Source organism: Sturnus vulgaris, chromosome 1 (genome assembly GCF_052056855.1).
Source record: "Sturnus vulgaris isolate bStuVul1 chromosome 1, bStuVul1.hap1, whole genome shotgun sequence".
NCBI classification, from domain to species: domain Eukaryota; kingdom Metazoa; phylum Chordata; class Aves; order Passeriformes; family Sturnidae; genus Sturnus; species Sturnus vulgaris.
In genome coordinates, this window is record NC_142243.1 from 147,217,820 (window position 1) to 147,339,715 (window position 121,896).

Sequence of the window (121,896 nt, forward strand, 5' to 3'; positions counted from 1 at the left end):
CCTGTCCCTGAGCAGTGGACAGGTCCCTTTGTACCTGGGGAGGAAGCAAAGCCCTCTGGCCACTGCATGCAGCACCAGTCTTGTACATGGGCCAAGAGAGGGAGTGAGCAGAGCAAAGCACAGGTGGGATTTGGACAGTCCAGACAGGGCAGCCAAGCACACACCAATGCTGAGAGATTTTTTCTCCTCTCCCCTTCTCTCTGTCACACTCGTCTTGTCTGCAGGACAGATCCTCTCTGATGTCTTCTACTCAGCCCCTGGGATGAGCACCCTTCCTCTTCCCACAAAGCTCAAACCATCGTGCAGCCACCCACCATCTCCCTGGGAGCCCCTGACACCAGCTCTGACTGTGCCTTCCCATCCTGCAGCCTTTGCTGCCATCTACAGCCCCATGACTCCCCGCAGGGATTGGCATTGCCCATCCCAGAGGAGCCCACCTGATCTGGGATGCTGGCCCCTCTCTGTTGCCCTGCAGAACTCCCCACAGGTGGCTGAATAATGCATGGGCACTAATTTCATTCAGGCAATTCACCCTTTTTTTCTTCTGCAGGTTTAATCGTTAGGAGATAAATTGCCCTCATCTCTGGGTTCCCGGATGAGGAATCGTTAGGGGCCAGACCTGCAATTTATTATATTTTGGCAGAGAGAAGGTTTAAATGCTCTGGGGTGGGGTGAGGAAGGAATGAGTTCTCACAAAGACCATGAATTAATGCTGCTAAATACTGGCCTCTAATCACATGTGTTCATAGGAAGAGTGATTGCTTTTATTTGAGGAACAAAAAGAAAGTGAGGCAGTGGAAACTGGCATGAGACTCTGCACAGTCAGGACCAGGCATTCCCTATCACACACTCCAAATTACTTCAGACTGCCAGTGGGTACATTCCTACATCATCCTCCCTTCTCTTGGTACCCAGAAATATCTTTTCAGAGCAGCACCCCAATATAAAAATAATAAACATTCATTCCTATAGGTAGGGCTTTCTCAGTTTCCATGTACTTTCAGGACTATTTGTATATATCCTCTCTCCTTGGGAGAAGACAAGAAATAATTTAGTCATGACATTTGGGATTTGTCCTTGATTATTAGAGCAGAAGCAGTCACTGTCTCCTGATCTGGCTTAATTCGAGTACCTGGTACAGGTAGTACCTGGTCTTTATGTCACTGCCTACCTGCATGCTCTCCCTCTCTTCCATGCAATACTTTACAAAGACATTCCAACATCCAAGGGGAAGAGTGTGAATCCAGGTGTGGGGTTTTTTTAAAACACAACAGGAGAGAATTGTGAACAGTTTACTGTAGCAACACCTTGCAGCATCCACCCATCCCATCGAAAAAAAAAAAGAATAATTGCTCAGTATATATTTTAGGAATGCTATTTCTGGCACTCAGGATTTCCTGAGTAGTTTCACAATGGCCATATAGCTTCTTCAAGGTCTCATCTAATACAGGTGATTAGCCACGTGTCAGACCATATGAATTGCCTCTGACTTTCACTTGTTACAGTGAAATGAAGACTTCAGGATAAATAAAGAAGAGAAGGATTCATTGGCCCATTTGGCCCTATGCATATTGGCATTCACACTTGACTATACTCTGTATAGCAGATGCAAAGATAAAAGAAAGTTTTAGGGATATCAGAATACCTTTTTATTGCACACAATGAAAACCTGCATAAATCTGCTAGATTTCTTAGATCACTAATTAGCATGATCATAATTTTTGCTGAGGTAATAATTTCTCTTTACTGGAGGAACAAAATAAGCATTTTTTAACTAAAGATGGAAAAATATCTCTTTCATTCTTACTCTCTACCAGCTTAACTATAAAGTGACAGAATTAAGACTTCAAGTCTTGGATTATCAACAATGGTTGGTATTTATGGAAGCATAAATACCTTTAATTCAGCAGTAAGGCTCTGTGATAAATCCTTTCCTGATGTAAATTTTCATCACTTCATTAATTCCATGTTAAAAAAGGATTGGCTGATTTTCACTAAGAAGAATGACTGGCCATAGCTGCTGGAAAGCTGGTAATTCAATTGTCAGAAATTTTTCATGCCAGATAATAAGACTGGAGAAGTTAGGAAGGCAGAGAAAGCCTTTCTGCACCTGCAGTAACTCTATGGTCTGCTCTGTAATTTAATTAATTTATAATAGCAGAGAATCTAGTTTTTTACAACCTCTGAATCAGAAAAAAAAAGTTATTTCAAGTGTCAGATCTGAGACTTAAAGAAATAAACCCCAAATATTTTAAAATGTGTAGGGGGAAATTTATCAGTCAGGCAAGGAAAATGTTTATGTAACATTATGTAATTCTACTTATATTTTCCAGCTCATATAATGGCAAATCAAAGCATATGGTGCTTTGGCTCTGTAGAAACATTCTCTACCAAATATAAGAGCAAAGGTTTCTATTGGGAAAGCTATTTAAGACATAGCCACATCCCCTTCAGCATTTTGGAGTTATTCTGCACAGAAGCCTTACAGCTGCAGGTGACAGGGCCAAATATCTCAGACATATAGTTTGACTTGGGTTTTAACAGGCCTTTGAACTTGTCCCATGTCTTGCTGACGATATCAACTCAGACCTTCAGTTTGCATAAAATTGTGTGCATAAAACACAATAAAGGCAGGGAAATTCCATTATTGATGTAGCATCTAGAAATCTTCAAAATAAACCAGTAAAAACTTGGAAAGTTTCCATTTCAAGGAAAGACTGGGGGGAAATATAAAATAAAAGAAATAAACTCCCTTTGGAAGACTTTATACATACTAAATTTTTGATTTTCAGAGGCTTTGTAATTCCAAACCAGAAAGTTTTTCTGTAGAGGTTGTTCCACCTGCTCAGTGGGAATTTCTGTGATTTACAGGAGCAGACTGATGTTTTCAAGGAGCCATGCATTGCCAGGAAAAGGAAAGGACTGATCAATGTCCCTTGGAAAAGAATAACTTCTACAGAATATTCTTCAACATTATAAATGCCTTTGCATGTGCAATGCAGGCGCATTTTCCACTACTGACATTTGTAAGGCAGTATGAGTCAACAGCTGCTGCTTTCACATACAGTCCTGCCCTAAAAAACACACACTTACAACAAAACCAAGGAGCAGGAGGGTAATCATCACAGACTAGTTAAGGGCACGCTATTTCTCCTCCACAGCTCTTACAGATGTTGATGGCAAATGTTTAGCTCTTGCTGGGAAGCTCTTGACTGCAGCTGGAGAAGTTTAAGAACCAGCCTGTGACAGTCTCAGCTGCATGAGATGCTCACGCCCCCCACTCTCCCAATCTTCATTCAGAGATTTCCAGCCCCACAGCTCTTGGTTCAGAGCTCCAGCAGCCCACGGACCAAGTGACCCCACCCAGTCATCTTTGCATCAGGCCCCTCATTTCTGGGTTTGCACAAACGTGCACATGTGCAAGTGGAGGAATGCTGGGGTGGGCAGCACCTCCCCTGGCACGCGCTCAGCCACCAAAAGGGAATGACACGAGCTTGCGTCACTGGAGGAGGAAATAAGCCATGGCTTGGACCACAACAAACACTTGCACTCTGGCATCCCATTGCAGATCTTGTGACTCTGGTTGTGACTCTTGCCACAAGGCAAGAATGCTCTTCTTGCATGTGTCTGTCCCACACTGTATCAGAGGCCTTGTTCAAAGGCTTGACATCAGTGACACAAGTGCAAAATCAAAGCCAGAGCTGGCTGCACTCCAAGGATTCATCCTGCTGATGTCTCAGCTGAGCCAGTTGGAGTTAGTTATCAAGGAAGAGCTGCAGAAACTGTACTGCAAGTGCTGCAGGAATTGGGAATGTTATGTATGGTGTAAACAGGAACTGCAGAGCTGTGACCTTTGTGGTGTGGGAGAAGACATGATGGGGTTTATTCCAGCACAGCCTACTCTCCCTCAGCCCAGCAGGCAATGCTCAGGGACTGCTAATGCAGATAGCACAAGGGTAAAAACAGAGGCCTTCCTAAAATATCAGATGGAATTGCTGTCTTCTGGCAAAATTGAGAGGTTTCTTTCTATCTATATTCTCTCTGACCTAGACCAGCTCTTTGTACTTTAGCCTGGTTCCACTGGCAAGCCCAGCATCCAGGTTTACAGCTCTCCTCAACGTCCACAGATGCAACAAGAAACATGAAATCACACCAGGGGAGAGGAGATTCTGCCAACTACAGGCTCAGTTCCAAAGCTATTTTTCGGTCTCAGACCCCATCTCCAGGAGCTGGCTGCTGCAGGCAGCTTCTTCCTGGGCTACAGATTTCACTGCAATGGGACACCTCTGTCTGATGTCTAGAGCTACAGCAAATCCAGTCAGAGTCTTTATTAAAGGGACAATTGATACAAGCAGAACAATAAATTCTACATCCTTCACTACAACATATTCCTGTGTCTTTGCTGGAAACGCTTCTAGCACAGAAAAGCAGCTTTTGAATTTCTTCACATCCCACTCACTGCAGCATTAACACACTCCAAGTTTCAACTGCACAGAGGGGCAGACAAGACACAGTTCTAGACAGTTTTTGCAGCCTGCTTTTTTTTCCCCAAATGAGTGCTCTGCAGATCCTGAAAGGGTTTGTGTGCCCATAGCATCACCAGGAATCAAAGATGACACGAAATGGGAACACACTGACCTTCTGGATGCTTTAAGCTCTGGCCAGCACCAGAGAGAAAACATGTAAGTCAAAAATATGATCTTCTTGGGAGACTTAAGATGAAAAAGAATAAAATGCACTAGTTAAATCTGACAGTTGTTACCAAACCCACACATCTCTGCTTACCTCCCTGTCACTGATTTATGAATCAGATGCCTCATCCTCTGTACAGGCACACACATGTTTCACATTGACACAGGTTTTCTTTCCCACACATCTCTGCTGTGCAAGGTGACCATTTGAACTCATTAATTCACCATACAAAGCAAGTATGTTCCCTTAGCTGGTGTCCTACAGTGCTCAGGTTAAGGGCAGGAGAGTGAAAAGGGCTCCCAGTCTGGGGAAAGGACAGGAGAGGGAAGGGGGCACATGAAAAGACTACACTTTAAACCCAGCACAACTTGCCTTCCCTTCTCCCAAAAGCAGCATATGGTGTGCACACGATTTGAATGCAAAAAAATAACTCATTACTTCACAAGCTGGACAGATCTGGAGCTGGTGGGTCCCCAAATGAACTTGAGCTTGAGGAGGAAACCCTTCAGCCTTTTCTCAAAAAAGATACCTGGAGAGATTGAGGTTCTCCTACAATATCTCACTGTGTCTCAATCTCTCAGCTGAAATAGTGATGAGGCTCAAATCAACCAGGTAAGAGAGGCTGAAATAAATCAGATTTCTCTCAGCCTCACCCTCTGCCTGATCCCATCTGAGGGCATGTGCTCTCCCCACTGTCAGCCCAGTGTTGGAAGGTCCCATATTTGACACCAGCAGCTTGAGAGAAACAAGCTCTTCTTTGCTCTTCCCTTAAACTGCTGCACCCCTACTGCTCCCTATGTGTCCAAGCCCCATCTGTGCTCCATCACTGTGGTACCTGGACCCACAAAAAAAGCACTTTTACTCATACAAAAGGCTAAAGAATGCTCACAGCTGATGAGTTATGTTCTCCATTCCCTCATCAGAGAAATCAGTCTGGCCAATTTGCACCAAATTCATACTTACCCTTGGATATAATTAATTGTTAGAGGTTGGGAATGACTGTTTGTGGTGAGCAAAAAAACTGAGGGGAGGAAGCAGTAAAAAAAAAAAAATAAGAAGAAAAAATATTACAATTTATTTTAAGCAAATAAATATGTGGTTGAAAGTAATTCCATGGTCAAGTTTCTCCAGGAAATTTACTGGAGGTGATATGTAAATGATAAGCCAGAGAAATAGGTGAAAAAAAAAAAAAAAATAAAAGAAATTACCTGCACCCATATATATATACTCACTTCTTTGTTAAAATCCCTAATGCAAAAATGATGACCCCATCTCCCACTGAATATTGAGGTTCTTTATGATATTTCACAAAACAACATCTGTCACCCCAAATTGTAATGAGATTAATTACTTGCTTTAAGATTCTCAGTACTCCTGACTCCCACAGACAGCCCTGTGCAACTGCCTGAAAAGCCCATAATTAGTAGCCATACACCATGGATGAAAAAAATCCATGCCAAATATTACTAGAATGCAGTAACTTTATTTCCAAGGGATTTTGAGACGCATCCAGAGTGACGGAGACCTGGCTAATTTCTTTTATTTTGCTTTTGGCAGAAGGAAATGGAGAAAAGGGCTTAGCCTGAAACTGCCAAGCAGCACAGAAAAAAATTATAAATCTGCCATGCAGAAGTTGGACACAGCAGGTCACTCAGTATAGGGCATGTGGGGGAATAATTTGGATCCCCTCTTCATCACTTTACAATGCCAGAAAACTCAGTTGATGTAAATTATTGTTCCCCCTTTGACTTCCCTGGCATTATGCCAGTTTGTAGCAGCTGAGGATGTGACACAACAGTTTTCACTCCTAGCAAACATTGGCAAAGTTATGCAAAAATACAAGAATATAAGAATTTGAGGTCTAACATCCTACTGGGATAATGCCACTGATGGCCCTGGTATTTACATGAGACTATAAAATAGACTTTAATTTTTTCTTGTCCTGACCTTGAGTTTAAGATATTACAAGGGTGGGTGATAAACAAGCAAATAAATTCTTACAGCCAACAAGCAAAGGATCATCACAGCCACACTGCTTCTGAGCCTGAGTATTATATTGCTCAGGCAGTCGAAAGTTTAAAGGGAAAAAGTCAGCTGCAGCAGAAGCACCGGCTGTGAGAGCAGTGTGTGTCCTTGTGTGCATAAGGCTGCAGCATGCCAGGAGGGGAAACGCCTGGAGCCACTGACAGCAGCCCACGGGGGGCAATTCTCCTGGCACAGCACTGAATTAACAGGAAAGAAATGTATCCTGCACAGATCAGCAGTCTTAACTCGCCTGGAGAGAGGACAATCCTGTAGGTTTTGCGTGGAAGAACTCTCTAAGTACAATGCAGGCTGGAGGATTTACCATCCCCATCTCTCCCAGGCCCCACAGTCATAGTTGTAAACTGAGGTGCTCTTGCAGTGATGCACCAGGACATGCTCTTTTTTTTGAGGCAATCACCCAAATGAGATGTTGAACCCAGAAAACCTAGCTGAACCTTGCCATTAAACCACTTCAGGAACTGAGTGACAATTACCTGCAAGCAGCCTGCAAGTGAAGACACTCTTCCAAATACCCACAGTTTTGAATCTTTCCACTGGATGCAAAGGCAATGGTAATTACAGCAAATGTCCTGGAACAGTGACAGGCGAGGACATGGGCTCAGGCAGACAACTCAATTGTCCTTCCCTACTGTTCCACCAGTCTGACCTGCTTCCTGCAGCCTCACACCACCAGGGGAATATTCCTGTTGTAGCAGTAAAGTTAACTGGATCTCAGAGAAGTTTAGTGCAATAGGCAAGACAACACTCAAATTTCCAAGGGAAATAAAAGCTGGGAGCCCTGCCTTTACACTGTCAATGTAAAGGGCATTTCTGTTGTAAAGATTCTGTATTTTATTTCTGCTGCATCCTCATAAGACTGCAAGGCAACCCTAAGAAAACAATGAAACCCAATACACAAAATACAGCATCGATTGTGTTTTCACATGTTAGCAACATCAAAAGTCTTGCTCTGAACTGGAAGAGGGCAGTAAGCTTTGACTTCTGTCTGTGCACTTCATCTGAAGCAAACATTGTACACACACACACACACACACACACACACATATATATATATATATATATATACACACAGACTACTTATGCAGGAGGAAACCTTTAAGTTTGTCTTACCAAACATCCCCAGTGGCTTTTATTACAGCACTGCAAGTTTCCTAATGTTTTATGTCCTCAGACCCTAAAGGGAGCTATTAAAGGGCCGACGTGTGATTCAGCATCCATTTGTGGATGAAGAATGCGAAGGGCCGTCACTGCCGCGGCAGGGGGGCAGGTCCTGAGGATCTCCAGACAATCAGGAGGCAGTTCAAAACACTGCTGCAGGGATGTTAGTCCCATCTCAGCCTGCAGTAAAAGCTCCCTGTGCCATTTTGCAATGCGGCAAATGTTCTCCTTCTTTAGAGCAGCAATTTCTTCTCCTCTCCGTTATGTCTTACTGTATTTAAAGCCAGTGCCAAGGTTCCTTCCTTCTCCAAAATCTCTCTGATACAGCCAAAATACTTGCCAGATGTCTAGGGGAGCCACTGAATTAAGAGAGTAAAAGATTTGCCATTTTAAAAGAATATTTAATTTCCTTAGAACATCTTTCTCCCCACTGCCTCCTCTCAATAAACAACTGTCAGCTATGTGATAGCTCAGCTGGAAAGAAACCATAAAGATGATACAAAACTGCTAGGCACGGGAGTTTTCTGTGCAGAACTACAACACCAAGGGGCAGCAAGGTGAAGGATCCAGTGGTCCTAGGGGGCAGCTCGATCCCTGGGTTTTCATTTAGGAGTTACAAATGATTGCATCCAATCTGGAGCTTGAATCCTCAGCCAGCAGATGCTTATTTAACTCATGGCAAGATCTTGGCAGGAAGTCTGACATTTTCAGAAGATAACTGCAGTTAACAGCACAGATCTACTTAATCACTTCAGTCAGGACAGAATGACCCAGTGCTGTCTTTTGATCTGATTTATGAAATGATGGCATCAACTGGAATAAAGCAACTGGCTGCTACAGTGTTGATGACATGTTCTGCAGTGCTCAAACATATGGTTTTGGGGAAAGGAAGAAGTAGAGCTAAAGAAGATGCTGCGACAGGGGGTCACATCCTCCTTAAAGACCCCAACTTGGAATGTTAGCATCCAAAGAAAAAAATATTGGGACACAATTTTTTCCCACAAGGCAAAATTTAGGCTTGGAAACCCACATAACCCCCTAAAAGAGAGTCTGAAGACATAAAAAAAAAATCTAAAAGGGGAGTTACAGTTGGTATTTCAAGTCCCTCTTTCCTAATTTGCTTTAGCTACTGTCCCCTCTCTCCAAAGAGGCCACCACCCCCATGGGGCTCAGCACATCAACACCACACTGACTATCAGTGAACAGAGCTGGCTCCTTACTGTGACCCCTCCACGGTTACCTTCAGGCCAGCTCCTCCAGAGGAGTCACCTCATCAGTTCCCCCACAGCCTCTGAGATGTCCCCCCCATATGATGCACTAGTCCCATCCCCAAGTTTATGCTAAACCAGTGATGTGTGGACCAACCAGCATGGGCTGGAACTGGGCCGAGGAATGGGAAATGGGTCTGTGAAATGCTTCAAGGAAAAACAAACAAGCCAAAGAAGTACTTCTCACTTATCAGCAGGACTTTGACAATGGAGACCACTGGTGACTGGTCAATTGTCAGGCAAAGATCATAATTAAAATTTTTTTATCATTGTTTCTCATTTAAGAAGTTTTTAATTAGAGCTTTGCACAGGGTTACAGTCCTGGTGACTTCACTGGCATGAAACAAACTGGCTTGCAGGTTTTTTTAAGTAAAGCTCTATGGTCCAATGACTTACATACCACCAGTACACAGACATCAGGCTATCCAGTCCTTGCTGTTTCCAGTGTAGAAAAAAAGAAAATGGAAAATGTCAGGATATATTTTCACCAGAGTTTTGTGACCTCCTTGTCTTGCAGATACTTTACAATGCAAGGGTCCTTGCCATGAGTTTATAACTGCACCTGTGCTGGCTCAAGGGTTGCAGTTCAGAAAATAGCAGTAATAAACCCATCATCATAGAATCATCACAGAATGGTTAGGGTTGGAAGGGACCTTAAAGATCCTATAGTTCCAACCTCCTTGTCATGAACAGGGACACCTTTCACTAGACCAGGTTGCTCAGGGCCCTATCACACCTGTCCTTGAATATTTTCAGAGATGTGGCATTCCCAGCTTCTCTGGGTAACTTGTTCCAGTGTCTCACCACCCCCACAGTAAAGAATTCCTTCTGAATATCTAATCCATAACTATTCTCTATCAGTTTAAAGCCATTCCCCTTTATTTTATCACGACATGCCTTTGTAGATTGAGCTACACACCTGAACAAAGCCACCCAGATTCTCCCGTAGTCACAAAGAGAGAGAGAGAGACCTGAAGGTACCAGGGAATGCTGCAGCCCTGGCCAGGCTGCCTCCTCCCACCCCACCTGTCTGCAGCCCAGGAACACCAGGGGAAAAATTCCCACCAATTTCAAGATGTTGCATCAGCCCTTTGGTCTGCAACTGCCAAGCAGTGAGACACAAGGACTAGGAATGCATCCCCTCCTTCCAGCACACAATTTTGCAGAGGATTCCCTCACACACGGCTTTCAAAAAAACCCTCAGCCACCCAAACAGAAAAATATTATTCTTACTAAGTTTTCTTGAAAGAATCAATTTACTATTTCTAAGTGTTTGGATTAATTTGAAGGCCACAATCACCAGGAAATTTTCTAAATGAAGTTCTGAAAAATGAGGATCATGTCACATCATCCACCATCTATTAGTGAAATGAGAGACAGAGGGAGGAAAATATATTTCACCACAGTCAAAATAACACCCTAAAATGAGAATGACCTTTATGTGCTCTTGCTGCTGAATCTTCAGGTCTTGTATCACGAAAAGCCACGTGACAAGATCCCTGCACAAGATGCCAGGCATTTCCGGCAAACGGTACCGACCACAGCATCGTTAATTTAATCTTCCACTACCCGACTCTTCTCCTGACTGAAAAATCAATGCTAATAAGGAGCTTTGGGAAAAGACTCTGTTGATGCCTCATCTTGTATGGACTAATTTTAACCTGCTATCTAATGACTAAGAAGCTTTAAAGAACCTATAAACCCAACAAAGAGATTTTTAAATGTCTCCTTCCCAAACGGTTCTCTGTGCTGATGAAGACATCTAAATGCATGAGGATGGGTTTATGTGCTACCTCAGCCACTCTGTCGGGGGGTGGAGGCCAAAGCCTGCTACTGAACTGCACCAGCCCCTGCCATCGCGTGCGGGAAAGCGCCGGCAGTGAATCCGACAGAGCAATTCCACAATTCCACATGGCTGGAGACAGCAGCAGCATCTGAATCAGCTGCAGCTGAAGGAAAAGAGCCTGGTGCTCTTTGCTCATTCAGATAAATTGCTGCTGGAGCAATAACCGGAGCCTGGAGACAAGCGTGATCTTAAGCAATGGTAAGGGTGGTTTGACACAGCTCTGGGAGACCTGTTCTCAATTCCCTGCTCCCACTGAGATTTTCTTTGGTACCATACTTTAATCTTTTTGTCCACTGAATGGAAACTGTTATTCTTGGATGTGAGCACTGTATGATTTTAACATCCACAGCAAGCAAACAAATTATATTCTGCCCCCTAGATGTGGGCAGCCCTACTGTAAATCATGCCACCTGGGGACCACTAAGTTGTGAATTAGGATAAGGTCATTTTTGAAATACTTCCTTTTATGACTAGTCAGCTCTTCGAGCTCATTTGTCTCTTCTGTTCCATGTTGTATTCCCATCTGTAATCAATAATCACATTTGTCTGATCACCAGAACAGCTAATCTCTTATTTTTACCCCTTTCTACAGCTTCTAGCACTCAGTCTTTAGATCCAAGGCTCTGAAATACCTTCATTTGCACCCATATACCCAAATACAAATAATACACCAGTATTATTAGTAGAGTGTTAGAATGATGCTTTGTTTTTTGAAGATCCACCTATCAACATTGGAAAGTGCCTATTTTTTCTTCCAAATGCAAAGTTTCTTCCATATTAAATAGAATATTTACTGAGTGCTCACTGAACTTCCAAAAGAAGCTCAAATTTGTTTTCCCCACTATTCAGCAGCTTTGAACACAGAGGCAGATGCAGGGAAAGATGGATCCAAGATTAAATATTGACTCAGCCTGAGCAAAAGCTGCCTCCCTTTAACAAGAGAGACTGAGAAATTCTCGACTGCCAGTTTCACAATTCCCTCCTGAACACAGTAATGCATTTATAATAATGCCTGCTATTAATGCAAATGAGGGGGGGAAGCCCTGGCTGCAGAATACAGCAGAGTATTTATCCCAGCTAAACATCACTGTCTTATTACTGATAGTAGGAAGGAAACTAAACTCCACCACTTCAAACCGGCTTTTAACACTGAGATGCATCCTGATAACATCACAGTAGACAGTTTATCAGCAGGATCTCATCCATCACTAACTCCAAACAGGGAGTCTGTGATGAGGTATCATCCCACCAGAGCCCTGTTTCATTCCCCAGTGCCTTGCTTTCATCCCAGTATCAGCATGCCTGGCAGAGACAGCAGTCCAGCCCCCATGGGGCTAATCCCAGAGGGACCAAGGTGCCTCAGAAGAGCTCTGTGCTCCAGAGAGCTGCCAGCTGCAGTGAACCACCACACCTCAAACCTTGAGGCTGAATGAGGCTGCTCTCACCTGTTACCCACAGCCCCAGCCTGTGGCTCACAGGAAAATCGGACACTGCTGTGGGCTGTTCTGTGCCCCATTTCTGCACAAGGATATTTGGTAATTGACTGGAGACACAGCCCCAAGCACACTGGGTGTGTCCAGCCCACTGTGCATCTCCATGAAGGTGAATTCTGTGTCTGACTCTGCTTCCCCTCTATGCCAAAGGTGGCTATGTCACCCACAAGGGCCACATCTGCCTCCATACAGCACAGCTTACCTGCCTCAGATGGCACAGGCTCCCCAGCTCGTTGTGCCCAGGCCCTACAGAACTCCTTGCACCCAAACAGCTCCGTGCCTGGGTCACCAGTGGTCCCCTTGCCTGCTCTCTGCAGGGCCATGGGTGCAGCTCTGCCCTCAGGACCCACCCTCAGCACATGAGAAGGATGAGGAGGGGCTGGTCCAGCTGAGGTCTTGAACCCCGACACCTGAGGTGGCTCCGAGCCATTGCAGCTCCCATCAGAAAGGGCCACCTCTGGGCAACATGCTTTGGTATTACCACCAACACAGAATTACCAGGATGGAAAATAACCCCAAAATGTGGTGGTGGTGTGCTTCTGTGCTCCTGCAACAGAATGTTACGTGAAATGGAAAAACTATATAGAGAAAAAATTTTTTTGTTTTCCAGTAATTTCCACAAACTTACCATTCTTTATTTGGTTATTCTACAGCTCTCGTCCATCCTTAGATTATCATGCAGAAGGAAAATGGGATGAAGCTGAAAGACAACAAAGCCCTGGCAAGACTCCAACCACGATTAGACATTTTGATGAGTAACAAGCATGACCAGAGTTATAGCAGTAAATATTTAATGTTATTTTTGAAATGAAGTCTCAGGAAAGATGTAAACTCTCATGATTTGAGAGGCATTAGCTAACCTCTAATTACAGAGAGAAGGGGAGGAATGGAAACTTTTCTGAGATAAGGGATAACCTAACTGTTTGTTGCAGGGTTTCTTGGAACACCCTTGGTCCACCCTGTTCTGGTCATTGTCAAAATCCTGGGCTAGAAGGCTTGTAGGTCTGAGGGAGCTTAGCAGCTCCTAAATTCTTAGAAAAGCAATTGTAACTTATACTTTGCTTGCTACAAACATTTGATTCTCTACAGTAATTATAGAAATATATTATTATCAAAACCCAAATGTTTTGTTACAGGAAAAACATTACCATAGCTACCTTTTTTTTTTTCCTGCCAGGAACTATAATTAATAGCTTGTCCATTATAAATATCTGGATTTTATATATGCGCATATATACATACACATACATAAATATACAAATTAGGTGCTGATAACCATATTAAAGTGTTTTTCTAGCATATAAGAAAGGTAGAATAAGAAAAGAGTTTCCCATTGCAGAAGACCCAAGCTTAAACACTTTTACAGGTCGACTGTATAAAGCAATACAGGAAGCATGGTCTTCTATGGTGAACTCATTGATATACAATATGATTTTTCAGTTCTCTGAAAGTTTAATTATTAATGTGCAGTCTGCTTTACTTCTCTTTCCTCCACACAGTGTTGGATCCATTTATTGTTTTGGGGTTTTTTCCCCCAAGTAGCTTTTACCACCCATTTTGTTAACAGCCAAAGCAAGAGCTCTCCAACCATGACTGTGTCCCTCAATACAAATGAGTCATTACATCACTATGTGTGTCCAGGTTACAGCCCCTTCTGCTTTCAGCCTGCCAAGGCAGGAACGTGGGGAGTGCTTTATTGTGGAAGCAGCTGGTTTTGGCTTTATACAGAGGAGGGTCAAAAGATGCTCCTTACAGCTGTGAAGGTTGATCATGATCCTCAGATCCACAACCTCAACACAGGATAGTTTCACCTCTTGCCCAAACATGTGTTCCTTTGCTGTAGCAGGTCACCAAAGGAATTTGATGGCAAACCACAAACTTCTGTCTAAACCACCTAGTGATTTCTCGGGTATTATAGGCTCAAACACAGCAATCTTTCCCCCCATACCACTGGGAAGGTGCAAGCTGAGGAACGCCACAGGTATGCAGAGAGGTGGCCAGAGAGTTTGTGGACTCTCCACCCCTGGAGGTGTTCAAGACCAGGCTGAACAGGGCTCTGAGAAACCTGGTCTAGTAGGAGGGCCAGGGGAGTTGAACTAGGTCCCTTCCAACCCAAACAATTCTATGATTCTGTGATAAAGCAGCACACAGAGCAGGTGCCAGAACAGATGTGCTGGAGCAGCCAGTGCTGGTCCACCGACACATGGCAGCATTTTGGACGAGTGAGAGCCCCCCACGTGCTGCAGGCCATGCCAGATTCACAGCCACTGCCTCACCAAGGATGAGCGTGCTCTTTCTGCAAGAAGGTACAGATAAACCCAAGCTGTGCAGGTCAGGCAGAGCCAAGACAGAGAGCAGGGAGCCTCAGCAGAGATGCCCAGGAAAATGTGCCTGTTGGGGCTCCTGCTGGGGCCCTACTGATCCACAGCTGAACTGGAGGAGAAGAGAAGACAGGTTTCTGCCAAACCCATGGAGCTGATCAAAGCATGGCAAGCAAAACACTCCAGGCAGTGCCACGACCAACAGACAAGGGGTACAGTGGCAGCACTGACACACATTGACAATGCCATCATGACATGTCCCAATCTCCAAAGCAGCAGCCAGCTGGGGCTGGGCACATCCCTCGTGAGCTGGAATGAATGCTGGGAGCAATGGTCTGACTTTGGTACAGACCATGAAGCACAACACACTCCCATTGCAGCACTTGCACTCAGCTGAGCCAGCTAATGAGCTTCTCTGGTGGCTGCATTCAGACAGCAAAATAAAAGTAAGAAGAAGGTGATTCCTGTGGGATTCAGCAAATCTAGCAACACTAATTCTGGGCAGCCCGTTTGGTGTTGCTGTTCACTGTGTGAGATTCCCTTTGAAAAGTTCAGATTATTTTTGTGCATTTTCCTGAAAAATTCCTCCTCTGTGAGATGGCACCTAACATTCAGCAGCACTAATAGACTGATGGGGTGGGAAGCAGCATTTGCTCTGCATCCTGATTGGTTTTGATCTTCCAGTGATGCTACTGAAGAGTTACAAGCCCTTCCTCCTGGCCCAAATTCAAATCCTGTGCTTGAAACCTGACGCTCAGCAAGCACGGACATTGTTTGCCTGCTGAGAAATGGGCATTTCAGGCAACAGGCTGTTGATTAGAGGAGGTGACAGAACTGCTGAGTGGCCAAATCACTTCTGAAGAAATACATTTCGATTAGCAGCCCCAGAAACTCACGCAATGTAAATTTGTCTGCTCTCCCCATTTACAGCTTACACTGTGCCTATCAGCAGATCTGTTATCCTTGCACAAAAATCTCCTTAAAAAGGGTGTCTCAAATCTCATCGGTGACTTGGTCACATATTGTTTTAGGTCCAGAGCCCTGCTCCCTGATGCTCAGGCATTGTGTGGTTTATCAAAGAATCAAGCTGTGCCTGAAGAGGGGCTCAGGCTGTCTGCTGTCCCTGCCACTCCTTGGTGTGTCCCCAAAACCCAGCCCAGCACTTGGCTCCAGCAGCCCTCCTTCATCTCCAACGCCTTGCTGAGGAGGAAGCGGCGCAGACTGACCAAATTCCTATCCCCTTACACAGCCCCTCAGAGTCACTCTCTGGACGTCTCAGCACAGCCTTGGCCGCTTGCTCAGACCCGAAAATGCAGTTAAGATTCAGAGAGCTAGATTCTTCCTTTACAGGACAAATTTAGTGTTGGATATTCCCAGTCTCAGGCTAATCAGACTCCACAAATTTCCCTGCATTGTATGTAGTCTCAAGCTGTAGCTGATGTTATTGACATTATTTAAAACACAAAACAAAACAAAAACACCAGTTTTGAGGAATAAGAATCCAGCAAAAGCCCCAGCCAAGGGGTGGGAGGGAGATGTAGCAGGTTAAAGAAATCCCTGCAGTGCCCAGTATGAGTTCCTCCTTTACCTGCAGCAAAGGTTTATTGTGGCCTTAACAGTGCTGACAAGCAGCACAGGAGATGTACACACACAGATGCACAGAGCACTTTATAGTAATAACTGCAAATGCTGATCTAGGTTCAGACCACAGAAATTTCCCATGGTCTGATCTCCAGATTCCCTAGACTGCAGAAGAAATCTATCCCACAAACAGATGGGGTGGGCTTGTTCTCCCTTTGGATCTCTCTTTTAAGGGTTTCCAGATCCAAGCCCCAGATGAACCATCCCTTTGCTGGGGAGCTATTTGGGGCTGTAGAGACCAGGACTAAGACCTGAAGAGTGAATATGAGTGCAAAGCACAGGAGGGGCTGTGAGCTGGCCAAGTATGGAGCAACATTCAGCTGTAGGGAAGCAACTGATAAACTGTGAACAGCATCATTCCCGAAGCCTCACTGACAAGAGACAGCTCTCCCTGCTAAAGATGAAGAGGGACAGACACCGAAGATGATGGTGCCTGTGAGGGTGAGTGTCCTTCAGCTAAGCAACGACTGAAACCCTCCTGCTCTGCTTCCTGAGCAAGAGCTTCCCATGACAAGAACCCAGAGAGAGCCTTCTATAACAAAACCCACACTGTAAAAACTAATTAAAATGTTTAATTAGCTTTTGATTAACAGCATATTTTAAAATCCTTTCGAGACTTGCAGATCAGCAGAGGCACAGCTTTGGAGTCCAGGACCGGTCTGTTTCAAAACGCATTCCCTCCTTGAGAGCAGACACGCAATTACTTTCCCGCTTCAATTGCTCCTCATTTGCAAAGCCAGAGCATGAAGCAAGTTGTGTTAATGTGTCAAAATGGGGAGAGAAATAAAGAGAGCAATGGATCACTGAGTCTTTGAAGGGAAAAGCAATATTGCAGTAATTTATAGGAGGGAGAGTTTGCGGGTGGGACAGTCGCTCTCAAAGAACAGCAGCGCTCAGCCAGTAAATAGTGCTTGTTTGAGAAGAGCATCACTGCCATCTTCAGGATGGCTGCTTTCCCTTTCCCAGCATGCTGCAGCTTTTCTGGGAGCAGTTTTTGGTTTATACAATACAAAAGAAAGCTTTCTGCAACTCCAACCAAAGTTATATTTTCAGTTATTATTGATGCTCTGTGGAGGATGGTTTGGTCCAATGGTTCCCAGCTTCTGGATTTTGACACCTCAAACTGCCTATGAAGGAACACCTCATAAACATAATTTCCAGTGCTCAATTAAACTTCAATTTAAGATGAAAAAGACCTGTCAATCAGTCTGGGCCACTTCAGCACAGTAATATTTCCTAATGGGACACTTCTTGCCCTTTATTCAATCCAGATTAAATGTCTCTAAGGAGCCACCCTCTTACACTTCTCTTGCAAGATGTTTATGTTAGCATAAGAGAAATGTTAGGAAACTCCTTGTGACATCAGCCAACTTTCCTTCCAACGGTATTAAATCATCACTCTTCTAGCCAGAACAGTCACTCAACTGCCCCAAAAAGAAAGCATCTCTAGCCTGGGCCTCCAAGTGGCACTTCACTCTCAAGCACTACAAGTCATTTCAAAGCTGTACAGTACTGAAGGTAGAGTCTATCACCTTAAAAACAACAGGAAGGGTACTAAAGATGATAAAGGCAACTGCTTTAAAGACAGAGCACAGTTAGGATGGCTACATTACTTAAGCTCTCATGCTCCAGTAATGCACTCCCACACTTTAATTACACCAATACTGATCAGGGGTCACATAGCTGGTTATGGGGACATCAGTTTTATACTGCAAGATCTCATCTCTCTCTACCCTGCTGTTGGACACATCTCACGTGCCCCTTCACATGATGGGTGTGCTTCCAGCCCACTGGATGAGCTAGATGTGTGCACATATTCCTTTCCCAAGCCTGGACACTGGCCCATCATTGGCCAATGGTCAAACAACACTTTGACACAATAGGCACATGTGAAATCACGCAATGCAGGAACACGGGGGCAAGGATAAAATAAGTTGTTTTCTTGCCTGCATCCAAGGAAGAGATGGGTCAGGCCACAAATCAGGCCAGATCAGCTCTGACTTGGGGTTGTCTTAGACTACCAGGACCACAGAGGTCACCTCTGTCACCTGCAGCAGGAGCTCTCCCTGCTTCTGAGGATGGGGACATCACTGATACACCCTGAATGGCAAGGAAAGGGAAAATGCAGAGAAACACTCCTCTGGAGACCTTGGGATCAACAAGACTTTGCCACCTCTAACGAGAACCCCACAGCAGGAACCAGGAGGGGACAGCACTTCTCTATCTCACTTTGTCATCGTGGTAGCCAGGTGCTTCTAACTCCTCACCTCAATTACTGCACACCTCTGCTCCCTGCAGTACATGCTGGCTGCAGGACAGGGCTCAAGCATGAGCAGGGAATGCAGGGCCCTGGAGCTGGAGCCTGCAGGGGGTGGCAGACTGCAGCAGTTCACTCACTGCTGAGGGGGAGAAGACAAATACACCTTCTGCATTTTTCCAACTCGTCTTGCACAAACTGAGGTGTCAGAAGCCATCCTAAGACCTGCCCTCAATAATTCCTTAGAAACACATGGAAGATAATTGACAGCACCAACACACTTCCATATATAGGACAGGTAAGATGAATGCTTTCAAAAGGAAGACAAAGGGTCTTGGGTGAAGCTGCAGCTGTAAAACAGACATGACTGAGCAGGGCAACTGAGGAAAGCCTGCAAGTAAGTGCGGCCCTGGGAGCTCCAGGAGGACTCACACACAAGGGCAACCCTAGGAAGCATGTTCACAACACACCAAGTCTATCATGCACTCCAGCATTTGCTGGTGAAATAATTACAGTAGTGAGTCCACATAATAAAACATCCAAGAGTTCAAGTGATTCAGCAGTGTCAGCTGTATCTGACATCTTTCTGCAGCACATGGTATCCCTGTATATGTTCAAGAGATCAGAAAGAACAGAGCTTAGTCTGACAGATCCCCTTGAGAAAACTCAATTCTACCACTTGACCGAGTCTTGTAATTTGTAACACACCTGCAGTAACTTGATAACTTCACCACTGGCCCAGAACCCCACAAAGGCCCACTTCTCAGTGCTACAGCTGTGACAGAGTCCACAGCATCACACAGATGTAAGAGACAGGGTCAGCTTATACCTGGCTAGATTTGCTCACCAGGTACAGCCCTTTGTTTTAACCTTGACAGAAGAGGTAACCCTGTCCAGCCACCTTTACCACAGTAATAAAACTGAGGGATGAGACCAAGGATCTGAAAGGATCATTAGCACAGGGGGAAGCAGATCACTGGCCAGATCCAGGCACCAAGTTGGTTGCAATCACCCAGTTTTTAAATATCTTGTGTGATAGCAATTCATTACAAAATTCAAATGCAAATTGATACCATGAACTTTATACTGGGATTGCTTTAGTCCTTGCTCCACTGCCCCCGAGCTGCTACTATTGATCTGCCAGCAGGCATTATACTGGGCTTGGAAGAAGGGTTCAAAAAATTTTCCTTAGGCTAGTAAAAAGACCAAAAGGGCGAGAAAGAGCAAACAGCTTGGTAATTTAGAGCTTGTTTTCTGTTTTGACAAAAGAAGCTGCTTCACAGAATTATTTCTCAAGATTTTGAGAAATAAGCAATCCCACCACCACAGCCAAAAAGGCACCCTCGAGGATGTCTCCTGCATCCAACAGCACTTGTGACTACATGTGTTTGCAGGACCCAGGGAATATCACAGTGAACTTCCTACTGACACACTCCTCAAATCCCACAGCTAGCTATAAACTCACAGCAACTGCCTTAATTACTTGCTAGTTATTTCATCAGTCTAAGTCTTTGCAGGGACAGAAAGACAACACCAAGCTTAGCAAACTCAGAGAAAAGGAAGATGAGCAATCTTCAAGTGAAGCAGCAGTCTGAAGAGCAATCACATTCCTGCTGCAAAAGACATGCTGGCATTGGCCGTGCAAGCCAGGAGAAAGCAAAGGACTGTTCATCCAGAATGAGATGTTTGTACAGGAATGCTCCAAGTCCACAGGAAACAAGGTCATTTCAGGGTCCTTCTCTCCAGATCTATTCCAACCATAAGAAAGCTACACAGAAATAGGCAGCATTTCTGGCAAAGTGAGTTCCTGATGTGGTTTATTAACAGAAGATATGGACAGGAAAGAACACTTTTTTTAGGAGAGACATTTCCATAATTTAAATTGATATTTAAGGAACTGAAATCAACATCACTCAAGCAGGCTGATACTACAAACTGCAGAAACATCCCAGAGCTTGGGGGTGGCACACACTGTCAGCCTTGCAGCCTCTTTACTGTCTGTGACACACATCACACACACCACACTGTAGATGTTTCCCCCAGAGACCCATCTGTGCCTGGAATCTGAGGCTCCAAGAAAGGAGCAATAGTGTTTACACTCAGAGACACAGCACCATGAGGAGAAGCCCTTTCATCCACAACAGCTACAGGCTGGTTACAGCAGCTCACAGCACAGAGAGGGTGGCTAATTTGAGCATAGCATTTATTTCAACCATTGAGTGCTACCCAGCCCCCAAAATTACAGGCTATCACACACAACAGGGTGGTGCCATCCAAACAGTGCAAATTTCTCCCCAAAACTTACACAGAGGCTGTTTAGGGACCCATACTTAGTGCTGGACCTGCCAGGCTCTCCTGTCCACCAGCACAGATAAAAGAAAGGGAGCAAGATTAAAGCATGGTTTTGCAAGGAACAAGCCCCAAAGCTTAAGCAGGAACACAGCAGTTTCAGCTCAAAACTGCAAATAGCTGATGCCTGGTGCACTGGAAGAGCCTGTTTTCTTGGAAAGCTCATGAGTGGGGGAGCTTATGGAGCAGTGGGCCAGCCAACTCCAAGGCAAGCCAGCTCTAATCTCCCGTCCCAGCTGCGTACACAGAGAAACTGCAAAACAAAAATGCCAGAGGAAAAAAAGGAAAGCTCCAATTATTCTCAGACCACAAGAACAACAGTGTTTGAAAGCAAAGATGCCGTCAGGGCAGAGCAGAAAGGAAGATCTGTCCAAAACAGTTGACTGAAGAAATTGTTTTAGTCAGCAGCCACTGAGGCAAGACAAAGAAGAAATCTGCTGTATGGCTGATTCTGCAACAACAGCACTCAGGCCTGATTTCAAGTGTTTTTCAATAAAATCAGAAGTAAAAACTGTCAAATACATAAGTTGTGCTTAAAACCCATTCTCCATAAATTAGCTTTCCTTCAGGAAGCTTTACTTACAAAAGGTAAAACTGGAAGGAACATGATTTGCTCTTCCTGGGATCATTATTCCTTAACTGTATTTGCAGCAGCAAGTTTAACACTAAATTATTATTTTTTCTTCAGAGTGATGAACTGATGAGGACACTCTCCCTTTCAGATCCCTGCAGAAGGGTCAGTTGTACACAGTTTGTAGCATACACAGTTTTGGGAAAGTTTTTTTCTTTTTCCTTTTTAAAAACTCCCAAAAAAATCCAGTTTTGTCTTTTCTCAGCTTGATTCAACTGTGATATTGCTAAAAGCACTAGAGTAGTATCATGTCAAGGCAAGAGTATTTTATTTCTGTGGCCAGCAAAGCACATGGGTTGGTTTCTCTGTGACACAGACCTTGGCTAAGCATCTTTGGCCGGAAAGAAAAAATATATTACCCTAAGAGAGATGGACATACAGATACCCACAGGACACACCTGAAGTCTTCAAGTGTCACGATTTACCATTTTGCAGATCTCTTCTTTCCAAGACAAGAAAAGCAAATATAAAAAGGAAAACATTTCTTGATGGTGCAGAAGGAATATCCATAGGAAATCAAGCATAGTCACATTGATACATTCTATCTGGAGCCAGCATGCTATGCAAAGTAACAAAACCTTACTTGTCCAGCAAATAAAGCTGAGGGACTCACACTTGCCTGCAGGTTTCAAAGTCTCCTTTCCAGAACACTGACAAGTCATGTTAGGCATAATTCACAATGATGCCACACACAAGGAGCAATAATGCTTGCTCATCAGTGCAACACATGCCATTTCCCAGTTTTCTAGTCATTCTCAATTCTTGTTCTCACAGAATCCCAGAATGTGTAAGGCTGGAAGGGACCACAGTTGGTCATCTGGTCCAAACTCTCTGCTCAAGCAGTGTCATCCCAGAGCACATGGCACAGGATCACGTCCAGACAGTTCTTGGGTATCTCCAGTGAGGGAGGGACACTCCACACCCTCTCTGGGCAATCGGTGCCAGTGCTCAGTCATCCACACTGTAAAGAAGTTCTTCCTCATCTTCAAGTGGAACTTCCTTGGCATCAGTTTCTGCCCATTGCCTCTTGTCCTACTGATGGGCACCACAGAGCAGAGCCTGGTCCATGCTCTGACACCTCCCTACAAACACTGACAGACATTGATGAGGTCTCCTCTCAGTTTTCTCTTTCCAAGTTTGAACAGGCCCAGCTCCCTCAGCCTTTCCTTGTAAGAGAAAAGCTCCAGTCCCTATGCTGGACCCACTCCAGGAGCTCCATGTCTGCCTTGTCCTGAAAAGCCCAGAACTGGAGACATCACTCCAGGTGAGGCTGCACAGGTCTGAGCAGAGGGACAGGATCACTTCCCTGACCTGCTGGCAGTGCTCCTCCTGATGCACCCCAGGACACCACTGCCTTGGCCCTCAGGGCACTGCTGGCTCATGAACAGCTCTCTTCTCCCCCAGGTCCTTCTTCACAGAGCTGCTTTCCAGCAGGTCAGTCCCCAGCCTGTACTGGTGCCCAGGGTTTTTCCTCCCCAGGTGCAGGACCCTGCATTTCCTTTGCTGAATTTCAGACAATTCCTCTCTGCCCATCTCTTCAAACTGCCAAGGCCCTTTGGAACGGCTGTAATTTTCCCCCTTCAATCCTTTCCTTCCCAAAAAGAGCTTTGATTTCTTCACCAACCTATGTAAGACTTGTTGCTATAAATTGTTACTCTAAGAAGAAACATTATTTAGTATGCTGTGATCATTCAGATTTTACACAGTACAAATACTTAGATCCACAAGAGCACACAGCAGTCTCCCCACCAGTGGTATGGAAAGAGCCCAATGTGCAGGGTCATGGCTGTGCAGTCATGGCTGTACTGAGGAGGCAGCATGGGTGGCACAGATGCAGGTTCTTCAGCAATGTCCACTGGGATCTATATGGATTGAACCAAGTTCCCTACCACAAACCCTACCTGAGTAATAATTATCAGGGAGAGGGAAGCAGCACAGAGTGGAGAGCAAGAACCTTAAAACACACTAGGCTTAAATCAGTGGATTAGGCAATTGGTTACTGGTAATGAAACAGCAGAGTTTTCACTATATAAAATTTATAAATTTATTTTTTTGTAAAAATCCAAAGGGCACGAAGACATCTCACTCAAAATACTGGTAAATCAAACCACACTTAGAAAAATGAAAGCTGATTTTATTATCTTATCCACAGCCAATCATTTGACATGAACATGCATACGTAATTTTGCTACGCACACACCACAGTTTAACGTTAGTTATTAAAGGTTAAACATACAACATACATCCTTACAAAAATGAGTCAAAATGCAAACGTAACTTTTAAACAAAACAGTTTTTACTCATTTAAAAAAACTTTTGTGTTGGGTACCATTTTGTACAAACACAGTTAAACAAATCTGCTTTTAGTTTCCTCATGGTTGCACATGAAAATAAGCTGCAATAGAAAATGAAGTCATCAAGGAATTTTTAAATAGCAGAAGTAGGCAGTCTTGCCATGCAGAAGAAGCAATATTAAATATTAGTTTTTCAAAAAAAGAAAAAAAAACACAAGTTTAAAAATATTTAGTTCAAGTCACAAATCTTTCCCCAGTACAGAGAAATCCAAATGCAACGCATAATTAGCTGCCACTTAGGATGGCTATTCTGAAAAGTAGAAGTACTTTCCAGAATTGATAATTTTCATTGATTTGGCACAGAAAAGAAGTCTGAGCTTACTTAGGTACAAGAAAGTGATTAAAAAAAAGAGTAAACAGGAAGAGAGAAAATAAAAAGCAAGAATGAACGAGATAGTAGTTGCAATCACTAAAAAAAAAAATCTGTGCATCTCAGTCATTACAGAATACTGTCTACAGCAGGTGCGAATTCCAGGTAATTGTTATTGCAACATGGATTTAATTTGCTTGGAGGTAGTCTCATCATTCAAATGCTTTGTTGTGTACCTAAACACAGAAATAAAGTCAAGATGAGCATAAATGATATTACACTTTAGCTTACAAATGTGTAATTTCTTTGCTTATGGCTCAACCTGACTGCACCAGAGCAAAACCCTCAGCCATGGATCATCACCCACTCCATGGTCACCGAGAACACAAGCCATACATTCTGATCATAAAATGATATTACCAATCAGAACTATCATCTAGCAGCCTTACAATAAGGGGAACTCAAAATAAGCCTCAGTTGGACATTGGCTTTCATAGTAAACTCACAGTACATTTGTGATAGGTAATTATCCATCAGACTGAGGGCTCTGCTCACAGGAAAACATCTTCAAGTAAGACAGCTTGAAAAACTCTTCTTCAAAACTTCCACCGACCAAACCTTCCTAGGATCCCTCAATGACAATGGATTTAATCACTTTTCAGCCTAATTTCCTGCTTAGTAGACTGTGCTGGTAAAACTGAAGAGCTTATACAGGCTTATTTCAGCTCCTTCCCCTTTCAAAATTCTCAAGGATAATAGCACACATATCGCTATAAAAAACTTAGCTATCTCTATTTTTAAAATATATCCTCGTTGTAGACTTTTTGTATGATTAATTTCCCTGATCATCCTTCCTAACTAATCATCTAAAACTTACTAAAAGCAAATAAAACTTACTTCATAATTTAAATTTAACATGTTAAATTAGCACTTTCATTGTTATCTACAACTGCAGTACTATTTTACTTGTTCACTTGACAAATACATAATGACTTTTTAGTTTAGAAGTTAATAATACTGTAGATTTCAGCACTTTTTGGTAAGTTATACTTTCAACAAACAAGCAGCCTAAGGTTTTCTGAAATCCTGAAAAGTTATTGCACTTGGTATTCTGCCCAAGTGAAAAAGCTGAACATGATTACAACACTCAGATGAATTTGAAATTACAAAGAGCTGATCTCTCTCCAAAATCCATACCACCTGCCATTTGTTTTTGAAACACATTATCTGTCTCTTGGGAAAACCCAAGGACTTCTCACTCCTCCAGAATCAAAGACTTAGATTTGGATTTAATTTGTCACGATGACATCTTGAACCTCGTTTTCATCACATGAGCACACAGCAGCTCACCCCTGCATCTCTTCCTAACAATTGCAAACATGGTTTAAAAAAGATGTAAATATCCTACCCAGAGAGTAATCATATGTACAAAACCAGGACTGTTACAACATCCATGCATGGAAAGGGTTAGAGCAGAGAAAGCACGGCCTGAGAGCATGGGCTGGATTTACACTGCTAACCACAAAGTTAATTGTGTAATTAACCAAAAGTTAATGTCACTGCTCAGTGCAGTGAGCACCTGAACTACACCTTCCATGTACTTTTACAGTGTCAACAGTGATGGGGAAAATGGACTACTAGTAAAGACTGGTGATCATGCCAGCTGCAATCACAATAAATTAGTCACAAATAAATGCTAATGCAGCATTTTCCCTCTAGAAGCCTGTGTTTTTACTGATCACCATCTCAAAGACTGATCATGTTATGAAATTCAGAGATGAACATGATTTTAGCATGGAAATAATCACATGAAGTTTCAAGTTAGACACGGATTTTTAAAATTTTAACTAAGAATCTGAAACAACTTTGCAAAAGAACCCACCTACAATACCACATTATTTAACTCCTTACCACATCATGATATAAAAAATAAAAAGACAGCAAATGAAATTGAAGCAGCTTCTCTACAGATAATGGAAAAAAATCACAACTGCACAATTTCAGACAAGACAAACTAAAGCTTCCACATTCCAAGCAAGTGCATGAGTAACAAGACCCAGTTAGAGTTACTTGTTACCAAAGTAATGATACTTTTCCAAGTAAGGACAAGAACAAAGATTTCGTCTGCCTATCACATTTTTGCACTTCTTGCCACTTCTCCCATGCTGGACACCCACACAACAAATACATGACTGACTACAGATACAGCTTTACAACCCAAATTAGCAGGTCTTAGATTAATATACTGAATTACTGATTTTTCTTTACTTCTCCAATTAATGTGGCAAATTCTTGTCTTATCTATTCTACAGCAGAGACTCGTTCCTTTAGTTCTTTTTGAAAAGGAACAATTTCTAGCTACTTACCAGACCATACTGACTCATTCTTAACCTGCATGCACGGAAAAAGTTATCTTAGAATGAACAACTGCAAATTCACAGCCCTGTTAAATCACAGAGGTCTCTTCATTCATCCTGGCCTCAAGACACATTAGAAGAAAAGCCTCCAATAATTACATTCACCTTTCCCTGTAACAGCCACTGAATACTTCACTGTAAAGAAAATGCCCTGGACAATTAATGAAAACTCACATCAAAATATTAAAAAACAAACCTCAAGAAACAAAAAGGAGTACCTGAGAGCATTTAGAAGGCCTTCTACACTGTTAGGAGGCTGATCTTTAAGAACTTTGATGCATCCTTTCATCTAGGAGTTAAAAAAAATTACAGGTTTTTCCATGCTAATATCTTCTAAGTTTACAGGAATGTTTTATATTCAGTATGTTAAAGATCAAAAATAAATACTTAAAATAGCAGCAGTGTAAAGACATTTTCTGGATATTAAAAAGGAATTAAGCTTTCATTATTACATCTTTCTATCACAGACTGGCTTAGCTACTTAAAAAGCTGCATTAAGTGCACCCTCAGCAACTCTGCTGATGACACCAAGCCGTGTGGAATGGCTGACACTCTGGAGGGGAGGGAAGGCATCCAGAGGGACCTGGACAGGCTGGAAAGGAGGGACCTGTGAACCTCTTAAAGCTCAACAACTCCAAGTGCAAGGTCCTGCAACTGGATCAGGGCATCCCAAGCACAAACACAGGCTGGGCAGAGAACAGACTGGGAGCAGCCGTGAGGAGAAGGGCTCGGGGCTGTTCTTCATTAAGAAGCTCAACATGACCCAGCCAAGTGCTCTGGCAGCCCAGAAAGCCAACACTGACCTGGGCTGCAGCAAAAGAAATGTGGCCAGCACAGCAAGGGAGGTGATTCTCTACCTCTGCTCTTGTAAGACCCCACCTGGACCCAGCTCTGGTGTCACCAGCAGAAAAATGACACTGCCGTGCCCAGAGTGAGTCCAGAGGAGGGTCATGAAGATGATCAGAGGGCTGGAGCACCTCTCCTGTGAGGAAAGGCTGTGAGAATTGGGGCTGTTTCTGCCTGGAGAATGCTCTGGGGAGACCTCAGAGCATGTTCCAGTACCTAAACGGGGATACAAGAGATGGAAAGAGATTTTACAAGATCATGCAGTGATGAGGGAGAATGACTTTGAATGTTGTGGCTGCCTCATCCCTGGAAGTGTTCAAGGCCAGACTGGACAGGGCCTTAAGAAACCTGATCTAGTGGAAGGTGTCCCTGCCCATGGCAGTGGGGCTGGAACTGGATGATCTTTAAGGTCCCTTCCAACCCAAACCATTCTATGATAACTTCAAGGAACTTTCAAGCTCTGCTTTATCAGCCTTAAAAAAAAATGGAACTGTGAGCAAAAATACATGCTTATCATAAATCCATTAAGAATTATTACATTTAGCCAGTGAAATAATGGCCAACTGTAGTTAATACAATAGCTAATACTCCCTTTGAAATAACCATAAAACCACACACATTAACAGGATGTATTCCACAGTTTTACTATCAAACAGTAGAAAGTTAGAAACTCAAAGTGTGATGGATAGTGAACCAAGCTATTCACCAGTCAGTGAGGAACAAGCCAGGGGCTATTGTTACTTTCTGATCTGGACCTTTCAAGACAACCACTGCTTACAAGTACTTCTAGACACTACTTGAATTACATAAAACCAGATTTTTCATGACCCAGTTACATGTCTGAAGTCTTTATTTGTATTTCTCACTACTTAAATATATATATTTTGCTCCCAGCTATGTCTTTAGCACCAACCCAGTGTATACATCTGCTACTAGAACTTGCAAGACAGAAAAGGAGCCTACACACAATTTAAATACTCAGGAGATTATTTAGCAACAGTAAACTTACATCAATTTTTGAAGTTTTGGCAAAAGCACCCACCGGATGCACGTGGTCATAGAGTATGATGACACCCACCATTACCCTCAGACAGAATGATACTGTTTCCTCATTTGTAAACCTGCTTCTATATTCCCTGGAATTTAAAAACACAGATTATTTATGAAACACAAGACAATAGTACATACTAGTAACACCAAAATTAAGATTAAAGAGAAAAATTCTACTATAAATCCTCAGAAAAAAACAAACAAACAAACCAAACCAAATCCACCAACCCCAAACTTTGGAGAGTTTTCTTTATTCCTTTCAATAACCTGCCAAAAGTCAGATGATTGTTTAGAAAGTTGCCTGAAGACTAACAAAAATTCTCAAACCTAAAACAGGATCCTAATTCTACACCATTTGAGTTTTTTCAGAGATAAGAAAGATTAAAACAATACATATTAACTTTGTCTCCTGTGCTTCCTACACTTTTCCCTGCCGCCTTCTAATACACACTCAAACTTCTGACTTAGAAAAAAACAGGGCAGGATAATGGACAGCCTTTAATTGCTTTTTTAAACTTTATAGTCAATTCCTAAGAAGGGTAAGAGTATAAATGCTTGGAGCTCTTAATGTACTCCAAAATAAATGTCCTGTGGTATTTGGACAAAAACTTATTTAAAAAGACGTAGCTCATACCCCAGTGATTTTACCAATAGCAAATTATTTAGAGCACAGAAGAAACAGATTAAAAAAATAATCAAAGATTAGTCTGACTTCGGTTATACTCCCAGTACCTCTTAAATGTACAGAAGACAACTGACTGCCTTCGTGCCTAGAAGCTGTCTCTTAATTCCCCTGAGAGGAGCACTGTCATTTTGTTAGAGCCATCAGCCAGGCCAGTCAGCAAGGACATACCATCCAGAGCATTGCCCACAGCCCCTCTTTCAGGAGGCCCTAGGCAACCGTGCTCAAATAGTCTATTTCTCTGAATTATACATGAGAAAACCACTTATAAAGAGTGCCAAGAGGTTGTCTAGTTTCCACAGCCATTCCCTTTTTAAATATTAATATGTTCAGAAAAGTAGACCACATGATTTGTGTGGCTGGAAAAATGAAACATGGTAGTTTCATGTCAGTGTAAACAACTAGGCTGGTAAATAGGAAACATCACAGTTAGTAATTACTCCAATTATATTTCTTTCATGCATCACAAGTCAGGTCTGAAACAGAGGTGACTCCTACCCAACCCAAGCAGTGTTTGTACTCACGGGGTTTCCAGCATGACCCTGCACACACTTGCCATGGTGCTTAAACAATCTGTTGTATTTTCTATCGGTAAATTTTTATTCTGCAAAAGAGGTTAACAGTTTCCACAATTCAATTACTATGAAATACCATGTTACAGAATCTAAGTCAAATCAGTTATCTGCTGGCATAGCAATGTGGAGCAACTAAACACATCAACACAACTATGGTCAGTCAGGTAGTCTTGCACTGTTTTTTGGTTTGTTTTTTTTGATGTTATTATACAGATTAGCAATTTACAGAGCAAAGGCTACCACATAGATTTTGCCTGCTTGTTTGTAGTCAAGGAACCACATCCTTGACATGATAGACTTTTGGAAAGTTTTGAAGGAATCATCTAACCTGCTTTTTCAAAGACAAAAAATTTCTATAGCCAAATATATTCATCTGCTATAATAGTAAAACCCAAAATTGTGGTAGACAACCATCACAAATAAATTTAAAACAAGAGGATAGTTTTCTTAAGGCATTTCAATCATAAAGCAGAACTCAGAGGGAAAAAAATAATCTTTAAAAGATGTAACTTTTCATAAATCATGTAACGTACAATTATTTCCCACTAAGAAAGAGTGAGCATTCTTTGCACGTAAGCCAAAAATCATCACAGATACCAAAAGGCAAGCACAGTACTTGTAATGACTGGATTTTACAACCAATATTTATTTAGTCAGTCAAGGATAACTACGGATGTGTCAAAACGTTGAAATACTTTTCCAGTTAGGGTTCCTTCTCCCTTTTGCAATAATGTAGTATACTTGACTTTACACAGTGTGACAAAAGTCTTGGGGAAAGAGAAGAGGAAGCTACATTTCAATTCCATTCCCTATTTCAAGCAGAGAGAATCAATCTGTTTCCTTTTCAATTTTCCAAAATTTCTGCTCTAAACCACCACCACAATGCAGGCAAAATATTTACCTGTCCCACCTCCCTGTTTGAGGAAAGTCATCACTTGTGATGTGACACTATCTATTAACTTCTGGGGCTGTACACCAAGTGCCTGGCTGGAGTCCCTAACTCTAGAGCATTTGAGAAAGACATTACATTTCCTGAGGCTCCAAACCCCAAGTTTTATTTCTAGATGCCAGATTAGGTCTGGTGGAGGTTGTGTTGCCCATTATGTCTGGCCCTGCAGTGAAGCACATTATCCAAGTTATAAATTTATACTCTTACCTCTGACACAAACTTTGTTGTGGCATCACTTAAGGTTTTCAACATTGGCGTCGCTTCAGCATAAAATAAAGACATTCTGTTTGCCAACTCATTATTTACTTCATTTTCTCCCTCTGCCTAAAAAACAGAAGAAAGGGTTTAGAAAGGAGAAGAGAGGTGATATGAGAAGACTCCTTTTCATCTTATCCAAGGGTTACCTACTGGGACATTGTTAATCCTCATACGGCTCAGAGTTCTTCTGTAGTAGCTGAAGTCATTCTGTATAGCAGGATTTGTCATCTATGTAGATATGGAAGCAAGAGAGTTGTGACAGATTCAAGAAAAGCAAGGACAAGTTTTCATAAAATATAAACACCCAAAAAGAAAACATTCAACTTCCTGAAGTGAAGCAAAAAGGCCTGTGACATGCTGGGAACTGGTAAACACAACATAAACCTTTCTGGTTTCTGAGATTCAGAACAAGCTCTAACAGGAATGAAAAAAGGAGCAGTCTCCTAAATACAAGTTGGAAATTAGTAGGTTGAAAAAAATTGCTTTGCTAATTTGACTCCAAGGATGAGACCAGTAAATTAATTATAATTTCAGCTTAGCTCTTTGCACATTAGCAAGAAAATAGCTGGGCTGTGGGTGCACACAAGCTAAAAGCAGCAGCATTATCCCAAGTGATATGACAAATTTCAGTGAAGAAACATGATTAATGTGGACTGAAATACAACAAGTGCCTAAAGCTAATATGATATTTCATTTGCTTTCTAGTTTAATCTAACTCTAGGTCATGAGAGCAAGCGAAGCATATTGGATATTTGAGTATGCACTGCACATTCTATTCCAGAACAGAACACAACTCAGATTGCTTCAGTAAACAGACTTGGCTTCTTTTTCAAGCCCTTCTGATTACAAGCTCTTACCTTGAGCTCATCAAACCGGAGTGTAAAGTGAAGAATTTCTGCAAACTGCTTAGCAAGAGCCTGCTCTCGCTCCAGGTGTTGTGTTGGGGAATATGGAGTGCTCGTCAGGGCTCCCAGCAGGCCCCGCAGTCCTGCCTCTGGAACAACAGGAGAGGACTTTGAAACACCACTGCACCTGCTGCTTTATCAATACTGGCTGATATTCTACATGCTAGACTTAAAATACACAGCTGCCAAAATACATGGGGATTAATAATAAAGGGACTTCATGACTTGCTTATCTACGTGTCAAATGCTGTCACAGGTACATACAAATTGCTGTACAGACCAGGTCTCATCAGCACTGACAACCACTAAAAAAAACTTCTTGAAAAGTTTTACTCAAGTTTTGTCTGCAACAGCTGTGTAGAACAGATTTCAATAACCTATGTTAGCAGACTTCAGCCATTAGGAGAACACAGAATACAAGTGGCATTTAACTGTAAGCAGAAGTCACGCCTTAATTTAAGATAAATTTATAATACAGCTTCCTGTTCATCTTCTTGAGAAAAATACCACACCTATTTTAAAAAAAAGCAGAACTTGTCTGCAAAAAGTTTCCACGTTTTAAACACATTTTTTACAAGCTATGTTAATAAATTTGATTAAAAGTGAGATAACAGCAGAAATCTCATCTGTTGTTATCTCACTTTTAATGTTTTTAAAAAACAAGTCTCATAGGTTTTATCAGCATAGCCACCACATCACTGAGTTTCAGAAGAGGCACGAATCACTATCTCAAGTATTGCATGTGTATGAACCAAGATCAGGAACTTCCACACAGCAAATTATGTATGGTGTTTTGAGAGGAATAATAGTCTCTTTTAAGTACTCTTGGTATCAGAAACACTGACAGAATTAATTCCTGATTATTTTGTCTGCTAATTTCCAGTCAATCAGCTGGTTACTGCTTTCTTGAGTTACTAAAGGAGTAGAGGAAGAGTAACAAGGATGATCTCATTCTCTCACTCAAGTATCCACTGAAGCAAGTTTGCTGTCATCCAGTGTATGGAGGAATCTGTGCAATATAAGCTCTTTTCCACAAAGGAGTTGACCAAGATTTGATCACATCTGAATATGCCAAATATACTAATTAATGAAGAGAAAAAAGCCACAAGTTAACATCTTCCCATTTACCTAGTCTTTGAGAAAATTCATAGAATTTCTTTAGTTTGCCTACTAGTGGAACAACTGCACCCCATGCCTTCTCTTGGAGCTTCTCATCATTTGGATGCTGTATTGCCTTAAATTAGAAAAAGAGGAGAAAAGTATGCTTAGATTAGGAATAACTGATGCACTGCTGACAAAGCAACCTCAAACAAGAAAACACAAAAAACCAAAACACCTATGCAGGACAATTGTTTGAAGAGCTAATAATTAAAAATCTACCTACTAAGAAGTTTTCAGTTGAGAGACAAGCACGTACTAACCCATGTCTGTTCCAAAAAGGTCTAAAAATTTGTGTTGAAAATAAGCATCCTGAACGGGAAAACAACTTGGAGAGAGTATAAAGAAATGGTTAAAAATCAAATTACTCAGATAAGAAAATTTACATAACCAGACTTAGTTAATTAAAATTAACAACTTTACTGTGCTTACTCCAAGCAAAAAAATTTAGTGATCAAAGCATTATCTTAATGTTGGTATCTATCGCTAATTCCCAAATTCGCAAAGAAAAAAATTGCTGTGAAATTCAGGCTATCACACTAGGAACATTTAAGCATAATCAGCATGAAGCACCAGCAGAACAGAGCATATTCACAGCTTTGAGGGATGTATTTGTAGACTTAGTCTTTACAGGCATATAGTACCTTAAATTCAACCTCTCCAGTTAGCAACTGCAAATATACTAATAAAACAGAAATAAAAATGCTTGTAACTCTCCTGCAGCATTTTCACTTTGAAGTTCTTGATTTCAAGAACTGCTTCAGCCATGGGCTGTGGCTTGCAGCACATTCCTCTCTGGTCCTAAAAAGTTTCCTTCCTGCCATGTCTGCCTCCTCTCAGAGGGGTATCTCTCCTTTCTCCATGACATCTGCAGACACACATTGCTGCCTGATCCTACAACCTGTCCCTGAACATGCTCCTTCCTTGAAGAATGAGTAAGCTGTCTGCCCCCCTAAGAGTTTTGTGTGACACAGTTATCCTTCTTAAACCTACCTTATCAATTCCATGGAGAGAAAAACTCTCAAAGGTGAATGGCTTTGAATATCTCAAATTGCTATGGAGTGAGTAGAGACTCCTCCTCTCTAACACTAATTCGTAAGGGTATGTTACAGTGAGTAACTCCTTCCTTCATGAGGAAAGCAGCCCCCATTGCTGCATGTGAGGAAGAAAGAAAGGGGGTTGGGAGAATATTTATTTCACCCTTTATTAAACAAAGAAAAAAATGCGAGTGACATTCTGTACAAGAACTTTGCTTCTGTTCCAAACATCTACTTTAGTAAATAAAAGTAAATAAAAGCCAATTAAAAGAGATTGAAAACGAGATGCCTTTTGTGTTAGGATTACCAAACCAGGCTTCTCCAGTTACCATACAAGAAGATGTCAACACTACTCAGTATTGCACTGTAGTCACACCATGCTCTTTCCAAATACACTATTAACTCAAGAAGAGTTTATGTGGTAATACAAAGAAAAATCAATAGCAATAATACCCCAAAAACTCTGAGAAGCATCACTTACTATTACATATGTGGATTAATATGATTGAAACAAGCAACATCTGTTTTGCTGTTAAAAAGAAACATTCCAGAGCAGAAATTCAAGACAGTGATTTTAATAGACAACATGCTCTGCCAAAACAGCTCCTGCAAGCAAAGTTAAACCCCAGCAGTATTTGGTTAGGATCAGACAATGAACAACCACAGGTTGTGCACAGTTGTAACACTAGCTCACCTCTCGTATTTCATGGCCAGCTCCTCTATATGACTGCAAGTCTTCCAGTATTCCTTCTGCATCCTTTAACACTACATTCACCTGATTATAAATTTCCTTTTCAGATTCTGTAGGTTGGGCATCTAAACAGCAGAACATATTACATATATATATATATTTATTTTTAACAACATGGAATTCAATAGGCATACCATCACCTACAGTACAAATTCTTCATGCAGCAACTCATCAAGAATTTTCATTCTCTGAAGAGCTACTACAATGTATAAGGAACTCCAACTGTACAATATAATTGAAGAATTGTATCCATTTTGGTAGTTTCTTCATTTACCATCCCAAAAATTCACTGGATTCTATCTTCTCAACTTATTTAAAACTCAGGAGAAGAAATCCTGATGAGTTGTCTTTATGACTATCATATAATCTCACCTCGGGGTGCAGCAGAGGCTCACTGGAAGAAACTTAGGTAAGCACTCAAAAGACACACTCACTGCAGATACCACAGGAGGTGTCCATGTCTACTGTTACCTAGAAACACTACATCAGATTATTTTCCATCTTGTCTGCCTCATCTTTAACTGCTTGGGAAAGGAGCCATATATTTTACTTCTAAATATATTTAATTCTTAAAACATATTCTTTACAGCACTCATCTCACTATTAGAACAAAAAAAATCTAGTGTGAACTTGTGTAGGGCTTTTTCTTTTTTGTCCCTTGTCTTTCAAGATATAAGCTGTCTCACCCTTTTTTCTAATTAGCTAAGGGCTTCCCAGAAGTATATTGGGTCATAATTTCAAAAAGCTAAATATACATTTTTAAAGAAATGTGATTTTGTAAGAAGTAAGTTTTGAGAAGAATCAACAAAAGTTTTTAACCTTTAAAAACAATCACCTAGGACAAGTATCTCAGACATGGTTTACCTGAACCAAATTTTTTTCTTTTAAAAGGCTGATGGAAACTATAAGATTAGCTCCTTTTAGACTCATACTAAAAAAAAAGTTAATTACTAAAGTTCTTGTAAAAAAACCCACTTATCTGTTAACATCAGCAAAATATGTTATGGAATAAATATCATTGTATTTTAGTCTATTATTTCCAATGCCAAAAATCATGGTATTAACAATAGATTCTTTTTTATAGAGACATACAAAAGCTATGTAAGGACAATATATCCTCATGACTTTGTGCAGTTTGAAGAGTCTGGAAAATGTCTTTTTAGAAGTGCTCTTTCCATGATCCATATGTACAACTTCCCATGGAAGTTAGGTACATCTTTACATTTGAAATAAAACTCCCACAGTATCTCAGTGTTACATACTAGAAAAACACAAGAAAAAACAAAGTTTGTATTAGGAAAAAATAAATTTCACATACATTGCCTCCCTGGATTTTGCTGTAATTTTTGCATAATAGCTCTTATTTTCATAGTTTAATGCATAAAGAGTGGGTATTATTAGCAAATATGCCTATATATAGACCTTGCAACAGTTTAACTGGTATTTTGAGAAACATCAAGAATTAGCACAGGTTAAAAAGAACCTGGTCACTCCTTTGAAAATAAATAAATAAAAGAGCACCACATTGATTAGGCATCGAGTAAAAGTGGCCAGTGCTTTTCAGATCATCACAAAGGTCACATAATTTTGAAAGCTGCTGAAGACTGCTGTAAGAAATGAAGACAAAAAATGAGGGAAAAGAGCAGACAGGGAAGCACCAGTTGACTGGCAGCAGTTCATGCACGAACATGAAATGTTACAGTGAAATACAGACTAAGACGTGAAGCTCTGTAGCATTCCAGATTGTGGTATTAAATAATGCAATCAAGACTTGTCACTTGGATTGTCTCACGCTGAGAACATCTCCTGCCTATTTAATTTTTCATGCCATTTTTTTTTTTTTTACCCTGTGTAGTAAGGAGAGTACATTTTTCAAGATTGGGAGGGGCAGAGCAGAGGGGACCAAAAGAACTCCTGGTCCTCATTGCAAAACCTGCCAACAAGCAGAGCAGCTGCAATACTGTGACCCTCCATGTTTAGAAATGAAAATCATCTTCCAGATACAAATTTAGAGGTCTTCACTGGACAGCTGGCTAGGCAAATCAACACCATCATCACCTCTCTTACTGTAGGATGTAAACAGCCAACGACTGTATTTCATTTCCTTAAAATGTTCAAGGAAACTTAAACCAATGGTTGATACTTAATTTGTTGGGGTGGTGGGTTTTTTATTTGCTTGTTTCAATTATTAGAGTTATTACTGAGTTATTTATTTTGGTATGTATTTTATTTTTGGTCAACCTAGTCCTCTCCAATAACAGACATCTGTAAACCTGATTTGTCCCAACTCATTTCCTCTGCCATCTCTAAAAGACAGGTCAAATTTAAAAAGGAAATTTAAATTATTTTATAACCCCTTCACAAAACATTTAAGATGTCATTAGAATAGGGTTAAAAGACATGATATAAAAAAATCTTCAGGGTCTAATGCTGGCTGACCCAGAGGAAAATTGGTTTATTTGCTTCCCAGTGCTGGTCATGGCACTGTATTCTGAAAGCCCATCACAGGGAAGAACGAGGGAGAGGTCCCTCTTCCTAAGCACTGTTATCATTTTGAATAGATGGAGGCAGCATCCCCATATTATGAGAAGAGCACCCCTCAGTATGTACCTGAGGGCTCAAGCTCCAGGACTTTCACTGGCTGTGGAACTCCTGTTCCCCAAGGTGGAGTGCACAGAGCAGGAAAGGGAGTTGCACTTCTGGAGTCACCCTTGGCAGCTAAGAAAAGGCAGCCAGCAGTGCTAGGCATTGAAACAGAAGGATGAAGGAGATAGACAACTTAATGCATTTCCCTTCTCCTCTGTCCATTTAAATTCCAGGGTTACAAGACTGTGCCTTTATCAGCAATGCTTTCCATAGAAAGAACAAACCCAGTAAGCACAGTACAGCTCACCCAGATGTTCTGAGGTTGATATTGTGGCCACAGGAGCTGACCCCTGGTTATGCAGGGCAACTTTACTATTTTTAATCCAATAGTAAGGAAAGGGAAGACTGACGTTCTGCAAGTAAATGGGAGTTCATCTTTAAATTAATTTGTGTTTAATCAGAATGTTACTGCACTAGATGCAATATGCACTTAGAGTTCAGAATGTTCACACAGTAATGTATTAGAGACAGAAGAGGAGACTGGAAACAATATACAAACGTTGTTATGTGAACTAAATACTACAAAAGTGAGACAACATATTGCATGCGGGGAACACACACATTTAGTGACTATTAAAATAATATTTGGCTAGCCTACAGAATCAGTAGGGAGAGAAATTTGGGGTTAAAAGTTTACACTGCACAGCAAACTATTTAAGCTGAGATTTTTCCCAGGGAAGAACATATCAAGTCATCTGAAACTGTCTGGGACAAAACTCACAAACAAGGGGGAAAAAAGGCCAGACTGTTGGAGATGAAATAATTTATTCATCTCTGTTGGCATTACTATGGAGAATGCTGTCTCTGTGGCTCCTCTGAAACCTGGCCAAGTCCTCTGGAGATAATGCAGGATACTGTCAGTGCTAGCGTGATACCACCATCTCAAAGTACACTGTATTTTAGCTACTATTCAAATCAGCAAATTTGGAAAGGATTTGCAACTGTGACAGTAATGACATCAATGTAAAAGTTGAGCTGTAAGTTTCCCACATTTTAGGTGGCTGTTTTGTGTAAACAATATTTACCTGTGCACTTTGCTCATGTTCTAATGGCACTGCACAGACTCTAAAATAACACTCAAGACAACTATTTATTTCAAACAGGTAAGGTGAGTGACCAAAGAAAACATAAGCTTAACCAGTGTGGAGGCAAGGAAAAGCCTACAGCTCATCATATTTTTTACATAGATTCTGATAGTCAGTCACACCAATCACTGGAATATAGCATCAACATAAACATATGGGAGAAAAATAAGGGTTAGAAGTCTAAAACCTTTCTAAATTTGAGGTTTCTAGTGCTACAAAGCTTCATGAACATTAGGTTTAGTTCCTAATGGTACTATGTAAGAAACACTGGAGCCTGCTCACATACATGGATTTAAGAACAAAAGACTTCAAACTGCCTATTAGGCGTAACACAGAATTGGCAAATTTGTTTTTAATACAGAGCTTACTTGTCCTTCCACACAAAACCACAACATTAAGTATCACAAGATTAAGTGCCAAGTCTTGAAGAAAGATCTTGGCTGTGTCAAAGCCAAGATCCTGTCAAGGCAAGCTATCTGAAACAGAGGAGAAAGAAGCATGGACACAAAGTATAGCAGCAGAAACAAATGTAGAACAGGGTCCAAAATGAACAAAGAACAGTCTAACAATTCAGCCATAATATAAGTCACCTAATTTGACTGCATATGAAAGCATTTCATGTCAGCAACCTGCTTACTCTCATGCCAAATCCTATTCATGCTCAAAACATGCATTTTAAAACAAAACTGATAGCTAGGGAATCTGTATTTAAACAGAAAAAAATGAGCAATTTTAATTGTAATTTATTTTAGAACTATACCTCTTCTATCCAGCTAATGTGAATTTAACTTACTCCAATTAAATTTTCAATATTTTCAAATTAAGCTGGAGTTTTACAACTCCAATGGCCTCATACATGAGTTCTCCCACTTCACTAAATTTTATCTATTGCGACAATATGCAAGAATTGGTCTTAGACAAATTTTGCTTTCTGATTTTTGAGCACAGGCCTTGATAATCTTCTCTTTACGAATAATTTGTATGGCTAGCATCTTCCAATAACAATATATTCAGAAGAGACAAGTGATAAAATCAACACTACAGGGTAAGGGTTTAGAGATACTGTAACTTTAAATGTAATTGAAGCCAAACCATATTTCTTCAAGCATTTGCTTCCGTATTATAACTAATATAAAAAACTGCTCCTGTTTCATCTAACAACTGAAAAACAATTCAGGGGAAAAAAGACGTAGTGCACCTCAAATTATCCATATCATAATAATTCATCAGCTTTTTTTTATTAGACTTTCCCATTGTATTCTATTACATGGTCAAAATGTAGTTGAACATTAATCTAGGTTATGCTTGCTGATGTACAGCTGGCTAAAGAAACAGCACATCCCAAAATAATGTAATTAAACATGCATAGCAGAAGCCAGCAACACTTACCTGCCATTCTTAGGCTATACTGTATCAGGCAACAAAAACTAAGAGCAGAAATACTGACATATGTGAACCTTCTAGGAAACCTGGCATTGATCAGACAAGCTACATGTCTCCACTTTTCAAAATCAATTTCATCTCTATACACATTGAGACCCCTTTTTAAGAAGGCATGAGGTTAAATTTCAGTGCCAGATCCAGTAAAGTTCACATATAACCTTTAGCATGAAGATGCAGGAGCTATGAATAGCTGTTGTGAGCCAGCCTGTGTATGCAGCATTATTAAGTCACATTGGAAGTGACAAGAATCAGGTTTCATTTCCAGCTCTTCCTTTAAGGAGCATGGGACAGAACTCATAAATTTGAGAAAGTCAGTTGCAAATTCATTACATCTTCAAATAATTACAACTATTCTTAACATTTTGATTAAAAGTAGGCAGAATTTTGGTTTAAAAAAACAGAACCAAATCAGGTTTCAACAGTCAAATGCAGTTTGAAAGCCCTTCCTAAAATGAAGATTTTTACATTTTAGGACCTGAGGATATTTTAGGTTATTGCTTTCTACCAAAGTTCACTGAACAATTATTCATAGCTCAGGCATGCAGAGCAGTTAGAAGGATGGCAAAATGAAAACATACATTTAGTACATGACAAATGCAGTCTACTGCAGGCAAAGAGTAATAGATATATAAAATCATCTTCTCACTTTCAAAATCAAGGAAAAAATTTGGCCCCTGCTCAAGGTCTGTGCATGTCAAAACTTTTAGAAGGTTCCCCATGTTAAGGTACCTGCCAAGACAAGAATGAGAGAAAAGAAAATTTTCTTTTTATAAGAAAGAACACCCCAAATGTAGTTGATTGAAGCAGTGGGAAAAGACCAGAGAGTTCCATCAGGTACGAACCCGTCCTTCAGGCTGGGTGAAGGGACATCCCCACCTCGAGGATGCACAGCTGGGGACCCCAGCAGTGCAGCTTTCCTGTAAGAAGTGACTGTGTCACCAACCTCACAACTGCCCCTTTGGGAAAGGGGCAGAATCCAACCAAAGGCTTTGCCAGGGACTGCTGTGTCCCAGTACACCCTAGCACCAGTGTCCTGAGCAGGAGTACTGCCTTGAGGGCCAAGTACTAGATTTGAAAGCATTAGCCATGCTAGATTTTAACCTGATGAGACAACAGAAGGAAAGAGCTTTAATTTTGTCAGCCCTTATAATTGTGTCAGAAGGCCATTGGAGAAAACCACATCATGATACATCATTGCAGTGTGCAGAAAATGCTAACAGAGACATACCACAGATCTTTTACACAAGGTGCCTAAAACATCTGTGAAACTCAGACAGTTTCACTTCAGACTTTTGGATGTAAAAAACCACACATTAACTGCACGATGAATGACCAAAGCAGGATCAGGAATGATTTAGCACTCACTCTTGTGTACGAGAGATTACAGTGAACAACTGCTCAGCACAGATTACTATGGCATACTGACAGAATTTCTCATTTCATGATTACTTGATTTGCAGGCAGATGGATGGACACCACTGACCACAGAGACCCAAAATGACTAAGCACATGGAAAGAAAATTTACACAGCAGCATGATGGTGGCTTGGCTACTACTGGAGAGGGGAAAAAAAGGGGGAAATAAACAAAAAAAAAGGAACAGTAAAAAGACATGCAACTCTTTCAAATTCCAGTTTTGCAATTGAGTCCCCTGGCCTTCACTGCAGCAGGTATAAGCAACCCTACTGTTACCATTTGAAATGCACCAGCTGTGAAGGGCTGAGAGACTTACTTTCAAAATCCAAGAAAAAATGTGCTGCATTGTGGTCTATGTCCCTGGTTAGCACCTTAATGAGATTACCCATGCCAGCCAACCTAAAAATAAAAATGGCAAAATAATTTAGTTCCATTAACCATTTCCTATTTTAAGTACACGCCTGGGTCTCACTGGAGCAGGGCTCCCACTGTGTATTGCACTCTGGATTCATCAGTTTCTGGTGGGAAGAAGAATTCCTGCACTGTACAGTGCATTTCCATGCCCTTTCTTCTTAGAGATCAGTGATTGTTGAAAAACTGGAAAAGTTATATAACCTTTGACAAAAATAAAGATGTGAATTACTGGCTCTTTTTCATCTTTGTTTAATACATATAAAGAACATGTGACCTATGATGACTGAGCAATTGTTTTGCATAACTGCAGCACTTAATACCAAACAAATCCATTATTGTTTAGGACAAAAAGAACCTCAAATGGAACTGGTGTCATCATAGCACTTTTTTACTACCTCTCTGTAATCCAAAACAGATTTTGGAAAGCCTCTCAGTAGTAGTCATCAGTGGCCAATGAACAGTTTTCCCAATAAATCACAGAGTTACAAGCTAAACAAAAACTAGACTTTTCCAAAGCCAGGAGAAAAATCAAGTTTCAACAGTTCTTCTTATGTGTGCTGTGACATCCCAGCTAAAAGAAATGAAAAGTGGAAGAAAAATTAAATAGTTGTTAGATTACGTGAGATCAGATAAATTATCAAAACAGTTTCAAATGTTACCACAAGTTTCAGAAATCAATACCTGCAGTAGGAATATGAAGACTGCATTTCATAAAAAACCAGCCTTTTCATGAACATTCCCATGTCTTACAGAGGCTGAAAATATACCTCCTAACCATTGCTCTGAAATGCCAAGACCACACTAGAGTGCTGCTGCAAGACAAGCAAGACACACCCAAAAATCTCATCTCAAATTATTTAAGAATAAACATCAACAATCTGACATTTGGATTCAAGCACAGGATATTAAAAAAATCAATTTTCAAATTAGTCTAACAATACCAACCAATAAATATATGCCTCATTTTTTCCTGATTTTTACTTTTACTGAAGAATCATGTTTACCTGGAGGGAGATAGCATGACACCAAGAATCATGACTTTATTAGGAGTCAAGGAAACTGAAGCAATGTGAACTCTAAACAAATTGTCTGGCAAAACAAATTCTCAGAGCCTGTGCTGACAGATTTCTTGGTCAAACTCAGAATAGCACACGATTTATTTTTTGGGATCTGCAAGATGTAGCCATCAAATAAAGCTTAAGAAGGAAAGGGCAATTAATCCCAAGTTCCTGAAAATAACCCAAGTCCTTGCTCCAACAACTTTGACAGAATGACCAAATGACTGTTAAGAACCCAGACTTTTTGCACTGTGACTCTGAGTGTTACCCAAGTGACCACAGGGCACTGCACACAGGAGGTGTAGGCTATGCTGGCTTTTTCACATGTTCAACCTTCTCCCTGAAATGCCAGGAAATGCAAGACCTGCTTTGCAATAATTTGAACTTATTTTCTGGAAATTCAGATCATACTTCTCAGCCCATGAGAAGCACCTATTAATTCAAGGAATTTTTAAATTAGGGTGTCCAGCTGAGAGACTCTTCTTGAAAACTAATCAATTAAAATAATCAATTAAAATATGGTTCTTCAAAGAAGCTTTCACCAAAGCTTTTCCAGGATCTTTTATCCCATAGCATAGCAAACTATTTTAAAGCTTACACGTGCACCGGTGCTGTGTAAACATGCAACAGCAGAAAGCAGAGAAATTACTTTTCCATATCTCTCAAGCGTGTTCTGTAACACAGGACTGAATAAGCCACTTTATTTCAGAGTTTTCCAGATTATGAATGTTCTTCTTGTTGGGGAGCAGACAGAGGCATCCTTAAACAAATATTTCCAGCAGGCCAATAAAAAAAAACAGAAGTAGAAGCTGCATAATGGTGATCCAGTTTACAGATTCAGATATAAAAACTAAACCTCAACCTCAGAACACCATATCACATATTTCAATTCCAACATTAACAAGCAGCAAACACGTGGCAGTAAACAGTGCTAATGGCCTAAAGAGAACTTCTGTACCTGTAATTACTGCTGTGCTTCAGCTGCACCATCCTGTCCTCCAACGAAATATTTTCCATATCTCAAAAAAAATGCCTCTGCATAGGTTTTGCCTTTGTTTTGATATTAACCAGTCTCCTAAGAGTTTACAGGCTCATGCACATGGCTTAAATATTGGATAACATTACTTGTGAAGGTCAGAGTAAGGGCATGCTTATAGGGTTGAAATATTTTGAAGCTAAGTTCACAGGAGAGCATGTAGGCACTGCAGAACAGATTGTTTCACTGAGCACCTACCACCTCCTAATACGAGTAGGGAGTTGGGGACTTGGTTTTGCAATACAAATACCTTCATCCCTCAGGAAAATCTTCCAGAAAGACTAGATGGTTTCTTTTCCAGGAGTTAAATTTAACAAATAGAGAAGCATAATAAAAGTTTTGGCAGTAGTCAGTGCAATGTTCAAGCAGAAGATGCAACTGATCTAAAGGTAACAGCTCAGTGAAGAGCCTCCCTGAGCAAAGGAGAGAAATTGATGATAATGGATGCATTCAATTATGGCAGCAGCAAGATGACAAAATGAGCTATAGGAGTGTATTTCAATTTACATGAACACAAAGCTCCTTGAACACTTGTTCATAATGAAGTTCCCAACAAATTTTTCCCCTTCAGGTGTTCATTATACTGAAAAAATCTTGATAAATTTTAGTCACATCAGAGTTTTTACACACAAGAGGCTCAATCACATTTGCTTTCTTAGCAGCAAAACAGTCACTGTATATTCAGGTTTTATGGCGTGCATGGAAATCTAGCCAAAACTGGACAAACCCAGTATTTTTGAAACTTGATTCAAGATGCACTGTAACATTTACTCAAGGATCTCAAGCATTCCTTAAAACTGGAAGAACCTGATGTGTTTTAAGAACTGTAAAACAAGCATTTCTCCCAGATGCAGTCCAAAAAGACTTTAGGCTACGAAGAGTTGGAAAACTCAATTTAGATAGATATTGAGAAGATATAATTTCTGTAGCACTTTTTTTGAGGATGCTTTCTCTCAGCTTAGCATTCGAGGTAATGAAAATGCTAACTCTTCTGGCAAAGCTGAGCACTCCCTCCTTGAGCTCTGAAATGACTTTTCAGAAACAAGACCATGGTGCCATCTGTGGGACTTCCCACACTCATGGAGGCAGCTGCAGGTCAATATGCCACAGGTAAGGTTAGATGGTCCTTCACATTTGTACATCATTTACCTTCAGAGGGTAGAGTTGAGCAGCAGGCAGAGCTGACCTGTTGTACTCAGAGGGAACAGTACACAAGGGAAAATCAAATCTGACCTTTCAGAAAGGGTGCTGTGCCAGCAGAATACCTGGACCAATTCAAAGTAAAGCAACCTAGCTCAGGTAAGAAAAAGAATTACTAGAGATACTTGTTTGGTTCAAGATGGCCCATCATTTGCAATTTTTCTGGGCCCAAAACACATGAAAGAAGGACTGCTACTGGCTCTAACACTGAAGATGACAATTTGCACATAGCATTAAAAGCAGTCTACAAATACAGCTATTGGCATTTAGCTTCAGTGACCTCTTCTGCTATTTGGTGTCTTGTAAAAGCATCACCAGCATGAAGATTTTGGTAGTTCTGTGAATTACCTTGAGTAATTAATCACATAGTGGCATGCCCAGCCAGTATTAATTTACCAAGCTCTCTTACAAATTCCTTGCAAGTCCACAACTTCATCTAAAGTAAGTAAAATTACTGGTTTAGAAAGTTAGCTGGTGGTTAGTTAGTGGTTCCAGTTAGGTAACCCTAACACTGAGCTTCCATTGCCTAGTCAAGAACATCTCCCAGCACTTCCTGCACCCTTCTTGAGCACGTTGCCACATCAATCAACTCCAACTCAAGAAAGACTTAAGTCTGTATGAAGATCCAAGCCATCAGCAAGCACTGCTGTTCATTTTGATGTCCTGCAGCCAGGGTTTGTTTTGGAGCCAAATAGCTGATTCAGAGCACTGACTAGAGGTGATCTCCGAGGGTGCTAACCCACCTTTTCACCCACAACTCTTCCAGCATAAGTGGGGAAAAAATGCACACTGAAGCCGTAATCCTCATCAAGAAGAATTCTGCATATTGCAATCACTAACACCAAAATATTCACATGTCCAGCCTGAAGAATTTTCCACAGCTTCAGAGCACCAATCTCTATCCAATTTTATTTGGTATTCTCATTCAGAATACAGCACACTTCAAAACCTGCAAACCAATTTCTTTCCCAAAGGCATTACTGATTTTAAAATTTTATAGTGCAGTGTCCAGAGGCAACTCATTAGGTAAACTAACAGCCTAAGACTCAGTAAAAGCACACATTTAAACCACTGAAGTTTTCTCCTGCCACGAATGCAACATCATGAGATCAGAGCAGAACAAAAACACTAGCTTCTGTCCAAAAACTGACTGTCCCTGTGAGGCTGCCCAGAATCCCTGCTGGCATGCTCTGCACTTCAGCACAATACTCGAGCCACGTGGAGCAGGTTATGGGAAATGGGAGCACAAGCCAGGAACATGGCTTAAACTTGACCTACTTGCAGAGGAAGACATACGGAATGCCACATTGGATTAGGATGATTTGGCCCATTACAGCCTTATGGGGTTGTATGATGCTGCGTGGAGAGTCATGATCAGACAAGCGGAAAGCAAAGGCATATTTTCAAAACAAGACTTGCACGCATGCCCTTCCTGTGAAAAACATCCCAACACATTTCAGTGCCCCCTGCCCCCCCGGGCTAAGCCCAGGGGAAATGTAATAGAAATATGCAATGCAAGTAAATTCATCTGAGCACCAAAGAAATTTCACCTCTCACACCTGGAAGAAAAACTGCATTAACAAAGATATTGCTTGCAACTAGTAAGCAGCTGGAGAACTTACTCTGATTACAGGCAAAACACTACAAATGTGTTCATAAGTGATATTTTTATTTTTTTTTTCTATTGCAATAATAACATGCTTTCAAACTAGTGTTAAAAACAGTTAAATAAATAGATTTTAAAAGAGTTTTGTGATCCCTGAAGAAAATCTGCTTCAAGAAAACATCAGCATACCTTTTGAATATGCATAGGCTATTCCCAGTACTAAAATCTGCAGTATGAAAACTGTACTCTCTGAAAATCTCATATGTAGTTAAGCACAACACTATATGGAAAGCACATCTAACGAAACAACAAACATTTTATTCCTGGGGTTTGAATTTTAAGTTTTCATTTGGTCATGTAAGTGTGGCATAAATCTCTAATTCAGAGATATTTTGGCAAAACAGTAAGTAAAAAACATGCATAGTATTAAAAGTCTAGCATTATAGTGGAATACCACCATGTTATAACACTTGCAATGTTACTACATAAATAAAACACTTACTGAATGTCTCCCTATACTGCTTTTCTAGATGAATAATCCTATCAGCCTGTTTCAAGGCTTATTGAACAGTATGTAGCCATGAACAGGGAGAAGGAAGAAAAAAAAAAGAGAAAAGAAATGAGGCAGTGGATAGGTGTCTGCCCACATCAGCTGAATCCAAGGCAGCCCTTAGCAACACATGGCATCACAGCCTGGCAGCCTATGGGATCCCGTGTGGCTTCCTCTGCCAATGAAGCAGCAAAGCTTCACAACCAGTGGGAACATTTCTGCCCTCAACCTGAAATGCTAGAGACTGCTGCAGAGATGGAAACAGGCTGGTAAAATGCACTGCAGGAATACCTCTTTTTTGATGGCTGCAACATTCTCCCTGGATACAAACATGTTTTTCCGACACTAATGCATATTTATTTCTCTTCTGAATAGTGTTAGAGCAGCAGAGATGCCTTCTGACACATTTTAATTTCATCTACTGATGTTAGTGGTGTTTTAAAGCAATAAAGATCTGCCATGGTACAAAATCCCAAAGCAATATTATACATATCAGAAAATAAATAATTAAGAGTCAATATTAAAAAAATAGTAGCTATCGCTCATTATCATCTTGAGATTTAGGAAGAAGCAGCTTGGTGCCATTAGCTTGAAACAAGTTATATTTTGGATAAGCTGGTTTCATTTTCGGGATTCATCACAGCTCTAGTAACACCACTAATATTAAAGGTAACAATTCAAATCGTGTCACCTGTGTAAATGTGCTGAATCAAAGACACGAGTGAAATGCCAGAGCCACTCCCAGTTCTGCACAAAACACACAGTTTTACTTCACTGATGGACAAGTTTTTCAAGTAAGCATTAAGACATCAGCAGTTTTTACAGACACTTTTGGGACAGAGTTCCCAGTCCAAACCGATGCCCAGACCTGCACGGCTTTGCACTGCTGACACCCAGTGGCCACAAACCAGGGACTGCAAACCAACAAGAAGAATAAAATATATGCAGGCCAAAAATCTCCCTCCAAACCCCCTAAAACAGCCTATATCACTGAATTATTGGGGCTTCGATCATTAGCATCTCATCTGAAAAGCAGAAAAACAAATTATACAGCCAGATAGGAAACATTTTTGTACAAGAAAGTAAGTATTCAGACTACTGAAAATCTGTTTGAAGCCGCCTCTTATGTCAATTCATTTGGCTAAACTGACTTTGATACAATAACCTATTTTAGCTGAAGCTTGTTTGGTTTTGTGTTTTTGTTGGTTTTTTTTTGTGAGATCACACATCATTAATAAAGTCTCCTTTAGAACAAAACTGAATTCAAAACTTGTCATATCAGGAGGATGGAGGTCTGCCAGGGAAAACAGACTAGTGAATAGACTCGCATTCCTCAAAACCAGAATTGTAAAGTACAGTCAGAGGAGTGTTTATTCAGTCCATTTTTCCTCTTAGACGAAATCAAGGGAAAGGCACAGAAGAATCCACAGTTTCTTTAGAAGTAGTCTTAGAGCCTTGTTAATTTGGGAACATTTTAGTGGCACAGCTGACACTGAATAACGTATCTGACAGGGGCTACAATAAAATAACTAAGCATGCTCACACAAGTCTGGAATAAACCCAATTTGTCTGGAAGAATTACTCTTGTTTTTAAAACAGAACTTGCATTGAATAGGGCAGAGACTGTGCTCCAGAAATCTGCTCTGATTTACCCTTCAACAAGTAACTGCACAATTTTTCCAAGCGTGAATCTGGAGTTAAAATATAACGAAATACTCTTTCCTTTTTCAAAGGGACACAAGCTCAACGTGCTTTAACTTAATTCTGCAAAACGCTCTTTTCAATTCCATTACATTGCAGCCATGGGGAAAGCCCATCCTTCCCAGTTCAGGGACATTTCCACTGAAGGCAATTCACATTCTGCTTGGTCCTCAGCGCTGGGGATGCGCGGAGCCGCCTGCAGCGCCGCCATTCCCCAGCAGAGGCCGCCGCTCTACCGCGGGACATTCCAGAGACCGGGAGCAGCGCGTGCCATGGACCCCCGAGCCCACGGAACCCCGAGCCCACGGAACCGCCGTGTCCCTCCTGCCCAAACCCTGCCCTCAGTACCGGCACTATCCTGGAAACGCTGGCTGACCTCCAAGTCTGCCTTTTTTCAAAGTAAACCGAGAGCTGTGGCAGATCTATACTTTTTTTCTTCTGCTAACTCTACAAAAGATGGCATGCCTTTGGAACTACCACACTACTAAGAAAGTTTCATATTTCCAGGATGTCAGCCTATAATTTAAGAAGCCTCAAACTCTCATCTCCAAGAAAACCAAACCCTACAATAATTTGTATAGTAAGTCCTTCTCCTGCCAATCACCTCTCTATAAAGAAAAAAGCAAAACCCCAACTAAAAATAAAAAGCACCCAAAAAACCCAAAACCAAATCTGCAAGTTTTATCTAAATGCTAAAAAAGTAGGATGTTTTCAATTCCTAACTAGTTCAGCTGATGTGCCACGTTTTAGTTGGTATTTCACACATTAAACAGCACTCCTCTGCCAGCCTAGTTTGATTTGGAAATGGTTTTCTTTCAGAGGACCTGAATTCCCATCTATCAGACTGCCACACATGTCAGTATCAGAGCTGGGTGAAGCTGCACTGAGGATCCCACAGCCTTGGCAGTGCTGCATCTAATGCACCAGGACAAGGAGTACAAACACCCACATCCCTCTGCAACACTCAGGTAAAATGTTTTCTCTGAGTTCAGAATTGTTGCATCCCTTCAGTGCCTTGGCTTGCAGTTCTGCACTAACCATGACATGACAAATTATCTCATCATCAAGCTGATGGATATAACTAGCCATTAATATATGCCAGCTCAAGGGACTCCTAATGCAATGTCAGAGTGCTCAACCACCAGCCTTGTGTGTATGAACCTGACACTGACTGTCCACCTGAGAATTCAGTTCAGTGACACAGCAGCTCTGAAATATTAAGGAGGAAATGAAGGCCTATGGCCTTCCAAAACATGGAGCTGGAAGGGCAGGTTTCCATATTTCAGGACAGCTTTCTGATTATTCTGTGAACTTTCCTTTTTCTGAGACACAGTCAGACACAGTATGTTTGCAGAATACAGAAGGCTAATGAAGCACATCAAGACAACGATGGTACAACAGAGGATGAGTAGCAGGATGATGCTCCTTCCCATCCCATCTGTTTTCAGAAACAGTAACAAACAGACAGGCATTAGGTAGGGCAAAGGGAAAAAAATAGTCTCTACATGGTTTTTTATTTATTTGAAGTTTCAAAAGTGACTCCTTGCAAGATCAAGGATCTACAGCCATCTTTGTAACATCCAGTTACTTCCTCAGATCCCCTCAAAAGACATGCCACCAACTACTTTTACTGAACCTGGATAGTTTTTCTTGCTGGAAAGCAAGTGTCAAAAAAATCCCAGCTAAACAAAAAAACCCCACCTGACTTCACTGGTCCAGACTTCTCAAGCTGTGCAAATATGATAGTTTTTTATCCCATTTTCCATCATCGCAAATTTTATTTTAATCTTAAAATCAAAGTAAAGGTACCCAGTAAGGCTAAGGTATTATAAGACAATTTTCATTCACCTGTTGGAAATAAGGAGAAACATTTGCTATTCTTCAGTGAAATCATACAACCTGAAATCCATTAAGATCACTAACAAATATACAGAATATCATGCAGAGTTATGATTTTCTGCAGTGGTCCATCTGTGAACTCTACAGGTCCATCTCCTCTCCTCTCACAAGAAGTTTGCAGCAGTTCCTGGGGAAAACCAGGTACATAGGCAGAATGGAAAGACATTAAGAATACTGAACACATTTAATAATCACATCTCACTCTGAAAAATACTGCATCTGAAAATAAATACTACAAGAACCACAAATACATGGTATCCCTGTTCTTACAATGCCTTAAGCACCTACTCACACAGAGGACTGCATATTAAGCTTTTAAGTTTTAACCTTATTCAACAGCAACATCTTCTTCAGTTTGTCCCATTCTTTAAAACTTAACCAAACTTTTCCATAGTTTCCAGTTCTTTATTTTACATGTAACTTGGGTAGGGTTTATCAATCCCTCCCAACTCTGAACACTGGTGATTCCCTGATGATTTATGATGCTGTCAAGCATCTGGCAGCTAACTTTGTCTTAGCATAGCTGGAGAAGTTGAAAGCATCAGGAGTCTGACACCCCAGCTTTTGCTGAAATGAATACCACACCACCTTGATTTACAAACATTCTATCTTCAATACCTGAAACACTGTTGGTTCCATTTCTTCAAAGAAAACAGAAATTATTTGCCATGTGCTGTAGTCGTTTGCTGAACAGCATTCTTCTTCCTGCAGGCAGTATCATTCCCAGCAATGCACCCTGAGTTTTCCTAGCTTTTCTGGATGACTCTCACCCTCCTGAGCAGAAGCAATACTACTCTAGTAGAGGAGTAAGTGGAAGGTGTGAAAGGATGTGCAAAACTGAGTGCACACATGCAGAGGGAAGAAAGATGGTGATCCTGGAGCCTGGACTTGCCTAGATGGACACATTGTCTGAGTCACTTTAGTGACTTTTATAATGTATAATTTGCAAATGCGCACAATGCTGTTAATGAAAAGTCTGCACTAGTTCCAACTACAGCTTTAACAACACCCTCAAGGACTTTGTAAGTAAAAGCTATTAAAGGAAAAAGGTATTGTGCTGCTAGCACTGGATGTTTTTCCTTGAAAGATTTAGAAAATATTGCTGTATACTTGCCCAGTTCCTAGACTCATTCCTTAACCCAGAGACACAAGTCAGTAAGCAAGAAGGACTGTGGGCCTGAACCAGCAATATCATAAACTCTCCTAAGAATGACAGAAATGTGACAGTACATGAAAACTGCAATTCTGCTAAGTACCTTAAAACATGAATTATGCACTAAAATAAAGAGAATTACTTTAGCAACACATCTATATGCCGTATATTCCTAATTCTGAGTGGAGGATTCAAATAGTTTTGGATACAGCATTAGAAAATATTTTCTACTCTTGTCGAAAAAACTGATGACAAATTATATTGGGTTTATAAGTTGGCTTCTGTGGGAAGCTTCCAGAAGTTTCCCCTATGTCTGACAGAGGTATTCCAGCCAGCTCCAGGATGGGAACACCACTGGCCAAAATCCAGCCTGTCACTGGTGGTGATAGTGCCTCTGGGATAACGTATGTAAAAAGAAAAAAAGAATTACGGCACAGGATTAATTGTGGACAAAGTGAAAATGTATGAGAGATACCAAGAATACGGTGCAGACAAGCTGGGCCAGTGAGGATGAGGAGGGAGGAGATGATCCTGACACTGCAGCAGAGAGTCCCCTGCAGCCTGTGGTGCAGTCCATGTTGAGGCAGCTGTGCCTGCAGCCCATGGAGGAGCACAGGGGAGCAGAGATCCACCTGCAGCCCATGGAGGACTCTGCACTGAGCAGGTGGATGCCCAAAGGAGGCTGTGACCCTGTGGCAAGCCCATGGTGGAGCAGGCTCCTAGCAGCACCTCTAGCCCTGTTGGAGACCCACATTGGAGCAGCCTGTTCCTGCAGAACTGCACCCTATGGAAGGAACCAACACTGGAGCAGTTTGTGAAGAACTATAGCCCTTAGGAAAGACTTAGGTTGGAAAAGTTTCTGGAGGATTGTGTCCTGTAGGAGGGACACCCCACACTGGCGCAGGGGAGGGCTCTTCTCTCTAAGGAGGAAGCAGCAGAAACAACCTGTGGTGAACTGACTGTAACCCCCATTCCTCATCTCCCCTGACTGAGCAGGAAGGGGTGAGGTAAATAACTGGGGATAAAGTTAAGCCTAGTATGGGAGGGGGGGGGGGGGTGGGAAGGAGCTCTGATTCAAATGGTAGTAAATCCAACTAATTTTCCTAAGCTAAGTCTGTTTTGCCTGTGACAGTAACTGGTGAACGATCTCTCCCCACCCATCTCAATCCATGAGCCTTTTGTTGAATTTTGTCTCCCTTCTCCAATTGAGAAGGGAGTGACAGAGTGGCTTTGGTGGGCACCTGGCATCTAGCCTGGATTAGCCCACAATACAAATCCATTTAACCAGCTACCCAGAACTCAAAGGTTTTTTTGTAATTAATCAAAACCACAAGAAAAATAAATTCTACTTCGAGTTTGGTATCATTACCTTCCCAACGTGACAGAAGATTAATAGTTGTGCTGGCAAAACACAATAAACTTGAAGTATAACCCAGACTCTATGCAGTAGCTTAGATGACAAGCAGCAGGTTATAAAACTAAGAGCTAACACCTTCACATGAGCATGTGCTACCTCTTCAGTCTAACAAGCTGGTTCAGAGCACTGGTTTCTGGTATAAGGGATCTGGTTCAGCTACACAGTAACTTTACTAAAGAGACAGAGAGAAAAACCACCAAGACATTATCTCTTCATTCAAATAGTTCAAGGAGTTGCACAGTCTTTTAGGGTAAGTTCACACAAGTGGCCAAACCACTTTAACTCTGTGACTTCTTTGAAGTAATGGGACTTCACATCACTCTGGTGAAGAGTTTTCAAAATCAGCCTTGCCAGGCTGTGCAAGCAAAAACCAAACCCTTGCAGTCTGGTTTAGAATCCTTAAAAAGACAGGCATAAATTCAGTCAGGGATCAGGACTCCCAGAGAACACCACACATTTCAAGAGTTGTTGAAGAAAAAGAGGGAAACAAATTCTTGGAACAAAAATTACTAATAGTGAAAGAGTCTTATTTTCTGTCCTTTAACATGCTACAACTTTGCTTATTTGTCAGCAGTTTTCAAGCAGGTTAAGTTCCAATTCTTACCTACAGCCAGTGCTGCACTCTGTTCTTGGCCTCCAGTCTGTTTTAAAAGAAAAAAAAGAGATTACAAAAATTAATTCTTTTACACCAAAAGTCTTAAATGCCATGCAATGTGACCTTGGAAAAGCAAACACACATCTGTTCCAGAAATACTGTTCTTGTGTATCTACTTCATAAACATAGTCCTGGATCCATATGCCACTGGGACTTTGAAAAATATGCTACGAAAACATAATTCAGAACTGTGTTTTATCTCTAGGCATACAAATAAATAGGGAATGCCATTATTTGGCAATGAATGTGCTTTCAGGGAAAAAGGCTGCCATATTAGATAATTCATAAACACACATATTCCAGAATAAATTTAATAACTAAAGAGTCAAAGCACTGCAATAAAATACCAGTGGCAAACTGTTCCGCTTGCATTTTACATTGCTTTAACAAGAAAAATCTCCCAAGATTCTAATCCAACCACACAAATATGCACTTGAAAAAATTCAAGGCTTGCATGCTGGCCTCCAGAGGAGGTATTTTCAAGTCACCACTGAAAACCATTTGCTTAACAAAGAAAACTAGTGTTCTTGGACAGCCTCAATGTGCTGCACACATCATTACCACCGTCCTAACATGGTGAAATAATTACGTTAATAGTACAGTTTAAAGGAGAAGATATGGTGTATAACAGTAACTCAAAGTTTCACAGGAAATAATAGTGTAACATTAACTAGGGAAGGCTCTGAAGATATACAGAAGCACAGGCAAGAAGCAGAGAATGAAGTGAGAATGATTCTTCACAGCCCAGAGAATTGAACATAAGCAGAAAGATGACCATCAGACACATTGACAACTGTAGAAATTTAACTCTCCATTCTCTCCAGTGCATGCATCTCCCTCAAAGAAGTTTTCCCCTTGACCAGGCTTAAGTTTGGGTAGCTGCTGCTTTTGCCTTTGCCCATTGACTTCAGCTTCCCCTTTCTCAGAATAAGCAACAGCAACAGTCAGTATTTCAGGACAAAAACATGGTTAACAGCACTGTCTTTGTAGGAGCTGCTGCAATTCCCTAAAATGCACCCACTCTCATTAGGCATATTTTAAATATGGTTAGGCTTTTTTCCCCCTCTCAAGTCATGCTTGAGACCTCTCAATTTGTGCTTTGAGCCAACACATCAAAAATAAACGCCTGGAAATTTCTGGTCCCCTGCAGGTCAGGGCTGAACACAACTGACATTGCAAAGAGAAACTGAAACCAAAGCGCAACTCAACACTGCTGTAAGAAGTTAATGTCCGGAAAAAGAGTGAAAGAAAAGTCAGATAGGACTGTGTTATAAACAAAAACAAGAAGCCTAAATTCATTAGAATGAGCAGACTATAGAAATAAATCTGAAAATGAAAGAAAAAAAGACCACTGTAGCAGCTAGTCTAGGCACTTAAAAAAAAAAAAGCGTCCTCTAATGATACACTACTTCATTACTACGAAAATACCCATATTTCCAACTGTTAGAATTATTAGGTAAAAAAAAAAAAGAGCATTGCTCAGCTCTTTCCATCTTTCTGGACACAATGCATAGAGACACAAGCACTTACCACCTGTAAGAACAAGGTGGCTTGTCCTGAAGGCTTCAATGAATGAGTGCAAGTTAATAATTAACAAAGCCTTGTACCACTCTGGTGGTAATGAAGGCAGGAGGAGAAAAGCAAAGCCATTAGGCAAGAGGGAAGCAGCCAGGAAAGCTGAGAATTATAGGTCAGTTGGACTATCATCGATAACAAGCAGAGAGATGTTAGCACAGGAATCCATTAACTAGTTTCCTATCTTTCAGTACCTATGAACAAGCCTTTGAGCAAAGCAGCTCACACTGAACACTGCTGATGCTGTCGCTTGGTTTATATCGGCAAGCTGATAGGTATTGGATGTTTTTGCATAGTGTGACTTCACATCACGGTATTTTAAATTTAGAGATTATACTGAGCAATATAATAAAGCACTGCCTAAATGGATAAGATATTGACTTGCTGATCTCTAGTCAGGGAGTAACATCAGCAAAGATGCATTAAAATAGACACATGTGAAATGACTGGTGTAATGGATTCTTTACAGAATCAATTTTTGCACTTGGGTACACCTTAATTCAGACAAAAGAGTTTCTAAATTAACAACTCTTTCAGCTTCAAAGTGCACTACTTGGGTTTTCATGATGGGATAGAAGATTTGCAAAACCTCTGAGCTTCCTTTTGACTTATCCTCAAGGTTTACTGTAGAAATACCACAAATGGGCACAAGATGAGACATGTAAATTATACAAATTAATAGGTAGTGAAAATTCAGTAATTCAGACCCAGCATTTTTCAATTCCTCGTGATTCTGAGGTAGTCAAATGTTAAACATTACATTACAGAGAAAAAAGTTCTGGGCAGGAAAATTAACTTTACTCAATGGAGTCAAACAGCAGAAAGATTAATGCATCCCATCCCAGGGATCTCATTCAGACACACAACCCTTTCCCTTACTGCAGCCTAACTTCACCACAGCAGACATACACCAAAGTATATGCCAATATGTCAGGCCAACTACAACAGGAATTCAAAGAATTGTCACAACAGTTGAAGAACCAAAATGGAGAACTGTCTAGAGCCATCAGAGAGGGACAGTGAATCATCTAAACTGCAGCATAACAGAAACAAAATCAAGCATCATTCAGTTTGTCAGAGGAAAAGCCTGTATATGACAAGTCAAATGGTACCCAGATAAAGATGCAGAAAGTAAACTTGGCATCATTGTGAATAACGAAACTGGAGAAAAAAACCCCAATAAAAACTGGCTAACCACTGAGTAAGCCCTGAGCTTTGGGCATCCACCTCATATTGAACTGATGTTGCTTAACTCAGCAATACGTGAAAACAGATTTCACATGAGAACAGCTAACCATTAACTTCCAGTATGAAACCACTGTCTTCTGCCCAGCTCTGGCTGAACTAATTAAGAGGCCTCTACACTCAGGCATAGACTTGTCAGTGACTGTCATTCATGATTTGCTACAAGAATGGTGATTTTTCAGGCTTTCCAACACTCAGGTTCTTCTGCCTATTAAAAACTGAAAACACTGAGTGGTAAGAAATAATTAACAACAACTTTGCACCAAGAATCTAAATTACTTTCTGTGTAATCAACTGGCATCTCAGCTCATCAGGGAACTTCAGAGAGTATTAACTTCACAAAGCTTACAACATTTACTAGCAAAAGTTTGCATGGGATTCATATACTCTATGTGAAATACTTTGCACCCAGACTAAAGTTGTTTTGAAAACACAAGCGACTGCTACTTTGACAAAGCAAATGTTTTAATTCCTAGTTTGCAGTTCAAGCTTGCACTAAGACTCCTCTTGATAAGCATCATCAACTTGAAATCCATGCAAACCAGCTGTGGACTACGGCACATATGGTCTCAGTTCATCTTCCATATCCAAGGGCTGTTAAGATTTATAACAGGATCTAGCTTAAAGACTACCTGCCCTGGCAATTTTTAAATGCTCCTGCTCTCTTGGTTCAGTTTCAGACTTGAAATAAGGTTTGCAGAGACAGCTCTAAAAAACTTGTTACCCTTAGAAGTACACACTAAAACATAAAAACCAAGCCCAGTCCAAAACAGAACCGCAAGTCAAATACATTCCACATCTTGTGGGTAATAAAAAGAGAAAACTAAGAAATGTTTAGTAATAAAATTTGAGTTTTACTTCAGTAACAATAACAGATGTCTAAGCTATAAAAATAATTCATTGCTAAGATCAGGTTTCAAAGGGAATTTCAGGGCATCTGCAGATGAACCCACGGTTCAATGCTAAATGGATGTGAACTCTGGTGTTTAACATTAGTGAGTGTAGACAAAGATTCTTCTATATATGTATGGCAATTGTATATAAGACTAAGATTAGCAAAGCAGGTTACCACTACTGAAAAGTGACCTCAGTTCTTCATAAAGAGCAAATGTACTGGTTGCTTGCTATAAAACCCCTTTTTTGACTTCTGACTGTAAAGCTCCAGTCAAATCTTTCTTCTCCATTCATTTTCATTTATCTTGGTGAGGCAAAATTGCATCTTGGAAGTCCATGTGCTATACTAAATCTTTCCCTATCCTGTGCAATTTCTCAATGCTGCCATAGTACTTAATATTACTTGCTACACTCAAAACCATGTTTTAAATTTATAATTTAATGATAGAAATGGACTGTGAATGTATCAGAGGGTCTAGTGCTCCATTACAATTTTTCAAGCTTATTTCATTTTCCCCAATTATTACACTTTCACAGGATACATTATCTCTAATCTGTTACTGTTGCATAACAGCTTAATTTCATGCCATCTTCATCTCAAGGTGTTTTGGGTTTTTTTTCACTACCTTTTGTAGTTAATGTATCACATTATATGGTTGTGAACTTGGCAGTGGTGGGTAATGGTTGGACCTCATCTTGCACGTCTGTTCCAACCTAAAAGATTCCTTGAAAGCTTTCAGAAAAGTTTAGCTGCTGCTTTATAGAGCAATAGGAGGGACACAAGGTTTTATACATAAACACCTTTCAACAACTTAAGAAAAAAAAAGGGAAAACTAAAAGCTTACATGGCAGAAGAGGATATTCACACAAAACTAGTATTCAGCATGAAAATTTATATTTCATCCACTTACACATGTGTTCCACAACAAACCATTACTTTGGCTTAGAGGAAACAGTAAAATAAACTATCAATCTTCATTTTTGCTTCTCAAAGCTCTACTCAGAAAAGTCCCTTGCAAGCAGAACATCAAGTACAAGGGATTTTTTAACCAAATCAGAAAGTTAATTTAAATATTGCCAAGTAAACTATTTCACTTATAGAAACAAGTTGAGAAAAATAAATGTTGGGTAACCAGAAGATAAATAAGGAATTTTAGTAAAACAGAGATAGGACTTCTTTAGTTGTTTAATTTAAAGTTGGGCTTTTGTTTGTGGTTGGCTGCTTTTTTTGGTAGTGGAGTAGGGGGTAGAGCCATGGTACTTTAGTCCAAGCAACACAGCTCCTGGTTTTACTGGGAAAAAAAAAATAAAAAAGCCTGCAAGAATTATTAAAGCAATTCCTGTGTCTAATAGTCAATTACTCAAACAACTGAACTTTCTATTTTTGGTAACAAAAATCTCCCGTATTTCTTTTGAACTTCCATAAATCCAAATCCTGAAGTGATTTAGTACTGGATATAAAACAGAGCAGAATTTTTATGAACCCTCTAAATTTCAGCTTTCAATCCTCAAATAAACTACTGAAATATTCCTAAGCTAGGAAGAGATATGGGATATCATTCCTATGCCTTTAAATGATATTGGCATTTGCTCTCCATTGTATGTTTTGCCACAGTAGATGCTTCCTTTGTCGTTATGCTGTTAATACCCAGTTGTGAAGTGTTCCTGAACACCACCCGAGTGATTCAGCAGGTTATTTATCTAACTTATACAGATGATATAATTTATTAGGAATATGACAGAGCTTAACCAGAGAGTTCTGGCTCAATATGGTCAAAACAGAAATGAAACCATGTCCTGTCCCAGGAAGTTTGCAGCAGTGCTCATCCACTTGCACAACGCAAACAGTAAGACAAGGAAAGGTCACCATGGCTTTCCCATTCACATTATCAGTGGTGTAGGAGCAGCTCTGAGCAACATCAAACCCACAGCCCTATTCCCTAAAGCTTGAACAGAGGAGTCCTTACTTCTTACAATCTAGATTTCTACTCTCAGGGTGAAAAAAAAACCCAACACTTTCCTCAGGACTGTATTAGGTCATATGAGCAGCAAGGAACTTCTACCACATAAAAACCCAACACCCCCCCCCCCCCCCCCCACCAAACAAAGAAACACAAAAATAAACCAAAAAAAACCCAAAACCACAGCCACAGAAGAGTTACAGTCACTTACCACCTAAAAGATCTTTTTACTGGTTTTAATGAGTTCTAACTATCAACTGTTCATCAACAGTATCAAAAATTGAGAGTTGAAGTCCTTAGGTACCCCTCTGATAGGTAAAACTCTAAGATGAACTTAGACTCAAGTTGATTATGCTACAGCTATGGAAGTATCCCATACAGCATCTCTGCTGCTCAGAGACAATGGATGTGTTGATTTCAGCTTGCTAAGAACAGAGTTTAGATATTTAAAAGCCTGAAAAGCCCTTCCTATGGACACCAGCAGCAGTAAATTCTGCCACTCAGGCTCAGGGCTAAGCAGTTTCTAGGTGACAGTCAAGCAGCTCATTTCAACTCCTTCCCCCAGGTCCCCAGTGCTGCATCACTACACAGATCTCAGCAGAGGCAGCTCCTTCCAGCTGTAACTCATCCACAAAAGGAGTGTGGATGAGTTACAGGACTTTCCAAAGGTGACTCCGTGAGAGACTTGGGACAAGCAGCATTTTTTGTAAAGGAGGACAGAGGAGCTCTCCTCCCACCAGAGAAACTATCACAGAGCACTGAGACTCTTGAGAGTGCCTCCAGCATGTCCAGGAGCTCTGTGAGCTTCACCTACAAGAATTTGCAATAATTGTTGCAGCTACAGTTCAAAAACAGAAGGGGCCAGAGTATGAACAAGCTTTTCCAATCAGCTATACATTGCAGTAATACAAATTTGAAATTATTCCAGTAAAAACATGGGTGATTAGAATACTAAAAGCAATTGTATCATTAGCTGTCCAGAAAGGAAGACTCTAACCATGCTATTTTAACCTAGGATCTTAAATACTTATTGGGTAGCATGTGAGATGGAAAAATAGACAAAAATTAACAGAATATAGAGTAACAAACATGAGATGGGAAAGTCCAGATTCAGCTCCTAGGGACTGTTGTGTGTATTCAACAGCTTTGTCCAACAGGCAGGAAAATAAACAAAAAAACCAAGAGCTATACAAAGTCTTAATCCCTGTATTGAAATTTAATGGCGCTGAGTCTCAACAGCTGCACACTATTTCTTTTCAATAATTTCTCAAGTTAATTCCATGATCACCTAAAAGGAGGCAATCTGCATCACTGGAAGTTCAGATGGAACATGAAGGAAAGCTTCTTCACTGAGGGGGTGTCTGGTCAGTAAACAGGCTCCCCAGGGAAGTGGTTATGGCACCAAGCCTGACAGAGTTCAAGGAGCATCTGGACAATGCTCTTAAGTCATATGATTTAGTGGTAGCAAGTCTGCAAGGAGCAGAGAGCTGAACTTGATGGTCTGTGTGGGTTCTTTCCAACTTGAGACATTCTATGATTCTAAATAATAAAACTGCAGTTATGTAGTCGAGCAGTAAGCTGAACACTAACAAGAATGAAAGGACTGTATGTCTATAGTTCAAGTGCCTACAAAGTTAAAAAAAAAAAAACAACACAACAACCCTCCCTCCACAAAACCTAGAATTATCCTTTAACAAGTGTTTAAGAGTTCTTCTGTAAGTCAGGAAGTGAAATAAGGAACATCTGACATTAACCTAATAGAAGAGACCACATAAAACTTAATATGAATATCCAGTCACCTGTCTCAACAAGTACAGCTTTTCAGGTCAAATGTCTTTCTTATGAGAAAAGTTTACATGTTTTGCTGCCCTGTTTAAAAGTGACTTTTCAAAAAGTCAAAACAACCCTTAAATTAATGCCTTTGATTTGAAGGCTCATTGGACAAACAGAATTAAACAGTTCATGTTGTCCTGAGTAACTATTTACAGGTAAAGAAAAATAGCAGCTTTACCTTCATAAACAAATCGGCATGGATGAAGTCTCCAGCAGAGCACAATTTACTAAATAAGCCTTTAAACCAAATTCAAAACTCAATTTTTTTCAAACTGCTCTATTAACTGTTGCGGTAGGACTACTACATGTAAAGGAAGGACATTGTGGCTCAACACTGAATTCCACTTGATCACAGTGAAAAAAATCTTGTCACTCATCATTTGCAGATTACTATGATCTTCATTCAAGGTTTAACTTATTTTACATCTACTGTGGAAAAAAAGATACTACATTATGCTTCCTCAGCATAGGCAAATTTATGTACATTGATAATACACATTATAAAACTTTAAAAACCGCAGCATTGCATAAAAGTTTCTAACACCTCAATCTATTCCTGTGCTATTGCAGCAAAGCCCCAAGATAAAACATAGCAAATAAATATAAGACGGCTCAGTTCAGCCTAAAACAAGTCAGCTATTCCTCTTTTTTGCCTTAGACACCACCACTAATGCAAAATAAATGAATGCTGATAGACTATCAGCATCATGACCAGAATTTCTACTACATTATCTTAAGTGTAAAAATCACAAGTACTTAACCTCCATGTACTAAGAGCCATTTACACAAATCCACCTTCATATCAATAAGACATCAATTCAAGAGGCTCTGATGAGTTTATAGACAATAGACAATTTATATTTATAGCAACAATACCAAAGTAGATTGTTTTTAACTTGTGGCACAAATAGGAAGCACAGATGGTTTCAATTGTCCAAAAGACAATTTTTCTTCATGTATTTACATCCATTCATTTTAACATCACTGTGGCAGATTATTCTTTTACTCCTCATGTTCCCTGCTGTTTATATCCGGTAGGCTATGCACTGAAAGCTTTTAGAAGTATTTGTAATGTCACCACTTTCTAAGTTGGCTACATAGGTTTCCTCAAACAAACAAACAAGCCAACCATTCTGAAAGCAGCCATTAAAAGCTGCACATTTATAAAACCTATTTCCTTGTTTAAGAGAGGAAACATTTAGCACTGAGCAAAACAAAACAGAACCTAGCTTTTATTTCTTGCAGCATGTTTGACTTTATATAACTTCCCCACCAGTCAAAACCAAACAGAATTCTGTAAACACCTGGAATTGGGCCTTACTCAAATACAGTATCTCTTCTGCATGAGATCCTTCACTTCAAACCTTTTTTAGGCACACGTGTATGGGGAAAACAAATTTTCCTGCTCTTTTAAAATTTAACACATATTAAAGGATTTGCACGAAAAGACTCACATTGTTACTGAAGAAGTTGTAAAGATTCTTCACAAGAGGAAGCAAAACATTTACAAATGTGTCAGCCAGGCAAATGTCACTTTCGTAAGAGCTATACAAGCCACAACAAAGAGTTCACAAAATTAATAAGAAAATGGCAGGTATGCATTTGCTTCCACTTTGTGAACATAATACTGAAGGTGTTTTCATATTTATCAAAATTAGCATAAACGCAAAACCTGTTAGTCCACCCACAGTGCAATATCAGTACTGGCTGGAACAGAGACTTCACAACACGTTAATCAGTTTGCTCAAAACATCTCCCCATCATCATTACAGGGGAACAATTCTAAGTTGCACAGAAATATCTTTAAATCTTCAAGCATGCAGACAAGTTCAAGCTGCATGTAAAAGATAACACTAAAATGAGAGTGAATAATTATTATCAGACATTACATGTGAAAGCGGAAGACAATTACCAAGATCTTTTCTGAACAACTGATACTCTGGAAAAATAATCCCTACAAGTTAAGTTAGCATAATGAAAAAGAAGAGCTAATACAAGAAAAATAGGGCAAACACTGAAATGTTACTGAAATGATCCTTCAGTGTCTGTGATAATGGACAGTTGAAACATCATAAACAAAAGAAACACCACCTGGATGAAATGGGCATGCACATTTTCTGCAACTCTTTGGGCTAGTCTGCACCACATCAAGGAGCAGCTGGGTTAAAATTTTTATCATGGCACCAGTCATGCAAGACCCAGACACGGACACCCTCTGCCCCAAGAGATGCAGCATCCACATGTCACATTCTCTTTTCAGCATAGTCCCAGAGATGGGGACCTGAGGTCAGAACCTGGGTCAGGTCTAAAATGCAGTAGAGCTCAGCAGGCTCTCAGCTTCTGTCTTCCCAAATCAAAGTTACTGCTGGAAACAGTGAAACCAAGTTTGTGCTGCACTACCCCAAGCTAAAAATGACTTACTGATCCTAAAGGAAATATTGAATTAAGACAAATACTTTACCACAGCTGCAGACAAAGAACTACTTCATAGAACTACCCAGTTTCACTCAGCATGGCCATCCTGTCAAATTTCTCTCTCCAAGAGAGATGGGGAGATGATGGGCTGGAAAAGGAAGTCGTAGTACGAAAAAGACAGAAGACTTCAACTCTAGATTAATGAGCTTTTTAGTCTTCTGTACAGGGCAAGCTATGAACTCAAAATTTAGTGAAAGACACACATTTATTCATATCATATACAATTAGAATAATTGGAAGAATTATCCTAAAAGTTACTATCAGATAATTATAATGTGGTTCAAAACTTATGTTGGCAATACAGTGCTTTGGTACCTCAAACGTTGGCATACTACATACCAGAGGTTTTTTCTCCTGTAAGCTGAAGATCGTACACTTTCAAATCCAGTATTTAGTAATGAGTCTTATATGTATTTTAGCTTCAAGAACTGCAATTTTACAGGCAACAAAACTCTTGAAATCATCGCTCAGAAACAGCTGTACTGTGCAAGTCATTTTTATATTAAAAAAAAAAGTCTAAAGAAGACAAACTTTGTTTTTACTATGTCATTCTGACAGATGCACATTGGTGACTACTATAAGCTTTCAAAACTTTTCTATCATTAATCTGGGTTTGGCAGAGTAACCAAACCAAGCCTTTTAATATTCTCTGCAACAGCTAAACAAAAGAACTTTATAAAGTTATCCTTGACTGCTTATAAAATTTAGGCAAATTAACTGGCAAGTGAAGATTAATATAGCATCTGTAAATGCTTAAGTCATGAAAGCTTAATGTTTTGGCTAGGATGTGTTTCTTTCCATGTTCATCCTTGAACCCAGCCACACCACCCCATTTGGGCTAAGAACCCTCCCTTGACACAAGTTTAATGAGCCCTGCAGCTCAAGTGGCAGCAGTAAACAGAAAGGTAAGATCCAAGCTTTATAGAAGGTATATAGTAAGGTATAATTACAGAGGAAAACTGCTATTTCATCTACAACATTAAGTATCTGAGAAGTGAGCTGTAACTCTGGGACCCACTATCAACATGCATATGATTTACCTGTGTCAAGACATTCAAATGTCCCAAATTCCCAGGTTTCCTTGTGAGTGCTGTGTAATACTGAAGCTCAACATCTTAACTTATGGACTGGCCAACTGCTATTAAGTGGTCATGGCTCTTTATGATGATCCTATTATTGCTCTGTACCTAAAAGCAGCCTGCACATGACTTGGTGTGTCTGAGAATCACACTATATCCTTAGTTTTATTATCATACATTATTCTGAGTGAAAATTAGGCCTCGACAAACATCCATTGAATAATTACAAGCACATTAATGGCATATTCCAAAGCATCTGGACTTCTGTTAAAGCTTTCTTTTTTCTCTCTCCAGACTCTGCAGCCCTATACTTGAAGTTTCACTGCTTGCACTATCACACTTCAAATAGTATTTATATAGGATGCAGTACAGACACATTGTATTTGTCTCAGCTAAAAAAGGCAAACAGACTATGTCTAACATGCCATTACAGGGGGAGGAAAAAAAAGTCTTTTATCTCCTATTGAGAGAGCAGGAACTTAATCAATTTGTATTCCAATTTAAATATCCACATGTTATCCACTGCTACCGAGTCTTTTGTCTGGTTGAGCTACAGACAGTTAGAAGGAAAAAATAATGCATTAACTACTTCTTGCTTTCAACAGATCAAAATTCTTTGTATCCTTGGCCAAAAACATTATGGAAAACAAAGAAATATTCTACAAGCAAAGAAACCCAGACAGGTGTTTACCAGTTAGTAGTATCTTCTTGCAGTCTTAAAAGAGAACTCCCTTTTTCAGATTATTGATGCAGCAGCTTGTCCTCACAATCTGAAAAAACAGAAGAACCCCATTAAGCATAAACAATACATGGTATTTCAATCACATAAACCAGTGCCAGGGATAAATCAAAGTTAATCCTGCAATGCCAAGGAACCTACATAATCCTTTAGGAATGGAAATGAAACATGCCAATTTCAAAAACACTTGGTGATTTTATGGAAGTGACATTACAAGCAAACACGGAAGCATCCTTACAAACTGTTCAGTGAGTCAGTAAGGCTATTAGCTAGCCATGATCACAAGCATCAGAAATAGAGCATTGCATCTCAGCATTACCGAGTTAAGTTACATATAGTTACAGTACAAAAAATAGAGCATTACATCTCTGCATTACAGAGCCGAGTTACACATAATTGCAGCAGAAAAAAGTAGGTCTCGGCTCAAGCTTTATTTACAGTGTCACATATATTGCACACAGGGAAAAATACTTCACTGCTACAGTTTTCGTCAGTTAAACAAAAACGCCACCGATCAAAGTTTTTACCTATCTGAACTTCACTAGGATTACTAGGATTTTCTGCTTCAAAACTAATTTTCTGGTTTAGAAATTAGTATTTGTATGGCCAGACAAAACAGCATTTCCTATGGAAATGCAGCACTGAGATTCCATTGCAAGCACTTGGAGGGTACTTCAGCTCATTTCGATTTACATAGCAAGCAGCCTACCTTTTTCAGTACAGTAACTGGATGATCAACTGCCCAGAACTGGCACCTTTCTGTTGTGGTGAAAGGTTCCTAAGTCTTTTTCCTTTGGGGTTTTGTAGGCTGCTTCTCTTTCAAGGATTTCAGCTAATTTAAATACTTAAGTGTTGTCACTTAACCTGTCTCCAGTAAAACCACTGCTGCTCCTGCTTCAGGTGTTCCTGGAATCAGAAGCCCTCTTTTTAGCATCTCACATCTCAAAGTTTCTTTTAAAGAGCGATCTTCCCATTTTGTCCTCCAATTCTCTTTCTGCTTCTTAAAGCAAAGTCAAGCCTATTCTGCAACGCGTCTGTTTTTAGCACAAACTTGGTTTAGAAATATAAAATCCCTGCCATGTCATTTCAAATCCAGCTGAAGAGGCATGAAATATTCAGTGCTAATTTGTATTTAATCAGCTATCAGCAGTTCCTCTTACATCAGGTAATCCTGATTAACAAGCATTTAACAAAAATACGTTGCTTTGCAGTTAAATTTTTAAGCACAAATACCATAACATTACTGATTTGTCCCAGCTAGAGAAGGGAGGAGGGAAGAGGAAGAGTTATAAAGTATCGAGGCTGGGCAATGATTTTAGTCACAGTGAAAACTACCATCAAAAGATGCCACTCATTGCCTCCTGCCCTCTCTGCAAAAGAAAAACTTGCAGCCTGAAGAGCACAGCTAGGAGAAAAGAAGACAAGGACTCTGAGACACTATGAAAAATATAATGGTCAAATAAAATCAAGGGATCCTATTCACAGCTACATTGAAGCAAATAATTGCAACAGACAGTTGAAAAGCAAAACCAAAAAAAAAAAAATTAACTAACAATTTTTGCCAATTTGTGTCAAAGTAGCACCTAAGATAAGCAACTGCCTGTCACTTTAATGTGTTGGTGGGGTTTTTTTTCTGCAAATGTTGCAAGATGCACTATTTCTCTTTCTTGCAGAAGGGGAAATCTAAAAAACATCCAAAACACATTCCCTCTGTTATTGCATAGGCTTTGTTTTAACAATTGTTCTGCCGCCCTATTCAATCCCTTTCATTCATGGACCTCTTGCCAAACAAGTGTATAGATTAAAAATTATCTTATAAACTGAATGGAAGCCGTAAGATCCTTTCATTCAAGCTGCTCAGTGAGAGCTGAGCAGAGCAGTTCTATCACTGCCTACAGTCCGTAACAGGATTGAAAGTCTTGCTGACTGAGTGACCATTTAAGAAACACAACCAGTTCCTTCAATACACTCAATCAAAAACACTTCCTTCTACCCTGCTACACTGCAGTATGAAAAGCTTCTTATTCACTACCAAAAATGGATTTTTTTCAAGCATGATTGATCATTTCATTAAACAGAAAAAGTGTTATATTTCCGCTGTTCCACTGTCAGGACACATAGCATCACACTGCCAAATTTGAATGGTTAAATCTCCTTGTAACTACTGAAATCAGAAGCAGGCTTTTGGTTTACTGAAAGGAATACCTAAGCCCACTGGAGATTCTTCTGCCCTCTCCAGTCCTGCACTGCTCCCACTCCTGGCTGCACAGCATTTCCTGTGCTGTAGTTCCTCCTCCCTGAAAACCCATTCCTGCAGACTGGCTTCAGGAGAGAAAGGGAAGCAATGTCAGCAGCAATAGCTGTGGAGCAATTCTGAATGGGAGAATTCCACCTGGCAGAACTGCCATATGCTACAGTGGATTGAAGAGATGATGGAAATATCAGAAAAACAGTGGAAGCACATCATCTGTCAACACAGGGCAAAGAATTAAACCTGGTGTGATAGGAGGAACTGGAGAGGAAGGAGGTTGCTGCACAGGAGCACTGGGCAGCACTGCAAACAGAAAGGACAAGGGTGCTGAAGTGGGAGTACATGCAGAAAAAGCTGCAGAAAACATGGCCCCTTTGGAAGATCTACAGTTTTCAAGGCCACAATTCCTTCATATATGATTTAGATTAATGTGGACCAGTCCATAAAACCTGTCAAGAGAGATTTTTGTTTTCTTTTCAAATAACAGATCCCCAAACTGCAACCTATGGTATAAATAGAATAGCCGAGAAAAAACAAGTTCGCTGACATCTTAGATCTGTTCACAAACTAATTTTCTTTATTTCAATAGACCTTTGTGGAATAAATTAACACTGTTTCTTTGACAGGCTAATGAGAATAGCAGGTGAACAACAAAAGAGTGAGCTCATTCCCAGGAGATATCCTTGCCTGCCCTCCACACACTGTGTTGGCATAGCTTTGTAGGATGATGAATTCAAAAGAAGGAAGCAGACAATAAACCTACTTGTTCCTGCTAAAGTAGGGAGACTTCACCTCTTGATGTAAGCAACCATCCCTTACTTCATTAGTTTTGTCACTTAAGGGGAAGGTGGAATTAGTATAGCACCTGATTAAATCTTGTTCTCCATACAAAATTCATGCTCAAGAAAACCATTAGCCATAAAGATGCAAAAAGCCTTCTGTGAATCGCACAGTGCTTGCTGTTCCCTGGCACACATGTTTCAACAGGCAGAGGCACAGCCACTGCTTCTCAAGCCTTCAAGGTTCACACTCATTTGAGCTACAAGGAAGAAAACTTCTGAGAAATTCATTAATGGCTACGTCCTCAGGAGCAAAGGGTAAAGCCACTAACACAGGACTTAGTCGGTTTTACTGAGGGACTCAGGGTACTCTATTCAAGACAGTTTGCTGAAATACTGAGGCAAAACAGGCAGCTATTGTCAGACACAACAGTGTCTACGTAGGGCTTCAAGTTATATCATTTTGCAGTCTTTGCCACCATTAAAGCAAGACTGACACTTAAAATCGGGGTATGGCCCATGTCAGAGCTAGCTACATGTCTTCACAAGCAGGTAACAGAAATGAGTTAGGGCTGAGATGCAGAGGTCAGTCTGTCCTTAAATTCTGCCCAAACCCTCAGCTGCTGACCCAACAGCCCACATTGCAGTTCCCTGCCTTGCCCCAGTCAGACAATTAATCCCAAGGACACTACTGAAATGACCACGTGGGGTGGCATGAGATGTCATTTCATTTCCTCTTTATTTGGTAACATATACAGCATCTTCAAAAGACCAGACAAATGTAGATTTCACAATTTTGAACATGCAGGCTATTTAAACTCAAAAGCTTTGTCTGAATTCTATTTAGGAGTAACTCCACCTAGCCTGTATACGTAACACTGCTGTATAGATATGAACCACATTAAAAAAAAAAAAATCACATCACACATATCATCTTTGCCTGTGCTTGATTTTGCTAAGTCCAAAACACAGAAAGCACAGGAGAGACAGTAATGTGGATTTAAGGTGATGTATCCTCCCTAACACAGATCACAACAGACTGCTAGACATAACAGCCCATCATAAGACATATCTGAAATGCAGAGTATACAAAATGAGCTGAAGAAAAAATAAGCCATAAAGATCTATAAAGATAACTACGTGTCAGAAGGCTTATGGTATCTTACAAACAATTCTAGTGTCAGACATAAGACAGTACATACATTAAGCAGTCAAAATAACCCCTGCAAAGCTTCTGGCAGGCTACTCTTCATAGTAAATAGCTATGCAAAAAAGAGGCAGAAAGCAACACAACCTACAATAAAAGGAAAACATAAAAATACAATTCACAAATAGGTCCACAGCAAAAAAACTTGAGAATTTTATATCCTGCTAAAGTGATACGGAGTACTTTTTCCCCTTATGAACATATTTTGCCAAAACTTCAATTTTCAGTTGAAAGAGGAAATTCTCCTGTGATTTGAGGAATTGGTAGTCTGAGAACGATTCAAAAATCCCCAGTTATTCACTTCTGCACAGCTGAGAAAGTAAGTTGTCATTCCTTTATTTCCAGGACAGAATGAAACCAAGTGCTTAAGAGCAAATAATTACACTAAAACTCAGTAGTTGGAGCTTCAACTGTACATCGTGCAGTTAATAACACTGATGCTAGGACACATTCCAAGGTTAAAACTATTTGCCTCCAGAATACTGCAGCTCTGCTTCCATGTAACACCAAAGCACTCTAGTGACACCCTGACCATTTTCAACACCAAAGCATTCCCTTTTTTTCATTCCTCAGAACCGTAGGAGTTACAGGACTTAGGCATGCTAGTCCTTACAGGTTTGAGCTGCAAAACCACTAAATATAGTTAACAATGTACCTCTAGTATTTATTCATGTACTAGAAAGTAACTCTGTGAGTAAATTAGGATCATCCAGTTAGCTAAGAGTTGCAAAGACATTGATGGAAGACACACATAACCTTCTCCTGTCCTACAGCAAACATTTGGCAGAGGTTTAAAGTATTATCAGCCCAGCACAATGTATTCTCTGAAGCGTAATTTACCAAACAGAACACTGACCAGCTTTTCCTCGGATAATTACTCCACAGTCATAGAAAGGATTTCAAATTGTGAACACTTTCTCCTGTCAGTGCTGTATTGCAGCTTTCAAACACTGGGCTTGGTATTTCAAGCTCAGTACTGTGGCACAGTTTAGCAACTTCCCTTAAAAATACATGTTTTCAAGATAATTTCAAGTATTATGGGACTGAATTTTAGTAGATGATTGTCCTTATTACTTTTCATTTTATTATTTATTAATTACTATTGGAAATAGTGTATGCTCCAATTCCAGTAGACTTTGCTCACACTGCAGAAGTTCTGACTCCCACCAGACTATTAATCACCTTCAAACTCTAATTCACCCAGTTTCTTGGAGCTCAGGAACCTGTATCATTCAGATATAGGTATAATATTTAGTATATTTACTAAAAATGCAGCAATAAGAAGAAAGTAGATTTTGTGTAAAAAAAATAAAAACAACTAAAATGAAACTGCTAAATACTTATTCCATTCAGCCATATAATAAGCATATTCCTCTGTTGCAAAGACAAATGTGGAAGTAATATGCCAATTATTTGAATACTCTTATATTAGAGGCTTAAAGTTTAACTGTGAGCAGAGAATATATCTTGAAATAACATGGTGAGTGTTTTCTCCAGTTCCCTTTTCAAACAGAACTACTCTTCTGAGAGTGACTCAAGTCCTTAGAGTGACTCAACTCAGAGATGAAGAGGCAGGACACAGATGACATGTTCTGCAGATTAGTTATGGAGCAAGTTTCCATAGCAGGGTGAAAAGGGCACATACGTACAGACAGACTGAGACAGGACTAATCTTTTCCTATTTCTAATGACAGGATGTTCTTGATAAATACAAAGGAGGATGACAATTAAGTTCAGATCATGTGAATTATAGAAACTTAGTCAGAAGTGCAGAGTCCTTGAAGAAAGTTAGATAATTCTTATAATGAATGTCAGGAGCAGTTCTTTTGTTTTAAAACGTTTTTGCCATTCAGAGAAACAAGCACAAAGCACAACCTGGAATATTTCTTCACTCTCAAGTACAGATGCCATGAATTTTTTGACCTCAGATCTCACTTAGTGCATGTTTTCTCCTTCGATACACAACACCCAGTCGAGGCACTGAAGTACATTCTAGAAATCAGGAATTAACACATGGACTGATGGTCAGATCAGTCCTGTTTCTTCTACTATCTACAGAGGCATGATAAAAGATGATCCTCATGTGACCAGCACCAGGGGACCAGTTCTGCTTTCTAAGAGTTTTAACTATTAAAGTTATGAGCAAGCTACACAAACTCTTCAATAAGTTAAGGCTTGTAATTATAAGACAGAAGCTGCATATCCTAACTGCAAGAGCAATTTAAGATCTCTCTTGGACAGAGATCTGTCCTAAGCAAAGACTAAACACAAAAGACTTTCCCATTCCATAAAAACTCCCTCTCACCAGGCTCTGTTGTGCTTAGTCTTTCCTGGATACACACCTGAAGCCCCTATTCATAACATGTCCCAGCTTCAGCATTCTTCTATTTTACTTATAAAGTGTCCCAGCTTCAGCTGGGAGGGAGGCATGAGCCTGGCTCTCAGGTCCAATCAATTCAAGACTCCGTAAATAGAGGGCAGAGTCAGGTGTCCTTTATACTACTCATCATTATGCCAACAAGTCTGTAATTTAAAAATTCTGAAGGGGGAAGACAGCCTAGGAAAGATGCTATGAAGCCCTTGCTCTAGATAGTTGGTAAATACATCCTTTTTTCCCCCATTTGCTGTTCAGCTGGATTTAGACAAGCCTGTTATCTAGTCCGCAGAGAGGCAGGCATTAGTTCCAGCTCTTAGTGATGTTTACAGTACCTAACTTTATCTGACGAGTAAATAGTTTAAGCTCTCAGCTTCAGCAGTCTGAATGATCTTTTTAGGATCCAATATTTGTTAAAAAAAAAAAAAAAACAAAAAAAAAACCTGCAAAGCTTATGTTTGAGACCTTGAGTAGAAAGCCTCACCCTCAGAAGGTTGTCTGCCGCCTCTCTCAGCTTTTACATCCGCTTCTCACTACCAAGACATTAAAGGCAACTGGACTCCTATTTCTGCACAGGAAATCTGATGAATTTTCAAGCCATTCTTACAGTCTCACATCCTCTCATTTAAGTCTGTACTGAGAGAGCACAAGATCTTTGTTTAAAGGGTTCTTGTAGATGCCATCATCTCCCGAGGCATTTTTCCTACATTTAATGAGCAAGTTATAACTTCAGTCAAAACAAGAGCACAACAATTTTTCTATATTACCCTGTATTTGGAGTAACAAAGGAAGCATTTAAGAGTAAGTTTTACATTTTTCTGCTTAAGCAGAATAGCAAGCTCCAATGTTCAAATATTCACATACATGTTCTAGAGATTGCAGCAAGGCAGTTAGTTCATGCTTTTGAAATCAAACTTTACCCTGGAACAGAAGTCAAATAAAAACCAAAACCAACCATTTTTTTATTTAGAGCTGTGTCACACTACAAAGCTTTTTTGCTATTCTAAGGCTAGAAATACTTATTTAAGACTAACAGATTCTGCAGAACTACTTTCCATGAAGACACAAAATTCATATACACACATGAAGAAAAGGAACTGTATTAGATAAAACGGTGGAATCATGGTCAGCATAATTCTCGTAGACATGAAGTTGCTGTATTTAAGTAAAACTCCAACAACAGACATGCATAGGTAGCAGATTCCCTGCATCAAATTGCCACTAATTTCAGGCAGACACCAGCATATTCAACAAGAATATCATCAGTACAAGCACTTCAAGCATCCTAAAAAAAAGTCCTAGGACCACCAACTTCAAGAGTATCATTGAAAACCAGGGATAAATTGTACTAATATGCGTAACCAGACTTGAAATTAACGTGACTGGCTTCTGCAATCTCCAAATTTAGATCAGGGACTCCATCAAAGCACGTGATGAGAGAGTTGCTCTACATACAGAGCACGCCTTAGGCTGCTCCTCCATGGAAAACCCACAGGGACCTTTACCACACCATGCAACCAGAGCACGGGCAGTGCCACATACGAGGTTAATGTTCAACCAGATGAAAGGCAGAGGTTCCCGAGCTCCTCAAAAAGACGGGAACAGAGAAGTGTGACAGGAATTGTGTAACAGAAGCCCAGCAGCAGGCTCCAGCCTGGCCAGAGGTGCAGACCAAGCACTCGTACCATGGACACGGAACTTGCAGCAAGGAGCTGGATCCATCACGTGCTGCTGCAGCACTCATCTGTCCAAGGACTATGATTCAGTGCCTACAGGGTGTGTTGGATTTAGTACAGATGCACAGATTAATTGCACGCCATGTATGTGTCTGGCTGCTGACACAAGGCGGCTACACACACACACACACACACAGAGTGAGGAGCACTCAGAAAAGTTAAATCATCTGCTCTAACAGGATTGACTGAGCCTTGCTGGCCTCGCTCAGTGCAACTACAGAAAACTTCCGTATCTCTCTCAGAGTAAGTAAAGCTAGTTAACTTTCACAATGTTTAGTTTGAGGGTCACCATGCCCAGCGTGGGCTAAAACAAACATTACCTACTATGGAATTATTTGCATTGCCATTCATGAACTTACACAATTTATCAGAGACATCTCACATGGTAAAGACACTGCCAAAGAATTAGATGATTTATGGGTCTTCTTATAGCAGAAATCTCCTACAGCAGGAACTTTCCAACAACAGACATTTTCCAGCAATCTCTGAATACTGGAATGTGACAAAAACAAGACAAAGGAAGTAAGAAGACTTACATAATGACAAATCTTGTTAATAAAGATATGCTTGTCACTGTGGCTGAACTAGAAATTTTCTTTTGCCTAATGGTATTATCATAAGCACCACAGAAAGCTCACTAAGAAAAGGGAGGGCTGACTTCACAAAGAGCAATGCAAAACCCCTTTGGCTGATCAAGAGGCTTCCAGGAAATTTTTGTCTTTCAATAAAAATTAATCTGGCTTTCAAAGATTTTGTAACAAGACAAATATTAACTTATTCATTGTCTTATCACTCAAATCTAGAAATGGATGTTGGCCTTTGGGGCCTCCATTTCATTTTTGAGCAAATTGTTATTTTCTTAAAAATACAAGTATCAGTAAAAATAGTATTAAAAAGAAAGACATAAACAATGACTAAGATCTTCCATATCGGACAGTATGAAAAGGTTTCACTTGTATGTACATTTAGTTAATGTATCACTGCAGAGAAACTAAAGGAGTCTCATATTCTATTACTAACCCTGCTTCTATCTTATAAACATGTTTTATGAGGAGTCATTCAACTACAGAAACTTAGTCCAGTACTACAGTAACTAGAGAAACATTCATTTGATCCCTGTTTTTACTACAACTTCCTATTTGCTTCCAGGTAATTAACACTGCCATACCTCAGTTCCTTATCTTATCTTTCTTCATGATGAGGCCAAACATTCAACACTAATAAGAGAAGGACTTTAGCCAGGTGTGTTGTCTTTGAATTCTGCTACAGCAAGAGCTGGCAAAGGTAACAATGGATAAAGGCATAAGCACAGGAGTTATTTAGTGACTCTCCAGGCAGTGAGTGAAGCACATATGCAGAATATCTCCAAAATCTCTGCACTACATCACATTACAGACAGAAGTTGCTGAAGCAGTACAGACTCCAAAAATCAGATACTGCATTCCCATCCAGCAAAGATATTCATGTTAAACTCTCCTCCATCAGCCTGTAAAATAATGGAAGTTACTGTTTTACTGCTGAAAACTTGAGCTTCTTAAGCCTTTAAGTTGAGGCCCTACAGACAGTAAGATGTTAACTAATCATTTGAGACAGTCCAGACTAATCCTGGACATAAACAGTAACTTCACTTCAATATGCATGCTGTAAGTCAAAAAAATCTTTTATTAAGACTATTTTGAATTATAAAATCATTCAAGTGTTCCAAACTGCTGATCAAATCATCCTTTCACAAAGATAACAAAAATTTTTTTTAAAAACAGAAAAGATGTACATGTCAAACAATGTGCTTGAGGGAAAAAAAACCCTGAAGTTTCACCCAGATCAACCAACTTCAACACTGGCTACTGCTGGAGTATCAGAGGAATGTCATAAGATGTCCTGAAGTTAGAACATACTTCTTAAAAAACAACACTGAACCTACACCAGGACAATTTTCTAAGATGAAAAACGAGAGTAAATGCATAATTTGCATTTTAGTAGGTGCATTTAAGTCAAATTTATAGAAAAAAACTGCTCCCATGGAAGAAGGCTTTGAGCAAAAGAAATTTGTGCTCAGACCATTAACAGCATCCACAAATTCTATCCTCTCTCATACAACAAGAATCTATAGCAAGTCTACAGAACCAGTGAAGAATAAACGACACCTGGAAAAGTAAAAGCAGTTTTTTGTTTTGCTGGTCAGCCAGACTAACCTCCATGATCATGAACATCATGCCTATGACAAAAGAGAAAAGTCATTAAGCAGTTCATGAGACCATGAAAAACATTCTCAAGAACCAGGCAAGGAAACAAGGATAGTTCAGAAAGGTGGCATCTCTAACTCTGGTTCCGTGCCACATTCCCAACAGATAGTAGAGGGCAGAGCAGCTACAACGTATCAGGAAAGTACATACAAAACCTGTAACTTCCGGCACACAGACCTTGCCCTAAAAGGTCTAAAGGTTTACATCCTGTAAACACCGAATACAACAATAACAAGAACTCATTTGCTGAGAAGCTCCATATTTGAGGCAGTTTCTGGAGCCCCAAGTGCTGCACACACACAGCACCAAAAGAGCAACACATGATAGGAAATAAAACTCTGAGGAAATAATGTCTTCCTTACCTTAAACTCTTGTACACGCTACCAAAGTTTTGATTATTATATGGAATTATCAAACAGTATTTTACAGGCTTCTAGTTTATTCCACTGAGCACTCTGCCTGGAAGGGCAAAGAGCTTCAGCACTTACTTATGTCAAGGATCACTGTTCCAAAAAGGTACATTGGGGTGGTGCCAAGCCACTGAAGTGGATTTATTTCAGAAAACAGAGCTATAACTTTTCTACTAGACAATAAAAGCTACTGCTTAAAGGCAGTGATTCTCAACCTCTTTCCAACTGCAGCTCTCCCTACTCTTTGTCATAATAAGCCCTAACTCTGCCAGCCCAAAGGCAGAACACTTAACTTTACTTCCTCTGAGACATGTGACTGCAAGAGCAGGGGAATGGCAAACGGGATCATTACCCAGCACACAAACTCCAGTAGAATTAAGTCACACACAGAGTGACATGGAAGTTCAAAAGATACACAAGGTGAAAAGAAGTGTTCTTAAGACTAGATAGGGACAAAAAAGGGGTGGGGACAGAAAGAGACAGACAGCAACCAGCCTATAGATGGGATTACCTGATCCATTCTACTCTTCAGAACGCTGCTGTTGATGGGAAGCTTTTCACTATAGTCAATGCACTCTGCGCTCCCACAAAACTGCTGTCTTGCACCCACAAAACAGGACAGCTCTAGAATTTCTGGTTTAAATTGCATTAATATTTCATACTATCAACTTTAGGGCTGTCAAAGTTCTATTACAAGTCCTAGTTAGTAAGTTAAAAGCTTAAATATAGGATATACATTTTACATCTTACACTACTTTAGATATTTACAACAGGAAAAAAAAGTGAGGCAAAGAACCCTAAACATCATGTGCTCTTTACATAAAAACTGCTCTAAATTACACTCAGCCACATCAGCTACCTTTGTAAGTTAACACACAGAAACCCATGCTCTACAGAGAGCAACATTATAATTTAGTGTTTTAACCTGAATCTTTTGCTACCTTTCATCAGAAATCAGAGCTCCACAAAAGTTTTCTTAACTATGAAATCTTTAGAATGCTTGAGTATTGACAATGTTTTAATTCATGACTTTGAATCTGCCATCAGGCTGCCTGCTCCCTCACCCTGGACAGGCTTCTCTGGTGTGCAAGCATTGTTATCAGGCATATTAAAATCAGTAAAGTGCTCAAGTGTTGCAACACAGTTTAAAGTCAACACCATAAACACCATTCCCAACATGCAAATTCATAGCTTTCAGCCTTTTCCTTACTGTGCTGAAGAATATAACACTTACTTTTGGCCTATTTACTCTTTAGAAATGCCTACTTGAATAGTTTAATATAAAGTGAGCACTTCTGAAATGACTGACCCTTAAGATTTTGCTTCCGCTTTCAAAAATTCTAAACAAGACTACTTTTCCATATTTATAGAATTGATATTCAGAGGCTAAAATATACACTGTTCTAAGTTAGAGAAACCAAAACCTGTCCATGTACGTATTTTTCCCTCCATTTCTGAAGGCAAAGAGCAAGCAACTCCAGAACCACAACTTAGTTAAGGAAGATTAAAAAAGTCTTACAATTATTTGAGGAAAAGACACCAGGCCAAAGTCTAAGAAAAATCTCTGCATATGGAAACAAGTCTCCGGGCAAATTATTCAAATATGAATGAACTTTGCATTTACCTGAGGGGAAAATGAAGTATCTACAGCTACTAGCCCTGTTCTTATAAATCTCTTAACTCAGAACTACTTCAAACATTATTTTTTACAGCTGTACTGTATCATAATTAAGAGTAGGTAGGCTTTCACCCTACCATGGTTACGTGACTAAAAGGGGAAGTTAAGCAAGTCTCAGTATCTGTTTAGTTAGTCTAGATTAATGTACTTCTACTTTTAAAGATTCTTTCATTTACACTGTCTCTAGATAACTATAATTACAAAGAAATGCTGAAAGGTATTCTTAATTGGCAAAGAAGTCTTGACAGCTTGTTCTTTTCCATGGCAGAAAAGAGATAAAAAAAAACAAGGAATGCCATTCCTGGATGCTTTCAGAGAGGAGATAGCATATAAACTGTGAAGGCAATTTTGTGGTACGTATGTGAACAGGCAAAGAAAAAGGGTGAATTCTGTACCCCCTTGCAGGTGAAGGGAGTTTCCCATTACATTGTAAAGTACATACAAAACTAATATTAAACTGGAACAACTGTACAGAATTCAAAGGCAGGCATCAGGGCAATCAATCTCATGTTACTCCTGAATCACTTTGACAGTGAAGATAAATTTATTCCTGTGATCTTTGTCACAATCTATCTCCAAACTTTTATTTAAAGCATTTGCCTTCACAACTTTGATGGGAGGATATCATATAAAAGGTATCTGCAAGACAGTAAGTGGCTCCAACCTTAAAGATCTCTTCTGTCATCAGAAAATGCCCATTTCTCCTCCCAACAAAAATAAGATTAACTGGCCTGAATTACCAGCTTTTTCTTTCCTTGAAGAACAGCTAAAAGCAGGAAGGATTCTGGAATTTCCTAGGACAGTTACAGACACAACCCATTCAGGTCCTCACAAGTAACTTGTCTCTGACAACTGCTCATTGAAATTGGATTAGTAAGAATTATTGCTACTTCTTTACAAGCCTGATATGATCAGAGGAAAAGCCTTGAGATAGAAGGTTTTGAGACTTAAAACTGCTGAAATTGAAAACAAACATAATGTACTATAAACTCTGAACAGAACTACTACAAATTTATTTAAGCTTAGAAGGAGCTACTGGACAGAGGTAGTGGTAGGAAGCAATATTAACCACTTTATAGCCAGCCCCCATTATCTCCCAGGAGAGACAGGAAGACACATCTCGTATTGCTGTGCAGCACAGCAAGGTTAGCTCTGAGAAAGCAGGAAATTTAAAAAAAAAACATAAAAAACAGGAGAGGAGAAGGCTGTCATGCCAAGAACACAATTACAGCCATGCTGTAAATGATGTAACTGGTTCCAAGAAAGCAGCTGTAGTTATGGGTTATGTAGCAGCCTGTCTTTTCACCAAAGTCAAAATTCCATCAATGTCTGTGTTACAACAGACAGAGGAGTTCTGCCTGTCAAGTACTTCCAGGATTTAATATCTGTACACACTTACACCTTTCACCATCTAACCATTAAAAACAATCTCAACTTTCTTGTTTACAAATTAGAGTTAAAAATATAACTTTCATCAACCACCTTTAATTCCAAAGGCATTGCCATGCACACGAATGCTTCAGCCTAACTCCAATCCCAACACAGTCCTTCACAGAAAGCATGACAGCCAGTCAACATGTTACCATTACATCCTCCAACAGATTTCAGTTTTACTTTTCATGTTTATTCAACACAATTCCTCCCAACTCCTAAGAATAAATCAAGGTTTCTTTCCATTGGCTTTACTCGTTAAACACAGCAACTCCACAGATTGTCAAGTACTCAGGAATTCCCAAAAAAACTGCTCAAAAAGCTGCCACCATGAACACTTACCTAGTGAGACTGTCTTATCTTCTGAGTTTACACACCAGAGATTCATTAGCAGTTGAGTTTTAGTTTGGTTTCTCTTCTCTTTTTTCTAACCTTCCACCTTATCTTTCATACAGCTGAGCTTGGACCTTCTACTTAATGTCACTTCAAGTTGTGTCATGGGAAGGAAAATACAGTACATTCTCATGAGACAGTTTTATATGTAGATGTCTAAAGTAAGGTCTAACCAAGTGGTGCTTAATGAATATTGAGATAAAAAGAAGAAAAAAGTATTTTTTTCATGTACAACATAGATAACAGCAAAAAGAATTTGCTGGTATGTGCAAAGCTTTTTTTTTTCATTTCCGAGACACCTTTTACAGGACTGTGCCAGTTTCTTTAACAGTAGCCAGCAAAATGTGCTGCTGTGCAGTTGGGACAGCCATCATTTCCTGCTCATCTTTACACAAGTGCACAAGAAGCTGCTACTCAGCAATCAAAATCCTTGTAAGTTGAAAAAAGTCACTTACAAATACTGCCAAATTAGTGTTTCAGTTACATGCACAATTTACATCAGTTTTATACTGAGATACAGTTTAGAGTTTGTGTTCCTTTGTGAATATGACATAACTACACAGACTCTGATTTCCAATTTTATTTAAACAGAACAGTCGGTCAGCACTATCTGGGAGAACAGTACTTAACTCAAATTTGCTTTGAGACAACAGGTTAGTAAAGCAAGGTCTTAAATAATGGCTACGGTGCAGAGACACGTCACATTTGGAACAGATTTCTGAAAGGATCAGAACTATAGCATTGGTTTGAAAGAACTCTGATCCTGGAAGGATGTCTTGCTTAACTTCTTGGTAGGACTTTTGCTTAACATGAAATGCAAATCAACAAAATCTTGGATCTTTAGGATATTCCACAACTGCCAGCTTTACATATGCCTACAGTTTCCCAAGCTACTTTCCCTGTCAGTACAGAGAATATATAAAGCATAATGAGCATGAATTAAACTCTAGCTTTCCTTGACAACATGTTATTGACTGCCTCTGATGGACTTCAGATTAGGCCAAACTGTTCATTATTTTTAGCTGGAAAAAAGTTCATTTCAATTCTCCTGGTTGAGAAGATTAAACTAAGTGTTTATGCAACTGCTGCATCTTTCCTAATAGTAAAGGCGGGCAAAAGCTACACAACAGATCAAAACAGTCACAAGTCCAAAAGTTAACTTGCTTTAAATTGTTTTTCTGATTCTGAACTACTCAACAGAACAAGATGAAAACAAGTAACTCAGACTATGAATGCATAATGCAAAATCAACACACATCACCAGATCAGAGAAACATCTCAAAACAGATTTTCCCAATGCATCACTTCCTGCCAAGAAGCAGAGAATGAGAATGGTTTGGGTTAGAACAGACTTCTAAAGGTCATCTAGTCCAACACCCTGCCATGGGCAGGGACGTCTTCAACTCAATCAGCTTGCTCAGACCTGGCCCTGAATGCTACCAGGGATGGGGCATTTACCACCTCCCTGGGCAACCTGTGCTGGTGTTTCATTATTCTCATTGCAAAACATTTCTTCCTTAGTCTAAATCTGGCCTCTTTTAATTTAAAGCCATGGCCTCTTTTGCTAGTGCAACAGGCTCATGTTGAAAGTCTGGCCCCATCTGTCTTACAAGTTCTCCTTGGGTACTAGAAGGTGCTCTAAGGTCTCCCCAGGGCCTTCTCTTCTCCAGGCTGAATGACCCCAGCTCTTTCCACTTGCTTTTAAAGAGAGTGCTTCATCACTCTGATTGTTTTTGTGGGCCCTTTCTGGACTCACTCCAACAGGTCCATGTCTTTGCTGTGCTGAGGACTCCTGAGCTGGACACAGCATTCCACATGACATCTCATGAGAGCAGAGCAGGGGGCAGAACCACCTCCCTTGACCTGCTGGTCCTGCTGTTGGGGACGCAGCCCAGGACATGCTGGCTCTGGGATGCAAGTGCACATTTATGGCTCATGTCGAGGTCATCCACCAACACCCCCAAGTCTTTCTCCTCAGGGCTGCCCTGAACCCCTCCATCCCCCAACCTGCACTGATACCAGGGCTTGCCTCTCAGCCCAGGTTCCAGACCTGGCACTTGTCATTGTTGAACCTCATGCTGCTCTGGACAGCAACATACTCGGACATCGTGCAGCTCTCCACATCCAAGCTATTGGGAACCCAGCAGGAGATCTTCCACTGCATGATGAGATGTACTGGATTGCTTCTTGGTCAGCCAGGATGGTCCAAGATATGTCCCCATGGGACTGGAACTGGCAGAGGCATCTCCCACTACAGCACTGGCTTGCTCTCACTGCCCAGAGCTGCTCACTGCTTTCTACAGCATCTCTGACACCTCCCACACTGACCTGAGTCTCAAGCAATTCAGTACCATGAGGACAGGACCCCAGGAGACGTGATGGGATGGAGAGACAGCTTGGTCACTGACCCAGCCTGGCAGGATAGAGAAGTGGGGGGGGGAAACATAAAACACCTTTCAAAAACCACAGAGGAAGTGCAGGGCTCCCTCAGTCAGCACTAGGGTGGGGGAATCAAACCCACAGCAGCGATAAGGTGGAGCTTGGGGGGCTGGGGGTGGGTAGGAAACTGGTGTCGTGGGAAGTTGGTTGTGTTATATTAAGTTCTTGCTGCACCTTTACTCTTCATTTTCTTATGTAGCATGCTGAACTACGCGTAGGCCATTAACGTCACAAAAAAAAGCAAAGCTACAAAAATAGCTACAAAAAGTCAATTTACACAATATTTAAAATACAAACAGGAGTCACTATAACTAAAATATCTGAGCTACATCTGCTAGCAGAAAAAGCCCACTCTTCATCCATCAAGTTCCGTTTTGTGCAGATCAGTATCAGCAATTAAGTTTTTATAGTATTCTCACAAAATAAAGAAAACACTACTGGCACAAAAAAAGTAACCACACAATAAACAGAGCACTACCTTTATACAGAATTGTAGAATTCCATACTAAATAAGACTAACAGGGTAAGTGCAGCTGTTTGAAAATTATAGTAGCTGTTAATCAACAAGTATTTTCTTCCTGCCCTTCTCTCCCCCCACTTTTAGCACTATTTGCCTCACACAAACTAAAGAGAGAGAATTTGTTTGTTTTCCATTCAGCAGGTTAATCTGTTTCTCCTGCTGTACACAGTAGCAAAAAAAAAAACCAATACTCCAACTGAAGCTTAACCCAGTCACAAAAAATTTGGATTTGCAGAGCAGAAATGCAAACAAGTTGACTGATGCCAGTATGTAGGTGATGGGGGCTTTGATTAGAGCCCCACATCAGCAGCTTTAGAAAATCACCTTCCACACTGAAAACTCATACATGCATTCAGCATTTTTTATAAATAAGACTACAGGAATGACATGAGATACTGACTTAGGACTATTTCAGAAACAGCTCTCAAGGTACAGGATTTTGTATCTAGTGGCCTTTAATAACAAAAGGTGATTGGCTTCCCTCACTCTCTATTCTTTGGTGTCAAAAAAATCTCACAATCAGTATCACAACCAGCACCACCACTAACTTTAAATACATTGATTTTCACCACTAATACAAGAATAAGTACAGACATGCTCCTATTTTTACAGAACTTATAAACTCAAGCATTACTTTAAGCTGAATATCCTCATTGTAACAGAAGATTTTTTTCTTGGAATATCCTCTTTGTCTCCATACTTGGCACAATCCTAAGACACAGAAAAGCCCTGAATTTTCTCTTTAAATGTTAAAGGACCTTGACACTGAGCACAAACTATTAACCATTACACTCATCAAGTGCTCACCTAGTTCAACAACAGGTATTTAGGGAAATATCCCTGAGACCACTTCAGAGGTAATTCAGAGACTGCTTGAATTACAAGTTACCCCTGCACATTTGATACGAACATCTTCAGCCTCTCCAAGTAATAGTGACAGCAAATGCCACAGCTCAATTAAGTACTGTGTGAGAGGAGGGGGCAAAAGAGACTGATTTATTTTACAGATATTGCCTGATAACTGGGTGCCAACTTCCAGTGCTGTGAAGAAAAGTTCCTGATCTTGTCAGCCTGTGCTATATCATTTATTTAATATACCTTTATCACATTGCCTTTCAATTTCCTTAAAATCAAGGTCTAAGGTATTTAGTTTAGTAAACTCCATTTACATTCTGAGATTTCCAATCACCTTACACATTAGCTTGGTCTATGACTAGCTTTTACAAAAAGCAGACATATATGTTAGCTTGCTAGCCAAGAAACTAGGTCAACCATTTACTGAAATCCATTCAGACTCAATCTCTGCAAACAAGCAGAAAAAGGCAGTGATGGTATGGTGGGGTTTGTCGGCTCATTGTTTGGCTCATCTGGACTCTTCAACCTTTACTAGAACACAAGGCTGATCTACAGAATCTTTAAGGAATTTCTTTAATCTATTCCTAAAGCCCAGGATGACTGTACTCTTTTAAATGGCACCTAAATAGATCATGAATCCAACACAGAGCCCACAAGGTTGCAGCTTTAACAAAGTCCATCTTCTGCCACCCACTCTCCTTCCATCTCTGCCTCCCTGAAGGTATCCCCTTTTTCACTTACCCTGTAGCTCAAATTGGAGCACAACAGACCAAAAGCAAGTATATACTGCAGAAGTCCTGGACCAGCCACCAACCAGGTCTCCGTCACCTCCCAGACTTTCATTCCTACTGCCAAAGCACTGGGAATCGCCACTGGCCTCAGCTGCCATGAGAAACTGCTTGTATGGCTGCACAAGCCTCTCCCCTGGCTCAGAGGTACCAGTTGTGATTTGTGCTGACTTTTTGGAGGGTTTTTTGGGTTTATTCTTGGTTTTTTACTTATTATTAAACTTTACTTCAGTACATTGCCCATCCCCCAGTCAGGGGAAAACAAAACCAGTTAGAGTAATGCCATGAAGAAGGCATCTTTCCTGGGACTACAGACTATATTAGAAGAATAGAATAAAGACATCTCCTGTTCCTTAGCTAGCACACTATTTTTACACAAAGACCATAAAACAAGAAGTTTAATATTTGTGACTGCCACTTTGGTTTCTAAATTTGTATTGAATATAAATTTATTTTGGAACAACAGATGACAGAAATAATCTCATTCACAGACCTCTTAAGTGACAAAATGATTAAAGGATCTATAAAAATGGAGAATCAATAGTATTACTATCCTCCTATCCATACTCTCTTGTTTGCACACCAGTGTCAGCAAACCTGAATCCACCACCTCCAACTCCCCTCTCATACCAGCAAGGACACATAGCATTTTGTTCCCACAACTGAAAAACATAGGGAAGGAAAAATGGGATTTGATACTCCTTTGGACTGAAATCATTTAAATGAGGGGGGTAGGTTACTTTTGCTGTAGTGACACGCAAGAAGTCATTACATGCAGTCTTTTCCATAAAGCCAGAACACTCACACTGCCATGCTCTCCCTGTCATGCACAGTACAGCAGTTCCACACTCATTTAGCAACAACACAGAGCCCTCTGCAAAGGTCTGTTGTAAGTTCAGAACAGGAGAGCAGCCTACATTTCATGCTTCCTTCCTTCTGCAAGGTTGAGTCACATCCTTAGAACTCCTTTTAGAAAGCTAAAAAACCATGGTAGAAGAAAAAAAAAACAACAACAACAAAAAAAACCCCTTTAACAGAAAAGCCTTGCATTCAGGGGAAGAAACAAAACTGTCAAAGGCCACAGTTCAATTCTTTGGCTCATCTTCTGCTGTGTCAGACAAGAGAACTGCACACCTTTTTTCCTGCTAGAAGCAAAACCTGATGATCTTCACAGCCAGACAACTTTGTCAAAGGATTTCCAAGATAAATGAAAGGCGTTAACATTTATGAGTGAATAATGCAGACAAATTCCTCATTTGGAATACAAATTACTCTACTTACTGCATTAAAAAAAACAAAACAAAAAACAAAACAAACCCAACCACCCTCACATGGGAGAAAGCAGACAGTTCAATTAGCTATAAAGGCAAAGCATTTTTACGCAGCAAGTTCCAAAGTATAAAATTAAGATCTGTATTTCTTTCCTTTGGTCTCTCTTGCACTTTAAATAAAATATTTTAAGTCATGACTGCCAGAGATGAAACAGTTCTTGCCTTACTTCCTCTGTTCTACCAACAGCAACACCACTGGGCTAACATGGGTAAGTTCACTGGTTAAAATTACTACAGGCCCACAAGTTGTTTGTTTGAAGCCTGGACCAGTTTCACAAGCCTGTTTTGTGTGGCCCAAGCAGTACACAGGCTGGGGCAGGCAGAACTGTGAACTTAAGTAAGTCCAAGCTTTAGATGACTACTTCTATTTATGCAATAGACAACTACAGTTCATTTCATCACACTGAAATAGAGGGACCTTTTCAAATCATATACCCTGCACACCTGTATGACCAGAACAATTAAGCAACTGGGATTAGAGCAGCTCACTCAAAAAAAAAAAAAAAAAATATCTCAGATCAGCTAGTATAGTTGTTTCTATTGCATACTCCACGTGTTGAATTCTGAAAAAAATATTTGCATATCCCAGAGTATTTCATGTCATGTGTTTAAATATATATTTTATATTGATGTATTATAAATGGTATGTTTACAGGTATTATGCAATAGAATATGCATTTCTATCCAAATCATCCAGTGAGTCAGAAGCTGGGCCATGAGATAAATGCAAATATAATAATTTTCTTATAAATATGATAAGCAGACAGAACTGATCTCTATTACCAGGCAAACAGACTAGATAACCCAGAGAAGAAAGGATGGAAATGTGTTAAGTCAAACATACTGACATTACTGTTTCAATCTTCGTATGTGCTGAAGTTTTCTATAAACACAGGTTAGACATATGTATATACATAAAAAACAATAGTAAGAGGTGCAAGTCTCATTAAGATTAGATAGTTCTGGGGCAGAACCTTCACAAGTGTTTTCCAAAATAATTTCTTTGAAGTGCAGCTAGCTATTAAAAGAACAATGCAGCATGTTTAAAAACCATGACCATACCATTTCTATTTAAAGATGAAATCAGTCCCACTTTGTAAGGTACAGAGAGTCAACTACTTGGCACAGGTACCATAGGCAAAGGAGGAACTAATCACTAAGTTTGCAGGCTGAGGACACGGCTTCTGTGTCAGAGCCAAACTTCGCCCACAGGCTTCTTTTCACAAGCAATCGATAAAGTTTGGACGGGGAAGGATATTGACTTCACCTATCTAAGAAAAAAATACTACCTTTTTCAAACTTGTTCAAGAAAAATGACAAAAACCAAGAGAGATTTTCAGAATTACTACCATATAACTAAGAAATGCATAAATGTATTGTAAAATCTCAGGCAGTAGATGCTGAATTCAGCTCTTCTCAAATGCTACTAGAAAAGTTTGAAATATTGACCTTGAAGATCAGTTTAACTGCAAAACTAAGTTTATTTTTTGGGGTTTTTTTTGGTTTTTTTTTTTCTGGAAGCACTACTTTGGAAAAGAGTAGTGTCTCATGGCTCCTCACAAAGAAGAAAAGTTTGCTCCTGCACTAAAAACTTTACCCAGACCTAAAAAGAGTATTTGTCAGAAATGCAAACCAGACTACTACAGTCTGCCCCAATTACAAGTACTGAGAAACCCTGAGAACCAGGACAAAGGAAGGAAAAAAACAAAATAAATAAATAAATAAATACAACAACAAAAAAAAAAAACCCCAAAAAAAAAAAAAAAAAAAAAAAAAAAAAAAAAAAAAAAAAAAAAAACCAAAACAAAACAAAAAAGAAGCCATGTCCTATTCAACAAGCCATCCCCAATTCCAAAGCACAGTTCAAAGAAAACCTCTCTGGACTCCTGGCCCGACTGGCCCTGCATTCAGACCTGAAAAAGGAAAGTTCAAACAATTTCCTTTTCAGGCAGTTCTAGTCTCAGCTTCACAGAGATGATTACAAATATTAATGATACTAAATGAAAGGAGTAGGATAACAACCAGATCTACTGTACTATTCAATTTGACTCTACTAGTAGCTCTTTTTAGTTAAAGTTTAGTCTAAACTTTCTGGCTTAGGAGCATTCAGAGGAAGCATAAAGCAGAGAAAAGCATGGCTGGTAAGAGCAAAAGAAAACACAAAGAATGCTATCTATGTCAGATATTTCCTGAAGTACATGCAAGAAGAGCCTTTTACGTAAGTGCTAAATAAAAGATGATAAGGAAGGACAGAGCAGTGAGAGCAAAACTATCTGAGCAGAGGTAAAACAAGAGCATGAATCCCACCTCCCAGTTACTTCTATTACAGCACTGCAGGCAGGACACAGCCTCCACATTTCCGCTACCAGCCAGTCCTGTAACAGCAGCCTCAGCAATTTATGAAGCAGAGCACAGCTGACAGCAGTGAGGCAGAGATGATGTTACACACAATAACCGCCTGAGAAGGCAGAAAATACTTTTACGAGGTGCCCTCCTTCAGTGAAGGGCAGCAGATGAAGTGTAGAAATTCATACCCTGCCTAAGGCAAGGGGAAAAAAGAATACCTTAAATAAACCAGCTTTAAATCGAGCAAAAAACTACACACAAGCATAAACGCTTCAAAGAATTAGGGTATTTATAAAGCCCTATGATGACTGCTCAGACATATCTAACAAGGCTTTCACTCACTGTCTTCAATTTTTTTCTGTCTCTGGACTTTCAAAAAGTTGTAGCATAAGACAGAACACTGTCCTTGAAAAGAGATACGCTGAAGTACCAACATAAAATAGCTTATCTTTCTTACGGTTAAGTTATGAAGAAATATCTTGAACTGTGAGATGAAATTTGTGCTTGTTTACAACACACGACAAAACCAAAACACTAATCCTTTTACAGAGAAAAACATTTTGCCAAGTATATACACTTGGTTGTTTTTTTGTTGGGCTCTCTTTTTTTAAACACTGATTCAGAACCAGGAAATAGACCACTTCTAAGCACAATTGTGCTTTTCATTTTAAAGAAGCGTTTTGTTTGACTTTCAACCTTTCTTTTAACATGCTAAAATACTAAGGCCAAAGATGACATGTTCTCTGAGGAAGTAAAAGCTATGTAACAGTGGAAGTTAAACACTAATTACTGGAACTTAGTAAGTGATTTTTAGTTCCCTCACTGAAGCTATGGCATATACATCAAAACCACAAAATTATGCTGAACCATTCTGGCAATGCTGTAAATTCAACACATTGTGAGAAATCGAACTTTACTGTACACAGCAGTTTTTATTTCCTGACAACTGTCAGCAACACACAGTGCCCTGATGAGGGAGTGTGTGCATGCCTGCCCCTGGCAGGGAGGACCTGCCCTCAACAGATGGAACACGAGCATAAGAAAAGGCTGTATCAAAACAGGGGCTTAAAAAAAAAAAATCACTGAAGTATTTTGACCAGCAATTAAAATATTAATTTCCTAAAAGTACATGTGGGTTCTACATCAGCTCAAATTTGCTTTGGATATAAACTGCCCTGCTTGAGTAGTGTCTTGAGACACAGTCCAGCTGAGTACCTGCACAGTGTGCAGACACACCAAGCACACGGGTGAACGTGTGGTGTTACAGATTTAAACACACACAAAAATCTATATGCACAGAGAGTAACCAAGATACAAACTATATCACCTTATTGCATTCCATCCTCTGGAAACAGATGGCTTTTGACTTGCTTTTTTTTATTAGGTTGGTTGTTTTTTTCCCCCTTTTTAAATGAAGTTTTATCATGACTCTACTTCCTTTTCTTTTTAATGCTGCTACTCCAGCTCTCTCCTGACTCACCCACACGTAGCTATGCTTCAGCATGTTGCAGTTCATGTTCTCTTATAAAGTGCCACTACAATTCTTATTTGAACTGAAGAGACTTGAATAAATCCACCCACAGAGGTAAAGGTGGGCAGAGCTGACAGATAACATAACTAAACACACAAAAAGCCTACATAAGGCCAGAAACAGCACCTGAGGTTCTAATTGTTTAAAATCTTTGTTTATGTGTCCTTTTCCACATTAAAGTGCCTTGGGTTTGAACACCAATGTTTGTCACATTCCCAATATCACATCAGAAGCCAGCTGTGCTTCTGAGAAACCCAGACTGACTCTTGAGATCAAAAGCACTCCCATGATCATTCCCTTCTCTAACTTAAGACTGAAGAGAGATTTCCTACCAATGAATGCCACACTTTCAAGAGACAGAAAATTTCCACCAAATTTATTCCATAGCAGAAGTATTTCTAGTTCTCCAAGCTGAAAAGCTGGTCAGCCAAATATTAACTGAACATAAGAAACATAGCAGGTCTGGTAAGAAAAGGCAAAACACCACAGCTCTACCAGGAGAGGCTACTGGTCTCCTCTTTATCTCTTTAACCAGGAATAAACACTTTTTCTGGGTTTTGGGGTTTTTTAAACTATATAGTTTTCTAATTTGAATAAACTTAATTCATAGTATTTTTCTTTAGAAAAGAAGCTTCCAAGAAAAACTGAGTGAGGAGCATGATTCAAAATAAAAATAAATTTTAAAAAAATTAAAAACCCACACACATAAACCATCAAAAAATCCCAAGAGGATAGCAAAAAGTTTTTTATTACTGCTTCCACTGACAGAAGAAACAGCAGCTTTTTATACCGCTTACCTTGGTTGATACTGTTTCATTTCTATAGAGAAACTCAAGAAGCCACAAGGGTCTCCAAAACAGAAAGAACCTATGGGTGCAGTGGTGACAGCAGGACAGAACTGTCTGTCAAATTAAACAGATAAGCTGAGCAACGTGGACAACTGAGAGACTCCCACTTGAAAAAGAAAAGAAACAGCTCATCCCTCCTTCCCTCACCATAAAGCAGAGAAAGGAAATCATTGCCCACAATTCTGTCAATAAGGCTGCAACAGCACTTCGACTTCTCCATAACATTTAAACACCAAGTAGGTGTCTCTTTACAGCATGTGCCAGTTTGGCCCTAAAGTGTGAATACAGTACAGAGAAGGAATGCATCAGTACCAAATGTTTAAAAGGGCTACTAACAACAGAGTATAAACTCTCCAGAGTCACACAATGCCGGAATTAACACTTCCTCATTTCTCTGAGCAAGCAACATAGTTACAAAGAAGAAACTAGAAACAACTTTGCCTTTTTGAATGGCTATGTTCTGCTGCTGCTATAACCAGCAGGACCTGGAACATTGCCTTGTTCTGATTCGATTAGGGCAGGTACATGCCCAAAGAGACTACAAACACAAGAAATAAGTGTGACGTTAGAATTCATTATTAAAAGGGAATCATGGTAAGACAAAAGTGGCAAGTTCTATGGGGATGTGGCTGCAATATGTAAAGCAGTCTAAAAAGAGTCAGGTTACAGTCATTTCTAACCATGCAAAGCTAACTGAACTTCTCTGTGCCTTCGCTCCTCCTGTAAGATAGGAAACAAACTACTTCCTCATCTCACTAGACCATTCTGATAATAAATAACTTTACAGAAAGCAGCACCAGGCTATCCGTGAGGAAATTAACTGCTTCTCTGGAGCAATCCAGCAAGGGCATGGCACAGTCTAAAGCAATGAATACTATTGAACATTCCGTTGACAGAACTAGCACCAGACACTTGGGGGAATGAAGCAAGGCACTAATGGAAGAAATGGACGTACTCACGGCTGCTTGCTTTCTGCAACTTCTGGACTTTTAAGCACTGCTTCACAAACAAACAGTATGAATTCTGAACCAGGAGATGAGCCCAGACAATTCATCCTCGTAGTTACGTAGCTCATGACCAGAATCAGAACCATTTTCTCACAACACAAATTTTTACCACTCGGAGATACATATTAAGCTAAAGTGGTGAAGACACATTGGCTACTAACGGCAATGGACAAAACTCTGTTTATTTCACTGTAGTCCCTTCCTTACAGATTTTCTAACTCTACTTTTATCATCTCAAGTTTCTCGTCCAACAGACCTATCTGCCTTCTTTACAAAATCCTAGCTTCTACCCTTACTACTCCTCTCCTCCTCCTCCTGCTCTTTTACAGATTTTCTTTGTCCAGCAAGTCCTCATTTTCCTTGATATCCCCAAGATGCTGGGTGAGAGGCAGCATCATTCCTATGCACTCCCTCAGTACTGAACCAATACTTTCCACACAGCCAAAGAGCTCACAACCCAACCTCTCTGCTAGTTTATCATCAACCTGGGAATAAGTCAGTCCCAGATTCTAATTAATATTCTTCCTTGCTTTCAACTCAAAGCAAGTTGTTCCTCCTCCGAGTTAATTGCCCTCTCTCCTCACCTCAGCTGTCCTCTCCATCCAAACCCATTTCTTCTTCCATGCTGCCTGCCTGGATACATGTTTATTGGAGCATGAGTTTTCATAGGACTGTAAGGGGGTCACACTGAGGCCCATTCTGGACCAGGGACAGGGAGAAAAGCAAAGCGAGAGGCATCAGCCCTGCAAAAACCCTCTGCTCTAAAGCAGAGAAACACCAGAGTTATTTGAAGACCTGTCAAATTTTAAGACTCCTGTTACAACATCTGTTCCCAAGCTTCACTTTTGACAGTTACTGAAGTAATTTGACTGAAATTCCTTTGAAAACCTGACACAATATTATCATCAATATTATGTCACACTCAAAATATTAGGTCTTAATCAATAGTCTCTTACACTGCCATTTACTAGACTCTACTGCCAGTCACACATAGAGTGAGTTTTCTACCGGGACACAATTCTACCCCATGTTTATTAAGAAGCCAGAGTTACAGAATAATGGTGAGCTTCCCCATAAAAACTTTGAACACTGATAAAATAGCAAACTTCAGAAGAGACAAGAAAACAACTTAGGCTTTGTTATACTAGTTGAAAGTTCTTGTAGGATTGCCATCCAAACTTCAGGGTAGGAGATATCAACTAGATTATGCTATTCTGTTACTTCTGCTAAGAAACTAATTCAGTTCTGAACTCCAAGATGCAAAGGTAAGCATTTACTATTTTAGTGCTTAGGAGAACACTACTTTAGTCAGTTGTACATGGGAACAAGCAAAGTAGCCATAGCAAAAAATGCCAAAACCATCATTACAATTCAATTGCGTGTTCAGCTGACAAATCCACATCTCCCCACACAGAAGGAGGAAATCTAAACTCCGAATCAATTAACTGCTTCCATAAGCAATCCTTACACAATGCTCTCTTGTCTGTATGATCTTCATTTATATAAAAGGTCAGCAATTTTATCTTTGAAATGAAGCCTCGTGAAGTCTAGTGGTTACTTATTTCACTTCCACCTTTGAAGGGAACAGTTTCAAGTAACCGTATGTCTCAGCACATAAAAGGTGCAAATACAACAAGAAATGAACTGCCTTTTCATGCCCAGAATGCACTTTGCCTAAGAATTTTCACTTTCAAGGACAGTAAACAGGAAGATTTTGTTTAAACAACAAAACCACCAAAATAAAAAGAAAAAAAAAAAAACAAAAAAAAAAAAACAAAAAAAAAAACCAAACAAAAAAAAAAAAAAAATCAAACAAAAAAAATAATAAAACTCCTCTAACCACAAAAAAACCCACCAAAAATAAAAAACAACCCTGTTATGAATGTAGTTCTTATTAATTCTTACAGCTTTGTTTTTTCCAGAATAACAGTGCTAGAATTCAGAAAACTGGTTTTGGTTTTTTTTTTATTCAGTAGAGGGTCAAACTGATTTGTACATCAGAGGCTGAAACAAACACCTTTCTTGTGGAATACAAAAAGGCAAGAAATCTGTTTCTGTGAGGATGTTACCCTCAACACTGCTATAATAAAAAGGAGAACGAGCCATCATCCAGTGCCACATCTGACTGGGAGAATACACAATTAGATATAACTTTTGAAGTTATTCAACTGCTACAGCCACTAGACACAGAAACGGGGCTTTCCAGTCACCTAATTTACAACTAGGCCTCCTAGGAACTCATCTATTACCTTGTGTAGTACACCAGAAAAAGTTACTCACGCTAATACTCCATTTAATTTAATCATCTAGTACTGAAGGAGAACTAGAATTGCCTCATGGCTGAATTTAAGAGTCTTTTGATCTACACCAGTTAAACAGAATTTGCTCACAGAACTGCCTCTTGGTACTGGGGAACATTTAAACCCTGTAGTCTGAAGTGAAAAGTGCTTTTAAAAATGTATCTAGGACAGTGTTCTGCTGCACTTCCTTATATATAAAGTGATTACCAATATAAGATTCTTTGTTTTTTGCCTGGTGGACACCAATTCCAGGTAAAGCATTTGCTGATGGAATCAGTCTCCCAGATAAACGTATTAACTGCCTACAGGATCAAGCTTTAGGTTTTGGTGTGGGTGGCAGACAGAAGGCCTATTTTGCAAGGCATGCTATTTTTGTAGCTACAGCCACACCAAACTGAATGCACTCAAATCTCACAAGGTAAGTTGTCCCAGACCCAGTCACACTGCTAGCACAGGGACCACCTGGGAATCCCAAGTGCTGTACATATAAGCCAGAAAATCAGTCCAACACTTAGTAATCAAGAACACAAACCATACAGCATTTTCACTGAACAGGAGGTAAAAGAACAAAAATATATCCTCCCATACAAACATTATTACAGAAAACTAGTTTTATACACTTGAAGATTGTACATAAGTACAATCTCTTCGTTCCAGAGATATTCAGTCCCCAGTTTTTCCCTACAGTCCCACAATGATTTCATGTAGTAGAAAAAAAATGGCAGGTTTGGTCAGTCAGATACCATTGCCCAAATGCAGCATCAGAACTTTAGGTTAGTGCAAAGAATGCAAACAACAGCCTTTCCCAAGACACACAAATTAGTCAATACTTTTCTAGATATTGAATCATAAAAATTATTTTTCTAGGTGCTGAAAAGCAATCCTAAAGAACATTCAAAGATAGTAAGTCTGGAACTAAAAATACTTTTACAAATCAATTACGTGGACAGCATTAACATAGTCAGAGTTAACTGGAAATAAATTACTAAATATTTTATCAATATCACCATATTCAATGGCGACAGTAAATGAAGAGGGCAGGATCAGCCCTTACCTCACAACCATGACTGTCCTACATCTATCCTAAAATTCAAATGATCATAAGTGAAAAGCCAAAAAATTAACCATTTCCCCTACACCTTTCAATTATGCTTTAACTGTAACTAGTTTCACTGTTTCCACAGTGAAGGTATTCTCTATACATCAGGCTTTCACGTGACAGAGAGGACAAAATGCCATTTCTAAAAAGCAGAATACAATTAAAACCACAGGGGATGGGGAACACAGGAGAAAGTGCTGCAGCTAAAAATACTTTCAGCTTTACCTAGTCAATTCTAAAACTGCTCATTGTTTGTTGTTGGTTTCTGTTAAGCTCTGCTGTTTATATGATTGCAACACATGTATCCCCAGTAAGCACCGGAACTGCAAATGTAAAACAGTGCCTATGTAAGAGACTATTACTCTCAGCAAATTTTAGATGGTTGGAAACACTCTGCCAGCTGCAGCAGCCAACTTGTGGCACTCGAGAGAACATTCCTGAATCACAGACAGGGGAAACTGAGGTGATTTTATAAGAGATCCTGAAATTAAAGTCAATCAAATAAGTCCCTGTCTTCATAAACATGAAGAGAAATGCAGATTTCTCTACATTGGGTAGAGGTGTTAGATTTTACATGATCGTAATGAAGAAAATACTGATACTCATAAGTAAAGTTTATATGGCCATAGATAAATAAAAAAGGAAAACTTAAGGAGTGTGCAAGAGCACCATCCATTTATTTAAAAGTGCTCTTAATATACATAAACAAATGGGAATAGAAAAGACATCAAACGGTACATACAAATGGCCCACATTAACAGCTGGAAAATTATTTGAAATAATTCTTACCCTGCCTAACTGATGCATGTATTTCAGGTGCCACAGCTAGTAAGCAGTGCCAATGCTTCAGGACCCCCAATGCTTAACTCTTTCCAATCCAAGCAGAGTTGCCTTCATATCCCCAGTCCCTGCAGTCTCATCACCTTTGAAGCTGTGTTGACAGACTGGAGGGATTCAGCTGGACCAAAATGACTACCAGCATGACCCTGTGCATCCTGGTTCTAAGCACAAGAGCTGGCACTGACATTCAAGCCTTGTGTGGATTCAGCATATATATTTACATGAGCTGCATGCCTTGCCTTTAGCACATTTGCTTGACAGCTGATAATCCATGAGATGCAATTTGACAACACTCAAAATATTTCAGCTTTGAAGATGTATTTTCAAACATTCTTACAATGAACACGTCTCATAAAATTGATCTGTAATGTACTTCAGGGTAGTTAACATTACCATAACAAAAAAAAGTCATTCTTCTCAACTTATGCCCATCTACATCAAGGACAGAAACTCCTGGTATAATTAAAGAGAACAAGCCTTTAGGTAGGATAGGCAAAGGTGACAAGCTTGACTTACAGTAGCGCCATCATTTCCTAAAAACCACCAACCAAATGAACTACAACAGCGACACACAAATCTGCTTAAAAAACAAATCCAACTCCTTGCACACAAGCTTTAATTTTGCCTGTCTCCACTACATCAAGATGTGCACTGGTTCCATCTATGCCCTCAGCTGGCAGGCAGGAACAAGAAAAAGGGGACTGCAGGCTATTTGTGTGTCTGTATTCTCCAAGATACACAGCAAGAGGAAAAAACATCTGCATTTCTGTTTACCATGCCAAAGCAGCTGCAGAAATCCAAAGTGGCCCCTACATATGCTTTTCCAAATGACAGAGACAATTGCTGTTACTTTATTACTCAATAATTCAGTAGTTTGCAATAGAATATTCCCCACCCTTCTGTCTCTTTACAGTATTAATTCCAAGAGTTTGGTAAGCACTGTTAAGAGGTCTGGTGACAGACCTTAAGGTGCCCCTCTAAGTATCTTTAGATTATTGTGTTTAATTAATTTAACAATTAATTATTTTGCAAATACATATAATTACTGATAGACATAACAGAAAATTGATTCTTTTTTTCTCTTTATCGAGAGATTAAGACTCACACATAACCCAAATAAAGGGACAGGATAGTTTTGTATGCAAGAAGAGAACTGGCTGACACCAGGTTGCCACAGCCAGTGTTGGAAGATTTCGCAGAAAGAGGCAGAGACTTTCAGAAGACATACTCTTCTATAATCTGTCCCCTCAGGTGGCCCCAGCTAAACTGCAAACAAGGAAGAAAATCTAGAGCACCTGATGACAAATGGAAGTTGCATAACAGATGGGATCAAATGCATTCCTTATTTTCATATAATCGTGGTATTTCTTGACAGGGATATTTTAAAACAGATCCCGGGATCACCTCTTTCCACAGCCCCTGCTCTCAGACAGCTAATATATGCAGTAACAAATCTGACAGTCTGACCGGGATAAAAAGCTATCTTCTCTCCTACTCAAAGCTTCTGTTTCAACAACAGAATACTCTCCCTGTGCCAGGCAAGAAACAATCCAACTTCATGTAACAGCAGTATCTTATTTATGTGGTTTAATATTTTGCTGTTAAGCTTGCCGCACAGAACCAAAGGTACATTCTGCAAAACAACACACCTTGCTGAACAAAGACATTTGTCGGGGGAAACCTTTTAAGTTTGAATCTATGTTCCAACCTTGACAAGTGTAATCTCAGGCTATTTACTGTCCAACACCCGAATCTGCCACAACCTACAACAGAAAATGCTGATTAACTAAAATCTGCATTTAAAGTCCAAGCAGTCAGAGCACAAAGAAAGAAGATTCTGTGTCAATGAGGGTGGGAGAGAATTTGAGCAAAAGAGACTTTGCAACTTCTACTACTAGAAACAGTAATAAGGAAGAATCCAGATTATCAGATTAATCTAGAAAATGTTTTACTGGTTTGAGGATAAACATCCATGCTAATGTACACTTTTACTTCCATATTATGTTACCAGAAGCTCAGAATGACATTTAAAATGTTAGTAACTCCACTATCACGGCAGTATGACAGCTGTCACACTGTTGCTGACTTTTGGATCCAGGATGCTGATGCTATGGAACAGATAAAGGAAAAAAACTTCAAAAACCTTCATAACACACAGTCTTTTGATTTCTTTGGGGTCTCAAATGTTTCTGTGAAGAAATTTCTTGTATTTTTTTTACCAAGTGAGATATGACACCAGATTAAAAAGTAACAAAAAATTAAGTTGCAGGCGTCCTTATTCTTGAATTACACGGGAGAAAATTATAATGCAATTAAAATTTGATTTTATCGGCTATATAATGAATAGGTTAGAAACAACATTCTCCTGTTACGGGCTCCAAATTCACCTTAGCCCCACCTGGAATTACAGCCCTAGCATCACAGCGCTGCACACAAACCTGCAGGATACACCCTAACCATGACAAATTTCCAACGATCCCCGTATTCCGCTTAACCCGCTGCACGTTCAGCCACACTCCGAAAGGCTGCAGATGTCCCTTCGGGGGCTCTCCCGCTCCCGTTATCCATTAACACTGTCACTCCATCCCACGGCACTACCTGCATCCCGGGGAGCCGCCCGCACACCAGACCCTGTGCCCACGACGGGGGGAAGGAGCCGCCGGGGAAGCCCGGGGCAGGGCGGCCGGTCCCCGCTGACCCGCGTGGTTCCCCCGGCGAGGGAGCAGCGGCCGGCGCTTCCCCCGCGCCCCGGGGCCCCTCCTGGGCGTGCGGGGGGAAGCGGCGGCGGGACGGGAGAAGTTGCGAAGCGCTGGGGGAGCGGGGACAGCAACAGCTGGAGCCGGGCGGGGAACGGGGGCCCCACGGGAATGGAGCGGGGGTCGCGCCGCCGGCCCCGAGGGAAGGCGGGGATGCAGCGGCGAGCGCCCCGCCCGGCCCCTCCCGCCCTCCGCGCCGTCGGCACTCACCGAGCCGCCCCGCGCGCGGCGATGCGGGACCGGGATCCGGAGCGGGAGCGGGACCGGGAGCGGAGCCGGAGCCGCCGCCTCCCCCGCTCGGCCGGAGCAGCGACGGAGCGGCGCGCGCGGGCGGCGGGAGCGCGCCGGGAGCGCGCGCGAACGGCGGGAGCGCGCGCGGGGAGGGGGGAGCGGGGGGGAGCGGCCGCACAGCACCGCGGGCACCGGCCGTGCGGGCGGGCGTGCGCTGACCCGGATGTACCGGGGGGCGGCCAGCAGCAGGTGACTGCGCAAGCGCGCCCGGCCGCCAGCGCACTGCGCATGCACCTGCTTCGACTCCGAGTGTCTCGGGCACGGGCGGGGAAGCGAAAGAGAGGCGGGCGGGCGAGGCGGCGAGTGGGGCGACCCCTTAAAGGAGCCGCCGTCTGCCCTCAGCGCCCGAGGAAAAGCTCATTAGCGTCACTCAATCAACGTTATTGATCGGTCCTTGAGCCAGTTGGGTGATTCTCCTGCTTTTTCAAGGCCTGGCTCGGGGGTTTAAAGTTTTTGCAGCTGGCAAAGCCAGGTTGGAAAGGGAGATGGGGTGCTTCTTCTCTGGGAAAAGCGGGGCTGCTGGCTTAAAGCTGTTAAGAAATGGCTTCCTAGGTAGACCACAGCAAAAAATAATTAATAAATTAATAAAAATATGAAAAGTTCCATCCCTAAGTGAGCGTTGCCAGAGTCCCGTACCATTGCGCTCAGGCTGATCCTGGAATGCTTTCCACCTCCATCTCCACAAAAACGCAACAGACATGCAAAATGTGTTTAAAAATCACAAAAAAAAAAAAAACCCACGTGGGGTTATGGGGTTATTTACCCTGGAGAAAAGGAGCCTCAGGGCTGCCTTATGGCTTTCTACAACTTCCTGAGAGTGTAGCCAGGTGGAGGTCAATCTCTTCTCCCAAGTGACAAGAGACAGAACAAGAGGAAATGGCCTCAAGTTGTACCAGGGAAGGTTTAGATTGGATATTAGGGAAAAAAATCCTCATAGAAAGGGTTGTCAAGCATTGGAACAGGCTGTCCATAAAGTGGTAGAGTCATCATCACTGGAGGTGTTTAAAAGACCGGTAGCTGTGGCACTTGGGGACGTGGTTTAGTGGTGACTTTGCTACAGGGTTATGGAAGAGCTCAATGATCTGAAAGGTCTTCCCCAACATAAATGATTCTAAATGATTCTAAACACAAAACCATATTTTGAGACCATCCCATGGACTTAATTACATGCTTTCCGTGCAGGACCAGCATTTGGACTCAATCTTCCTTGTGAGTCTCTTCCAACTCAGCATATTCTCTGATTCTCTGATTTATGAAGGTTTCACCTTCCATATCACACCCTGGATTTTGGTATCCTCACATAGGAACAATGCACACCCTGAACTGCTTCTTCAGATGTGGATAAATTTGCCAAAGCAGAAGGATTGCTCTAATACCTTATTTTAGGGCTTGCTGCTTTACTAAAATTCCACATGGACCTACTTAGAAAGAAAAAAAATTTAAAATTCTGCTGTTTTTGTTCTGCCTTGGTTTTGTTTTTTTTTTACTTAACATAACCTGCAATCTAGACAATGTTTTTCTAAATTTTGTTGTGAATTCTCACCTGGCCTTCATACTCGGTGTTGTGACACCAAGGAGAGTTCACAGCACGTTCATTGAGGCTGCACTGGGGGACAGTGCACAGACACTGCCAGGACAAAACTTGCACCCTCGAGTAGTAAAACATTATCAATACAGCTGTGATCAAAGGGTATTTCTCCATCTGAAAGAGACAAACCAACCACCTCACAATCCAACCACTTCTAGTAGTTTCTCTTCAGAAGCCTGATAGCAGTTTGTTAACTGCCAAATATTAGTGAATATCAGCTACCCTTAAGCCCACCAAGAAAACACAAAAATGGAAAATAGCTCTGAGATTTATTTATATGTCAATGTATTTCTATTTTTATTTTCACACCTACATATATATTGACTTAATCTAATAAATTTAGTGTGTCTTTGTTAGGATTCAACATATTTGAATTAACTATAACACCTTTAAAATATTTTAGCTAAAAGAGTAGCCTGGGATATGAAGGAAGCAATTTGTGAGTATAGTTCAGCTGCAAAACCTGTTTGGTGAACTCAAAGGAAATCACCATACTTGAGTTTTGGTCCTTGGGTAGCAGTCAGGCAAGACCAGGGCTGGTGCACCACATACCTGCCCACTGCCTTCCCTAAGCAGGGAAAGGAGAGTGCTCAGGCAAGCCCTGGAGGCTCTGATTGGTTTGTACTGGAGCAAATAGAGGAGATGTCGAAGATATGAAAAAAGATTTTCACAGAAACACCTTCAGCAGAATTACTGAAGTTCCAGTTCTGTCTGTGTGTGATTTGTGTAAGTGGCTGAACAAATGCTTGACATGGCTTTTCACTTCTGCCACAGAAAGGATTTTTTTGCAGTGGATACAAATTTTGAGGTGTGAATTGATGCACGCTTCTTCTTCCTGAGATGAGGCAGGTCATTACCACATCCTCATCTTCTCTAAAGCCCACAGAGCTTTACAAGTCTATGTGCCAGGCAGGAGGTGATCCAGGTCCCACTGAACTGAATTCAGGGAAGCAGAATTGTGCTCTGAGTTAATGTTGGACTTGTTACCATTTGGACTTAATAGAAACTGGGGGTCTCACCTGTCATACTATAGAACTTTGTCCTGCTACACAGAACTAAAGAACTGCACACAACCAGCCTCAGGGATGAAATTTTTGTTGCTCATAATATTATAAAGCACTCGGGGCTTGGCAGGGTGGGGTTAGACAAAGAAAATTTCCTACTGAAACCATGAGCAGGCTTATAATAATATATACTCTTTGGGGTTCTCCAAAATTGTAAGTTAACTTTGATTTGGATCTCACATCTTTCAGAAGTACAAGAATGCCCAGATGCTGAGCATCACTGATGCTTTAACAGCAACTGCACACTAAGACATCCACATCCCACATAATAATTGTAGCATAAAAAATTATTGAACACTGTGGAAAATGCTGCATGACTAAAAATCCCAGCAATTTGCTATTAGTTCTGCCTTCACTTTTAATTTCTTAATTGCTTCTTCTGAATGCAAAATTATTTTACCAGGCTATCACTGCAAGAAATATTAAAACTCTCCCCCCAAAAGAAAACCAAACCCCCAAAACAACAACAAAACCCAGAATTAAATACTATATTTTTCAGTTAGTATCATAGGATAAAAGAGTGGTAACAGAACATAACTGCTCCTATGCTGCTAAATGCCTGAGGATTTTGTTAGTTGGTGCCAGGTAGGTATATCTGGAAAGAAAACAGGTCAGAGCATTTTCATCAAGAAAAGATTAATAAGCTCTAAATGTACTCTTGGATGTATATGTTGAGAGCGACGGGTTGCATATGTGTGTGTATATATACCAGTGACAAAAGATGACTTGACTTTATATATGGATGGCCAGATGGATACATAAAGCCACAGAAGCAAAGCTGCCCTTAGGTGCCATGCACTACTGGGATACTTGGGTTGCTTTTCAACCTAATGGTAGCCTAGGGGAGAGAGTCCAAAGGGAAAAAGAAGTGACCATCACCCTGAGCCTTGTGAACTCAGTGGGGACAATAGAACGCCCTGACCACCAACAGCAGCCTTGTTTGTTCTGGAGGGGAGGACAGCAATAGCTCTTCCATTACATGGATGAAAATAGAAAGTAAACATCCTATGGCTAAAGATTATTCTTTTAAAGAAATGGTTAAAGGAGATGAAATTTCTTATGGAAAATGTCAAGAATGGAAGAAAGGCAGCTTTGCATGGCTCCCTTGTTACACTGTTGTGGTTCATAGCACCTTTCAGTTCAGATAAAACTAACGTCAAGTGCCACGGCAGTAGACGAGAGAGTGCAGAGGCAGTCACATTTATACCACAGAGTCCTCTAGGGCTTTCATTTAGATAGTACAAATCCTCTGATATGAATGTCGCTCTTTAGAATATAAACAGTTGTAACAAAATATGAACGATCTACATAAATTTCCAGAAGCACAGACAAAACAAAAAGCCAAGGTCAAATCACTAGATGCTCAGAAGGATCCCTGAAGTGCTTCCAGATATTGTCATGCCAAACAGTTACAATGTTTTATATGTGCATAGAGACAGGCACTCACAATCTCAGAATGCTTTCCCCTCACCACCAAAAAAAGGTCATTTTGATATTTTAAGTGGCGAGTGGGAAAACTGAGATGCTTCTGGAGTTCAATCTTTTTACCCTGACAGACCTGGTGAAATGCTGTCGTCTCCTCATGCTATGCCCCAGTCACTTCACGTGACTAATTGCATCAGTCATCTCTTCTACCATTACAAAGTCCAAGATTATTTTCGAGTTTGCTCATCTGGTGATGCAGTTGCTTCCTACAGATAATCAGCACGGCCTCTTTGTGTGGGGAGTCTCAGCTAAAATCCACAGCACGCTCTCAATTAATGAACACTTCTTTAAGTCAAATAACACAGGAGGGTTCAGTGCCATGTCAGTTGGACTGTGATCAAGAATAATGGAGATTTTACAAAACAAAGTTCTTTTTTTTTTTTTTTTCACATTTTGCTGCCTTACCTCAAAAACACATCTCACCTACATGAGATAGGGAAGAAAAAGGAAGAAAAAAGATAAAATGTCAGGTGTTAAGCCTGCATTAGAAGAAGATTACAGACCAGTAAGCATAGAGGAAGGTGGAAAGAGGAACTGCAGCTATTTTAATCATGTGTTATCTCTACTGGAAAATAGAAAGATAAATTAGAGTAGTGGACCTGCTACAGAATAGAGCAGAACATACTATTAGATTCTGAGATCTTTAAGCTGCTTACAAAAGTTTGTGAAATACAGAATTTCTTTAGTGATCACCACATGGATTCCATTGCACTGACAAGTTCTTTGAGTAGTTGCAGTGGTGAACCTATGCTGGTAGCAAAGTGGCAAGGGAAGAGGCCTGCTAAGCAACTGAGATAATCCATCATTACCAAGTTTAGGTGGTCATGGCCACAGACTGAGCTCCTGACTTTATGGCACTCAGTGGAGGAAAAGCCCCAGATGTACCTGTTTGTACTCAGTGTAGTGAAAAAGCTGTGATCACTTCAGCAGGTGCTGGACCATCACCTTTGCTCGTATGAGAGGCACCTTTCTCCAGCAAAACTCCTAAATGTCTCTATAAACTCCTACACGTCAGTGTATTTATTCACCCTTATTCACCCTGAGTAGCAGTCAGTGCCTTTAAGTAAGGGCCTCACCAAATCAGAGGAGGCTGCAAATCCAGTGATGTAGAGTGGCAGAGTTTCATATGACCTCCCATTAGCCCCAGTCAAGACAGTTTATTAAACAAAGTAAACCACCAGGACTACAGGATGAAATAAAACATATATCTGAACTGGAACTTTCTCACAAACATTATATTTTCTTTTTCTTCTCTTCCCCACAGAATTTTTCAGATCAGCAGCATAATAGTATTCCAGTTAATGGACGAAATTAATGTTTCAGAGAACAGGGAAGACTATGTCCCAGAGAGTTAGACTGTCTCACAACTCTCTGGAAGAGAACACAGTTTTTTGTTTTGTTTGATTTGGGTGCTTTTGACCAAACACAGTTATGCTACCCTGATGGGAACAAATATTCACTGATTTAATTGAGATTTCTATCTACCTCAGGAGCATGAGATTGGTATTTTACTTTGATCACATCCTTTGTTGAGATGTAATCATTGTAGTGTTTTTGTTTATCGGTGGGCGGGGTTTTGTTGTTTGTTTTTGTTTGTTTGTTTTGTTTTGCTTTTTCCCCAAAGTGCTTAATTCATTTGTTATTAGAAGCCTCAGAATGGTATTTAGCTCATAAGTGGTTTTTGGGCTGTGTCTAGGTGCTACCAAGGGACGTTGTCAAGAGACCATTTCACTTTGCCTCAGCTGTTTTCTTTGCTACAGCTGTTCTTACTTTCCTCTTCGCATCACAGGGGAAGTTGCAATCTGTTGGGGAAATAGGTAACTTAATTAAAGCACTTCAGGGAAGGGCTTTGCAGAATATCATTCTCAGGGGACGACTTCAAAATTCAGTGAGTAAACATGGACTTCACGAAACAACAGTGTTAGGCACCGCTGAGCAAGACACGAGCAAGGACAGCATCTCAGGCTGCATCCCATAGGATGTGTTCCTTGAGCTCCAGTGGCACAACCACGAGCTGAGTGTGCTCAGCACCTCACAGGAGTGCAGTGTCACTGTTGCCACTGTTGTCTGCTCTTGTACCGCTAGTTCAGTTTGAAAGAACCTGACTGTTTGGTCCCATCTGAAAACTAGAATTCAACTTAGTCAATCAAAACCTCAACTGGTTCTGCAGCATTCACTTCAACTTCTATAAACTAAATTTATCTTTGTGTATGATCTAAGTGATATTGAGTACAAGGCTACTGAATAATGAGAGAAAAAATAGACCATGATTTAGTTATTAGCTCACCAACTACATTTACCTATTTGAAATTACACTGTTTTGATGCAGTCATCTGTTGTAACCCTTTATACTGCTGCCTTCTTATAACGCTGTCAGTATGCTCCAAAGAGCAGCAGACATTAAAATCATTTTAGTGAACCAAATTGCTGAATGTAAAGAACTTTGAAGATACCCTTTCCTCATCAGTACACACATTTTCTTGTAGGTTCTCCCACGACTTCATATGAAGTGGTTAGGTAGCACTCTATTTCTGTGGGATAAGAAATTCCCAATCACCCATCACCCTCATGGTAGGCATATTTGGGTTATGAAGCAGAATCTTTGAGCACAATCATTTTAAGATGCCTAGGTAGCTCAAGGGACAGAAATAGATTCCCTACTGGTCCCACAAGCACAAGCCCCTCTAGCTGCAAGGAGGAGCTTGCTAGCAGAGGAAATGGAAAGCCAGGACTTTCCCGTGCTGTAATCTGTGAGAGACAGACTGGGCGCAGATGAACACTTCCATGAAACAAAGCATTTAGGCAGGCATTTAAACACTTCCTCTGCTGAGCAACTGTAACACTGCACAGCACACATCTTTCTCTTCCTTTTTCCTGAGCAGGAATATGGCACCTAGAGCTAAATCTAGCACCAGATACAGGTGTTTAATATTCAGTTAGCAAGAAAAGAGTAAAGCTGGTATTGCACATTGTAATTGCTTATACTTATTCTGAGTTTTCTCAATTGATTAAAAGATAATATTTTTTATGTCCAGCTGATTAACCCCACATGAGCTGGGAAACATTTTGTGCATGTTTATAACAATCTGGATCCAGTCCCATCTGAGACATCTGGGTTCCTGGAGTCATAGCTTAGGTGCCTATTATGTTAATGATCAGACTAGACAGCTTTTCCCATGACCACACCGCCTCTGCAGGACTGCATCACAAACTAATGGAGACTTTTAAAATACATGCTCATATTCTTCTGATTCTAAATTATTCCTGTCTCAGGTAGTGAACAAGCTAAAAACCAGAAAGAAGCAAACGAGTCTTTTCTTGTGAGGTGCTAGGCTGTAACTCTGAAGCTTAGACCATATTCTGACCTCAGACTTCTCGTATGACATTAAGCAAGATTGCTACGAAGCCTGGCAGTGGAACCTCCCATTCTGACAACTTCTAAGTGCCTAAAGTGATACCATTAAACTTCAGCCATTTCATACGCAAAAAGCTAAGTTGGAAATATTTGTACAATGCCTTAAAAAACCACGGGTGCAATTCCTGCTCCTACTAGCTTGCAGACTAAGTTGTAGATGAGAGGAAAACACAAATGTGGAGATCTGCTGTACACATTGGCTTTCTACCACCAAGCTAGTCCTAAACCAACAAACCTGGGAACAAAAGTTGGAGCAGCACAGTGTCTCTACTACGTGTTATACAGTGAGGCTGATCACTTGGAGTTGGTTTCCAGCTTGCCTGTGAGTCCTTGGTCTATGACAGGTAGCCATGCTTCCTGTCCCAGGACACACAGCCCACACTCCGCTGGAAATCTGGTTTATGGTGCTGGACACTCAACAGCATGTGTATACTGCCCAGTCAACCTGCTTGGGTCATCTCCTGCATGGCTGGCAAGATGTAAGAGAGGGACTGGGAGAACTGCAGTGGAAGCACTAGGAATGTAGCAGAGAAGGGGAGAGCTGGAAAAAGGGAAGAGACAGAAGTTTCACACTGAGAAAGATCCAGTGGGAAATGCAGAGCATACAGAATGCAAATCAGGAGAAAATTACAATTCATTAGTTACACTGTTCACAGGACTCTCTTTTTCAATTATATTTTCTTCTCTTCTAAGAAAAGACAAATAGTATCAGCTCCTTCATGCTCCCATTATGTTGCCATTATTATTTTAATCTTAATTGTTTATCAGTTGAATTTTACTTTAAAAGGCTAGTAGGGGCAGATGTAGAAAATACATTTCTGTGGTTTGCTCAAATAAGACCAGCTTCAGCAGGGATGTAAGAGGGCCTGGGGAAACATGTGAGAGCAAGGAGAGGCATAAGGGCATTGAGCCAGTCATAAGTGTGCATGCTTCTAAATGGTTTTAATGGGGTCACTTCTATCCTAAGGCACAACACACTGCTGCTCGGATGACAGACTCTGCCCCTGAGCTTGTGAAAGGTTTTGTAGCTGAATGTGACAAGCTTGGGTTTAGTGCAGAGGGGGCTGCACTCAAGACTTGAATGTGGTCAGTTGGCAAAGAGGGGCACGTGTGCCCATTGGAAGACTGAACAGCTACTAAGAAATAAGGCAGAGTAGGACACCATGGTGCAGAAGAAGACCTCACGTCATACTGAGACTTGGACAAAGGTTTCAGAAGAAGTGGATGGTTTGGGGAAGGCTGCAAAGGCACAACATTACAATATAATGGCTGTCAGTGAGAAGGAATAGCCATTCCTGCATGTTTATTCTGCGACAAACATTTAAATTGCTCAGTGGAGAATGTTTTAAAACCTTCCTCATCCTCATTAGTACAGCTAATCACCCAGTGATTCTGTTTTCTCTTTTCCGCGTCATGTTCTTCTGTTATTGCAGAGAAATAGAAAATATCCTTTTAAATTAAGAAACTGTAATTGGGCAGACAATAAACAACATGGGGTGGTCCAAACACATAGCAGTTTAGAACTGTCCTCATTTGGAACCTTTCTTACAAAAGCGTTTGTCAAATACTGTTCCCTCTACACTACTGTCCATCCCTGCCATGAGAATATCGCAGGCAGCCGTAGAATTTTGTTAGAATTAATCACTGATCACCTCCTTGTAAAGGCTTTGTTTTATTCTAAAAGGGGGTAAGGGAAAAGCAGACACCTACATATAAGCACCCAGAGCTTTAGGATAAAAGAAGTAAAGATATTGGTCATATGAGTTTCTCCCTCAGGAAGACAAAATTACGGGTATTAACTAATCAAGAAGGGCGAGCTTTTGATTTTTGTTTATTTGTTTGCTTTTGCTAAACTTTAAAAATACTTAATACATTGCTTGCGAGCTTCATGTTTCACTTTAATGCAGTTAACCCTTGAAATTCATTAACTGACTTTATGTTGCATTAAATGCTGCAATCAATTCAGTCTCAATATTCTACACTTTTATATATGCTATTAAAAAAAAGCTCTATTAGCTTTACTTGGCTCAAAACCAATACAGTGAACTACCCTTAATTATTAATAATCTGTTTCCCCTTCAATAAAACTTTTTGGACCTTTACTACAGTAGGATGATATATTTATTTGGTGTGTAGGGTTCAGAGCAATACAGTGCACTCTCTCTGGGAAAGAATCCAAAAATAACTATCTACTTGATATCAACCCAAGGGATTTCCTAAGGGAATGGGAGTATCGTTTCAGGGCAGATCGTCAGTGGTTTAGGGGAATTAGACAAATTTGTGTCTGGGGAACAGATGCCTCAGGGTTTGTAAATGTGTGAGAGAACCTTTCCCCCCTCGGTCACCAGTTCAGGTCCATCCAGCACAGCAGTGACTGGAAGCTATTAAACATCTAATGAACTTCTCCTGAAGGGGCCTCCTGAAACTGGGAGTGGGATTCCTAACAGACACTTGCTAACATCTTGGAGCCGCTCCTACCCAAGCTGCAGCCTCAACATAATACATAGACACAGAAACTGGGAATAAACATGATGGAGTGAAGAACATTTCATGTGCTAAATGCAGTAAGCAGGCTGCTTCTGGGCTGGAAATCTAGGTCTAGACTTACTGCTGGCACTTTCTTGTTCTTTAAAAGAAAGAAAACGATGTATTATAAAGCACTGTGTTATGTAACCTTTCCTCACAAATGCCATCAGAAGGGCCCAGAAGCCTTACAAACCCACACTTGCAATGTCTCAGGCCTTGGAGAAGATAAAGGAGTAAAGAAAGATTTGTTTTCATACTTAGAGGCCAGTTCTGGGAGTCCTGGGACTCTCGAACTGCTACATGCTGCACACCCAGCTTTTGGGCAGATCTGCTAGGAGAAAGAGGAGACAAATGCTGAGCATTACAACCACAAACCACAGCTGTTGATGGGAATTGGCAGAAGACCAGGGAATGCCGGGAAGCGTAGATGGCCTGCAGCAGAAGGTAGGGCTGAGCAGGGCTCTCTGGCACTTGAAGCTTTTTTATTCATCTCCTGGTGCTTTTCCATCCTGGCATCTGGTTTCCGTGACAGCGCAAGGGAGGGACAGTATGGTGCAATTTCATGGTATGTTCTCCTGGGCTATGTTGGCACTTCCTTGGGTAAACATGCCTCGCCTCAGGCTCAGCTTCAGGGGGCCCCTGGGTTCAGATTATTTGCAGTGCTTTAGAGTGCTGATAGCTCAGTCCAGTTGTCTCCGTATTTCATTTGAGGAGGGGGTCGAGACTTGCCAACTGTCCTTGTGCTCCCTCAGGACAGAGCCATGCTGAGGGCAGACAAGCTCTGGCAAAGCCCTGTCCATCAGTAGAGCTGCCACCAGGAGAGCATGTGATGGGGCTCATAGCTCTGTGGTCCAGCTGGAGCCAGGCTTTGTGCCACAAGACCTTGGATGTACCCTGGTGCTCTCATTTCCTTGCACCTTTTTGAGTGGAAGCTTTTTGGGGCTCTCTTATTCACTCATGTGCTGCATGGGCTTCTGAATAGTGCAGTAATATGAGTTGCAAAGAGCATGCAAATTTTAATGTCTGAAAACAGAGGAGGGAGGGGAAAAAAAAAAAAAAAAGGGAGGTTTCTGTAATGGGATCTGCTCCTCACTCGCTTTTGTTACCAGCATGTGCAAATCTTGCTGTTCTGGTCCATTATATTCAACAATCTTATACTTAGTGGCAGGTGAAATGTCATACCTTGGGGTAAATTTTCACTGCAGTAGGCAGAGAATTTGTCCTTTAAACACCCTTAGTATTAATGGGACATTGATCCAGCAATTTAAACTCCTAGAGATACAAATGTCTCTTGTGGGACCACTTTCAAATGTGTTGACATTTTGATTCACAAAAATAAGATACTTTTAGAAACAAATGCAAATTCATTTCATTCTAGATTCGAGGTCAGCTAGATACTAGAAGAGAAATGTGCAATGAATGTTTAGTATGCTCATCAACTATCTTTTAATCTCCATATACTCAAGGGATAAAAATGACATCAGAGAGAGGAAGGACAATTTCCAAAGTTCTCTGTATTAACTAGTGTATCTTCTCATAGGGTTGGAATCTAAATTCACCTACTGCACTTGCAATATTAGTGTCTAGGGCAGAAGGAGGCTCTGGGATAAGGGACCGACTTTCAGTGACCTCTGAAAATATGTCTTTCATACAATCAGAAATGCTTTCATCTCCAAGGAGTTCTGATCCTGCTGAGATCCACTGGGGAAATTGTCAGTGTTTTACTGATGTCAGTGAAATTCACAGTAGTACTGGAGCCCAACAAAGTAGTGAAGAAAAGAAAACAAAACAAAATCAGAACATATCAAGAGAGGGTAGCTTAATTTGTTCCTAGGCCAAGGCTCTGCCTGCTCTTCCAGCTCAGAAACTATTCAGCACACTATGAGATCTAAACAAATATTTAGAACACACCTACAACTGCCTCACAGCTAATTAATAGGTCAAACCTTAAGGGAACACAGCAAAGCCTGAATGATGGTCTGGGCTCCATCCTGCAGGAGAGGGTAAAGCAGATATGGACCAACTTTGGAGAAAGACCAGCTCGGCAAGTTGGTGGGTTTGAGCTGGGTGTGAACTGCCACCACCCTGCCCTTGGACCAAGGCTTGGGGAGCACTGCCATGGCTGCAGACAGGGCATTGAGGGCAGAAACATGGCTCACCTCCTTTCTGTTTCCCTGGACTGGAGCAGGTGGTGCAGCTTCCAGCACAGGGGAGTGAAAGGGGATCTGCTTCCTGTGCTGAACCCCAGCAGACAGGGCCAGCAGGGGCAGGCTCTGGTTTCCCCCAGAAGCGAGGACACCTCTAACTGCCCCCCAAAGCTCTCCCAGCAGCAGGGCTGACAAGAGGCTGAGGCATGCTGGACACATGGGTGGTAATGTGGATGGGATGTGTGCTATTATTCCACAGGGGATTTCACAGAAAGCCCACGGCTCCTCTCAAGTGGACATGAGCATCCCCTGTTGCTGAAACCCCAGCTGGTGAATGTCACCTGACAGGGAACATGAGGACTCGGATCATCTCATGCATGAGGAAGTAGGAGAGGAGAACAAACGCAGGGGAAGTTCCTTACCGAAGTCCCCCTGCAGAGCAGCCTCTGCTCTTCCCCCACAGGGCTGGTGCAGACAGGGCTGCAGTTCTGGGAGCCACTGTCCAGGGGAAGTTACACCAATTTGGGCACTGACTGAGAACACAACTTCCCTCCAGACACTTGTACACCAGTGCCCAACAGAGCTAAGAGGAAGAGGAAAAGCCCAGACACTGTGCAACATGCAAATAACTATATTCAGCTCTATGAAAACTGCCCAGGAACAGCTCCAAACCTACACAGCCCTGGGCATGTGCTGACAGGGCATGATCTCCTCGGTGGCCTTGGATCAGATGGTCCTCTCCAAGGGCTCTGGATAAGTGCTCCAGCCTGCCAGTGGGCTCAGCAGGCACTCAAGGTTATCAGGATCAGTCCTTTTCTACGTGCTCACTTGGACGTAGTATTCTCCTTCTGGGCACCTGCTCTCCTTCCTTGCTTCCTCAAACTGACTGGCATCTGCAGGAGCCTGCAGGGGGAAGAATTTACTGTTCCTCTGCCAGCTATGTGGTCTCCTGGGAGCCCTGTGCAAAAGCATGTGGGGTGGCACAGTCACCACACAGGTGGCCTTTTCCCACAGAACAAGAGTTCTGAGTACATCCACCAAGTGCTTCTCACATCAGGTAGGTTTTTTTGGTTGGTTTTTTTTTGTTTGTTTGTTTGGTTTGGGGTTTTTTTGCTTTTTTTTTTTTTTTAAAAAAAGATGACAGACCAAATAGGCCCTCAACAAGTTTGAAAGACCTTTTTTTTTTTTTTTTTTTTTGTATGAACAGCAGCTACAGGTCCTGGGTGCATTTATACCTCAATGCATAAATGTTTTTTAGAGGGGTTGTGATTCATGTTATGTCCAGCCATACGAGGGGTACCAGCAGACCTAGAACTGGTGCAAGTGTACCTAAAGCAGGTTTTGCTCACAAATGCAATTATATTAACACCAGTAACCAGGAAGTACCAGCTGTGGATTTCGGCACAAGAAGTTCTGGTATAAAATTTGCAACTTGGAGGCACTTCTAAAACCATGTCCTTTCAAGGCAGTAATCCTGGGAAAGAAACATGGTCCCAGTCCTTAAATAGAGATGGGAGTGGCTTCTTCATTCACATTTGATGGATTGCTGTAGGCCATTGCCAGTGATATCTGTGATACTCAGAGTTCACTGACAAGAGAACACTAATATGTACAGTAAATATTTCTTAATGCTTCAATGTAAGCAGGATGCCTGACAGAACCACTAGAGCACAGAAGATGGTATTTGGTCATCAGCAATTCCTTCAGTGAGAGTTAGGATTCCCACGCAGGAGCACCTGCTCTCCTCAGTTCTGGGATTGCCAGAGTCTTGGGAATCAGGACCAGCTTTTATGAGTTATATGAGTTTTGTTGACTAGTCCAGACCAACCACCATGGAAGCCCAAATCATCCCTAGAGCCTGAAGACCACAGAGATACTCGTCATCACACTCTGTCCCTGTGTCTCTGGCAAAACACTGAATTGATGGAACATAAATCATCCATCACATAACTGCCCTGATGCCAGCAGCTGTCCACTGCCAGGAGCACACTGCTGGATGAGGCTGCAGACACAGCCTCCAGCTGCTCCTCCATGGGATAGTTCAGAGGAGGCACAGTGCAGGGAAACAAGCCAAGTCCAGGTCTTCTGTGGCTTTTCCCATTTGGGGATGGTCCCTGCCCCTTGCCTGAAGCAGCCTGGGCATCTCACAAGCCTCCAGCACAACCCCTTCAGAGGTCTCTGGGCAGCAACATGCCTGACACAGTCCAGTCCTCTCTGTTTTTGCGCCCTGCATGCTCTGGCTGGGAGAATGGTGCAAGGAGTGTGAATCCAGCCCTGCCACCTAGGGTGAGCTCTGCAGCCACCCGTGGCCACTGTCAGCCAAACCAAAGCCCTCTCCTGGGGCTGTTGTGGGAGAGAGGTCACCAGTTTAACGGTGCTGGAGCAACACCAGCCCTTTGAGTAAACTTTTCAAAGCTGCACTAAGGCATTGTTTAATTTTAATTTCCAAGTGACCTCTGATTCCTTTGGATATGCTAGGGATGGAAGAACATTCACTCCCAGGAGTTTGACTTTGGCAGTAGGCACAGGGCCTAGCATGGCAGTTCCCAGGGAAGAGGGGAAAGAGGTGAAGGCTCTTGCTGTTCTCTCTCTCTCAAACACATCTCCCCACCAATCTACTGCACACTTTAACTTGCACAAATAAACCTGTTTGCATGGGTCATGCTGCAAATGAAAACGACGCCAGGATGTGAGATGAAAAATAGTCTGCAAAGAACCAAACCACCCGAGAGTTATTCTAGTGAGGTGAATAATTCAGCAACTGGTTTTTACTGCAGTCTTGTTAACAGAAACACAATTACAGAAGAGGAAAGTAAACCACAGCTGGGAAGAGGAAACAAGTGTCTTGGGGGCTCCTATCTCACTGAGGAAATGGTGGGTGGATCCGGGCCCCAGCGTGGGACTCAGGCCACATCCAGGGCTCTGACAAGTGACCTTAGCACGATGTATCCAAAGCTGCACTCACAGCAGTTGAGTAAAGAAATGAAAGGAGTGTGGTAAAAATGTTCTGGCTGTTGCTAACACTTCACAATGCTGAAAGTAGCACTCAGTATTGGCACAAGGTTAGTGCTATCTGCACAGCTTTCTGCTAACTGGTGACTGAGCCCTGCGGGGAAGCAAAGCTGCAAGGACAGGAGTGGGACAAGGCGAAGGAAGTGTGAGCTGAAAACCTCTGCTTGCCTTGCTCAGCATCAGATGAATGTTAATTCTCTGCTGGTTTGCACAGCCACAGACAGGCCTGCTCCTACTAATTTTAGCCCTTACCTAATTTAAAACTACAGACATGTTATTTTCATCGTGTTTTTTTTCCCTCTTTTAACAGGTTGCAAGCTGCCAGATGCACTCCATGTGGTTAAGAAATTGGTGCTGTCCAAGGGGAGGTGAGAAACCTTTTGTTAAAAATAAAAGGCAAACGGAACAAAATTGCACATTAAAACTTGCAGCTATTGTAAGTGCCACCTCAGCTGCCTGTGCTTTGCTGAGGGTTTCTGGCCTGGCTGCACTGTGGTCTGGAGATGCACCTTCCTCAAACCTCAGTGGTCCCAGCCCAGCATGCCCAGCTGTCTCCTGCACATGAAGAGGTTTTGCTGTGCCCCATCGTGAGCACACACCTAAAACTACTTGCACTTTCTACCTTCACTCTCTCCACCCATACATACACTCACCCTGCTTACACCTTTGGTCCTGCTGCCCAAAAATACACCTGCACCCAGACCTCCTCTCGCTGCCACTGCACCTGCCCCCTGACATGGGCAGGCACCTTCTCGTCCCTCTGCTGCTCCCCTCACACCTGGATGTGTCGCCCATCTCCCGCAGAGGTGAACAGTAGATGAAGTGCTCAGCCTGCCCTCAGTGGGAGGCAACCCTGCGCTAGAAATGGGTGTGAAAAAGTGGTGAAATGAGGAAACATTTTTGAGAGGAAGTGAGTGGGTGGAGGGAAAAGCCTGGAGTGAACAAAAATCAACAAATAACACATTGAAACTTGAGCTCTGAGTGCTCAGGCTGAGTAAAAGTACACCAAAATACAAAAAAAGAACACAAAAATTACTACTAGAATGCAAGTATTCTATGCTAGCATACACCTAATGTATGCTAGGGAACAAAGTATTGAAAAGAAAAGGACGCTCAAAATAAATAAGACATCTTAAGATCTAATGCCTTAACAGCAGCACAGGTAGCTCCAGTGAAGGTGAGAAAGAGAGGAAGCAGACCATGCACATACATCTTATTGGATCTAATCTAGGTTACTGAATCTCAAATCCGAATGGATTGATGGTCTCACTAACCAGACATGGACTTTAGCAATTGTTAACAGACTGCATGGCTCTGTAAATTTTAATTTAGTACTTTTAAGTAAAGCATTTGAAGGATAATATTTAAAAAAAAATCAACAACCCTCCCCCAAAAAAATACAAAACCCCCCCAAACCCCCAAACAAACAAAAAACCCCCCACAAACAAACAAATAATAATAAAAACAAAAACAAAAACAAAAACAAAAACAAAACAAAACAAAACAAAAACAAACAAAAAACCCCAGTTATTTCTAGAACAATCAAAATGGAAGCCCAGCTCTGTTGTTTCTAATACAGAAGTAGTTCCCTAGTTTTTTCCCTGGCAGGTGTACCAGTGCAGGGACCCAGGAGGACAATTCCCAGTTTTTCAGCCTATTACATGTGCAATCCTGACCTGTAAACCTCTCTTCCCTCCTCTAGCCTTGCAGAGCAAGATTGACAGTGCTATGTTTTCAGCAACACACAAAAAAAGACCTTGTTTTTTTCTCCTTAAAGGACAACAAACTTGGCCCAAAGGGGCTGTACTAGAAACCAGCCAGTTTTGCCCTCTGAGAATCAGCCCACGCAACCACAGCTCCCACTGGTGAGAAGTTATTCAGACAAGTCCCTCCTCTAACCACTCACCCAGTGAGTTGGTTTCATCTAAGCTGGTGCCATGGTCGTGGGGAATGAACATCAGGCAGGTAAACAGCTATTATGGCACGCACAGAAAACTGTCCAGTTTTGGTTGCATCTCATTCCTTCCCACACGTTTCAAACCAGCCTGTTCCTCAGGAGAGGTTCCCTTCCACACACAGTAGGACTGCCCATACCACTTCCATTTTAAAAGAATAACAAAAGTGACCTGAGAGTTGTCTGTATATTATTCCCAAATTTGTCAGTGGAGGAGCCCAAATGTACTCACTCGGCCTGACACTGCTCCCTCTGGGGCTCTGGCGAGCGAGCACTCTTGGAAAGCAGCAGTGCATCCGTGCCACGGGTTACAGTGATTGCTACTGACAGGTTCTTCATGGTATCACAACAAATTAGGTCACAGATTAGATTTTCATAGCCCAGATTACAACTTGTGTCTACATCTTTTTCTTAAATAGAGAGAGTTGTGGCCAGGAGGTTTGACCTCAAGATTGGGAACAAGGCAGATGCTTGGGATTGGGGGGGGTGTCCTCTTTCTGGTTGAGACAAAAACTATCTTAGCAACACACAGATAAAATTCCTAGTTTTCTGCTATAGTCAGAAGACTTGGTATTTTTCCCTTTCTATCCAGCAAAACCTTTGAGAAATTAGTTTGTCCACTAGATACCCTGGGGTAATCTTACAGCATTGCTGCAAAACAGATAGCAAACCCAGCTCTAGAAAAAAAAAATATGATAGAAAAACAGCTTGCACCACCTGAAAAATTGCTGGGAATGGAAACCAAAGCTACCTATTAGACTTATCCCACCTATTACCACACGGTCACACATATACACCTATGCTCAGTTTGAGCATCTCTCGGGCAGAAAGACCTCAAAGGAATAAATTCATGTGTGCAGTTTTTGTTTTAAAAATATAGTTAGCAAGGACAGTAATAGAACTCAAGCTTAAAAAAGAAAAAAAAAACAAGCTATATCAAGCTATATATAGCTAAATCAAGCTATATCTGCTCCACACAGAGCAGCACAGAACAAAGGTTTCCAACAGCTGAGTAACTGCAGACACCGTGCAAAGTGCTTCCTACCCACTGCGAGAAACAGCCCTGCTGCAGATTTGAAAACCAGCTCCAGCAACTGTGTTCCAGCAGACTGTCAGGGCTGTGTTCTGCTCCCAGCCACCTCCTCCCTCGGAGCTGAGCTGCTTCAGGGGAAAGAAGGCTCCTGGGAGCCAGCGAGCTGGATTCAGTTCCCAGTGGAACTGTGCAGGTCTGCATGGGGGCAGTGATTCAGCTGATAAGCAGGCTCGCAGCCATGGTAAGCACTAAAGGAAAACCTAAACCAGACAATCAGGAGGGCAGGTCTTGGACTGAACTAACCTCATAGACAAGTCTTTCTAAGTCAGAGTGGAGAGAACAATGCAGGAATGACCTTCAGCTTACAGAAACAGTCCTGATACCACAATGGAGTCTCCTTTGTGCTTAGGTAGCCCTTGGCTCTCTATGGAGCCTCTGGAGAATGTACTTACTCAACCTGAGCAGGTCTGCTAATACCTGCTGGCAGACCAACCTCTAGTCCCTAATGAAGCCCCCGAGGCTGTCTGCAGCCAGAGGACACAGCCTGTCTTCCTGTTCCCAGGGCAGCAAGAGGAGCACATGATGCTGTGCCTGTGCCCTATCTGCAGGTTTAGACAGGCTGGTGCTCAGCACCCTCCCCTCGGCCCCACACCAGCCCAGCTGCCAACACTGCTGGCCTGAATCATTGCCTGTGCCTCCAGCTCCCAAACAATCTTGCACGTCACTTCAGCAGTTTTTCACAGGAAATACGCTTTTACTTTCAAAATACTCTGGGCCTTGTTCTCCTCCAACAAGCACAGGAAGTATCTCAAATACCAGTCTTTATTTTTGTGACCCACTATGTATCCTCTGATACCTTTGAGTACAAAGAAACAAATAGTTGAGAGTGGCTGTGCCCTTCCATGCTCAGAGGCGGCATTAACGTTTCTTAACTCCCCTCAATGCATCAGCCTCTCCCAGTGCTCTTGCTGGGCACACTCACATTTAGAGGCATAGAATGAAGCTTAATAATTTTTTCCTCAAGCCTGAGCTGTGCTGTGCTGATTATTGAAAATCCATCGCATACGCTCTTTGCTGAGCAGTCTGAACTATCGATCTCAGTTAGAGAAAAGGATGCTCTGGACTTTATTGGGATTGTCTTTACAAGTCCTGTTGGTACAACTCTTCTACTGGATGCTGAGCAGTTCCTACTTTCCCTGCAGAGCACTGCCTCAGACCTGCTCAGAAGCTCCTTCATGCCAGGGTCTCCTGCTGAGCCATGGAGGAAACCACATCACCAACGCTGGGAAAGTAAGCGGTGACAACTATCAGAGAATGCACTAATGAGGCCTCTGGCTTGAGCAGTGCTCCCAAAGAGCAAGAGCGAGCAGCACGTAGGGACTGCTGTCTGCAACAGCAGCTGGGGAGCATCCTGCTGCCTGGACAGACACAGGCTCCTGATCCCTGCTGAGCAGGGAAACCAGGAGGAGCCATGCAGCCAAATGCTGCCTCTCTCTAAGGCAAGATGACCCTGAGCAGCACCAAGCACTGAGACGACCCACGGTGTCCGTGTGCACCTGGGAGGGTCCTTCAGAGCACATGTAGGTACCGTGAACACTCCCCAGCTTCCCACAACATCAATTCTGCCCTCTTCAACATTAAACAGACAGCAGCCATTGCCAACCTCGTTTTCAAACAAGCTCTGAAAGAAAGAGGACATTAAACTTCCACTAAAATCCCACATCTCTTTAAAGCACTTCTGAGGTTGGGGTGCAGATGTGGGGTTTTCTTTGTTTGAATGAAATAAAAGGGCCTTTCTACTGTTTTAATCATATACCTAACAAAACACTGAATAAGCATCATCCTCATGGCTTTTTGGGTCTTAAATTAAAGAATACATACATTTTTTACTTTTATTAAAAAATGGTTATTAGGGATGAGAGTTCATTTCCAAATGGGAAAAGGGTAACTCTGTTCCAAACCATACAGTCAGGTAACCTTCACTGTTTAGGGGCTGCTCTGTGCTGTTCGGTTTCTGCACTAACCCTTTTGAAATGCTGCAGCTTGCTCAAGAGAGGGGTAGTTTTCACATACAGTCATGATCACAACCACAGCACCGTTCCTGCCCAGATGAGGAAGTACCAGATCCCCCAAAGCAGAAGTGCTCACCCTCTCACCAGCCAGTCCAGCACATTTCTGCTTGCTGAGCTGAACTTTTATGTACAAGATTTGCATGAAAGAGGTCGACTAATAATTCTTCGGCCTGGCGCCCGGCATCTGTACAAAAAGCCTCCATCTAACACGGTCACTGCTGGTCCCAGCCCAGGACGGCCACAAACAGCACCCATGGCGAGCAGCACCAAACCATGGCTTCCTCCTTCGGCCGGCCAGCCCAGCACGCTGCTGCTTCAACCGGCAGTGACTGACACGGTGTGGGCTGGTGTGAGGGCTGTCACCCCGCTCGCTGCATCTGCCACGTCCATGCCTGGACCCAGGGCTCACAGGACCGTCCTGTCCGGCCTGTTCCCCCCTCGCAGACAGAGCGGATCCGCCTCAGGCGCTCCTGACCCGGGCGGCCCCGCTGTCCCCGTGCCCTGGGGAAGCAGAGCTCGGCCACAGCTGCCTCCGGCCGCCCTTGCGCTCTCTCCGCGGCCCCACAGAGCTCCCGGCGCCGCGGGGCTGTCCGGGCAGCGCGGAGCATCCTCTGCGGGGATGGGGGACAGCGGGGCGGGGGCTGCCCCGGCTCCTTCCCGGCTCCTCTCCGCCCCGCGGCTCCCCACGGGCTCCCACCCCAGCTCCGCTCAGGCTCCTCCCGGCTCCTTAGGCGATCCCCATCTCCCTCTCGCTCCCGCTGAGCCGCCCCTCGCCGCCTCCGCGCCCCGCCCGGGGGCCGCGGGCAGCCCTTACCTGGGCACGGGGCGCAGCCTCGTCCCTCCGGCTGCCGGCAGCGTCACGGCCGCAGGTTGTGGCTGCGGGCGGCGGTGCCGCATCGATATAAAAGGAAGCGGCGCGGGGGGAGGGAGAGGCGGCCCCGGCACCTTCGCCGCGCCCGGCCCAGCTCCCCGGGTCCCTCACAGGCTCCCTCCCCGCCGGCCCCGGGCAGCGGCCCCGGCTCCCACGGCAGCCACCGCGGGCCGGCACTCTTCACCCAGCCGGGCCGGGGATGAAGGATGGGGCACAGGTCAGAGCCTTCGCATCAGCCCCCACATCCATCCGAGGGGTCAGGAGAGACCCTTGGTGAGAGGCCAGCTATGGCCCTGGCCTCATGGCACGCACGCAGGTGTGGCGTGCCCTGGCTCTGGCCGAGCACGCTCGAAGCACACACAGCACAGCAGGGCACGGGCGAGGCTCCGCAGCCATGGCAAGAGAACAGCCACATGCCAGAGCACCTTGCAGGCTTCAAACGTGTGTAACAAAACCCAGCCATCTCCACCAGGCTCTGCTGGAGCTGCCTGGCCCGAGCAGCACCTGGGGCTGCAGGCTTGTGCCCAGGGAAGGAGTGACATCCTGGGACAGCACTGTTGGCAACTCCAAATGCAGGTGTTGGTCCCCGCTGTGGTAAAGGCCTGATTATCCAGCCTGGCAGCCATGCCACTTCAGTGAAACATGGCCTGTAAGACTAGCTTTGGAAGATCAAAGAAAAATCTCATAAAGGCCTAATTTCTCCTTCAAACCCCAAGAGCTCCTTCCATCTCTAGAGCTACACTCCTCTCTGAGGCACCTTTTTATGTTTCTTCATCTTCTCCATCCTGTTGACAACTGATGACATCTTGGTTGCAGAAGGAGTGAGGGTTCCCCCAGGACACGACCTCTCCATCTGCTCCTCAGGAAGCTCTCCCTCCAGCAACAGATGCTGTTGTTCTCCTGCACCATCAATCCCTTTTAGGAAGGGACAGGGATTAGGTGTGGGTAACACGTCTTAAGGTAATTTCTCTAAATAGCATTTTGCTTCTCAGCATTACTGTCAGTCACTGTTAGGGGGCTGTGATGCTTCAGCTCACTCTGCAGCCCCCAAAGCCCAGGCCACAATGGCTACAAGTCCTGTCTTTTGCCCAAAGCAGATGGAGATGTGGGCAGCAGTGAGGCTGGGGTGCAGAGAAGTCCTGTAGGTATTGGCACCGCTATGCAGAAGTACTTCATTTGGTGCCTTCCTTTACATTCCACCAG

The 121,896-nt window shown here is 41.3% G+C and overlaps 1 protein-coding gene and 1 long non-coding RNA gene across 7 annotated transcripts; one reads left to right on the forward strand and one right to left on the reverse strand.

Annotated features, from left to right (window-relative positions):
• Positions 1-23,815: 23,815 nt before the first annotated feature.
• CYRIB (CYFIP related Rac1 interactor B) lies at positions 23,816-120,793 on the reverse strand. Of its 6 annotated transcripts, none has more exons than XM_088179286.1 (14): positions 120,637-120,793; positions 66,026-66,104; positions 54,222-54,258; positions 41,900-41,982; positions 40,815-40,897; positions 34,938-35,059; positions 33,177-33,282; positions 32,001-32,137; positions 31,294-31,371; positions 31,093-31,209; positions 29,886-29,965; positions 28,639-28,765; positions 27,002-27,072; positions 23,816-24,602 (listed from the first exon to the last, which is right to left on the reverse strand). In XM_088179286.1, the coding sequence occupies exons 5-14, from the start codon at positions 40,885-40,887 to the stop codon at positions 24,539-24,541; spliced, it is 975 nt and encodes a 324-aa protein (XP_088035412.1). In that variant the 5' UTR covers positions 40,888-40,897; positions 41,900-41,982; positions 54,222-54,258; positions 66,026-66,104; positions 120,637-120,793; the 3' UTR covers positions 23,816-24,538. The 6 variants fall into 6 exon arrangements, with proteins under 6 accessions (XP_088035412.1, XP_088035419.1, XP_014737610.1 ...); XM_088179293.1 differs by lacking the exon at positions 120,637-120,793 and adding an exon at positions 99,446-99,722; XM_014882124.2 differs by lacking the exon at positions 41,900-41,982 and having other exon boundaries at positions 120,637-120,762.
• On the forward strand, positions 112,677-119,074 carry LOC148225580 (uncharacterized). Its single transcript, XR_015808533.1, has 3 exons — positions 112,677-112,808; positions 115,074-115,131; positions 118,953-119,074. It is a non-coding gene; the product is annotated as an uncharacterized LOC148225580 (long non-coding RNA).
• Positions 120,794-121,896: the final 1,103 nt, after the last annotated feature.

Coding starts and splice junctions, on each gene's coding strand:
- CYRIB (XM_088179286.1), bottom strand. CDS start 40,887: ATGGGGAACCTTCTAAAAGTTTTGACATGCACAGACCTTGAGCAGGGG. Junction 33,283..34,937: donor CTGGCCATGAAATACGAGAG/GTGAGCTAGTGT, acceptor TTCTAATTTAAG/GCAATACAGCATCCAAATGA. Junction 28,766..29,885: donor AGGGTCATGCTGGAAACCCC/GTGAGTACAAAC, acceptor TTTAAATTCCAG/GGAATATAGAAGCAGGTTTA.